At 44.7% G+C, this 136,477-nt stretch overlaps 1 protein-coding gene across 1 annotated transcript; it reads left to right on the top strand.

Annotated features, from left to right (window-relative positions):
- The first annotated feature begins 32,393 nt into the window (after window positions 1-32,393).
- On the top strand, window positions 32,394-106,375 carry emilin2a (elastin microfibril interfacer 2a). Its single transcript, XM_038963328.1, has 10 exons — window positions 32,394-32,664; window positions 33,577-33,702; window positions 55,585-55,967; window positions 56,084-57,408; window positions 58,792-59,406; window positions 60,166-60,433; window positions 91,824-92,312; window positions 95,406-95,513; window positions 101,684-101,821; window positions 104,276-106,375. Exons 1-10 carry the CDS (start codon window positions 32,507-32,509, stop codon window positions 104,593-104,595), a joined length of 3,930 nt encoding a protein of 1,309 aa, XP_038819256.1. The 5' UTR covers window positions 32,394-32,506; the 3' UTR covers window positions 104,596-106,375.
- Window positions 106,376-136,477: the final 30,102 nt, after the last annotated feature.

Consider the following 136,477-nt stretch of genomic DNA (forward strand, 5'->3'; position numbering starts at 1 on the left):
TGGGGGCTTTATAACATCACTCTGATTAAACTCTCTCTCTCTCAGTTAAATTAAATTGAAGGGCTCTATTGACATGGGAAACATATGTTAACAACAAACAAAGCAAGTCGATAATAAACAACAGTGAAATAAACAATAAAAAAGTTCAGTAAACATTACATTCACAAAAGTTCCAAAATATCAAAGACATTTCAAATGTCATATTATGTGGAAATCGTTAAAGTACAAAAGGGAATATAAATAGACATAAATATGGGTTGTATTTACAATGGTGTTTGTTCTTCACTGGTTGACCTTTTCTTGTGGCAAAAGGTCACGAATCTTGCTGCTGTGATGGAACACTGTGGTATTTCACCCAGTAGATATGGGAGTTTATCAGAAGTTTGTTTGTTTTCAAGTTCTTTGTGGATCTGTGTAATCTGAGGGAAAGACGTGTCTCTAATATGGTCATACATTTGGCAGGAGGTTAGGAAGTGCAGCTCAGTTTCCACCTCATTTTGTGGGCATTGTGCCAATAGCCTGTCTTCTCTTTTATGTAACCTTTATTTAACTAGGCAAGTCAGTTAAGAACAAATTCTTATTTACAATGACGGCCTAGGAACAGTGGGTTAACTGCCTTGTTCAGGGGCAGAACAACAGATTTTTACCTCATCAGCTCTTGGATTTGATCTGGCAACCTTTCGGTCACTAGTCCAGTGCTCTAACCACTAGGCTACCTGCCATCTTCTCTAGAGAGCCAAGTCTGCCTACGGCGGACTTTCTCAATAGCAATGCTATGCTCACTGAGTCTGTCCATAGTTGATTGATGGCACAGAAGGCACTTCTTGCCTTGTCTCTCAGATCGTTCACAGCTTTGTGGAAGTTACCTGTGGCGCTGATGTTTAGGCCAAGGTATGTATAGTTTTTTGATGTGCTTTGGGGCAACGGTGTCTAAATGGAATTAGTATTTGTGGTCCTGGCGACTGGACCTTTTTTGGAACACCATTTTGTCTTACTGAGTTTTGTCTCTCTTTGTCTTTCTCTCTCTATCTCTGTCTCTCTTTCTATCTGTCTCTCTCTCTCTATCTGTCTCTTTCTCATCTCTGTCTTTCTATCTTTCCCCTCGCACCCGCTCTCTCTTGCTGCGTGGGACGGAAAAGCAATTATGAGTGAAAGGGAGAGCATTCTCTCTCCTTCTCCTCGATAAACGTTCCCTGGACTGGGTAATCTCTCGCTCAGTGCCTTTTGGTCTTTTGTGGTTTGGGGATCGCTGGTGAACTCATACATTTTCAACACAAAGAGAAGTGGGGAGGGGCATTATATGGAGTGTCGTGAGCAGAATAGAAATGTCATAATTTTGTCATCATGTTTTAACGGTGTCTGTCTGTAAGGTTAGCTATGGGCTCCTTGCTAACGCTGGGCCCTAAAAGAGAGTGAGAGAGAAGACAGAGAATCGAATTGGGAGATAGCGAGAGAGCTGTGAGAGAAAAGTGAACCTGTGATAAATGGGAGATACCGTAGGTACAGTGGGCTAGACGGCAACACGGATACATTAAGTGAACCTGTGATAAATGGGAGATACCGTAGGTACAGTGGGCTAGACGGCAACACGGATACATTAAGTGAACCTGTGATAAATGGGAGATACCGTAGGTACAGTGGGCTAGACGGCAACACGGATACATTAAGTGAACCTGTGATAAATGGGAGATACCGTAGGTACAGTGGGCTAGACGGCAACACAGATACATTAAGTGAACCTGTGATAAATGGGAGATACCGTAGGTACAGTGGACTAGACGGCAACCAGATACATTAAGTGAACCTGTGATAAATGGGAGATACCGTAGGTACAGGGCTAGACGGCAACACAGATACATTAAGTGCCTGTGATAAATGGGAGATACCGTAGGTACAGTGGACTAGACGGCAACACAGATACATTAAGTGAACCTGTGATAAATGGGAGATACCGTAGGTACAGTGGACTAGACGGCAACACAGATACATTAAGTGAACCTGTGATAAATGGGAGATACCGTAGGTACAGTGGACTAGACGGCAACACAGATACATTAAGTGAACCTGTGATAAATGGGAGATACCGTAGGTACAGTGGGCTAGACGGCAACACAGATACATTACGTGAACCTGTGATAAATGGGAGATACCGTAGGTACAGTGGGCTAGACGGCAACACAGATACATTAAGTGAACCTGTGATAAATGGGAGATACCGTAGGTACAGTGGGCTAGACGGCAACACAGATACATTAAGTGAACCTGTGATAAATGGGACATTACTTTTACTCCTGGGAGGAGGACAGAGCTGATCAAAGCACTACATGAACATGACCTGTCTCACTCTCTCATTCTCTCAATGCCCATCTCTCTCTTTCCCTCTCTTCCTCTCTCCCTCAATCCCCCTTTCTCTCTCTCTCTCTTTCCCTCTCTTCCTCTCTCCCTCACTCCCCCTTTCTCTCGCTCTCTTTCTCTCTCCATCTTCTCTCTCCCTCTCCCTATTCTCTTTCTCTCTCCCTCTTCTCTCTCCATCTTCTCTCTCTTTCCCTCTCTCTCTCGCTTTTTTCCTTCTCTCTCCCACTCCCCCCCACCTCTCCCTCTATATAACGCAGTCGTTTAGTAGTGATTGATGAGCTCGTACTTCATGCAGAGAAGAGAACAATGACCCAGCTATTATTTATGTGTCTGTGTAATCTCCGTATAGCTCCATAAACCTGTAGCATCTCCTCATAGATTACCACCAGATTGTGTCTGTGTAATCTCCCTCTGTATAGCTCCATAAACCTGTAGCATCTCCTCATAGATTACCACCAGATTGTGTCTGTGTAAACTCCCTCTGTATAGCTCCATAAACCTGTAGCATCTCCTCATAGATTACACCAGATTGTCTGTGTAAACTCCCTCTGTATAAGCTCCATAAACCTGTAGCATCTCCTCATAGATTACCACCAGATTGTGCTTGTGTAAACTCCCTCTGTATAGCTCCATAAACCTAGCATCTCTCATAGATTACCACCAGATTGTGTCTGTGTAAACTCCCTCTGTATAGCTCCATAAACCTGTAGCATCTCCTCATAGATTACCACCAGATTGTGTCTGTGTAAACTCCCTCTGTATAGCTCCATAAACCTGTAGCATCTCCTCATAGATTACCACCAAATTGTGTCCGTGTAAACTCCCTCTGTATAGCTCCATAAACCTGTAGCATCTCCTCATAGATTACCACCAGATTGTGTCTGTGTAAACTCCCTCGTATAGCTCATAAACCTGTAGCATCTCTCAGATTACCACCAGATTGTGTCTGTGTAAACTCCTCTGTATAGCTCCATAAACCTGTAGCATCTCCTCATAGATTACCACCAGATTGTGTCTGTGTAAACTCCCTCTGTATAGCTCCATAAACCTGTAGCATCTCCTCATAGATTACCACCAGATTGTGTCTGTGTAAACTCCCTCTGTATAGCTCCATAAACCTGTAGCATCTCCTCATAGATTACCACCAGATTGTGTCTGTGTAAACTCCCTCTGTATAGCTCCATAAACCTGTAGCATCTCCTCATAGATTACCACCAGATTGTGTCTGTGTAAACTCCCTCTGTATAGCTCCATAAACCTGTAGCATCTCCTCATAGATTACCACCAGATTGTGTCTGTGTAAACTCCCTCTGTATAGCTCCATAAACCTGTAGCATCTCCTCATAGATTACCACCAGATTGTGTCTGTGTAAACTCCCTCTGTATAGCTCCATAAACCTGTAGCATCTCCTCATAGATTACCACCAGATTGTGTCTGTGTAAACTCCCTCTGTATAGCTCCATAAACCTGTAGAGAGAGAGAGAGAGAGAGAGAGAGAGAGAGAGAGAGAGAGAGAGAGAGAGGAGAGAGAGAGAGAGAGAGAGAGAGAGAGAGAGAGAGAGAGAGTGCCCCCCTAGGCACAACTATGACAACATAACCAACAAAAACGGGTCACAACTCCTGCAGCTCTGTCGCACGCTGGGTATGTACATAGTCAAGGTAGGCTTCGAGGGGACTCCTATGGTAGGTTCACCTATAGCTCATCCTTGGCAGTAGCACTGTAGACTACTTTATCACTGACCTCAACCCAGAGTCTCTCAGAGCGTTACAGTCAGCCACTGAACACCCTATCAGACCACAGCAAAATCACAGTCTACTTGAACAGATCAATACTCAATCATGAGGCATCAAAGCCAAAGGAACTGGAGTAACATTAAGAAATGCTATAGATGGAAGGAATGCAGTTTGGAAACCTACCAAAAAACAATTAGGCAACAGCAAATTCAATCCTTTAGACAACTTCCTGGGTAAATGTTCCACTGCAATAGTGAGGTGTAAACTTGGCAGTAGAAAATCTTAACAGTATATTGACCTCTCAGCTTCCCTATCAAATCTAAAAATCTCAAATAGAAAACGAAGAAAATGAACAACAATGACAAATGGTTTGATTAAGAATGCAAAAATATAAGAAATAAATTGAGAAACCTGTCCAACCAAAACATAGAGACCCGGAAAACCTGAGTCTACGCCTTCCTATGGTGAATCACTAAAACAATACAGAAATACCCTACGGAAAAAGAAGGAACAGCACGTCAGAAATCAGCTCAATGTAATTGAAGACTCCAAGACTCTAACCATTCTGGGAAAATTGGAAAACACTAAACAAACAACAACACGAAGAATTATCTATCCAAAAGGAGATGTATGGGTAAACCACTTCTTCAATCTTTTGGCTCTATAACAAAGAATAAAGAGCAAAAACATATACATGATCAAATACAAATCCTAGAATCAACTATTAAAGACTACCAGAACCCACTGGATTCTCCAATTACCTTGAATGAGTTACAGGACAAAATAAAAACCCTCCAACCCAAAAAGGCCTGTGGTGTTGATGGTATCCTTAATGAAATGATCAAATATACAGACAACAAATTCAATTGGCTTACTAAAACTCTTTAACATCGTCCTTAGCTCTGGCATCTTCCCCAATATTTGGAACCAAGGACTGATCACCCCAATCCACAAAAGTGGAGACAAATTTGACCCCAATAACTACCGTGGAATATGCGTCAACAGTAACCTTGGGAAAATCCTCCATTATCATTAACAGCAGACTCGTACATTTCCTCAATGAAAACAATGTAGAGAAAATGTAAAATGGGATTTGAAAAATACTAGGAGCTGGGGTATAGGACTGGAGCTGGGGTATAGGGCTGGGATATAGGGCTGGGGCTAGGGTAAAGGACTGGAGCTGGGGAATAGGACTGGAGCTGGGGTATAGGGCTGGGATATAGGGCTGGGGCTGGGGTAAAGGACTGGAGCTGGGGAATAGGACTGGAGCTGGGGTATAGGGCTGGGATATAGGGCTGGGGCTGGGGTAAAGGACTGGAGCTGGGGAATAGGACTGGAGCTGGGGTATAGGGCTGGGATATAGGGCTGGGGCTGGGGTAAAGGACTGGAGCTGGGGTACATGGCTATGTTATAAAAACTGGAGCTGGGGTATAGGACTGGGGTATAGGACTGGGGTATAGGACTGGAGCTGGGGTATAGGACTGGGGTATAGGACTGGAGCTGGGGTATAGGACTGGGGTATAGGACTGGAGCTGGGGTATAGGACTGGGGTATAGGACTGGAGCTGGGGTATAGGACTGGGGTATAGGACTGGGGTATAGGACTGGGGTATAGGACTGGAGCTGGGGTATAGGACTGGAGCTGGTGTATAGGACTGGGGTAAAGGACTGGAGCTGGGATATAGGACTGGGGTATAGGACTGGAGCTGGGTTATAGGACTGGGGTATAGGACTGGAGCTGGGGTATAGGACTGGGGTATAGGACTGGAGCTGGGGTATAGGACTGGGGTATAGGACTGGAGCTGGGGTATAGGACTGGGGTATAGGACTGGGGTATAGGACTGGAGCTGGGGAATAGGACTGGGGTATAGGACTGGAGCTGGGGTATAGGACTGGGGTATAGGACTGGGGTATAGGACTGGAGCTGGGGTATAGGACTGGGGTATAGGACTGGAGCTGGGGTATAGGACTGGGGTATAGGACTGGAGCTGGGGTATAGGACTGGGGTATAGGACTGGAGCTGGGGAATAGGACTGGAGCAGGGGTATAGGACTGGGGTATAGGACTGGGGCTTTTATATAAGACGGGGCTGGGGTATAGGACTGGAGCTGTGGTATAGGGTTGGGATATAGGACTGGAGCTGGGGTATAGGGTTGGGATATAGGACTGGGGTATAGGACTGGAGCTGGGGTATAGGGCTGGGGTGTGGGGTATAGGACTGAGGTATAGGACTGTGGCTTTTTTATAAGACTGGGGCTGGGGTATAGGACTGGAGCTGGTGTATAGGGCTGGGATAGAGGACTGGGGCTGGGGTAACGTAAACTAACTCACTTTTGTACATCGCGCTAGTCCGTACAATTGACCTTATTTTAGCGCCCCAAAAACATAATCCTTCCAGATCAACTGTAATATCAATACCATTGTAAAGCACAATTTCTCCCCTTTCCAACAAAATCAATGACGAGGCCTTCATGATGCCCATCTCTGCATGATTCAAGAAGGCAATGAGCTCCGCCGGCTCTTTTTAAAAATGGAGGGTGGGGAAGCGAAACCTACTGCATGATTAGGAGGAGAGATGTCGTGTGGGGAAACTGCTTTTCCCTTGATCTGTCCAACTTATCACCTTATCGCCTCTAAAATGTAAATAAAACACTATAAAGAGTTTATATAATGTGTCATTACATACCAATTTGAAGGTTTGTGTCGAATTTGAATCTGTTTTTTAGGGCGGTGCTAAAGTGATCTTCCGAAGTAAACAGCGGCTTTTGAGAGTCATGATAGCTTGCAGTGATGACGCAAAAATTTACTAGGTATCCCCCCCTTACCCCCTGTCCCTTTCTTGTTTTTAAACTGTGAGAGAAGTGCTACACCTGGTGGAGAGAGGCTGTAAGACCGAATTAGTTGCTTTTTGCGTGCTGTACGTAACGCCATGACACATCACGATGTAACATACAGCGTCGGAGGGTCCGTTTTTTCAACTTTTCTCCAATACTAGAGAACCATTACCATGACAATCAACGCTTGAATAGAAACGCAGTTCACACCCCAGATTTTGAAGTCAACACAGTCGTTACAGTCCCATTAGTTTTCTTTGCAGCCTCGTTTGAATGTCGCGGTTGTGCACATTTGTACGGAATGGGGTTAGCGTACATTATAGGACTACGGTATAGGACTGGAGCTGGGGTATACGGCTGGTGTGTGGGGTGTATGGCTGGGATATTGAGCTGGGACAAAGGACTGGAGCTGTGGTATAGGGCTGGGGTATAGGGCTGGAACTGGAGTATAGGTCTGGAGTTGGAGAATAGGACTGGAGCTGGAGTATAGGGCTGGGGTATAGGGCTGGTACTGGATTATAGGACTGGAGCTGGAGTATAGGACTGGAGCTGGGTTAGGTCTGGAGCTGGGGCTAAGGTCTGTAGCTGGAGTATAGGACTGGAGCTGGAGTAAAGGACTGGAGCTGGAGTAAAGGACTGGAGCTGGAGTATAGGACTGGAGTTGGAGTATAGGACTGGAGTTGGAGTATAGGACTGGAGTTGGAGCATAGGACTGGAGCTGGAGTATAGGACTGGAGCTGGAGTATATGACTGGAGCTGGAGTATAGGGCTGGAGCTGGGTTAGGTCTGGAGCTGGGGTTTAGGTCTGGGGCTGGAGTATAGGTCTGGAGTTGGAGTATGGGACTGGAGCTGGAGTATAGGACTGGAGCTGGGGATTAAGACTGGAGCTGGGGATTAGGACTGGAGCTGGGGGTTAGGACTGGAGCTGGGTTAGGACTGGAGCTGGAGTATAGGTCTGGAGCTGGAGTATAGGTCTGGAGCTGGAGTATAGGTCTGGAGCTGGAGTATAGGACTGGAGCTGGGGATTAGGACTGGAGCTGGAGTATAGGTCTGGAGCTGGAGTATAGGTCTGGAGCTGGGGATTAGGACTGGAGCTGGAGTATAGGACTGGAGCTGGGGCGTAGGACTGAAGCTGGAGTATAGGACTGGAGCTGGGTTAGGACTGGAGCTGGGGTATAGGACTGGAGCTGGGGATTAGGACTGGAGCTGGAGTATAGGACTGGAGCTGGAGTATAGGTCTGGAGCTGGGGATTAGGACTGGAGCTGGAGTATAGGACTGGAGCTGGGGATTAGGACTGGAGCTGGAGTATAGGTCTGGAGCTGGAGTATAGGTCTGGAGCTGGAGTATAGGTCTGGAGCTGGAGTATAGGACTGGAGCTGGGGATTAGGACTGGAGCTGGAGTATAGGTCTGGAGCTGGAGTATAGGTCTGGAGCTGGGGATTAGGACTGGAGCTGGAGTATAGGACTGGAGCTGGGGCGTAGGACTGAAGCTGGAGTATAGGACTGGAGCTGGGTTAGGACTGGAGCTGGGGTATAGGACTGGAGCTGGGGATTAGGACTGGAGCTGGAGTATAGGACTGGAGCTGGAGTATAGGTCTGGAGCTGGGGATTAGGACTGGAGCTGGAGTATAGGACTGGAGCTGGGGATTAGGACTGGAGCTGGAGTATAGGACTGGATCTGGGTTAGGACTGGAGCTGGGGTATAGGACTGGAGCTGGGTTATAGGGCTAGAGCTGGAGTATAGGACTGGAGCAGGGTTAGGACTGGAGCTGGGGTATAGGACTGGAGCTGGGTTATAGGTCTGGAGCTGGAGTATAGGACTGGAGCTGGGGCATAGGACTGGAGCTGGGGCGTAGGACTGGAGCTGGGGCGTAGGACTGGAGCTGGGGCGTAGGACTGGAGCTGGGGCGTAGGACTGAAGCTGGGGCGTAGGACTGGAGCTGGGATGTAGGACTTGAGCTGGGATGTAGGACTGGAGCTGGGGTATAGAAATAGTGCCGTGGGGATAGCAATGATTTGGGGTATAAGAATGGTTTTGGGGTATAGGACTGAAGCTGGGTTACAGGGATTTGTTATAGGACATGGGCTGTAGTGTAGGACTAGAGCTGGTTATAGGCCTGGAGCGGGATACAGGGCTACGCTGGTGTATAGGACTGGAGGTGGGGTAGAGAACTGGAGCGGGGGTATTGGGCTTAGGTGTAGGACTGGAGCTGGGGTATTGAGCTAGGGTAAAGGACTGGAGCTGGCATACAGGACTGAAGATGGCATATTGGGCTGGAGCTGGGACATAGGACTGGAGCTGGGGTGTAGGGTTGGAGCTGGTGCATAAGGCTGGAGCTGGGATAAAGGACTGGAGTTGGGGTATTTGGCTAGAGTAAAGGACTGGAGCTGGGACATAGGACTGGAGCTAGGGTGTAGGGTTGGAGCTGGTGCATAAGGCTGGAGCTGGGGTATAGGACTGGGGTATGGGGTTGAGGTATAGGACTGGAGTTGGGGTATTTGGCTAGGGTAAAGGACTGGAGCTGGGGTATAGGACTGGAGTTGGGGTATTTGGCTAGGGTAAAGGACTGGAGCTGGGGGGATAGGACTGGAGTTGGGGTATTTGGCTAGGGTAAAGGACTGGAGCTGGGGTATAGGACTGAAGTTGGGGTATTTGGCTAGGGTAAAGGACTGGAGCTGGGGTATAGGACTGGAGTTGGGGTATAGGACTGGAGCTGGGGTGTAGAACTTGAGCTGGGGTATAGGACTGGGGTATAGGCCTGGGGTATAGGACTGGGGCTGGGATATAGGGTTTGGGCATATGGCTGGAGTTGGGGTATAGGACTAGAGTTAGGGTATAGGACTGGAGCTGGTGCATAGGGCTGGGGTATGAGGCTGGGGTATTGGACTGGAGCTGGGATATAGGGCTGGGGATGAGGTATAGGACTGGAGCTGGGGACAGGCCTGGATCTGGGATATAGGCCTATTGCTGGGGTATAGGACTGGATCTGGGTATAGGCCTGGAGCTGGGATACGGGACTGGAGATGGCGTATTGGGCTGGAGCTAGGACAAAGGACTGGAGCTGGGGTATAGGACTGGAGCTGGGGCATAGGACTGGAGCTGGGGCATAGGACTGGAGCTGGGGCGTAGGACTGGAGCTGGGGCGTAGGACTGGAGCTGGGGCGTAGGACTGGAGCTGGGGGCGTAGTACTGGAGGTAGGGTATAGGACTGGAGCTGGGGTATAAGACTGGAGTTAGGGTATAGGACTGAAGCTGGGTCGTAGGACTGGAATTGTGGTATAGAACTGGAGTTTGGGCATAGGACTGGAGCAGGGGCGTAGCACTGGAGCTGGGGTATAGGACTGGAGTTAGGGTATAGGACTGGAGCAGGGGCGTAGGAATGGAGGTGGGTTATAGAGTTGGGGCATATGGCTGGAGTTGGGGTATAGGACTGAAGCCTGGGCATAGGACTGGAGCTGGGGTATGGGGTTGGTGTATAGGACTGGAGCTTGGATACGGGACTGGAGATGGCGTATTGGGCTGGAGCTGGGACAAAGGACTGGAGCTGGGGTATAGGACTGGAGCTGGGGCATAGGACTGGAGCTGGGGCGTAGGACTGGAGCTGGGGCGTAGGGCTGGGGCGTAGGACTGGAGCTGGGGTGTAGGACTGGAGCTGGGGCGTAGGACTGGAGCTGGGGGCGTAGTACATGAGGTAGGGTATAGGACTGGAGCTGGGGTATAAGACTGGAGTTAGGGTATAGGATTGAAGCTGGGTCGTAGGACTGGAATTGTGATATAGAACTGGAGTTTGGGTATAGGACTGGAGCAGGGGCGTAGCACTGGAGCTGGGGTATAGGACTGGAGTTAGGGTATAGGACTGGAGCAGGGGCATAGGAATGGAGGTGGGTTATAGAGTTGGGGCATATGGCTGGAGTTGGGGTATAGGACTGGAACTGGTTCATAGGGCTGGAGTATGGCGCTGGGGTATAGGACTGGAGCTGGGAAATAGGGCTCGGGCTGAGGTATTGGACTGGAGCTGGGAAATAGGGCTTGGGCTGGGGTATAGGACTGGAGCTGGAGTAAAGGACTGGAGCTGGAGTATAGGACTGGAGATGGGGTATGGGTCTGGATGTGGTTTATAGGGCTGGAGCTGGGGTATAGGTCTGGATCTGGGTTATAGGGTTGGAGCTGGGGTATAGGGCTAGAGTATAGTACAATGGCTGGTATATTGGACTGGAGCTGGATATTTGGCTTGGGATAGAGTATAGACCTTGAGCTGGGGTATGGGGCTGGGGTATAGGAATAGTGCTGAAGGTATAGGAGCTGGGGTATAGGCCTGGAGCTGGGGTATAGGAATAGGGCTGAAGGTATAGGAGGTGGGGTATAGGGCTGAGGCTGATCTATTAATGGAGCAGGGATATTGGTCTCGATCTGCGGTTTAGGGCTATGGTCAGAGTATAGGACTTGAGCTGGGTTATAGAACTGAAGATGGGTTATAGCGCTGGGGTATAAGACTGGACCTGGGGTATAGGGCTGAGGTATAGGACTGGAGCTGTGGTATTGGGCTGGGATATAGGACTGGAGCTGGGGTTTAGGGCGGGATCTGGGGTATTGGACTATGGCTGGTGAATAACACTAGGGAATAGGAATGGGTTTTGGGTATAGGACATGGGTATAGGACTGAAGCTGGGGTATAGTGCTGCGTTTTCGGACTGGGGTGGTGTATAGGGCTTGGTTATAAGACTGAAACTGGGGTAAAGGGCTGGGTTATAGGACTGGAGGTGGGATATAGGGCTGGAGCTGGAGTATAAGACTGGAGCTGGGTTGTAGGACTGGAGCTGGGGTATAGGACTGGAGCTGGAGTATAGGACTGTGGTATAGGGCTGGGGCATGGGGTATAGGACTGGAACTGGGATATAGGCCTGGGGTATGAGACTGGCATAAGAGACTGGAGCTGGGGCATAGGACTGGAGCTGGAGTATAGGACTGCAGCTGGGGAATAGGACTGGGGTATAGGGCTGGGACTGGGGAATAGGACTGGAGCTGGAGTATAGGACTGGAGCTGGGGTATAGGACTGGAGCTGGAGTATGGACTGGAGCTGGGGAGATAGGACTAGGACTGGAGCTGGAGTAAGGACTGTAGCTGGCGTGCAGGACTGGAGCTGGAGTACAGGACTGTAGCTGGGGTATAGGACTGGAGCTGGGGTATAGGACTGGAGCTGGGGTATAGGACTGGAGCTGGGGTACAGGACTGGAGCTGGAGTAAGGACTGGACCTGGGGAATAGGACTGGAGCTGGGGCATAGGACTGGAGCTGGAGTAAGGACTGGTCCTGGGGAATAGGACTGGAGCTGGGGCATAGGACTGGAGCTGGAGTAAGGACCTGGGGAATAGGACTGGAGCTGGGGTATAGGACTGGAGCTGGGATACAGGACTGGAGCTGGAGTACAGGACTGGAGCTGGAGTATAGGACCTGGGGAATAGGACTGGAGCTGGGGTACAGGACTGGAGCTGGAGTACAGGACTGGAGCTGGAGTATAGGACTGGAGCTGGAGTAAGGACCTGGGGAATAGGACTGGACCTGGGGAATAGGACTGGAGCTGGAGTACAGGACTGGAGCTGGAGTATAGGACCTGGGGAATAGGACTGGACCTGGGGAATAGGACTGGAGCTGGAGTATAGGACTGGAGCTGGAGTATAGGACTGGATGTGGTTTATAGGGCTGGAGCTGGGGTATAGGTCTGGATCTGGGTTATAGGGTTGGAGCTGGGGTATAGGTCTGCATCTGGGTTATAGGGCTGGAGCTGGAGTATAGGACTGGAGCTGGTTTAGGACTGGAGCTGGGTTATAGGGCTGGAGCTGGGTTATAGGGCTAGAGTATAGTACAGTGGCTGGTATATTGGACTGGAGCTGGATATTTGGCTTGGGATAGAGTATAGACCTTGAGCTGGGGTATGGGGCTGGGGTATAGGAATAGTGCTGAAGGAATAGGAGCTGGTATATAGGCCTGGAGCTGGGGTATAGGAATAGGGCTGAAGGTATAGGAGGTGGGGTATAGGGCTGAGGCTGATCTATTAATGGAGCAGGGATATTGGTCTCGATCTGCGGTTTAGGGCTATGGTCAGAGTATAGGACTTGAGCTGGGTTATAGAACTGAAGATGGGTTATAGCGCTGCGGTATAAGACTGGACCTGGGGTATAGGGCTGAGGTATAGGACTAGAGCTGTGGTATTGGGCTGGGATATAGGACTGGAGCTGGGGTTTAGGGCGGGATCTGGGGTATTGGACTATGGCTGGTGAATAACACTAGGAAATAGGAATGGGTTTTGGGTATAGGACATGTGTATAGGACTGAAGCTGGGGTATAGCGCTGCGTTTTCGGACTGGGGTGGTGTATAGGGCTTGGTTATAAGACTGAAGCTGGGGTAAAGGGCTGGAGCTGGAGTATAAGACTGGAGCTGGGTTGTAGGACTGGAGCATAAGACTGTGGTATAGGGCTGGGGCATGGGGTATAGGACTGGAACTGGGATATAGGCCTGGGGTATGAGACTGGCATAAGAGACTGGAGCTGGGGCATAGGACTGGAGCTGGAGTATAGGACTGCAGCTGGGGAATAGGACTGGGGTATAGGGCTGGGACTGGGGAATAGGACTGGAGCTGGAGTATAGGACTGGAGCTGGGGTATAGGACTGGAGCTGGAGTATGGACTGGAGCTGGGGCATAGGACTGGAGCTGGAGTATAGGACTGGAGCTGGGGTACAGGACTGGAGCTGGAGTACAGGACTGTAGCTGGAGTAAGGACTGGAGCTGGAGTATAGGACTGGAGCTGGGGTACAGGACTGGAGCTGGAGTACAGGACTGGAGCTGGAGTAAGGACTGGAGCTGGGGTGCAGGACTGGAGCTGGAGTACAGGACTGTAGCTGGGGTATAGGACTGGAGCTGGGGTATAGGACTGGAGCTGGGGTACAGGACTGGAGCTGGAGTATAGGACTGGAGCTGGAGTAAGGACTGGACCTGGGGAATAGGACTAGAGCTGGGGCATAGGACTGGAGCTGGAGTAAGGACTGGACCTGGGGAATAGGACTGGAGCTGGGGCATAGGACTGGAGCTGGAGTAAGGACCTGGGGAATAGGACTGGAGCTGGGATACAGGACTGGAGCTGGAGTACAGGACTGGAGCTGGAGTATAGGACCTGGGGAATAGGACTGGAGCTGGGGTACAGGACTGGAGCTGGAGTAAGGACTGGACCTGGGGAATAGGATTGGACCTGGGGCATAGGACTGGAGCTGGGGTATAGAACTGGAGCTGGAGTAAGGACTGGACCTGGGGAATAGGATTGGACCTGGGGCATAGGACTGGAGCTGGGGTATAGGACTGGAGCTGGGGTACAGGACTGGAGCTGGAGTATAGGACAGGAGCTGGAGTATAGGACTGGAGCTGGAGTATAGGATTAGAGCTGGGATTATTTTTAGCTCCAGACCACTAATCTCTCTGAAGACATGTCAAATCCAAGATTGTAGCCAATCAGTCTTTCTCTTTGGATGTGTGATCCTTGAGATCAGAGTTTTCAAAGTGTTCATGTTTTAATGACCCTGATCCTGTTTACAGAAGCAAATACTTTTTATGTGAAGGTGGATGCTGTATATAACAACTATTCTTTTTAGATCTCAGTCTCTATTTTACGAAATTTACTAATGTTTCAGATTGAGAATGGCTTTTTTTTTTCTCTTCATCTTTCTGGAGTTTGAGCTCACAGAGTCAGGACCGTCTGTCTGCGCAAGACCTGCTATGAGAGCGCAGAGAAGTGGTTATCGGATTGGAAAGGCTAGGAGCGGAGAAGCTGTTATGGATTGGAAAAGCTGATGCATTGTGGACCGTGGGAGAATCTACGTTGTTCTACACGTCTACTGGTCGTTGCTGTGCTGAAACACCTCTAAAAACCGGCATTATGTATTTGTTACTGTGCCTGCTCTTTACTCAATGCCATCCTGGATTAAATAGGCTGAATGATCAATGGGTGAGTGAATTATCTTAGAATTTATCCCTACAATTTGCAAACACTCCTACAAGACCGCCATGTCAATACCACCAGGAACTTGGTCTCTGTCTGCAATTGCATTTGTTCCACTCACAAACGCAGCTGGACCTACACTTGATGGCATAAATCTCACACTATTGAATGACTTTTTTTCTGTATCGAAAGACTCAATTCGTTTTTATTGACAATGGCGCTGACTCCACCAAGTCCTCACGCATTGAGCAAATGAGATATATTGTTATGCTTCTTTTGTTGGTCTCTGGTAATGTGCGACCAAACCCTGGGCCGGTAGATACCATGCAATCTCTACCGACTCCCTATGATTTAACAAACAGAGCATGTTTTGACCTCTTGCATGTTAATGTCAGAAGTCTATTTTCAAATATAGACATGATTAGAATATGGGCTAAAACGACAAATGCAGACGTAATGGTTTTATCAGAAACTTGGCTAAAGAAATCTGTGTCAAATAACTTGATTTCTATTGATGGGTACAAATCAGCTGGGCTAGACAATCTGGACCGTCTCTTTCTAAAAATATTTTTAGAACGGATCAGATGAGTAAAAGAGGAGGTGTTGCAATTTATGTGGAATCCGAGTTTAACACCTCTGAAATTCTCTCGATTACCAAGCCAAACATTTTTAATTGCTTGCGGTTAAAGTGAACGTATATAAGGACTCCCACATCACTGTAGTCGGCTGCTACAGACCGCCCTCGGCTTCGGGAGATGCAAAGGCTAGCTTTTTCAAGTAGGCTAGGCTAGCTGGGCTAGCTGGGCTAGACAATCTGGACCGTCTCTTTCTAAAATTATCCGCCGCAATTGTTGCAACCCCTATTACTAGCCTGTTCAACCTCTCTTTCGTATCGTCTGAGATCCCCAAAGATTGGAAAGCTGCTGCGGTCACCCCCCTCTTCAAAGGGTGACACCCTAGACCCAAACTGTTACAGACCTATATCTATCCTACCCTGCCTTTCTAGCAGGCTGACTAAACCGCTCGTTTTGCGTACGCGAGCGTTGCAAAATACATTTTGAAATCTGTTATTCAATTATTGCACCCACACTGCTTGCGCGCGCCAACGAGCGTCTGCATTGCCAAGGGCTAAAATAGAAGTCGGTTCTATTTCTGACACAGTTCGCGCTGCAAGTCCTGCCTCTCCCATCTCCTCATTGGTTTATAGAAGCAGGTACCCACGTGCCATCTCCTCATTGGTTATACCCACGTGGGTGACTGAAAGACGAACGAGGTCAGTGGCGGTAATGCACATAATTTATGAAAAGTTGCCAATCGCAATGTAAAGTTAAGAGAAGCAAAAGCCTGGAAGGAGGAGAGATGACTAGAAACGATTCGGTTGACCATTTTATGTGTGGATTAATTGGCGGAGTAGAGGACCTTGTGCTTTTCAGGTAAAATAACAACTCAATATTAATATCCCAGGACAACTTACCTAGCAACAGCAAGATAGCTAAAAAGGACAAATTAGTTAGAAAGTGCAAGCTAGCTAGATAAATTGCCATAAATGTTTAATTGTCTTCTTTCTAAAGTCTTCGAAAACAAAGTTAACAAACAAATGTTTAATTGTCTTCTTTCTAAAGTCTTCGAAAGCCAAGTTAACAAACAGATCAGCGACCATTTCGAATCCCACCAAACCTTCTCCGCTATGCAATCTGATTTCCGAGCTGGTCATGGGTGCACCTCAGCCACGCTCAAGGTCCTAAACAACATCAAAACCGCCATCGATAAAAGACAATACTGTGCAGCCGTATTCATCAACCTGGCCAAGGCTTTCGACTCTGTCAATCACCACATTCTTATCGGCAGTCTCAACAGCCTTGGTTTCTCAAATGACTGCCTCACCTGGTTCACCAACTACTTCTCAGACAGAGTTCAGTGTGTCAAATCAGAGGGCCTGTTGTCTGGACCTCTGGCAGTCTCTATGGGGGTGCCACAGGGTACAAATCTCGGGCCGACTCTTTTCTCTGTATACATCAATGATGTCGCTCTTGCTGCTGGTGATGCTCTGATCCACCTCTACGCAGATGACACCATTTTGTATACTTCTGGCTAAACGAAATGCATGCTCTTCAACTGATCGCTGCCTTCACCTGCCCGTCCGTCTAGCATCACCACTCTGGATGGTTCTGACTTAGAATATGTGGACAACTACAAATACCTAGGTGTCTGGTTAGACTGTAAACTCTCCTTCCAGACTCATATTAAGCATCTCCAATCCAAAATTAAATCTAGAATCAGCTTCCTATTTCGCAACAAAGCATCCTTCACTCATGCTGCCAAACCTATCCTCGTAAAACTGACTATCCTACCGATCCTTGACTTCAGTGATGTAATTTACAAAATAGCCTCCAACACTCTACTCAGCAAATTGGATGCAGTCTATCACAGTGCCATCCGTTTTGTCACCAAAGCCCCATATACCACCCACCACTGCGACCTGTATGCTCTCGTTAGCTGGCCCTCGCTACATATTCGTCGCCAAACCCACTGGCTCCAGGTCATCTATAAGTCTTTGCTAGGTAAAGCCCCACCTTATCTTAGCCCATTGGTCACCATAGCAGCACACACCCGTAGCATGCACTCCAGCAAGTATATTTCACTGGTCACACCCAAAGCCAATTCCTCTTTTGCCCGCTTTTCCTTCCAGTTCTCTGCTGCCAATGACTGTAACGAACGGCAAAAGTCACTGAAGCTGGAGACTCATATCTCTCTCACTAACTTTCAGCATCAGCTGTCAGAGCAGCTTGCAGATCATTACACCTGTACATAGCCCATCTGTTAATAGCCCACCCAACTACCTCATCCCCATATTGCTATTTTTTTCTCCTTTGCACCCCAGGATCTCTACTTGCACATTCATCTTCTGCACATCTATCACTCCAGTGTTTAATTGCTAAACTGTAATTATTTTGCCACTATGGCCTATTTATTGCCTTACCTCCCTAATCTTACTTCATTTGCACACACTGTATATAGACTTTTATATTGTGTTATTGACTGTCCATTTGTTTATTCCATGTGTAATTCTGTGTTGTTGTTTGTGTCGCACTGCTTTGCTTAATCTTGGCCAGGTCGCAGTTGTAAATGAAAACTTTGTCTCAACTGGCTTTCCTGGTTAAATAAAGGTGAAATAAAATAAAAAAATAAATTTAACTATCTTTCGGATATCCTGCACAATCTAATTGATTATTTTATGAGATTTGAACTGGGACATGCTACATCTGTATCGGACTTGTTTAAGAACTGTGTGACTCTGAATCTCGCTCAATTATTTAATGCGCCTACAAGACCGAATCCCAGAGCACCTAACAAATCAACGCTATTGGACATTATTCTAACGAATACCCCTCACAAATATACATCGACTGGGATATTCTGTAATGATGTCAGTGATCACTGTGCTATTGCTTGTTTTAGAAATACAAAAATGACCAAAGCCAAAGCCCGTTATATTTTTTAAAGACATTTTAGACAGTTTGATGAGCAAGAGTTCTTACATGATCTGTACCGTAGTATTGACAGAGTAAGTCTGATTCCCGATGTTGACACTGCCTGGGACTATTTTTATATGACATTTGTGTTGATGTGTGATAAGCATGCCCCTGTGAAGAAATGTAGAATAAGTGGAAGGGAATCCCTGGTTTTCAGAAAACTTGGCAGAATTAATTAGAAAGAGAAATAGCTCTTGGGCTCAAGCTAGACATACAAATGCTCCTGTTGACTGGGCCTCCTTCAGAGCCCTAAGAAACAAATTCACAGGATTGATCAGGAAGTCCAAATCAGATGACTATTTAAATGCAGTCACAGAGAACCTAAACAACCCTACCAAGTTCTGGAAGCTAATCAAATCAGATGACTATTTAAATGCAGTCACAGAGAACCTAAACATCCCTACCAAGTTCTGGAAGCTAATCAAATCAGATGACTATTTAAATGCAGTCACAGAGAACCTAAACATCCATACCAAGTTCTGGAAGCTAATCAGATGACTATTTAAATACAGTCACAGAGAACCTAAACATCCCTACCAAGTTCTGGAAGATAATCAAATCAGATGACTATTTAAATGCAGTCACAGAGAACCTAAACATCCCTACCAAGTTCTGGAAGCTAATCAAATCAGATGACTATTTAAATGCAGTCACAGAGAACCTAAACATCCCTACCAAGTTCTGGAAGCTAATCAAATCAGATGACTATTTAAATACAGTCACAGAGAACCTAAACAACCATACCAAGTTCTGGAAGCTAATCAAATCAGATGACTATTTAAATGCAGTCACAGAGAACCTAAAGAACCCTACCAAGTTCTGGAAGCTAATCAAATCAGATGACTATTTAAATGCAGTCACAGAGAACCTAAAGAACCCTACCAAGTTCTGGAAGATAATCAAATCAGATGACTATTTAAATGCAGTCACAGAGAACCTAAACAACCCTACCAAGTTCTGGAAGCTAATCAGATGACTATTTAAATGCAGTCACAGAGAACCTAAACAACCCTACCAAGTTCTGGAAGATAATCAAATCAGATGACTATTTAAATGCAGTCACAGAGAACCTAAACAACCCTACCAAGTTCTGGAAGCTAATCAGATGACTATTTAAATGCAGTCACAGAGAACCTAAACAATCCTACCAAGTTCTGGAAGATAATCAAATCAGATGACTATTTAAATGCAGTCACAGAGAACCTAAAGAACCCTACCAAGTTCTGGAAGCTAATCAGATGACTATTTAAATGCAGTCACAGAGAACCTAAACAACCCTACCAAGTTCTGGAAGATAATCAAATCAGATGACTATTTAAATGCAGTCACAGAGAACCTAAAGAACCCTACCAAGTTCTGGAAGATAATCAAATCAGATGACTATTTAAATGCAGTCACAGAGAACCTAAACACCCCTACCAAGTTCTGGAAGCTAATCAAATCAGATGACTATTTAAATGCAGTCACAGAGAACCTAAACAACCCTACCAAGTTCTGGAAGATAATCAAATCAGATGACTATTTAAATGCAGTCACAGAGAACCTAAACAACCCTACCAAGTTCTGGAAGATAATCAGATGACTATTTAAATGCAGTCACAGAGAACCTAAACATCCCTACCAAGTTCTGGAAGCTAATCAAATCAGATGACTATTTAAATACAGTCACAGAGAACCTAAACAATCCTACCAAGTTCTGGAAGCTAATCAAATCAGATGACTATTTAAATGCAGTCACAGAGAACCTAAAGAACCCTACCAAGTTCTGGAAGCTAATCAAATCAGATGACTATTTAAATACAGTCACAGAGAACCTAAACAATCCTACCAAGTTCTGGAAGCTAATCAAATCAGATGACTATTTAAATGCGGTCACAGAGAACCTAAAGAACCCTACCAAGTTCTGGAAGCTAATCTAATCAGTGTCAGGTTCTAATGTATCCTCTGGCCTCCCTGACATTTAATGATGGATTGTAATGATGTGAAGGATAAAGCTGATATTGTAGGGGTTTTAACAAGCACTTCATATCTGCTGGTTCAGTTTTTGATAATGGTGGGGCCCAGGACTCTAATGTAAGCTCTGTTCCAGTCAACTATGATATAGACCCTCATGTCAACCATTTTAACTTTGAGCCTGTTTCTTATACTGAGGTCTATAAAGCACTAAAGGCTATAGACACTAAAAAGTCTGCAGATCCAGACAACCTGGATCCCTACCTCTTAAAGATAGCAGCTGGTATTATTACTGAACCTGTGGCTCACATTTTCAACATGAGTCTCTTGACCAATTCCATACCCAGCATTTAGAAATCAGCTGATGTCCTCCCACTGCTAAAGGGTGGAGATCCCTCAGATGCTAATAACTATCGTCCTCTCTCTAAACTCCCTATCCTGGACAAAGTCAATGAACCCCTAGCGAACTCCCTATCCTGGACAAAGTCTATGAATCCCTGGTGAACTCCCTATCCTGGCCAAAGTCTATGAATCCCTGGTGAACTCCCTATCCTGGTCAAAGTCTATGAATCCCTAGTGAACTCCCTATCCTGGCCAAAGTCTATGAATCCCCAGTGAACTCCCTATCCTGGTCAAAGTCTATGAATCCCTGGTGAACTCCCTATCCTGGTCAAAGTCTATGAATCCCTGGTGAACTCCCTATCCTGGTCAAAGTCTATGAATCCCTGGTGAACTCCCTATCCTGGCCAAGGTCTATGAATCCCTAGTGAACATCACAGTCAAAAAACATATTCATTGAGAGGAACATACTGAGCAGGGTTCAGTCTGGCTTTAGATCGGGGCACAGCACCACAACTGCAGCTATGGCAGTGGCAAACGACATCATAAATGCACTTGATAAAAAGCAACATTGTGCTGCTCTGTTTATGGATTTATCAAAGGCCTTTGATTCAGTTGACCATGAGTTGTTGCTAGCTAGACTCAGAAACATTGGTCTCAGTGAAGGGGCAATAAATTGGTTTAGGAACTATCTTTCTGACAGAACACAATGTGTATATACTGACAATCACAAGTCTAGCATTCTAGAGATTAATAGAGGTGTCCCCCAGGGTTCCATTTTAGCTCCTGTGTTGTTCTCAATGTTTATTCATGATTTTGGAAATGGGATGCAACCAGCAAAGTTACATCTATATGCAGATGATACAGTTACATATTCATGTGCTCCTTCTCTGGTTCAGGCTGTGGAAGAGCTCCAGACTGCTTTTCAGTCACCGCAGACCTCCCTTCATGGTTTCAAACTGGTCTTGAATGTACAAAATACTAAATGCATGACTTTTACCAGAGCTAGAACTCTGCCAGAGAACGTTAGCATTGTCACATCTGGTGGCTTATTGAAAAAGCGTCATCCTACAAATATCCAGGTATTTGGTTGGATGACAAGTTGTCCTTTAAAGTTCATGTGGATAATCTTGTGAGGAAGCTTAAATTGAATTTGGGTTTTTATTTCCGTAATAAGGCTTCCCACTTAAGATTGAGCTCCCTACTATCTCCAAAGAACAGAGGTCTCTCCTTAATGCCCCTATTACCGAGGAATAGATCATGTTTGCAATTAAGAATCTGCAAAATGGTAAGGCCCCAGGACCAGACGGGTTTTGATGTGAGTTCTATAAGGAGTTTCATGGCCTGATCCTTGAGCCATTGTGTGATATGTTTAACCACTCATTTTCAAATGACCAGCTCCCTCAAACGCTGAGAGAAGCCAACATATCACTTATTCTCAAAAAGGGAAAATGTCCAGAGTCTTGTTCCTTGTACAGACCCATTTCCCTTCTGAATGTGGATAGAAAATTGCTTTCTAAAATTCTAGCCACAAGATTAGAGGACTCACTGCCACTAATTGTGAAAGGAGACCAAACTGGCTTCATTAAGGGCCATAAGTCATGCAACAATGTCAGGTGGCTTCTTAATGTAATTCAAGCCTACCAACGAAGTGCTATGGATGGTCTTGTGCTCTCCTTAGATGCTGAGAAAGCATTTGATCGTGTGGAGTGGTCTTACCTATTCTTTGCTCTAAATACATTTGGTCTAGGGGTCAACTTTATAAAATAGGTGAACATTTTTATATGATGATCCTCAGGCTGCTGTCCTTACTAATGGGCTAAGAACAAGTAGCTTCTCTATACACAGACAGGGCTGTCCTTTTTTCTCCTATTTGCACTCGTTATGGAACCACTGGCCGAGGCCATCAGGGTAAGGCCTGCTATACAGGGGCTGCTCATTGGTGATGTTCACCATAAAATAAGCTTGTATGCTGATGATGTCCTGATATTCATCTCTAGTCCCGAGACTTCAATTACATCTCTTGTTAATATTATTGAATTATTCAGCGAATTCTCAGGCTACAACATTAACTTAACTAAATCAGAGGCTATGCCACTTGGTAACCTTCACTCTGTACCTAATACTTCTCCCCCCTTCCCCTTTTAAATGGTGACCCTCAGGTTTTATGTATCTAGGTATATTTGTAACTCCTAAATTCCAGCAAATGTACAATGCCAATTTTGTTCCCTTGTTTGATACAATAAGACAGGATTTCAATTTCATGGTTGGGTAGAATATCCCTCTTGAAGATTAATATTTTACCTAGACTACCTTACCCAATCCAAATGATCCCAGTATTACTCCAATAAGGTAATAAAGGATGTAAATGGATGGCTAAGTTCCTTCATATGGAGTAAACGCAAGCCAAGACTTAAGATGACAATTTTGCAGCTGCCAAGTTCTATGGGCGGCTTGGATCTGCCCAATATCAGGTTATATCAGTGGTGTGCCCACCTATGTTATATTTCTGATTGGATCACAAATGATGACTCCTCTATTTGGTAAGACATTGAGACTTCTCTTTCAAAATACCCCTTACAGGATCTTTTCTTTTTCAGAAGTTTCAAGTCTGTAGAAGATCACTGCAATAATCCCATTACACTTAACACACTCAAGGTTTGGAGGTCAGTTCAGCGCTTCCTGGGAAGGTCCAAACTAACCTCTGCTCTTACCCCAATTCTTAACAACCCAGATTTTGGTCCAGGATTGCTGGATGCTGGCTTTAACTTTTGGCTTAATAAGGGCATACGCAGACTAAATGACTTATTTGCTGATAAGATTTTATTGTCATTTGAGCAGATGGTTCAGAAATATCGACTCCCAAAGCAGGACTTTTTCCAAGTCCTACAAGTAAGACATTATATTCTGAAGAGCACCACCTTAATTGCAACCCTGTTATATGTCTGTCATTGAAAGCTTTTTTTCCCACAAAGGAAAATGTCTGTACGTCTGTTTTATGATGCTTTAAGGTTCTTTCTGCTGTCGACATACAGAAGGTGAAACAAGTGTCTGTTGCTATTGACAAGGAGATGTGGGAGGACATTTGGAGATATGCAAAAACAATATCTATATGTAATCGTACTAGAGCAATTCAGTTAAGAGTAATACACAGATTGCATATATCCCCAAATCGCAGACATGCTTTTAATGTAACGGCTGTTTGAAGAAGAGGACCAAGGTGCAGCGTGGTACGTGTTCATGATTTTTAATACAGCTGAACACTAGAACAAAAAATAACAAAGCGGAACAAACGAAACAGTTCAAATAGAGACATAAAAAAGGAACTAAGGTCAGGGCGTGACAGTACCCCCCCCCCCCCCCCAAAGGTGCGGACTCCGGCCACAAAACCTAAACCCATAGGGGAGGGTCTGGGTGGGCATCTATCCGCGGTGGCGGCTCTGGTGCGGGACGTGGACCCCTCTCCACCTTAGGCTTGACCCTCGCAGCGGGCCCCGGACAGGGGGGAGACTCTGGCAGCTCCGGATAGGAGGGAGACTCTGGCAGCTCCGGACAGGAGGGAGACTCTGGCAGCTCCGGACAGGAGGGCCGGGCGGGGAGAGGAAGATGGTGTATGTGTGTGCATGTATGTATATATATATATGCAGGTATGTGTAAGTGAGTGCTGTTTTGTCTTTGTTGTTGTATCTCTTAATATGGGTGAAAATTGTGAAATTCCAATAAAAATACTGTTACAATAAAAATATAGGACTGGAGCTGGGGTATAGCTGGGGTATAGCTGGGGTGTAGCTGGGGTATAGGTGGGGTGTAGCTGGGGTATAGCTGGGGTATAGCTGGGGTATAGCTGGGGTATAGCTGGGGTATAGCTGGGGTATAGGTGGGGTGTAGCTGGGGTATAGCTGGGGTAGAGGTGGGGTATAGCTGGGGTATAGGTGGGGTATAGCTGGGGTATAGCTGGGGTATAGGTGGGGTATAGCTGGGGTATAGCTGGGGTATAGGTGGGGTGTAGCTGGGGTGTAGCTGGGGTATAGCTGGGGTATAGGTGGGGTGTAGCTGGGGTATAGCTGGGGTATAGGTGGGGTATAGGTGGGGTATAGCTGGGGTATAGCTGGGGTATAGGTGGGGTATAGGTGGGGTATAGGTGGGGCATAGCTGGGGTATAGGTGGGGTATAGCTGGGGCATAGCTGGGGTATAGCTGGGGTATAGGTGGGGTATAGCTGGGGTATAGGTGGAGCATAGCTGGGGCATAGCTGGGGTATAGCTGGGGTATAGGTGGGGTATAGCTGGGGTATAGGTGGAGCATAGCTGGGGTATAGCTGGGGTATAGCTGGGGTATAGCTGGGGTATAGCTGGGGTGTAGCTGGGGTATAGCTGGGGTACAGGTGGGGTATAGCTGGGGTATAGCTGGGGTATAGCTGGGGTATAGCTGGGGTATAGGTGGAGCATAGCTGGGGTATAGCTGGGGTATAGCTGGGGTATAGGTGGGGTATAGGTGGAGCATAGCTGGGGTATAGCTGGGGTATAGCTGGGGTATAGCTGGGGTATAGCTGGGGTGTAGCTGGGGTATAGCTGGGGTACAGGTGGGGTATAGCTGGGGTATAGGTGGAGCATAGCTGGGGTATAGCTGGGGTATAGCTGGGGTATAGCTGGGGTATAGCTGGGGTATAGGTGGAGCATAGCTGGGGTATAGCTGGGGTATAGCTGGGGTATAGGTGGAGCATAGCTGGGGTATAGCTGGGGTATAGCTGGGGTATAGCTGGGGTGTAGGTGGAGCATAGCTGGGGTATAGCTGGGGTATAGCTGGGGTATAGGTGGAGCATAGCTGGGGTATAGCTGGGGTATAGCTGGGGTATAGCTGGGGTGTAGCTGGGGTATAGCTGGGGTACAGGTGGGGTATAGCTGGGGTATAGGTGGAGCATAGCTGGGGTATAGCTGGGGTATAGCTGGGGTATAGCTGGGGTATAGCTGGGGTATAGGTGGGGTATAGCTGGGGTATAGGTGGAGTATAGCTGGGGTATAGCTGGGGTATAGCTGGAGTATAGCTGGGGTATAGCTGGGGTATAGCTGGGGTATAGGTGGGGTATAGCTGGGGTATAGGTGGAGTATAGCTGGGGTATAGCTGGGGTATAGGTGGAGTATAGCTGGGGTATAGGTGGAGTATAGGTGGAGTATAGCTGGGGTATAGCTGGGGTATAGCTGGGGTGTAGCTGGGGTATAGCTGGGGTATAGCTGGGGTATAGCTGGGGTATAGCTGGGGTGTAGCTGGGGTGTAGGTGGAGTATAGCTGGGGTATAGGTGGGGTATAGGTGGAGTATAGGTGGAGTATAGCTGGGGTATAGCTGGGGTATAGGTGGAGTATAGGTGGGGTATAGGTGGGGTATAGGTGGGGTATAGGTGGGGTATAGGTGGGGTATATCTGGGGTATAGATGGAGTATAGCTGGGGTATAGGTTTGGGGCTGGAGTAACGGACTGGCTTCGATCTGCTATGCCCTCAGACGAACCATCAAACAGGCAAAACCTAAATACAGGACTAAGATTGAATCCTACTACACTGGCTCCATCACTTGTCGTATGTGGAAATGCTTTCAAACTATTACGGACTACAAAGGAAAGACCAGCCTCCAGCTGCCCAGTGACACAAACCTACCAGACGAGCTAAATTACTTATATGCGTGCTTCGAGGCAAGCAACACCGAAGCATGCATGAGAGCACCAGCAGTTCCAGACGACTGTGTGATCACGCTCGCCGTAGTCGATGTGAGTAAGACCTTTAAAAAGGTCAACATTCACAAGGCTGTAGGGCCAGACGGATTACCAGGACGTGTACTCCGAGCATGCGCTGACCAACTGGCAAATGTCTACACTGACATGTTCAACCTGTCCCTGGCCGAGTCAAGCAGATCACCATAGTCCCTGTGCCCAAGAATACCAAGATAACATGTCTAAATGACTACCATCCTGTAGCACTCATGTCTGTAGCCATGAAGTGCTTTGAAAGGAGTATAGCTGGGGTATAGCTGGGGTATTAACACCATTATCGCAGAAACCCTAGAACTAATCCAGCTTGCACACCACCCCAACAGATCCACAGATGACACAATCTCTATTGCACTCAACACTGCCGTTTCCAAACGTGAAAAGGCTGTTCAATTGACTACAACTCAGCGTTCAACACCATAGTGCCCTTACAGCATATCACTAAGCTAAGGACCCAGGAAATAAACACCTCCCTCTGAAACTGGATCCTGTACTTCCTGACCAGCCACCCCCAGGTGGTAAGGGTAGGTAACAACACATCCGCCATGCTGATCCTCAACACTGGGGCCCCTCAGGGGTGCGTGCTTAGTCCCATCCTGTACTCCCTGTTCACCCATGACTCCCTGTTCACTCCCTGATCACCGACAATGATGAGACAGCCTATAGGGAGGAGGTCAGAGACCTGGCAGTGTGGTGCTAGGACAACAACCTCTCCCTCAATGTGATCAAGTCAAAGGAGACGGGGCTGTATTGGAGCAGGTTGAAAGCTTCAAGTTCCTTGGTGTCCACATCACTAACAAACTATCATGGTCCAAACACACCAAGACAGTCGTGAAGAGGGCACAACAAAGCCTATCCCCCCTCAGGAGACTGAAAATATTTGGCATGGGTCCTCAGGTCCTGAAAAAGTCCTACAGCGGCACCATCGGCCTCCGACCGTAAGGCGCTACAAACGGTAGTGCATTTGGCCCAGTACATCACTGGGGCCAAGCTTCCTACCATCCAGGACCTCTATATCAGGCGGTGTCAGAGGAAGGCCCTAAAAATTGTAGAAGACTCCAGCCACCCTAGTCATAGACTGTTCTCTCTGCTACCGCACGGCAAGCGGTACCGGAGCACCAAGTCTAGGTCCAAAAGGCTTCTTAACAGCTTCTACCCCTAAGCCATAAGGCTTCTGAACAGCTAATCAAACGGCTACCCGGTCTATTTGCACCCCCCCTTACACTGCTGCTACTCGCTGTAACCAGTACCCCCTGTATATAGCCTCTCTATTGTTATTTTTTTGTTGCTCTTCTATTTTCTACTTTAGTTTATTTAGTAAATATATCTCTGAAGTCTTATTTTTCTTAAAACTGCATTGTTGGTTAAGGGCTTATAAGTAAGCATCTTGCGGTAAGGTTGTACCTGTTGTATTCTGCGCATGTGACAAATAAACATTTATTTGGGCATAGGACTGGGGCATAGGACTGGGGCATAGGACTGTGGTATAGGTCTGGAGTATAGGACTGTGGTATAGGACTGTGGTATAGGTCTGGAGTATAGGACTGGGGTATAGGACTGGGGCATAGGACTGGGGTATAGGTCTGGAGTATAGGACTGGGGTATAGGACTGGGGCATAGGACTGGGGCATAGGACTGGGGTATAGGACTGGGGTATAGGACTGGGGTATAGGACTGGGGTATAGGACTGGGGTATAGGACTGGGGTATAGGACTGGGGTATAGGACTGGGGTATAGGACTGGGGTATAGGACTGGGGTATAGGACTGGGGTATAGGACTGGGGTATAGGACTGGGGCATAGGACTGGGGCATAGGACTAGTCTTCTGTCACCAGCATCACTGATATAATTACTGATATTGTTCTTGTACATACTGTATAACTACATATAACTACCTCATCTACCACTGATATGGTTATTGATATTGTTCTTGTACATAATGTATATTATTTTGTTCTTTCTCTGCTGGCATTGACACTTTTTTTCTTAATTTTTTATATTAACACTTTCTATTTTTAATATTTCACTGAGCTGGATGTACCGTTTACACCTTCTGTAGAGACCCATCCACTAGGCAAGATGTGGCTGGGGGGGGGGGTTATAGCATTTGTTTCACATGACCCATCAATTTAGACTTGTTTCTGTGTAAGCATCATCTAATAATTATAAAATATTTATACTATATTTTTATCTGGACACTTTTTGATATTGCTACTATGCAAAATAACAATTTCACTGTACCGTTTACACCTTCTGTATCCTTTGCATGTGACAAACAAACTTAGATTTTATTTGATATTGTGTGTTTGTCAGAGACAGTAATGTGAAGAACAACATGACCTGCACCAAAGTCAGATTAAGAGAAAGGCCAAGGACTAGATAAAGTGTATTTTTACCTGGGGTTAGCTGGTCACCTGTTAGCTGGTCACCTTTTGTTTAGCTGGTCACCTTTTGGTCAGCTGGCCACCTTTTAAGGCTAGGGGGCAGTATCCTGAATTTCCGGATGACTGACGTGCCCAAAGTAAACTGCCTGTTATCAGGCCCAGAAGCTAGGATATGCAATTGTAGCATTGGATAGAAAACACTCTGAAGTTTCTAAACTGTTAAAATAATGTCTGTGAGTATAACAGAACTGATATGGCAGGCGAAAACGCAAGGAAAATCCATCCAGATTTTTATTTTTTTTGAGGTCACAGGCTTTTTCAATGCAATGCTATGGGATATACAAAAAACTTGCTCCCAGATTGCAGTTCTTATGGCTTCCACTAGATGTCACCAGTCTTTAGAAAGGGTTTCAGGCTTGTTTCTTGAAAAATGGACAAGTAGTTGTAGTTTATCCAAGGTGTTCTCATCAGGCAGGACAGGTAGACTTTCGGCGCGAGTGAACGAGTGCGCCCTCCTTGTTATTTTTATTTTCTATTGAACACCATTCTTTCTGTCTGAAATATTATTGTTTATTTACATATTAGGGTACCTGAGGATTGATTACAAACATTGTTTGACTTGTTTGGACGAAGTTTACCGGTAGCTTTTTGGATTCCTTTATATGCATGTTGAATGGATTACTGAAATCAATGGCACCAACTAAACTGACTTTTTGGATATAAAGAAGGACTTTATCGAACATTCATTGTGTAGCTGGGATCCTTGGGATTGCAAACAGAGGAAGATCTTCAAAGGTAAGTGATTTATTTTATTGCTATTTGTGATTTTTGTGAAGCCGGTGCTGGTTGAAAAAGTATTTTGATGTCGGGGCTGTCCTCAGATAATCGCATGGTATGCTTTCGCCGTAAAGCCTTTTTGAAATCTGACAACACAGTTGGAATAACAAGAAGTTAAGCTTTTAAAAGATGTCAGACACTTACTTGTATGTTCATGAATGTTTAATATTACAATTTTGTCATTTGAATTTGGCGAGCTCCAGCTTCACCGGATGTTGTCGATTTTGATCCCGCTAGCGTGATCCGAGCCCTAAGAGGGAAGATTGAAGACAACAACAACAAACAGCAGGGATATAGACAGCCACAAGCCTGGGCAACCCTGCTAGCAGCTAGGCAAGCTACTACGCCAAACAGCTCCTCAGACCCGACTTTGGTCAGCAGGATCACTGGACAGATAGTAGCGGTCCCAGCAACTGATGCCAACCACGTCACGGGATCCAAACTCAAAAGGTAGCTGGCTAGTAACCAAACTATTTCAATAGACTTTCAAAACTTTCCAAAACAACAAACCGAGCTCTCCCTCGTTCCGCGTTTAACAGGAAGTGATGATAGGAAGTGAAATAATGTACCTCCTGACATCCAAAAGTAGTCTTTACATTTTGAATGGTTAGCAGGACAGGAAAATGGTCCAATTCACTCAGTTATGAAGAGAACATCCCTGGTCATCCCTACTGCCTCTGATCTGGCGGACTCACTAAACACAAACGCTTCATTTGTAAATTATGTCTGAGAGTTAGAGTTTGCTCCTGGCTATCCATAAATAAATACAAATGTAAGAAATGGTGCCATCTGGTTTGCTAAATATAAGGAATTTTAAATGATTTATACTTTTACTTTTGATACTTAAGTATATTTAAAACAAAATACTTTTAGACTTTTACTCAAGTAGTATATTAGTGAGTGACTTTCCCTTTTACTTGAGTCATTTTCTATTAAGGTATCTTTACTTTTACTCAAGTATGATAATTGGGTACTTTTCCACCACTGCCTGCCTGCCTGCCTGCCTGCCTGCCTGCCTGCCTGCCTGCCTGCCTGCCTGCCTGCCTGCCTGCCTGCCTGCCTGCCTGCCCGTGTGTGTGCTGCCTCCAGGGCTGCAACAATGGTAAAACCTCTTAAGGAGCGGACCCTTGTTTTTAATTTTCGCCTAAAATGTCATACCCAAATCTAACTGCCTGTAGCTCAGGACCTGATGCAAGGATAAGCATATTCTTGATACCATTTGAAAGGAAACACTTTGAAGTTTGTGAAAATGTGAAATTAATGTAGAAGAATATAACACATTAGATCTGGAAAAAGACTAAACAAAGAAAAAAAACGCGTTTAATTATTTATTTTTTTACTATCATTTTTGAAATGCAACCGAAAGGCCATAATGTATTATTCCAGCCCAGGCCCAATTTAGATTTTGCCCATTAGATGTCAGCAGTGTACGTGCAACGTTTTAGACTGATCCAATGAACCATTCTGTTCAAAATGTTGTATCAAGACTGCCCAAATGTGCCTAATTGGTTTATTAATACATTTTCAAGTTCATAATTGTACACTCTCCTCAAACAATAGCATTGCATTCTTTCACTGTAATAGCTACTGTAAATTGGACAGTGCAGTTAGATTAACAAGAATTTAAGCTTTCTGACCATATCAGATATGTCTATGTACTGGGATTTTGTTTTGTTACCTACAACCTCATGCTAATCACATTAGCCTACGTTAGCTCAACCATCCTGCGGGGGGGGGACACTGATCACGTAGAGGTTAATTGGTACAAGACTGTAACAATTTGCCTCCATCCACAGTAAAAGACGATGACTGTAGCTAATAACACAACAGGAAATATAGTAACCTGGCCTTAAATATTCCTGGCCATTCATTGGCTAATTCAACATCATGACAGCAGTCTACAGTACTCATATATCTGATGTTTGAGTCACTATTCAGCAGCATAGGGAATGCAAGGTTAAAAGGACATCCCAGGAAATGTATTTGACTCACTCTTATCAAGTTGACTAATAGTCTATGACTAAAATTAGAGGGGATATTACTAAATCGTATTTATTAAGTTAAATAAATATAAGATATAACATGTTTTCTCTAAGGTCTCCCACAACAAAATCAGGCACGTAATTGGTCTTCAATGTGACAGAACCATAGCAGATGTGTTTTTATATATTTAACCTTCATTTAACCTTTTATTTAACTAGCCAAGTCAGTTAAGAACAAATTCTTATTTACAATGATGGCCTACCAAAAGGCAAACACACATCACAAGAGAGACACCACAACACACAGAGAGACCTAAGACAACAACATAGCATGGCAGCAACACATGACAACACAGCATGTTGGCAACACCACATGACAACAACATGGCAGCAACACAACATGGTACAAACATTATTGGGAACAGACCAGAGCAAGAAGTTAGATGCTATAAACGTTGTAACAGTCTGCCTGCAGGGCACATTACGCGCTGTTACAGCGTGTATGTGTGTGTGTACACAGTACAAGCTGCGGACAATTCGGGGCGTGTTTGTGGAGAGGGGGGGGCTGGGGTCGAAGGAAGGAAGGAAGGAAGGATGGGAGGATGGGAGGGGAAAGGAGTGAACCCTAGTCTAACAGCGACGTCATTCCAGTGGAGTCAACAGCGACCCGCAAAGAGATCTTCAACATTTTGTCCCGTTCTGCTCAGTTACCGGGCGGCCGCACATAGGATACCAACTTTAAAAAAAATCCATATCTTAACTTTTCTTGTCCATGTTCCGTAGTAGTTAATTTAATCTGTTGGCTATGATGAAGTGGGGAGCAGCTGATTTGGGGGTGACATGGACATTGTTCTCTCTGTTCTTCAACTTTTCTGTCACCAACGGACAAAATCCGCCGAACTACAACCTTTTCCAAGGAGCTGCGTACCAGGGCGCGAGACACCGACAGTCACAGAGGAATAGGTCAATTATTATTTGTATCTATTGTTAATCTGTTTTATTGATTTCCATTTGCCTCAAACGAGTTGTGTTCTGTGTCGCTGCGATCGTTATTTTATTTTCGCATGACTTTTTCTCTTTAATTAGTGCAGGAAATGGAGAGATTAAATGTGATTACATTGAATGAATTCAATATACGTTTACATTTAGAATTATTTTACTGCAGTTATTTATCACTAAATTGTTGCATTGAGTTGTTTCTGAGTTCTGTTCTGGAGAATAATGGACCACTGAGTGTGTCTAGTCTTGTCTGTTTGCTGCAGATAGGTTGGTTATCTGCCCCAGTCACCCTGTAACGTGATAGGTTGGTTATCTGCCCCAGTCACCCTGTAACGTGATAGGCTGGTTATCTGCCCCAGTCACCCTGTAATGTGATTGGCTGGTTATCTGCCCCAGTCACCCTGTAACGTGATAGGTTGGTTATCTGCCCCAGTCACCCTGTAACGTGATAGGTTGGTTATCTGCCCCAGTCACCCTGTAACGTGATAGGCTGGTTATCTGCCCCAGTCACCCTGTAACGTGATAGGCTGGTTATCTGCCCCAGTCACCCTGTAACGTGATAGGTTGGTTATCTGCCCCAGTCACCCTGTAACGTGATAGGTTGGTTATCTTCCCCAGTCACCCTGTAACGTGATAGGTTGGTTATCTTCCCCAGTCACCCTGTAACGTGATAGGCTGGTTATCTGCCCCAGTCAGCTACAGCTAAACGATCCACACAGATGCTGACTTTTATTTCTCTCTCTTCTTTCTCAAATGTTTCTATCAGACAAGAGACTATTTGTATCTTTTTTCTCAAGCCTGGAAGGGTTGGAATTGTTGCCTGATGATTGGTTACCATATGTTGCTTATACATCTCTCTCTCTCCTCCCCCTCTAGGAACTGGTGTGCATATGTGGTCCATAAGAACGTGAGCTGTACCGTCCAGGGGAATGTGGAGAGCTTTGTGGAGCCTGAGGTGGCACCGTGCCCAAACCATGACCCAGACTGTGAGCAACAAGTGATGTAAGTTTCCCTGGAGAGAGGTATGGGTGGAGGACAGAGAGAGGGATGACAGAGAGGTATGGGAGAGAGGGATGGGTGGAGGACAGAGAGAGGGATGACAGAGAGGTATGGGAGAGAGGGATGGGTGGAGGACAGAGAGAAAGGAATGAAAGAGAGGTATGGGAGAGAGACCTGGGTGGAGGACAGAGAGAAAGAGGGGTGGGTGGAAGATGGAGAGAGAGAGATGGAGGGCAGAGCGAGAGAGGGATGGGTGGAGGACAGAGTGAGAGAGGGATGGGTGGGTGGAGGATGGGGAGAGAGAGAGGGATGGGAGAAGGGAATGGGTGGGTGGAGGACAGAGAGAGGGATGACAGAGAGGTATGGGAGAGAGGGATGGGTGGAGGACACAGAGAGAGGAATGACAGGTAGGGATGGGTGGAGGACAGGGAGAAAGAGGGGTGGGAGAGAGGGATGGGTGGGTGGGAGTTGGAGAGAGAGGGATGGGTGGGTGAAGGACAGAGAGAGAGAGGGATGGGAGAGAGGAATGGGATGGGTGAAGGACGGAGAGAGAGAGATGGAGGGCAGAGCGAGAGAGGGATGGGTGGAGGACAGAGCGGGAGAGGGATGGGTGGAGGACGGAGAGAGAGAGATGGAGGGCAAAGCGAGAGAGGGATGGGTAGAGGACAGAGCGAGAGAGGGATGGGTGAAGGACGGAGAGAGAGAGGGATATAATATAATATTATTCCCTCCCTTCTCTTATTTTCTCATCTGAGAGGGCTGGGGATGTTACAGCAATGTGATGGGAACTAGGTGGAGTTGCTCCTTACTACTCAGTCACCTCAGGTCCACTGGAGGGGTGAGAAGGGTTAGGAAAAGGGAGGACAGAAGGGAGGAAACAGCCGTTTGGATTTATGAGTTAGCCAGTGAACAGCAATGATTCATCCACTCTGATTAGGTCATTTATTCCAGTAATGAGACTGACGGGATGACTGATCAACCACCGAATGAATGACAACACTGGCTCTGACAACATCAACCACAGAATGAATGACAACACTGGCTCTGACAACATCAACCACAGAATGAATGACAACACTGGCTCTGACAACATCAAATGGAAGTTGTTGTTTTCATCATTAGAGCGTCACTGGAAATATTTCATAGCTGGACGGCCCAGGTTCCACTAATGGGGTTCCACTGATGGGGTTTCACTCAATTAGATTTACCATAGCTGGGCAGCCCAGGTTCCACTGATAGGGTTCCACTCAATTAGATTTACCATAGCTGGGCAGCCCAGGTTCCACTGATAGGGTTTCACTCAATTAGATTTACCATAGCTGGGCAGCCCAGGTTCCACTGATGGGGTTCCACTCAATTAGATTTACCATAGCTGGACAGCCCAGGTTCCACTGATGGGGTTCCACTCAATTAGATTTACCATAGCTGGACAGCCCAGGTTCCACTGATGGGGTTCCACTAATGGGGTTTCACTCAATTAGATTTACCATAGCTGGACAGCCCAGGTTCCACTGATGGGGTTCCACTCAATTAGATTTACCATAGCTGGACAGCCCAGGTTCCACTGATGGGGTTCCACTCAATTAGATTTACCATAGCTGGGCAGCCCAGGTTCCACTGATGGGGTTCCACTCAATTAGATTTACCATAGCTGGACAGCCCAGGTTCCACTGATGGGGTTCCACTGATGGGGTTCCACTCAATTAGATTTACCATAGCTGGGCAGCCCAGGTTCCACTGATGGGGTTCCACTGATGGGGTTTCACTCAATTAGATTTACCATAGCTGGACAGCCCAGGTTCCACTGATGGGGTTCCACTGATGGGGTTCCACTCAATTAGATTTACCATAGCTGGACAGCCCAGGTTCCACTGATGGGGTTCCACTCAATTAGATTTACCATAGCTAGACAGCCCAGGTTCCACTGATGGGGTTCCACTCAATTAGATTTACCATAGCTGGGCAGCCCAGGTTCCACTGATGGGGTTCCACTCAATTAGATTTACCATAGCTAGACAGCCCAGGTTCCACTGATGGGGTTCCACTCAATTAGATTTACCATAGCTAGACAGCCCAGGTTCCACTGATGGGGTTCCACTCAATTAGATTTACCATAGCTGGACAGCCCAGGTTCCACTGATGGGGTTCCACTCAATTAGATTTACCATAGCTGGGCAGCCCAAGTTCCACTGATGGGGTTTCACTCAATTAGATTTACCATAGCTGGACGGCCCAGGTTCCACTGATGGGGTTTCACTCAATTAGATTTACCATAGCTGGACGGCCCAGGTTCCACTGATGGGGTTTCACTCAATTAGATTTACCATAGCTGGACGGCCCAGGTTCCACTGATGGGGTTTCACTCAATTAGATTTACCATAGCTGGACGGCCCAGGTTCCACTGATGGGGTTTCACTCAATTAGATTTACCATAGCTGGACAGCCCAGGTTCCACTGATGGGGTTCCACTGATGGGGTTTCACTCAATTAGATTTACCATAGCTGGACAGCCCAGGTTCCACTGATGGGGTTCCACTGATGGGGTTTCACTCAATTAGATTTACCATAGCTGGACAGCCCAGGTTCCACTGATGGGGTTCCACCCAATTAGAGTTATCATCAAATCAAATCATGCTTTATTTATACATTACATTTCAGTCATGAAATGCAACGCAATGTGCTTTACAGGAAAAAAACAAATTAAAAACAATTTAAAATAAAAGCAGAAATATTTACTACACAACAAAAGATAAAAAAACAAAATAATGACACAAACAGAACGATTAAAAAGCACCCTGAGGAAAAGAAAAGCTAAAAATATGTTTTAAGATCTCTTTTAAATATGTCCACAGTTTCGGCCCCCCTCAGGGGGGTACTGGGTACATAACTTAAAAGCCTGACATGTATTGGGGTGCACAATTGTGGATTGATTTAAAAACCAATACAAGAATGTTCAAATGAATTCTAAAACTCACAAGCAGCCAGTACAGAGACCTTATAACCGGTGTAGTGTGTGCTCTCCGTCTGGTCTTGGTCAGTACAGAGACCTTATAACCGGTGTAGTGTGTGCTCTCCGTCTGGTCTTGGTCAGTACAGAGACCTTATAACCGGTGTAATGTGTGCTCTCCGTCTGGTCTTGGTCAGTACAGAGACCTTATAACCGGTGTAGTGTGTGCTCTCCGTCTGGTCTTGGTCAGTACAGAGACCTTATAACCGGTGTAATGTGTGCTCTCCGTCTGGTCTTGGTCAGTACAGAGACCTTATAACCGGTGTAGTGTGTGCTCTCCGTCTGGTCTTGGTCAGTACCCTGCAGCATACTGTATGTTTTACAGTACAGAGACCTTATAACCGGTTTAGTGTGTGTTCTCCGTCTGGTCTTGGTCAGTACAGAGACCTTATAACCGGTGTAGTGTGTGCTCTCCGTCTGGTCTTGGTCAGTACAGAGACCTTATAACCGGTGTAATGTGTGCTCTCCGTCTGGTCTTGGTCAGTACCCACGCTGCAGCATTCTGTAGGGTTTACAGTACAGAGACCTTATAACCGGTGTAGTGTGTGCTCTCCGTCTGGTCTTGGTCAGTACAGAGACCTTATAACCGGTGTAGTGTGTGCTCTCCGTCTGGTCTTGGTCAGTACCCTGCAGCATACTGTATGTTTTACAGTACAGAGACCTTATAACCGGTGTAATGTGTGTTCTCCATCTGGTCTTGGTCAGTACCCTGCAGCATACTGTATGTTTTACAGTACAGAGACCTTATAACCGGTGTAATGTGTGTTCTCCGTCTGGTCTTGGTCAGTACAGAGACCTTATAACCGGTGTAATGTGTGTTCTCCATCTGGTCTTGGTCAGTACCCACGCTGCAGCATTCTGTAGGGTTTATAGTACAGAGACCTTATAACCGGTGTAATGTGTGTTCTCCATCTGGTCTTGGTCAGTACCCACGCTGCAGCATTCTGTAGGGTTTATAGTACAGAGACCTTATAACCGGTGTAATGTGTGCTCTCCGTCTGGTCTTGGTCAGTACCCTGCAGCATACTGTAGGGTTTACAGTACAGAGACCTTATAACCGGTGTAATGTGTGTTCTCCGTCTGGTCTTGGTCAGTACCCACGCTGCAGCATACTGTATGGTTTACAGTACAGAGACCTTATAACCGGTTTAGTGTGTGTTCTCCGTCTGGTCTTGGTCAGTACAGAGACCTTATAACCGGTGTAGTGTGTGCTCTCCGTCTGGTCTTGGTCAGTACCCTGCAGCATACTGTATGTTTTACAGTACAGAGACCTTATAACCGGTGTAATGTGTGTTCTCCGTCTGGTCTTGGTCAGTACCCACGCTGCAGCATTCTGTAGGGTTTACAGTACAGAGACCTTATAACCGGTGTAGTGTGTGCTCTCCGTCTGGTCTTGGTCAGTACCCACCCTGCAGCATACTGTATGTTTTCAGTTGACCAATAGCTTTCTTAGGTAGACCAGATAAGAGAGCATTACAGTAGTCAAGACTGCTTGTAATAAAAGCATGGATGAGTCTCTCTGTATCAGCCTGAGAGAGAAATGGCCGCACCTTGGAAATTCCTAATGTGTGATTCGAAATGTAGTTCAGAATCTAAAATAACACCTCGGTTTTTTTCCTGGTGTTTCATCTTTATTGCCCGTGAATTAAAATGTTCGGCCAGATTCTCTCTCTGTGCTTTGGCTCCAACATTAAGTACCTCGGTTTTGCCATAACACTGTGACATGTTCACAGTGACGTCATGGTTTTTATTGTAACTTGTGACAGCACTGTTTTGCAACACTTTAGACGCATAGTTGGAGTGAAGTTAAATAATGCGATTTGACGTTTTACCCCCTTGAGAACACCTCTGTCTTGTGAAATCTGTTCTCAAACGGTCATGACTTCATGGAATAAAATGAGAGAGCGCGCGAGCGAGAGGGAGACACGGAGAGGGAGACACGGAGAGAGAGACACGAAGAGAGAGACACGAAGAGGGAGGGAGGGAGACACGGAGAGAGAGACACGAAGAGAGGGGGGGAGACACGGAGAGAGAGACACGAAGAGGGAGGGAGAGAGAGACACGAAGAGGGAGGGAGGGAGAGAGAGACACGGAGAGAGAGACACGAAGAGGGAGGGAGGGAGACATGGAGAGGGAGGGAGGGAGAGAGAGACACGAAGAGGGAGGGAGGGAGACACAGAGAGGGAGGGAGGGAGACAAGGAGGGAAGGAGAGAGACAGAGGGATGGAGAGCGAATGAGAGAACGAGAGAGAAAGAGAAAGACACAAAGGGACTGGTAAACTATTAGAGAGAGAGACGGAGGGAGGGAGAGAGAAGGAGAGAGAAGGGGACTGGTACACTATTAGAGAGAAAGACAGAGGGAGGGAGAGAGAAGGAGAGAGAAAGAGAAAGACACAAAGGGACTGGTAAACTAAAAAGTTTGCTTTCTTTTTCTAACCCTAACTCCTTTCTCTGCGTGACGGAAAATGATTTGGAAATCCCAGAATCTCCTGGGAGGCAGGTCAGAGAAACCTGAACCCAAGTTTCCGTGAGAGCGATAGGGAGGAGGCCTGGCATTGGGTTATGGTTAGACAGCTCTGTTTCACTCCTGGACTTTACTTGTTGAGTCTATCTCTTTATCTGTTGCTATCCATCTATCTGTTGCTCTCTCTTTATCTGTTGCTCTCTCTTTATCTGTTGCTCTCTCTGTATCTGTTGCTCTCTCTGTATCTGTTGCTCTCTCTTTATCTGTTGCTCTCTCTGTATCTGTTGCTATCCATCTATCTGTTGCTCTCTCTGTATCTGTTGCTCTCTCTGTATCTGTTGCTCTCTCTTTAACTGTTGCTCTCTCTTTATCTGTTGCTCTCTCTGTATCTGTTGCTCTCTCTTTATCTGTTGCTCTCTCTGTATCTGTTGCTCTCTCTTTATCTGTTGCTCTCTCTGTATCTGTTGCTCTCTCTGTATCTGTTGCTCTCTCTTTATCTGTTGCTCTCTCTTTATCTGTTGCTCTCTCTGTATCTGTTGCTCTCTCTTTATCTGTTGCTCTCTCTTTATCTTTTGCTCTCTCTTTATCTGTTGCTCTCTCTTTATCTTTTGCTCTCTCTTTATCTGTTGCTCTCTCTTTATCTGTTGCTCTCTCTGTATCTGTTGCTCTCTCTGTATCTGTTGCTCTCTCTGTATCTGTTGATCTCTCTTTATCTGTTGCTCTCTGTATCTGTTGCTCTCTTTATCTGTTGCTCTCTTTATCTGTTGCTCTCTCTTTATCTGTTGCTCTCTCTTTATCTGTTGCTCTCTCTGTATCTGTTGCTCTCTCTTTATCTGTTGCTCTCTCTTTATCTGTTGCTCTCTCTTTATCTGTTGCTCTCTCTTTATCTGTTGCTCTCTCTGTATCTGTTGCTCTCTCTTTATCTGTTGCTCTCTCTTTATCTGTTGCTCTCTCTTTATCTGTTGCTCTCTCTGTATCTGTTGCTCTCTCTGTATCTGTTGCTCTCTCTTTATCTGTTGCTCTCTCTTTATCTGTTGCTCTCTGTATCTGTTGCTCTCTGTATCTGTTGCTCTCTATTTATCTGTTGCTCTCTATTTATATGTTGCTCTCTCTTTATCTGTTGCTCTCTCTTTATCTGTTGCTCTCTCTTTATCTGTTGCTCTCTCTTTAGCTGTTGCTCTCTCTTTATCTGTTGCTCTCTGTATCTGTTGCTCTCTATTTATCTGTTGCTCTCTATTTATATGTTGCTCTCTCTTTATCTGTTGCTCTCTCTTTATCTGTTGCTCTCTCTTTATCTGTTGCTCTCTCTGTATCTGGTTGCTCTCTCTTTATCTGTTGCTCTCTCTTTATCTGTTGCTCTCTCTTTATCTGTTGCTCTGTCTTTATCTGTTGATCTCTCTGTATCTGTTGCTCTCTCTGTATCTGTTGCTCTCTCTTTATCTGTTGCTCTCTCTTTATCTGTTGCTCTCTCTTTATCTGTTGCTCTCTCTTTATCTGTTGCTCTCTCTTTATCTGTTGCTCTCTCTTTATCTGTTGCTCTCTCTGTATCTGTTGCTCTCTCTGTATCTGTTGCTCTCTCTGTATCTGTTGCTCTCTCTTTATCTGTTGCTCTCTCTGTATCTGTTGCTCTCTCTTTATCTTTTGCTCTCTCTTTATCTGTTGCTCTCTCTTTATCTTTTGCTCTCTCTTTATCTGTTGCTCTCTCTTTATCTGTTGCTCTCTCTGTATCTGTTGCTCTCTCTGTATCTGTTGCTCTCTCTGTATCTGTTGATCTCTCTTTATCTGTTGCTCTCTTTATCTGTTGCTCTCTTTATCTGTTGCTCTCTCTTTATCTGTTGCTCTCTCTTTATCTGTTGCTCTCTCTGTATCTGTTGCTCTCTCTTTATCTGTTGCTCTCTCTTTATCTGTTGCTCTCTCTTTATCTGTTGCTCTCTCTGTATCTGTTGCTCTCTCTTTATCTGTTGCTCTCTCTTTATCTGTTGCTCTCTCTTTATCTGTTGCTCTCTCTGTATCTGTTGCTCTCTCTGTATCTGTTGCTCTCTCTTTATCTGTTGCTCTCTCTTTATCTGTTGCTCTCTCTTTATCTGTTGCTCTCTGTATCTGTTGCTCTCTGTATCTGTTGCTCTCTATTTATCTGTTGCTCTCTATTTATATGTTGCTCTCTCTTTATCTGTTGCTCTCTCTTTATCTGTTGCTCTCTCTTTAGCTGTTGCTCTCTCTTTATCTGTTGCTCTCTGTATCTGTTGCTCTCTATTTATCTGTTGCTCTCTATTTATATGTTGCTCTCTCTTTATCTGTTGCTCTCTCTTTATCTGTTGCTCTCTCTTTATCTGTTGCTCTCTCTTTATCTGTTGCTCTCTCTGTATCTGGTTGCTCTCTCTTTATCTGTTGCTCTCTCTTTATCTGTTGCTCTCTCTTTATCTGTTGATCTCTCTGTATCTGTTGCTCTCTCTGTATCTGTTGCTCTCTCTTTATCTGTTGCTCTCTCTTTATCTGTTGCTCTCTCTTTATCTGTTGCTCTCTCTTTATCTGTTGCTCTCTCTTTATCTGTTGCTCTCTCTGTATCTGGTTGCTCTCTCTTTATCTGTTGCTCTCTCTTTATCTGTTGCTCTCTCTTTATCTGTTGCTCTGTCTTTATCTGTTGATCTCTCTGTATCTGTTGCTCTCTCTGTATCTGTTGCTCTCTCTTTATCTGTTGCTCTCTCTTTATCTGTTGCTCTCTCTTTATCTGTTGCTCTCTCTTTATCTGTTACTCTCTCTTTATCTGTTGCTCTCTCTTTATCTGTTGCTCTCTCTGTATCTGTTGCTCTCTCTGTATCTGTTGCTCTCTCTGTATCTGTTGCTCTCTCTTTGTCTGTTGCTCTCTCTTTATCTGTTGCTCTCTCTTTATCTGTTGCTCTCTCTGTATCTGGTTGCTCTCTCTTTATCTGTTGCTCTCTCTTTATCTGTTGCTCTCTCTTTATCTGTTGCTCTGTCTTTATCTGTTGATCTCTCTGTATCTGTTGCTCTCTCTGTATCTGTTGCTCTCTCTTTATCTGTTGCTCTCTCTTTATCTGTTGCTCTCTCTTTATCTGTTGCTCTCTCTTTATCTGTTGCTCTCTCTTTATCTGTTGCTCTCTCTTTATCTGTTGCTCTCTCTGTATCTGTTGCTCTCTCTGTATCTGTTGCTCTCTCTGTATCTGTTGCTCTCTCTGTATCTGTTGCTCTCTCTTTGTCTGTTGCTCTCTCTTTATCTGTTGCTCTCTCTTTATCTGTTGCTCTCTCTTTATCTGTTGCTATCCATCTATCTGTTGCTCTCTCTGTATCTGTTGATCTCTCTCTATCTGTTGCTCTCTCTGTATCTGTTGCTCTCTCTGTATCTGTTGATCTCTCTTTATCTGTTGCTCTCTCTTTATCTGTTGCTCTCTCTGTATCTGTTGATCTCTCTTTATCTGTTGCTCTCTCTTTGTCTGTTGCTCTCTCTTTGTCTGTTGCTCTCTCTTTATCTGTTGCTCTCTCTTTATCTGTTGCTCTCTCTTTATCTGTTGCTCTCTCTTTATCTGTTGCTCTCTCTTTATCTGTTGCTCTCTCTTTAGCTGTTGCTCTCTCTGTATCTGTTGATCTCTCTTTATCTGTTGCTCTCTCTTTGTCTGTTGCTCTCTCTTTGTCTGTTGCTCTCTCTTTATCTGTTGCTCTCTCTTTATCTGTTGCTCTCTCTTTATCTGTTGCTCTCTCTTTATCTGTTGCTCTCTCTTTATCTGTTGCTCTCTCTTTATCTGTTGCTCTCTCTGTATCTGGTTGCTCTCTCTTTATCTGTTGCTCTCTCTTTATCTGTTGCTCTCTCTTTATCTGTTGCTCTGTCTTTATCTGTTGATCTCTCTGTATCTGTTGCTCTCTCTGTATCTGTTGCTCTCTCTTTATCTGTTGCTCTCTCTTTATCTGTTGCTCTCTCTTTATCTGTTGCTCTCTCTTTATCTGTTACTCTCTCTTTATCTGTTGCTCTCTCTTTATCTGTTGCTCTCTCTGTATCTGTTGCTCTCTCTGTATCTGTTGCTCTCTCTGTATCTGTTGCTCTCTCTGTATCTGTTGCTCTCTCTTTGTCTGTTGCTCTCTCTTTATCTGTTGCTCTCTCTTTATCTGTTGCTCTCTCTGTATCTGGTTGCTCTCTCTTTATCTGTTGCTCTCTCTTTATCTGTTGCTCTCTCTTTATCTGTTGCTCTGTCTTTATCTGTTGATCTCTCTGTATCTGTTGCTCTCTCTGTATCTGTTGCTCTCTCTTTATCTGTTGCTCTCTCTTTATCTGTTGCTCTCTCTTTATCTGTTGCTCTCTCTTTATCTGTTGCTCTCTCTTTATCTGTTGCTCTCTCTTTATCTGTTGCTCTCTCTGTATCTGTTGCTCTCTCTGTATCTGTTGCTCTCTCTGTATCTGTTGCTCTCTCTGTATCTGTTGCTCTCTCTTTGTCTGTTGCTCTCTCTTTATCTGTTGCTCTCTCTTTATCTGTTGCTCTCTCTTTATCTGTTGCTATCCATCTATCTGTTGCTCTCTCTGTATCTGTTGATCTCTCTCTATCTGTTGCTCTCTCTGTATCTGTTGCTCTCTCTGTATCTGTTGATCTCTCTTTATCTGTTGCTCTCTCTTTATCTGTTGCTCTCTCTGTATCTGTTGATCTCTCTTTATCTGTTGCTCTCTCTTTGTCTGTTGCTCTCTCTTTGTCTGTTGCTCTCTCTTTATCTGTTGCTCTCTCTTTATCTGTTGCTCTCTCTTTATCTGTTGCTCTCTCTTTATCTGTTGCTCTCTCTTTATCTGTTGCTCTCTCTTTAGCTGTTGCTCTCTCTTTATCTGTTGCTCTCTGTATCTGTTGCTCTCTATTTATCTGTTGCTCTCTATTTATATGTTGCTCTCTCTTTATCTGTTGCTCTCTCTTTATCTGTTGCTCTCTCTTTAGCTGTTGCTCTCTCTTTATCTGTTGCTCTCTCTTTATCTGTTGCTCTCTCTTTATCTGTTGCTATCCACTATTAGAACTGAATGAGCTAGCCACAATGGGCTTCCTGATTGGATTCAGAGTTGCAGCTCTAATAGTAGAATTCCAGTCAATGTGCACAAGAGTACTATTTCCAAAGCCCCTATGCTTATGAGCACATGTAGCAAAACGATAGCTTGATATTCAACTATTAATAGGTGGATTCTTTCCAGGAGCTAACAGAGATATCAATGGAAATTAAATTAACAGGCACAGAATTACTATTTGCATATCGCTGTGATTTAATGGGAGTAAATACCTTTTGAGGAGCTTGATTTGATCAGTCATTGCCTCAGAGCTGCCATGTAGTGTTTGGATAGGATCCAGGCACCTAGATGATTATGGTGGATTCCATCCTCCTTATAGAACATTCTCTCCTTCATTAGGTGTCAAAGTTGTCGACAAAATTTACACCAATGGAGCTGCAGTAGTCACGTAGCCAGTTGTGAAGCTCTAGTAGCCTGCTAAAATGTACACCAATGGAGCTGCAGTAGTCACGTAGCCAGTTGTGAAGCTCTAGTAGCCTGCTAAAATGTTCACTACATCGACCCAGCGAGGGCACAAAGCCAGAAATTGTGGAACGTTTTTTTGTGTCCAGCAGAGACCCAATCAGTTCTGTTTCAGCCATTCCGAGCTACCATTCCAAATGGAGTTAAATCTCACATGGACTGCAACAGCCTCAACCTCTGTGTATTGACGTAGAACGGCGGGGCTAGTAATATCCTGTTCTTGTGCCCTCGAGTAGATCATATTTTTTTCTCCAGTAACCGAGACATTTGGTACCTTAGAGCTGCCTAAAACAACAGCCGGCGAGATGGGAGAGGAAATACGCCCATTCCTACACCTCGTATGAATCAGGATGACCCGTCGAGGACTGGCGAGAGGCGCCATCTCGCACAGCTGCAACCCTTGGCACCCGGTTGAAGCCTCCCAAAACCAATGAATCCTCATTCACCGTAGAAGCCACCGGAGAGGGAGACAGAACAGGGGACGAAGGCACAGGTACCTCCGGAGCCTCATTGACCATAGCAGCCACCGGAGAGGGAGGCATAACGAAGGCGCAGGTACCTCCGAAGCCTCATTGACCGTAGCAGCCACCGGAGAGGGAGACAGAATGAACGCACAGGTACCTCCGGAGCCTCATTCACCGTAGAAGCCACCGGAGAGGGAGACAGAATGAACGCGCAGGTACCTCCGGAGCATAATTCACCGTAGAAGCCACCGGAGAGGGAGACAGAACAGGGACGAAGGCACTGGTACCTCTGGATCTGATCACGAAGTGGAAGCCCCAAGGGATGAAGTTGCTGGAAGCTCTGTTTCCAGGGCAGCGATGCTGTTTGAAGTCTGTATCAGGTCCGGGCTTCCCACCACTAAGGAGGCCCCTATTACCAAAGGCCGCTGCTTTTGACTTCGACGACGAATGAAGTACCTCCATGGCTGGTTGGCAGGGTCGAAAACAGGAACATCCACTAAGTGATCCAGAAGCATCCTACTAACTCCATATTTCAGGGAAGGGGGAGACCCTTTCAGGGAGGGATCCCTGCAGTGCACCGGCCAGTCGGCTGTGGAGAGACGACACAGTAGCGACACTCCCATCAGTCCAGAGAGGCGTCCAGCTACTGGAGTAGAAGAAAAAGGGAAGTAGTTTGGCTTGGATTCCCCAGTCGCTTGTGTAGGTTCGGTACCTCTTTGCTAAGAGTAGCCACTTCGTCTCTGTTGTCCTCTGCAAGTAAACATTTGGCCCCTCAGAGGGGGGAAGGGCTGACTAGTCCTTTGGCATTAAAGAGTTTCTACAGTAGAGTAAAGTATTTTTTTCTTTTTTTGTAGAGCATAGTTTCTACAGGAGAGTAGAGTTGGTCCTGTATGGCAGGACCAAATCGGAGAGATAGGAGCAAGCCCATGTAATGATTTGTAGGTTAGCAGTAAAACCTTGAAATCAGCCCTAGCCTTAACAGGAAGCCAAAGGCTAGCACTGGAGTAATATGATCAATTTTTTTTGGTTCTAGTCAAGATTCTAGCAGCCGTGTTAAGCACTAACTGAAGTGTATTTAGTGCTTTATCTGGGTAGCCGGAGCGTAGAGCATTGCAGTAGTCTAATCCAGAAGTGACAAAAGCATTGATTAGCTTTTCTGACATCATTTTTGGACAAAAAGTTCCAGATTATTTGTTATTTTATGTAGATGAAAAAAAGCTGTCCTTGAAACAGTCTTGAAATGTTCGTCAAAAGAGAGATCAGGGTCCAGAGTAACGCCGAGGTCCTTCACAGTTTTATTTGAGACGACTGTACAACCATCAAGATTAATTGTCAGATCCAATAGACGATCTCTTTGTTTCCTGGGACCTAGAACAAGCATCTCTGTTCTGTCCGAGTTTAAAAGTAGAACATTTTCCGCCATCCACTTCCTTATGTCCGAAACAAAGGCTTCCAAGGTAGGAAATTCTGGGGCCTCACCATGTTACATTGAAATGTACAGCTGTGTGTTGTCTGCATAGCAGTGAAAGTTGTGTTTCCGAATGACATCACCAAGAGATGAGAGATTCGATATAGGCCAATAGTTTTGTACATTTTCCGGGTCAAGGTTTGGCTTTTTCAAGAGATGCTTTATTACTGCCACTTTTAGTGAGTGTGGTACACATCCGGATAGGGAGTCATTTATTGTTCAACATAGGAGGGCCAAGCACAGGAAGTAGCTCTTTCAGTAGTTTAGTTGGAATAGGGTCCAGTATGCAGCTTGAAGGTTTAGAGGCCGTGACTATTTTTAATGAATGTGTTTTTGGATTCTGGGTTAAACTTGGAACATTGCTGTCCTAGAGACTGGTTTTTACATCAGAAGTGAATGGTTATCTGTAGGATGGTGCTGGGTGGACGGGAGGAAGTCACAGGATTGCTGTAGGCGATACGGATGGACATCTGTGGATTAGGCAAATGAGGGGTTGAGGTCAGATCAGATCCCCTTAAGGGAGAAATGGTTTATGGTTTATTACCTATTACTTCGTCTTCCTGTCGAACCATAATAGATGTAAGGATTGGAGAGAAGGAGTTCCAACATTTGAGTATATATACTTGTGGTGGTGGAAACATGTTTTGTCTAATGCAGCTGTATTGATCCTCTGGGAAGAATTAAACTTGGTTAAGCTTTCATAGTGTCCATTGAATTATTTACTCTGAGAATTAGAACCTAACAGTGTCGTAGAGATACAGGATTAAAAAATGTGTGTGTCTCCATTGATCCAAGGTCCTGTCAGTTCTGTGCAGACTCAGGACCACTGAGTTTTGGAGAAATACGCAGATTCAAAGAGGGGTCCGTAATTTGCTTTCAAATGATCATGAATTTATCACTGCTGAAGTGAAAGCCATCCTCTGTTTGGGGATGCTGCTTTTTAGTTAGCTTTGAGACAGTATCAAAAATACATTTTGGAATGTTGTTGCTCTCCTCAATTAGGTTGGAAAAATAGGATGATCGAGCAGCAGTGAGGGCTCTTCGATATTGAATGCCCTTGTCTTTCCAAGCTAGTCGGAAGACTTCCAGTTTGGTGAAGCACCATTTCTGTTCCAATTTCCTGGAAGCTTCAGGGCTCAGGTATTTTCGGTATACCAGGGAGCAAATTTTCTTGTGACAAATGTTTTTTTGTATTTTTTAGGGGTTGCGACTGCATCTAGGGTATTACGCTTTAGATCCTCAGTTAAGCGGGGGATATGGTCACTAGTGGAACCAGCAGGAGAGGCCTCATGTGACACAGTAAATTAATCAGGCTTGAGTCATGTTTCAGTCAGGTCAATCACATCAAGATTATGATCAGTGATTAGTTCATTGATTATGACTGCTTTGGACGTGAAGGATCTAACATTAAGTAGCCCTATTTTGAGATGTGAGGTATCACAATCTCTTTCAATAATGGCAGGAATGGAGGAGGTCTTTATTCCAGTGAGATTGCTAAGGCGAACACCGCCATGTTTAGTTTTGCCCATCCTACATCTAGGCACAGACACATTCTCAATGGGGATAGTTGAGCTGACTACACTGACTTTTGCTAGCTAACAGCCTGCTGTCCGGCCTGCATCTGATCTCATTGTGGAGCTAGAGGAGTTAGAGCCTTGTCTATGTTGATAGATAAGATGAGAGCACCCCTCCAGCTAGGAGGAAGTCCGTCACTCTTCAGCAGGCCAGGCTTGGTCCTGTTTGTGGGTGAGTCCCAGAAAGAGGGCCAATTATCTACGAATTCTATCTTTTGGGAGGGGCAGAAAACAGTTTTCAACCAGCGACTTAGTTGTGTGCTGTAGAGCTCATCACTCCCCCTAACTGGGAGGGGGCCAGAGACAATTACTCGATGCCAACACATTTTTCTAGCTGATTTACACTCTGAAGCTATGTTGCGCTTGGTGACCTCTGACTGTTTCATCCTAACATCGTTGGTGCTGACGTGGATAACAATATCTCTATACTCTCTACACTCGCCATTTTTATCCTTAGCCAGCAGCATCTTCAGATTAGCCTTTACGTTCATAGCCCTGCCCCTAGTGAACAGTGTATGATCGCTGGATGATTCTTTTAAGTCTAATATTGTGTGTAATGTCATCGCCAATGACTCAGGTTTTCAATTTGTCAGAGCTAATGGTGGAAGGCTTCAGCGGCTCCCTGTAATGGATGGAGGAGAGACCTGCTCAGCCTCTGACTCCAACTCGTTGCTTAATGGAGAGAACCGGTTAAAAGTTTCTGTCGGCAAATGAGCAACACCGGTTGAGCAGCGTTTCTTTCCAGAGTCCGGCTGCGGAGATTTATACTACTATTTTTATTCAACCTTTATTTCAAATCAAATTAATCAAATCAAACTTTATATTCCACATGCGCCGAATACGTGTACGTAATATAAGTGTTAGATTTTACCGTTAAATGCTAAATTACAAGCCCTTAAGCAACAGGGCAGTTCAAGAAGAAGAAAAGATTTACCAAGTAGACTAAAATAAAAAGTATTAATAAAAAGTAACACAATAAGAATAACAAGGCTATATACAGGGTGTTACGGTACAGAGTCAATGTGGAGGCTATATACAGGGGGTACTGGTACAGAGTCAATGTGGAGGCTATATACAGGGGGTACCGGTACAGAGTCAATGTGGAGGCTATATACAGGGGGTACCGGTACAGAGTCAATGTGGAGGCTATATACAGGGTGTTATGGTACAGAGTCAATGTGGAGGCTATATACAGGGTGGTACTGGTACAGAGTCAATGTGGAGGCTATATACAGGGTGTTATGGTACAGAGTCAATGTGGAGGCTATATACAGGGGGCACCGGTACAGAGTCAATGTGGAGGCTATATACAGGGGGTACCGGTACAGAGTCAATGTGGAGGCTATATACAGGGTGTTATGGTACAGAGTCAATGTGGAGGCTATATACAGGGTGGTACTGGTACAGAGTCAATGTGGAGGCTATATACAGGGGGTACCGGTACAGAGTCAATGTGGAGGCTATATACAGGGTGTTACGGTACAGAGTCAATGTGGAGGCTATATACAGGGGGTACCGGTACAGAGTCAATGTGGAGGCTATATACAGGGGGTACCGGTACAGAGTCAATGTGGAGGCTATATACAGGGGGTACCGGTACAGAGTCAATGTGGAGGCTATATACAGGGTGGTACTGGTACAGAGTCAATGTGGAGGCTATATACAGGGTGTTATGGTACAGAGTCAATGTGGAGGCTATATACAGGGTGGTACTGGTACAGAGTCAATGTGGAGGCTATATACAGGGTGTTATGGTACAGAGTCAATGTGGAGGCTATATACAGGGTGGTACTGGTACAGAGTCAATGTGGAGGCTATATACAGGGGGTACCGGTACAGAGTCAATGTGGAGGCTATATACAGGGTGTTATGGTACAGAGTCAATGTGGAGGCTATATACAGGGTGGTACTGGTACAGAGTCAATGTGGAGGCTATATACAGGGGGTACCGGTACAGAGTCAATGTGGAGGCTATATACAGGGTGTTACGGTACAGAGTCAATGTGGAGGCTATATACAGGGGGTACCGGTACAGAGTCAATGTGGAGGCTATATACAGGAGGTACCAGTACAGAGTCAATGTGGAGGCTATATACAGGGTGTTATGGTACAGAGTCAATGTGGAGGCTATACACAGGGGGTACTGGTACAGAGTCAATGTGGAGGCTATACACAGGGGGTACCGGTACAGAGTCAATGTGGAGGCTATATACAGGGGGTACCGGTACAGAGTCAATGTGGAGGCTATACACAGGGGGTACCGGTACAGAGTCAATGTGGAGGCTATACACAGGGGGTACCGGTACAGAGTCAATGTGGAGGCTATACACAGGGGGTACCGGTACAGAGTCAATGTGGAGGCTATATACAGGGGGTACTGGTACAGAGTCAATGTGGAGGCTATATACAGGGGGTACCGGTACAGAGTCAATGTGGAGGCTATATACAGGGGGTACCGGTACAGAGTCAATGTGGAGGCTATATACAGGGTGTTATGGTACAGAGTCAATGTGGAGGCTATATACAGGGGGTACCGGTACAGAGTCAATGTGGAGACTATATACAGGGTGGTACTGGTACAGAGTCAATGTGGAGGCTATATACAGGGGGTACCGGTACAGAGTCAATGTGGAGGCTATATACAGGGTGTTACGGTACAGAGTCAATGTGGAGGCTATATACAGGGGGTACCGGTACAGAGTCAATGTGGAGGCTATATACAGGGGGTACCGGTACAGAGTCAATGTGGAGGCTATATACAGGGGGTACCGGTACAGAGTCAATGTGGAGGCTATATACAGGGGGTACCGGTACAGAGTCAATGTGGAGGCTATATACAGGGGTACCGGTACAGAGTCAATGTGGAGGCTATATACAGGGGGTACCGGTACAGAGTCAATGTGGAGGCTATATACAGGGTGTTATGGTACAGAGTCAATGTGGAGGCTATATACAGGGGGTACCGGTACAGAGTCAATGTGGAGACTATATACAGGGTGGTACTGGTACAGAGTCAATGTGGAGGCTATATACAGGGGGTACCGGTACAGAGTCAATGTGGAGGCTATATACAGGGTGTTACGGTACAGAGTCAATGTGGAGGCTATATACAGGGGGTACCGGCACAGAGTCAATGTGGAGGCTATATACAGGGGGTACCGGTACAGAGTCAATGTGGAGGCTATATACAGGGGGTACCGGTACAGAGTCAATGTGGAGGCTATATACAGGGGGTACCGGTACAGAGTCAATGTGGAGGCTATATACAGGGTGTTACGGTACAGAGTCAATGTGGAGGCTATATACAGGGGGTACCGGTACAGAGTCAATGTGGAGGCTATATACAGGGGGTACCGGTACAGAGTCAATGTGGAGGCTATATACAGGGGGTACCGGTACAGAGTCAATGTGGAGGCTATATACAGGGTGGTACTGGTACAGAGTCAATGTGGAGGCTATATACAGGGTGTTATGGTACAGAGTCAATGTGGAGGCTATATACAGGGTGGTACTGGTACAGAGTCAATGTGGAGGCTATATACAGGGTGTTATGGTACAGAGTCAATGTGGAGGCTATATACAGGGTGGTACTGGTACAGAGTCAATGTGGAGGCTATATACAGGGGGTACCGGTACAGAGTCAATGTGGAGGCTATATACAGGGTGTTATGGTACAGAGTCAATGTGGAGGCTATATACAGGGTGGTACTGGTACAGAGTCAATGTGGAGGCTATATACAGGGGGTACCGGTACAGAGTCAATGTGGAGGCTATATACAGGGTGTTACGGTACAGAGTCAATGTGGAGGCTATATACAGGGGGTACCGGTACAGAGTCAATGTGGAGGCTATATACAGGAGGTACCAGTACAGAGTCAATGTGGAGGCTATATACAGGGTGTTATGGTACAGAGTCAATGTGGAGGCTATACACAGGGGGTACTGGTACAGAGTCAATGTGGAGGCTATACACAGGGGGTACCGGTACAGAGTCAATGTGGAGGTTATATACAGGGTGTTACGGTACAGAGTCAATGTGGAGGCTATATACAGGGGGCACTGGTACAGAGTCAATGTGGAGGCTATATACAGGGGGTACCGATACAGAGTCAATGTGGAGGCTATATACAGGGGGTACCGGTACAGAGTCAATGTGGAGGTTATATACAGGGGGTACCGGTACAGAGTCAATGTGGAGGCTATATACAGGAGGTACCGGTACAGAGTCAATGTGGAGGCTATATACAGGGGGCACTGGTACAGAGTCAATGTGGAGGCTATATACAGGGGGTACCGGTACAGAGTCAATGTGGAGGCTATATACAGGAGGTACCGGTACAGAGTCAATGTGGAGGCTATACACAGGGGGTACCGGTACAGAGTCAATGTGGAGGCTATATACAGGGGGTTCTGGTACAGAGTCAATGTGGAGGCTATATACAGGGGGTACCGGTACATAGTCAGTGTGCGGGGGTACAGGCTAGTTGAGGTAATCTGTACATGTAGGTGGGGGCAAAGTGACTATGCATAGCTAACAAACAGTAAGTAGCAGCAGTGTACAAGGGGGGGTGTCAATGTAAATTGTCTGGTGGCGATTTTTATGAATTGTTCAGCGGTCTAATAGCTTGGGGGTAGAAGCTGTTGAGGAGCCTTTTGGTCCTAGACTTGGTGCTCCGGTACCGCTTGCCGTGCGGTATCAGAGAAAACAGTCTATAACTTGAGTGACTGGAGTCTGACAATTTTATTGTCTTTCCTCTGACACCGCCTATTATATAGGTCCTGGATGGAAGGAAGCTTGGCCCCAGTGATGTACTGGGCCGTACGCACTTCCCTCTGTAGCGCCTTACGGTCAGATGCCGAGCAGTTGCCATACTAGGCGGTGATGCAACTGGTAAGGATGCTCTCAATGGTGCAGCTGTAGAACCTTTTGAGAATCTGGGGGCCCATGCTAAATCTTTTCAGTCTCCTGAGGGGGAAAAGGTTTTGTCGTGCCCTCTTCACGACTGTCTTGGTATGTTTGGAACATGATAGTTTGTTGGTGATGTGAACACCAATGAACTTGAAACTCTCGACCTGCGCCACTACAGCCCCGTTGATGTTAATGGGGGCCTGTTCGGCCCGCCTTTTCCTGTAGTCCACGATCAACTCCTTTGTCTTGCTCACATTGAGGGAGAGGTTGTTGTCCTGGTACCACACTGCCAGTTCTCTGTCCTCCTCACTATAGGCCATCTCATCGTTGTCGGTGATCAGGCCTACCACAGTTGTGTCGTCAGCAAACTTAATGATGGTGTTGGAGTCATGTTTGGCCACCCAGTCATGAGTGAACAGGGAGTACAGGAGGGGACTAAGTACACACACCTGAGGGGCCCCAATGTTGAGGATCAGCGTGGCAGATGTGTTGTTGCCTACATTCACCACCTGGGGGCAGCCCGTCAGGAAGTCCAGGATCTAGTTACTAGGCAAGTCAGTTAAGAACTTCTCTGGGATAGGTGGGACGGTAGTGTCCCACTTGGCCAAAATCCCGAAAAAATGTAGCGCTCCAAATTAAAATATATTACTATAACAATCAATCTTTCATGAAATCACACATGAAAGACACCAAATTAAAGCTACACAAGTTGTGAATCCAGCCAACATGTCTGATTTCAAAAAGGATTTACGGGGAAAGCACACCAAACAATTATGTTAGCTCAGTACATAGCCACAGAAAAACACAGCCTTTTTCCCAGCAAAAGATAGTAGTCACAAAAAGCAGAAATAGAGATAAAAGTAATCACTAACCTTTGACGATCTTCATCAGATGACACTCATAGGACATCATGTTACACAATACATTTATGTTTTGTTCGATAATGTGCATATTTATATCCACAAATCTCGGTTTACATTGGCGCCATGTTCAGAAATGCCTCCAAAATATCCAGAGTAATTGCAGAGAGCCACGTCAAATAACAGAAATACTCATCATAAACTATGATGAAAGATACATGTTTTACAAATAATTAAAGATACACTTGTTCTTAGTGCAACCGCTGTGTCAGATTTAAAAAAAAAAAAAACTTTAGTAAAAAGCACACCTTGCAATAATCTGAGACGGCGCTCAGATTTAACAACCTTTTTCCGCCATGTTGGAGTCATCAGAAATACGAAATGACATCATAAATATTCCCTTACCTTTGATTATGTTCATCAGAATGCACTGCCAGGATTCCTAGTTCCACAATAAATTGTTGTTTTGTTCGATAATGGCCATTACTTATGTCCAATTAGCTACTTTTGCTAGCATGTGTAGTACACGTGTCCAAACGCTCGCGCAGATGCAGGCAAACGTCGGACGAAAACTTCAAAAAGTTATATTACAAGTCGAATAAACTGGTCAAACTTAGTAGAGAATCAATCTTCAGGATGTTGTTATCATATATATCCAATAACGTTCCAACCGGAGCATTTCTTCATGTCTGTATAAGTTATGGAACGCAAGACGATATCATGAGGAAAGCGCATGACCAGGAACTGTCAATCTGCCAGACCAATGACTGAAACACCTCCCATCCGGCCCCACATCACACTAGAGGCTTCATTCAACGTTCTACAGACTGTTGACATCTAGTGGAAGGCGTAGGAAGTGCAAACAGATCCATATATTACAGGGAATTGAATAGGCGATGACTTTAACATCGACCACTCTCAGAATTCTCACTTCCTGTTTGGATTTTTCCTCAGGTTTTTGCCTGCCATATGAGTTCTGTTATACTCACAGACATCATTCAAACAGTTTTAGAAACTTCAGAGTATTTTCTATCCAATAGTAATAATAATATGCATATATTAGCATCTGGGACAGAGTAGGAGGCAGTTCACTATGGGCACGCAGTTCATCCAAAAGTGAAAATGCTGCCCCCTATATCAAAGAAGTTAAGAACAAATTCTTATTTACGATGACGTCCTACCCCGGCCGAACCCAGACAACGCTGGGCCAATGACGTCCTACCCCGGCCGAACCCAGACAACGCTGGGCCAATTGTGCGCCGCCCTATGGGACTCCCAATCATGGCCGGATGCAGCTTAACCCTAACGCCTCTTGCACTGAGATGCAGTGTCTTAGACCAGTCAAGCTACTATCTGTACTTACTGGTGGCACAGACCCTGTTTCATTCTCTCCTACACCTACATTACCATAACGACTGCATCTGATGTTGGGCTTGCAACACGTCTATCCTTTTAAGGTTAGCATCAGTTTGTAATATTCTCAACAAAGATTCTATTATCAAAAGAGAAATAATGTCATAGACGTAAGTAGAAACTTTTGAAGACATGTGTTTGTCTTTGTGTGTTTGTGCGTGCCTGCGTTTGTGTGCGTGTGTGCGCACTTACAGGTTTGTCCTGCCTTCTCTCCCAGGTATCGGACGCGGTTCCGGCCGGCCTATAAGATCGCCTATAAGACGGTGACAGACCTGGAGTGGAGGTGTTGCCCTAGTTACCAGGGACCAGACTGCTCTGAGCTGAAGGCTGCTCTTAACAGACAGACAGTACCAGCAGGGTCTCAGCCCCACCAGACCCAGTACCCTAACAGACAGACAGTACCAGCAGGGTCACAGCCACCCCAAACCCAGTACCCAAACAGACAGACAGTGCCAGCAGGGTCACAGCCTCACCAGAACCAGTACCCTAACAGACAGACAGTGCCAGCAGGGTCACAGCCACACCAGACCCAAAACTCTGGGGAAGCACCACACTACCCCCAGACCAGATCCATCCTTGGACAGACCAGACACCCACAGAGTAAGATACTTGACAACATGACATGTTGCTGCTTTCTCAATCCTCTTCTTAGAGATGGATTCATATATGAAGTGTGTTAATGTGTTGTATTGACTTAACTGTGTCCTCTGTCTCAGGGCCAGAGAGGAGGGAGACGGGGGTGTACGAGGGGAGGCATGGAGGAGCAGACAGAGACAGGGTGCGTCTCCTGGAGGGGGAGGTGCAGCGCCTCTCCCAAACAGTGGGGGCGCTGCAGGATGCAATGACTGGGCTGAGCTCCACTCTGAGATCTGACCTGCAGGAGGACACCTCCAAGATGCTGGTCACCCTGCTCAACAACCTCCGCGCTGTGACCCCCGACAGTGTCCACGCCCCCGATATAGAGCAGGCCGCAGTACCATCAGACAACCACCAGGGGTCAGTGATCGACGGGCACCAGGCCACCAGGGGGCCAGTCCAGGGGGACAGGGGGCTGGAAAAGGTCCTGGCCAGGTTGGATGATGTCAACACCTCTCTGAAGAGTAAAGAGGAGGCTCTGGAGGAGCTGAGAGGTACCGTGACCTCACACAGCGGTCATATCCGCCTGCTGCTTGATGCCTCTCAGACACAGCAAGACCCTGTTGGGGGTGGAGCCCCTGCTGACCTGGAGGAGCTACTAGAGAAATACATGGACAGGCAGCTGGGCTTCCTGAGGAAGAACATGGAGGACAGCATGGAGAGAACGATAGAAGAGAGGATAGGGAAGGAGGTGGAGAAGCTGCAGAAATCCTGTGATGGAAGGATCCAGTTGATGGAGAGGAGGTGTGAGGAGGAGCGGGAGAGAGGACTGCTCAGTCTGACTGAGATGGTGGACAAGGAGGAGCAGCTAAAGGAAGAGATCAGGGAGTTGAGACTGGACATCACTGCTTCCGACCAGCCCGGCCGGACACTCAGACAGACTGACCCCAAACCTAATGTTAGACAGACTGATCCCAAACCCAGCCTTAGACAAACTGCCCCTGCCAGACAGACCGACCTGGCTAGACAGGATAACCAGCCTCCAGGTATCCTACCAGCTGTCCAGCGTGGTAACCTCTCTGACCTGTGGAGGGAGCTGGAGCGTGTGGCGGAGGCCCATCACGTCCTGAATGCCCGCATGGACAATGAGCTGCAGTACCTGTCCTCTCCATGGGGGGAGCTAGAGGGAAAGGGGTTAGAGGTGGAGGGGTTAGGACTAGAGGGAGAGGTGGGGTCTCGGCTGGAGGAGTTAGAGGCGCGTCTGAATGTGACAGAGCAGAACGCGGAGGTCCACTGTTTCTACGTGGAGGAGAAGCTGACCCGGGCAGTAGCCGAGCAGGGGACGGAGCTACGACAGCTGCTGGAGGAACGAGTAAACGTACTGGAAGACCAGTTTACCACCATGCTGGTCGAGATGAACAACGAGTCATATCCTGTTGGAGGAGGAGGGAGCGTGGACCTTCAGGTACTGTAGGTAGACAACTAGGGTAGAGGAAGACCAGTTTTCGGAACGTTGTTGGTTTTAATCTCAGACCTGGTGATAGAAAGTGGGAGATTAACTAGCAACCAGTGGGTTGCTGGTTTTAATCCCAGACCTGGTGATAGAAAGTGGGAGATGATCTGGCAACCGGAGGGCTGCTGGTTTTAATCCCAGACCTGGTGATAGAAAGTGGGAGATGATCTGGCAACCGGAGGGCTGCTGGTTTTAATCCCAGACCTGGTGATGGAAAGTGGGAGATGATCTGGCAACCGGAGGGCTGCTGGTTTTAATCCCAGACCTGGTGATAGAAAGTGGGAGATGATCTGGCAACCGGAGGGCTGCTGGTTTTAATCCCAGACCTGGTGATAGAAAGTGGGAGATGATCTGGCAACCGGAGGGCTGCTGGTTTTAATCCCAGACCTGGTGATAGAAAGTGGGAGATGATCTGGCAACCAGAGGGTTGCTGGTTTTAATCCCAGACCTGTTGATAGAAAGTGGGAGATGATCTGGCAACCGGAGGGCTGCTGGTTTTAATCCCAGACCTGGTGATAGAAAGTGGGAGATGATCTGGCAACCGGAGGGCTGCTGGTTTTAATCCCAGACCTGGTGATAGAAAGTGGGAGATGATCTGGCAACCGGAGGGCTGCTGGTTATAATCCCAGACCTGGTGATAGAAAGTGGGAGATGATCTGGCAACCGGAGGGCTGCTGGTTTTAATCCCAGACCTGGTGATAGAAAGTGGGAGATGATCTGGCAACCGGAGGGCTGCTGGTTTTAATCCCAGACCTGGTGATAGAAAGTGGGAGATGATCTGGCAACCGGAGGGCTGCTGGTTTTAATCCCAGACCTGGTGATAGAAAGTGGGAGATGATCTGGCAACCGGAGGGCTGCTGGTTTTAATCCCAGACCTGGTGATAGAAAGTGGGAGATGATCTGGCAACCGGAGGGCTGCTGGTTTTAATCCCAGACCTGGTGATAGAAAGTGGGAGATGATCTGGCAACCGGAGGGCTGCTGGTTATAATCCCAGACCTGGTGATAGAAAGTGGGAGATGATCTGGCAACCGGAGGGCTGCTGGTTTTAATCCCAGACCTGGTGATAGAAAGTGGGAGATGATCTGGCAACCGGAGGGCTGCTGGTTTTAATCCCAGACCTGGTGATAGAAAGTGGGAGATGATCTGGCAACCGGAGGGCTGCTGGTTTTAATCCCAGACCTGGTGATAGAAAGTGGGAGATGATCTGGCAACCGGTCTCAGATCCCAGGTACCATCTCCAGCCATTGTACACTTGAGGAGCGCTGCACTGCACATGGCAGTGTGTTTGTATAATGTGTCCATGGTAACAGATTCTGTTTTGTTCTCTTCTGCAGGCTGAGTTGAACAACAACAAGTTTCTTCTGCAGGGTCTGGATGACAAGGTGACCGCTGTGGCTGAGCTCTGTGCTACCGGCTGTGGTGGAGGACCTAACACCGGAGGGTTTCCCAACACCAACCCTGGAGCTTCCTCCCACCCTGTTCTTCTGGACAGTGTGGTGAAGGACCTGAAGCTCTGTTGTAACGATCTGGATATTCTCCACACGGATGTGACGGCCAACTCTGACAAACTGAGAGAGCTGGAGGAGATTATAGACAGGCAAATGGCAGGGCAGAAGCGGAGCTTTAAGACGGTGGAGGACCTCCAGAGGGGGATGGTAATCCTGCAGGACAATGTGGGGGGTCTGGGGGGGGCAGTGACAGGGCTGGGGGACTCTCTGAGCAGGTACACCCAGGACCTCACCAGGATTAACACCACCTACAACACCTGCTGCCAGGTTGGGGCAGGGTTCAAAGCAGGGGCCCGGCCAGGGGAAGGGTTTGGTGCCACTACCATCGGTCCAGGCAGGATCCAGAGTGCATCTGAGGGTGTAATGGTCCCCAGAGGAGAGGTGGAGGGAAGCAGCCAGGTGGAGGAGTTGAGAACCAAACTCGACAACCTCACTAACCAGGTAGTTATCTAGTAGTCTGTTATCTTAGGAACCAGTTATCTAGTAGTCCATTATCTCACTAACCAGGTAGTTATCTAGTAGTCTGTTATCTTAGGAACCAGTTATCTAGTAGTCCATTATCTCACTAACCAGGTAGTTATCTAGTAGTCTGTTATCTTAGGAACCAGTTATCTAGTAGTCCATTATCTCACTAACCAGGTAGTTATCTAGTAGTCTGTTATCTTAGGAACCAGTTATCTAGTAGTCCATTATCTCACTAACCAGGTAGTTATCTAGTAGTCTGTTATCTTAGGAACCAGTTATCTAGTAGTCCATTATCTCACTAACCAGGTAGTTATCAGGAAGTCCGTTATCTCACTAACCAGTTAGTTATCTAGTAGTCTGTTATCTCACTAACCAGGTCGCTATCTAGTAGTCTGTTATCTTAGGAACCAGTTAGTTATCTAGTAGTCCGTTATCTCGCTAACCAGGTAGTTATCAGGAAGTCCGTTATCTCACTAACCAGTTAGTTATCTAGTAGTCTGTTATCTCACTAACCAGGTCGCTATCTAGTAGTCTGTTGTGTCACGAGCCAGTTAGTTATCTAGTAGTCTGTTACGTCACTAGCCAATTAGTTATCTAGTAGTCTGTTATCTCACTAGACAGTTAGTTATCTAGTAGTCAGTTATTAGTTAGTGGTTTACACTGTTATCTGTGTTGATATCTTGTTGTAATTTCATTGACATCCACAAATATTAAGATTGCTCTTCTTCTTTTTAGGTGCAGACAGAGCTTCAGCGTTGCTCTGGTGTGTCTGGGGTGGAGGGGCGTGTCCAGCGCCTGGAGAAAGTGTGTGTTCAGCTGGACGGGGTGTCGGCCAGGGTGCGGGGGGTGAAGGAGGGGTTGGAGAAGCACGTCGCTGGGCTGTGGCACCACGTCAGCCGGGTCAACACCATGCTGGAAAGACAGGCTGCTGACATCACCACCCTAGAGACCTCCCTAAAGACACTACAGACCAGGAGCACTGACACCAACACCAGGGAGACAGGTCAGTAGTATACTAGAGATGATGGATGGATGAATGGATGGATTTGTTACTGTGTAGTTTAATTTATTTGTACCAAAGAAAACAAGTGATCAACAACAATACAGATAAAACGTAAAAACGGTGTGTAGTTGGAAGCTCAGGGGCTTGTATAAAAACCACACCACAGTAAACTATATACAATACATACAGTTGAAGTCGGAAGTTTACATACCTTAGCCAAATACATTTAAACTCAGTTTTTTACTATTCCTGACATTTAATCATAGTAAAAATTCCCTGTCTTAGATCAGTTAGGATCACCACTTTATTTAAAGAATGTGAAATGTCAGAATAATAGTAGAGAGAATGATTTATTTCAGCTTTTATTTCTTCATCACATTCCCAGTGGGTCAGAAGTTTACATACACTCAATTAGTATTTGGTAGCATTGCCTTTCAATTGTTTATCTTTAGTCAAACGTTTTGGGTAGCCTTACACAAGCTTCCCACAATAAGTTCGGTGAATTTTGGCCCATTCCTCCTGACAGAGCTGGTGTAACTGAGTCAGGTTTGTAGGCCTCCTTGCTCGCACACGCTTTTTCAGTTCTGCCCACAAATTTTCTGTGGGATTGAGGTCAGGGCTTTGTGATGGCCACTCCAAACCTTGACTTTGTTGTTCTAAAGCCATTTTGCCACAACTTTGGAAGTATGTTTGGGGTCATTGGCCATTTGGAAGACCCATTTGCGACCAAGCTTTAACTTCCGGACTGATGTCTTGAGATGTTGCTTCAATACATCCACATCATTTTCCTACCTCATGATGCCATCTATTTTGTGAAGTGCACCAGTCCCTCCTGCAGCAAAGCACCCCCACAACATGATGCTGCCACCCCCGTGCTTCACGGTTGGAATGGTGTTCTTCGGCTTGCAAGCCTCCCCCTTTTTCCTCCAAACATAACGATGGTCATTATGGCCAAACAGTTCTATTTTTGTTTCATCAGACCAGAGGACATTTCTCCAAAAAGTACGATCTTTGTCCCCATGTGCAGTTGTAAACCGTAGTCAGGCTTTTTTATGGCGGTTTTGGAGCAGTGGCTTCTTCCTTGCTGAGCAGCCTTTCAGGTTATGTCGATATAGGACTTGTTTTACTGTGGATATAGATACTGTTGTACCTGTTTCCTCAAGCATCTTCACAAGGTCCTTTGCTGTTGTTCTGGGATTGATTTGCACTTTTGGCACCAAAGTACGTTCATCTCTAGGAGACAGAACGCGTCTCCTTCCTGAGCGGTATGATGGCTGCATAGTGTTTATACTTGCATACTATTGTTTGTACAGATGAACGTGGTACCTTCAGGCGTTTGGAAATTGCTCCCAAGGATGAACCAGACTTGTGGAGGTCTACAATTTTTTTTCTGAGGTCTTGGCTGATTTCTTTTGATTTTTTCTATGATGTCAAGCAACGAGGCACTGAGTTTGAAGGTAGGCCTTGAAATACATCCACAGGTACACCTCCAATTGACTCAGATTATGTCAATTAGCCTATCAGAAGCTTCTAAAGCCATGACATCATTTTCTGTAATTGTTCAAGCTGTTTAAAGGCACAGTCAACTTAGTGTATGTAAACTTCTGACCCACTGGAATTGTGATACAGTGAATTATAAGTGAAATAATATGTCTGTAAACAATTGTTGGAAAAATGACTTGTGTCATGCACAAAGTAGATGTCCTAACTGACTTGCCAAAACTATAGTTTGTTAACAAGACATTTGTGGAGTGGTTGAAAAACGAGTTTTAATCACTCCAACCTAAGTGTATGTAAACTTCAGACTTCAACTGTAAGTACAAAAATATAAAGCTTTGTTAAAACAGATAACAAAACCTACTAATTATAAATGTACAAATTAACTGATCAGTAATCACATAGAATTGTTTTATTTTTTGTATTTTAAATGTGAGTGTGTCAGAGTTAGGCTATATGGAGGAGATTACTGAGTAGTTTGGTTTATCAGGCTGACCTCCAGTCTTCATGGAGGAGATTACTGAGTAGTTTGGGTCATCAGGCTGACCCCCAGTCTTCATGGAGGAGATTACTGAGTAGTTTGGGTCATCAGGCTGACCTCCAGTCTTCACGGAGGAGATTACTAAGTAGTTTGGTTCATCAGGCTGACCCCCAGTCTTCACGGAGGAGATTACTGAGTAGTTTGGTTCATCAGGCTGACCCCCAGTCTTCATGGAGGAGATTACTGAGTAGTTTGGGTCATCAGGCTGACCTCCAGTCTTCACGGAGGAGATTACTGAGTAGTTTGGTTCATCAGGCTGACCCCCAGTCTTCATGGAGGAGATTACTGAGTAGTTTGGTTCATCAGGCTGACCTCCAGTCTTCATGGAGGAGATTACTGAGTAGTTTGGGTCATCAGGCTGACCTCCAGTCTTCATGGAGGAGATTACTGAGTAGTTTGGTTCATCAGGCTGACCTCCAGTCTTCATGGAGGAGATTACTGAGTAGTTTGGTTCATCAGGCTGACCCCCAGTCTTCATGGAGGAGATTACTGAGTAGTTTGGTTCATCAGGCTGACCTCCAGTCTTCATGGAGATTACTGAGTAGTTTGGTTCATCAGGCTGACCTCCAGTCTTCATGGAGGAGATTACTGAGTAGTTTGGTTCATCAGGCTGACCTCCCAGTCTTCATGGAGGAGATTACTGAGTAGTTTGGTTCATCAGGCTGACCCCCAGTCTTCACGGAGGAGATTACTGAGTAGTTTGGTTCATCAGGCCGACCCCCAGTCTTCACGGAGGAGATTACTGAGTAGTTTGGTTCATCAGGCCGACCCCCAGTCTTCACGAAGGAAATTACTGAGTAGTTTGGTTCATCAGGCTGACCCCCAGTCTTCACGGAGGAGATTACTGAGTAGTTTGGTTCATCAGGCCGACCCCCAGTCTTCACGGAGGAAATTACTGAGTAGTTTTGTTCATCAGGCTGACCCCCAGTCTTCACGGAGGAGATTACTGAGTAGTTTGGTTCATCAGGCTGACCTCCAGTCTTCACGGAGGAGATTACTGAGTAGTTTGGTTCATCAGGCTGACCCCCAGTCTTCACGGAGGAGATTACTGAGTAGTTTGGTTCATCAGGCCGACCCCCAGTCTTCACGGAGGAGATTACTGAGTAGTTTGGTTCATCAGGCTGACCCCCAGTCTTCACGGAGGAAATTACTGAGTAGTTTGGTTCATCAGGCTGACCCCCAGTCTTCACGGAGGAGATTACTGAGTAGTTTGGTTCATCAGGCTGACCTCCAGTCTTCATGGAGGAGATTACTGAGTAGTTTGGTTCATCAGGCTGACCTCCAGTCTTCATGGAGGAGATTACTGAGTAGTTTGGTTCATCAGGCTGACCCCCAGTCTTCATGGAGGAGATTACTGAGTAGTTTGGTTCATCAGGCTGACCCCCAGTCTTCATGGAGGAGATTACTGAGTAGTTTGGTTCATCAGGCTGACCCCCAGTCTTCATGGAGGAGATTACTGAGTAGTTTGGTTCATCAGGCTGACCTCCAGTCTTCATAGAGGAGATTACTGAGTGGTTAGAGGGGGAGGCAGGTAGCCTAGTGGTTAGAGGGGGAGGCAGGTAGCCTAGTGGTTTCAGGGGGGAGGCAGGTAGCCTAGTGGTTTCAGGGGGGAGGCAGGTAGCCTAGTGGTTTCAGGGGGGAGGCAGGTAGCCTAGTGGTTAGAGGGGGGAGGCAGGTAGCCTAGTGGTTAGAGGGGGGAGGCAGGTAGCCTAGTGGTTAGAGGGGGGAGGCAGGTAGCCTAGTGGTTAGAGGGGGGAGGCAGGTAGCCTAGTGGTTAGAGGGGGGAGGCAGGTAGCCTAGTGGTTAGAGGGGGGAGGCAGGTAGCCTAGTGGTTAGAGGGGGGAGGCAGGTAGCCTAGTGGTTAGAGGGGGAGGCAGGTAGCCTAGTGGTTAGAGGGGGGAGGCAGGCAGCCTAGTGGTTAGAGGGGGGGGGGCAGGTAGCCTAGTGGTTAGAGGGGGAGGCAGGTAGCCTAGTGGTTAGAGGGGGAGGCAGGCAGCCTAGTGGTTAGAGGGGGGAGGCAGGTAGCCTAGTGGTTAGAGGGGGGAGGCAGGTATCCTAGTGGTTAGAGGGGGAGGCAGGTAGCCTATGTGGAGGCTATATACAGGGTGTTACGGTACAGAGTCAATGTTGAGACTATATACAGGGTGTTACGGTACAGAGTCAATGTGGAGGCTATATACAGGGTGTTACGGTACAGAGTCAATGTGGAGGCTATATACAGGGGGTACCGGTACAGAGTCAATGTGGAGGCTATATACAGGGTGTTACGGTACAGAGTCAATTTGGAGGCTATATACAGGGTGTTACGGTACAGAGTCAATGTGGAGGCTATATACAGGGGGTACCGGTACAGAGTCAATGTGGAGGCTATATACAGGGTTTTACGGTACAGAGTCAATGTGGAGGCTATATACAGGAGGTACCGGTACAGAGTCAATGTGGAGGCTATATACAGGGTGTACCGGTACAGAGTCAATGTGGAGGCTATATACAGGGGGTACCGGTACAGAGTCAATGTGGAAACTATATACAGGAGGTACCAGTACAGAGTCAATGTGGAGGCTATATACAGGGGGTACCGGTACAGAGTCAATGTGGAGGCTATATACAGGGGGTACCGGTACAGAGTCAATGTGGAGGCTATATACAGGGGGTACCGATACAGAGTCAATGTGGAGGCTATATACAGGGGGTACCGGTACAGAGTCAATGTGGAGGCTATATACAGGGGGTACCAGTACAGAGTCAATGTGGAGGCTATATACAGGGGGTACCGGTACAGAGTCAATGTGGAGGCTATATACAGGGGGTACCGGTACAGAGTCAATGTGGAGGCTATATACAGGTGGTACCGGTACAGAGTCAATTTGGAGGCTATATACAGGGTTTTACGGTACAGAGTCAATGTGGAGGCTATATACAGGAGGTACCGGTACAGAGTCAATGTGGAGGATATATACAGGGGGTACCGGTACAGAGTCAATGTGGAGGCTATATACAGGGGGTACCGGTACAGAGTCAATGTGGAGGCTATATACAGGGGGTACCGGTACAGAGTCAATGTGGAGGCTATATACAGGAGGTACCGGTACAGAGTCAATATGGAGGATATATACAGGGGGTACTGGTACAGAGTCAATGTGGAGGCTATATACAGGGGGTACCGATACTGAGTCAGAGTGGAGGCTATATACAGGGGGTACCGGTACAGAGTCAATGTGGAGGCTATATACAGGGGGTACCAGTACAGAGTCAATGTGGAGGCTATATACAGGGGGTACCGGTACAGAGTCAATGTGGAGGCTATATACAGGGGGTACCGGTACAGAGTCAATGTGGAGGCTATATACAGGGTGTTACGGTACAGAGTCAATGTGGAGGCTATATACAGGGGGTACCGGTACAGAGTCAATGTGGAGGCTATATACAGGGGGTACTGGTACAGAGTCAATGTGGAGGCTATATACAGGGTGTTACGGTACAGAGTCAATGTGGAGGCTATATACAGGGGGCACCGGTACAGAGTCAATGTGGAGGCTATATACAGGGGGTACCGGTACAGAGTCAATGTGGAGGCTATATACAGGGGGTACCGGTACAGAGTCAGTGTGGAGGCTATATACAGGGTGTTACGGTACAGAGTCAATGTGGAGGCTATATATAGGTGGTACCAGTACAGAGTCAATGTGGAGGCTATATACAGGGGGTACCGGTACAGAGTCAATGTGGAGGCTACATACAGGGGGTACCGGTACAGAGTCAATGTGGAGGCTATATACAGGGGGTACCGGTACAGAGTCAATGTGGAGGCTATATACAGGGGGTACCGGTACAGAGTCAATGTGGAGGCTATATACAGGGGGTACCAGTACAGAGTCAATGTGGAGGCTATATATAGGTGGTACCGGTACAGAGTCAATGTGCGGGGGCACCGGTTAGTCGAGGTAATTGAGGTAATATGTACATGTAGGTAGAGTTAAAGTGACTATGCATAGATAATAACAGAGAGTAGTAGTAGCGTAAAGGGGGGGGGGGGGGGGGGGGGGGGGGGGGCAGCAATGTAAATAGTCTGGGTAGCCATTTGATTAAATGTTCAGGAGTCTTATGGCTTGGGGGTAGAAGCTGTTTAGAAGCCTCTTGGACCTAGACTTGGCGCTCCGGTACCGCTTGCTGTGTGGTAGCAGAGAGAACAGTCTATGACTATGTTGGCTGGAGTCTTTGACAATTACTAGGGCCTTCCTCTGACACCACCTGGTATAGAGGTCATGGATGGCAGGAAGCTTGGCCCCTGTGACCATGTATTGCTTGGTTGGATGGATGGAGGGATTCATTAATTCATTGGGGTGTTGGGTCCTAGACCGTCTAGATAATTAACAGGGATAGATGGAAAAATGAGCTCAGTTTGAAAGACACAGAGTCTGTTTTAGTGTCATTGTTCCACTCTCAGCTCCTCCTAAAGCCTGTGACCTGCAGACAGCTGTGTCAATATGGGCTACGGAGATAAAGTCATATTAGAGACATGGATAACTGGAAAACGAATATGCAGCCAGCGACGTGTTTCCGCTCTGAAGAAGCTGTTTTCTGGAAGTAATCCCCTGTATGGAGCGCTTGGACATGGAGAGGTTCAATCTGATTGGTTTAGATGTGAGGAAATGGACAAATGTAAGGAATAGGCCATAGGGTTGTGTTTAGCCATGGGGAAGGAATGTAAGTCTGCTTTAACTGATGAAGAGGTTTTTAAAGGTTAATATGAAGCTCCATGCTGGGCCTCATAGAGAGGGTCTCCTCCTGTCCCCCTGTCTGTGTGTCCTGCTGGGCCTCATGGAGAGGCTGGGCCTCATGGAGAGGGTCTCCTCCTGTCCCCCTGTCTGTGTGTCCTGCTGGGCCTCATGGAGAGGGTCTCCTCATGTCCCCCTGTCCTGCTGGGCCTCATAGAGAGGGTCTCCTTCTGTCCCCCTGTCTGTGTGTCCTGCTGGGCCTTATAGAGAGGGTCTCCTCCTGTCCCCCTGTCCTGCTGGGCCTCATGGAGAGGATCTCTCTCTCTCTAGTAGTCAAAATTGTGGAGACATCCCAGCTCCAGGCCTCTGTCATGACATCACAGCTGAGGAGAGAGCATCTGGATTGGGGTGTGGAGCCATGAGTCTCCCCTAGTTCCCTGAATTCTGCCTCTCTTCTCCCTTCACCACACCAACCTCCTCCTCTCCCTGCTCTCTCTCTCTCTGCTTCCCTCCCCACTCCAGCCTCCTCCTCTCCCTGCTCTCTCTCTCTCTGCTCCCCTCACCACTCCAGCCTCCTCCTCTCCCTGAACTCTGCCTCTCTTCTCCCTTCACCACACCAACCTCCTCCTCTCCCTGAACTCTGCCTCTCTGCTCCCCTCACCACTCCAGCCTCCTCCTCTCCCTGCTCTCTCTCTCTCTGCTCCCCTCACCACTCCAGCCTCCTCCTCTCCCTGAACTCTGCCTCTCTGCTCCCCTCACCACTCCAGCCTCCTCCTCTCCCTGCTCTCTCTCTCTCTTCTCCCTTCACCACACCAACCTCCTCCTCTCCCTGAACTCTGCCTCTCTGCTCCCCTCACCACTCCAGCCTCCTCCTCTCCCTGCTCTCTCTCTCTCTGCTCCCCTCACCACTCCAGCCTCCTCCTCTCTCTGCACTCTGTCTGTTCAGGGTGAGGTGAGAATTGAGGCAGAATTCAGGGAACTAGGGGAGACTCATGGCTCCACACCCCAATCCAGATGCTCTCTACTCAGCTGTGATGTCATGACATAGGCCTGGAGCTGGGATGTCTCCACAGTTGTATCTGTAGAAAGTGAATTTCCTTTCAGTCAAACTGAGACCCTACTACCACAAAAGTACCCAACTGTCATACTTGAGTAAAAGTACAGATACCTTAATAGAAAATGACTCCAGTAAAAGTGAAAGTCACCCAGTAAAATACTACTTAAGTAAAAATCGAAAAGTATTTGGTTTTAAATGTACTTAAGTATCAAAAGTAAAAGTATAAATCATTTCAAATTCCTTATATTAAGCAAAGCAGACGGCACCATTTTCTTGGTATTTTAATGTACGTATAGCCAGGGGTACACTCCAACACTCAGACACTATATACGTATAGCCAGGGGTATACTCCAACACTCAGACACTCAGACACTATATACGTATAGCCAGGGGTATACTCCAACACTCAGACACTCAGAGACTATAACACTGAGACACTCCATCACTAACACATAACACTGAGACACTCCATCACTAACACATAACACTGAGACACTCCAACACTAACACATTATTACGTATAGCCAGGGGTACACTCCAACACTCAGAGACTATAACACTGAGACACTATAACACTCAGACATTATTACACTGAGATACTACAACACTCAGACATTATTACACTGAGACACTACAACACTCAGACATTATTAACAGATAGGGGGGTACACTCTAACACTCAGACACTATGTACGTATAGCCAGGTTCACACTCCAACACTCAGAGACTATAACACTGAGACACTATAACACTCAGACATTATTACACTGAGACACTACAACACTCAGACATTATTACACTGAGACACTACAACACTCAGACATTATTACACTGAGACACTACAACACTCAGACATTATTAACAGATAGGGGGGTACACTCCAACACTCAGACACTATAACACTGAGACACTCCAACACTCAGACATTATTAACAGATAGGGGGGTACACTCCAACACTCAGACACTATAACACTGAGACACTCCAACACTCAGAGACTATAACACTGAGACATCATTACAGATAGGGGGGTACACTCCAACACTCAGACATTATATACGTATAGCCAGGGCCACACTCCAACACTAACACATAACACTCCAACACTCAGACATCATTACAGATAGCCAGGTTCACACTCCAACACTCAGACATCATTACAGATAGCCAGGTTCACACTCCAACACTAACACATTATTACGTATAGCCAGGGGCACACTCCATCACTAACACATTATTACGTATAGCCAGGGGCACACTCCAACACTCAGAGACTATAACACTGAGACACTCCAACACTCAGACATCATTATAGATAGCCAGGTTCACACTCCAACACTCAGACACTATAACACTGAGACACTATAACACTATAACACTATAACACTGAGACATCATTACAGATAGCCAGGGACCATACTACTACTACACTATAACACTATAACACTGAGACACTATAACACTATAACACTATAACACTGAGACATCATTACAGATAGCCAGGGGAACACTCCAACACTCAGACATCATTACAGATAGCCAGGGTCACACTCCAACAGTCAGACATCATTACAGATAGCCAGGGTCACACTCCAACACTCAGACATCATTACAGATATCCAGGGACACACTCCTACACTGAGACATCATTACAGATATCCAGGGACACACTCCAACACTGAGACATCATTACAGATATCCAGGAGGGACACTCCAACACTGAGACATCATTACAGATATCCAGGAGGGACACTCCAACACTCAGACATCATTACAGATATCCAGGGACACACTCCTACACTGAGACATCATTACAGATAGCCAGGGGCACACTCCAACACTGAGACATCATTACAGATATCCAGGAGGGACACTCCAACACTCAGACATCATTACAGATATCCAGGGACACACTCCTACACTGAGACATCATTACAGATATCCAGGGACACACTCCATCACTCAGACATCATTACAGATAGCCAGGGGGGACACTCCAACACTCAGACATCATTACAGATATCCAGGGACACACTCCTACACTGAGACATCATTACAGATATCCAGGGACACACTCCATCACTAAGACATCATTACAGATAGCCAGGGGGGACACTCCAACACTCAGAGACTATTACACTGAGACACTATAACACTCAGACATCATTACAGATAGTCAGGGGCACACTCCAACACTCAGACATTACACTCAGACATCATTACAGATAGCCAGGGGCACACTACAACACTCAGACATCATTACAGATAGTCAGGGGCACACTACAACACTCAGACATCATTACAGATAGTCAGGGGCACACTACAACACTCAGACATCATTACAGATAGCCAGGGGCACACTCCATCACTAAGACATCATTACAGATAGCCAGGGGGGACACTCCAACACTCAGAGACTATTACACTGAGACACTATAACACTCAGACATCATTACAGATAGTCAGGGGCACACTCCAACACTCAGACATTACACTCAGACATCATTACAGATAGCCAGGGGCACACTACAACACTCAGACATCATTACAGATAGTCAGGGGCACACTACAACACTCAGACATCATTACAGATAGTCAGGGGCACACTCCAACACTCAGAGACTATAACACTGAGACACTATAACACTGAGACACTACCACACTCAGAGACTATAACACTGAGACACTCCATCACTCAGACATCATTACAGATAGCCAGGTTCACACTCCAACACTCAGATATAATGTACGTATAGCCAGGAGGGACACACTCCAACACTCAGACATTACTACAGATAGCCAGGTTCACACTCCAACTAAGCATGTGTGTTTAGTGAGTCTGACAGATTATAGGCTGTAGGATGGCCAGGGATGTTCTCTTGATAAGTGTGTGAATTGGACCATTTTGCTGTCCTGCTAAGCATTCAGGGGCTCCCGAGTGGTGCAGTGGTCTAAGGCACTGCATCTCAGTGCAAGAGGCATCACTACAGTCCCTGGTTTGAATCCACGCTGAATCACGTCTGGCCGTGATTGGGCGTCCCACAGGGCGGCGTACAATTGGCCCAGCGTTATCCAGGTTTGGCCGGGGTAGGCTGTCATTGTAAATCAGAATGTGTTTTTAACTGACTTGTCTAGTTAAATAAAGGTTTCATTTTATGTTCATATTTTTGATTTCTTTTAATGTAAAGTTTACTTTTGAGTGTCAGGGAAAATGTATGGAGTAAAAAGTACATTATTTTCTTCAGGAATCTAGTGGAATAAAAGTAAAAGATGTCATAAATAGTAAAGTAGAAATACCCCAAAAACTACTTAAATAGTACTTTAAAATATTTGTACTTAAGTATTTAACACCAATGTGGATGGATGGATGCACGCCCGCACACAAACAAGCACATATGCTGGGTGTAGTAAGGGTTAGCTGGGTGTAGTAAGGGTTAGCTGGGTGTAGTAAGGGTTAGCTGGGTGTAGTAAGGGTTAGCTGGGTGTAGTAAGGGTTAGCTGGGTGTAGTAAGGGTTAGCTGGGTGTAGTTAGGGTTAGCTGGGTGTAGTAAGGGTTAGCTGGGTGTAGTAAGGGTTAGCTGGGTGTAGTAAGGGTTAGTGTTAGCTGGGTGTAGTTAGGGTTAGTGTTAGCTGGGTGTAGTAAGGGTTAGCTGGGTGTAGTAAGGGTTAGCTGGGTGTAGTAAGGGTTAGTGTTAGCTGGGTGTAGTTAGGGTTAGCTGGGTGTAGTTAGTGTTAGTGTTAGCTGGGTGTAGTTAGGGTTAGTGTTAGCTGGGTGTAGTTAGGGTTAGCTGGGTGTAGTTAGTGTTAGTGTTAGCTGGGTGTAGTAAGGGTTAGTGTTAGTGTTAGCTGGGTGTAGTAAGGGTTAGTGTTAGCTGGGTGTAGTAAGGGTTAGTGTTAGCTGGGTGTAGTAAGGGTTAGTGTTAGCTGGGTGTAGTAAGGGTTAGTGTTAGCTGGGTGTAGTAAGGGTTAGTGTTAGCTGGGTGTAGTAAGGGTTAGTGTTAGCTGGGTGTAGTTAGGGTTAGTGTTAGCTGGGTGTAGTAAGGGTTAGTGTTAGCTGGGTGTAGTAAGGGTTAGTGTTAGCTGGGTGTAGTAAGGGTTAGTGTTAGCTGGGTGTAGTAAGGGTTAGTGTTAGTGTTAGCTGGGTGTAGTAAGGGTTAGTGTTAGCTGGGTGTAGTAAGGGTTAGTGTTAGCTGGGTGTAGTTAGGGTTAGTGTTAGCTGGGTGTAGTAAGGGTTAGTGTTAGCTGGGTGTAGTTAGGGTTAGTGTTAGTGTTAGCTGGGTGTAGTAAGGGTTAGTGTTAGCTGGGTGTAGTTAGGGTTAGTGTTAGCTGGGTGTAGTAAGGGTTAGTGTTAGCTGGGTGTAGTTAGGGTTAGTGTTAGCTGGGTGTAGTAAGGGTTAGTGTTAGCTGGGTGTAGTAAGGGTTAGTGTTAGCTGGGTGTAGTTAGGGTTAGTGTTAGCTGGGTGTAGTAAGGGTTAGTGTTAGCTGGGTGTAGTAAGGGTTAGTGTTAGCTGGGTGTAGTAAGGGTTAGTTAGTGTTAGCTGGGTGTAGTAAGGGTTAGTGTTAGCTGGGTGTAGTAAGGGTTAGTGTTAGTGTTAGCTGGGTGTAGTAAGGGTTAGTGTTAGTGTTAGCTGGGTGTAGTAAGGGTTAGTGTTAGCTGGGTGTAGTTAGGGTTAGTGTTAGCTAGGTGTAGTAAGGGTTAGTGTTAGCTGGGTGTAGTAAGGGTTAGTGTTAGTGTTAGTGTTAGCTGGGTGTAGTAAGGGTTAGTGTTAGCTGGGTGTAGTTAGTGTTAGCTGGGTGTAGTAAGGGTTAGTGTTAGCTGGGTGTAGTAAGGGTTAGTGTTAGCTGGGTGTAGAAAGGGTTAGTGTTAGCTGGGTGTAGTAAGGGTTAGTGTTAGTGTTAGCTGGGTGTAGTAAGGGTTAGTGTTAGCTGGGTGTAGTAAGGGTTAGTGTTAGCTGGGTGTAGTTAGGGTTAGTGTTAGCTGGGTGTAGTAAGGGTTAGTGTTAGCTGGGTGTAGTAAGGGTTAGTGTTAGCTGGGTGTAGTTAGGGTTAGTGTTAGCTGGGTGTAGTTAGGGTTAGTGTTAGCTGGGTGTAGTAAGGGTTAGGGTTAGTGTTAGCTGGGTGTAGTAAGGGTTAGTGTTAGCTGGGTGTAGTTAGGGTTAGTGTTAGCTGGGTGTAGTAAGGGTTAGTGTTAGCTGGGTGTAGTAAGGGTTAGTGTTAGCTGGGTGTAGTAAGGGTTAGTGTTAGTGTTAGCTGGGTGTAGTAAGGGTTAGTGTTAGCTGGGTGTAGTAAGGGTTAGTGTTAGTGTTAGCTGGGTGTAGTAAGGGTTAGTGTTAGCTGGGTGTAGTAAGGGTTAGTGTTAGTGTTAGCTGGGTGTAGTAAGGGTTAGTGTTAGCTGGGTGTAGTAAGGGTTAGTGTTAGCTGGGTGTAGTAAGGGTTAGTGTTAGCTGGGTGTAGTTAGGGTTAGTGTTAGCTGGGTGTAGTTAGGGTTAGTGTTAGCTGGGTGTAGTAAGGGTTAGTTTTAGCTGGGTGTAGTAAGGGTTAGTGTTAGCTGGGTGTAGTAAGGGTTAGTGTTAGCTGGGTGTAGTAAGGGTTAGTGTTAGCTGGGTGTAGTAAGGGTTAGTGTTAGCTGGGTGTAGTAAGGGTTAGTGTTAGCTGGGTGTAGTAAGGGTTAGTGTTAGCTGGGTGTAGTAAGGGTTAGTGTTAGTGTTAGCTGGGTGTAGTAAGGGTTAGTGTTAGCTGGGTGTAGTTAGGGTTAGTGTTAGCTGGGTGTAGTAAGGGTTAGTGTTAGCTGGGTGTAGTAAGGGTTAGTGTTAGCTGGGTGTAGTTAGGGTTAGTGTTAGCTGGGTGTAGTAAGGGTTAGTGTTAGCTGGGTGTAGTTAGGGTTAGGGTTAGTGTTAGCTGGGTGTAGTAAGGGTTGGTGTTAGCTGGGTGTAGTAAGGGTTAGTGTTAGTGTTAGCTGGGTGTAGTAAGGGTTAGTGTTAGCTGGGTGTAGTTAGGGTTAGTGTTAGCTGGGTGTAGTTAGGGTTAGTGTTAGTGTTAGCTGGGTGTAGTAAGGGTTAGTGTTAGCTGGGTGTAGTAAGGGTTAGTGTTAGCTGGGTGTAGTTAGGGTTAGTGTTAGTGTTAGCTGGGTGTAGTAAGGGTTAGTGTTAGCTGGGTGTAGTTAGGGTTAGTGTTAGCTGGGTGTAGTTAGGGTTAGTGTTAGCTGGGTGTAGTAAGGGTTAGGGTTAGTGTTAGCTGGGTGTAGTAAGGGTTAGTGTTAGCTGGGTGTAGTTAGGGTTAGTGTTAGCTGGGTGTAGTAAGGGTTAGTGTTAGCTGGGTGTAGTAAGGGTTAGTGTTAGCTGGGTGTAGTAAGGGTTAGTGTTAGTGTTAGCTGGGTGTAGTAAGGGTTAGTGTTAGCTGGGTGTAGTAAGGGTTAGTGTTAGTGTTAGCTGGGTGTAGTAAGGGTTAGTGTTAGCTGGGTGTAGTAAGGGTTAGTGTTAGTGTTAGCTGGGTGTAGTAAGGGTTAGTGTTAGCTGGGTGTAGTAAGGGTTAGTGTTAGCTGGGTGTAGTAAGGGTTAGTGTTAGCTGGGTGTAGTTAGGGTTAGTGTTAGCTGGGTGTAGTTAGGGTTAGTGTTAGCTGGGTGTAGTAAGGGTTAGTTTTAGCTGGGTGTAGTAAGGGTTAGTGTTAGCTGGGTGTAGTAAGGGTTAGTGTTAGCTGGGTGTAGTAAGGGTTAGTGTTAGCTGGGTGTAGTAAGGGTTAGTGTTAGCTGGGTGTAGTAAGGGTTAGTGTTAGCTGGGTGTAGTAAGGGTTAGTGTTAGCTGGGTGTAGTAAGGGTTAGTGTTAGTGTTAGCTGGGTGTAGTAAGGGTTAGTGTTAGCTGGGTGTAGTTAGGGTTAGTGTTAGCTGGGTGTAGTAAGGGTTAGTGTTAGCTGGGTGTAGTAAGGGTTAGTGTTAGCTGGGTGTAGTTAGGGTTAGTGTTAGCTGGGTGTAGTAAGGGTTAGTGTTAGCTGGGTGTAGTTAGGGTTAGGGTTAGTGTTAGCTGGGTGTAGTAAGGGTTAGTGTTAGCTGGGTGTAGTTAGGGTTAGGGTTAGTGTTAGCTGGGTGTAGTAAGGGTTAGTGTTAGCTGGGTGTAGTTAGTGTTAGTGTTAGCTGGGTGTAGTAAGGGTTGGTGTTAGCTGGGTGTAGTAAGGGTTAGTGTTAGTGTTAGCTGGGTGTAGTAAGGGTTAGTGTTAGTGTTAGCTGGGTGTAGTAAGGGTTAGTGTTAGTGTTAGCTGGGTGTAGTAAGGGTTAGGGTTAGCTGGGTGTAGTTAGGGTTAGCTGGGTGTAGTAAGGGTTAGTGTTAGCTGGGTGTAGTAAGGGTTAGTTAGTGTTAGCTGGGTGTAGTAAGGGTTAGTGTTAGTGTTAGCTGGGTGTAGTAAGGGTTAGTGTTAGCTGGGTGTAGTAAGGGTTAGTGTTAGCTGGGTGTAGTAAGGGTTAGTGTTAGCTGGGTGTAGTTAGGGTTAGGGTTAGTGTTAGCTGGGTGTAGTAAGGGTTAGTGTTAGCTGGGTGTAGTAAGGGTTAGTGTTAGCTGGGTGTAGTAAGGGTTAGTGTTAGCTGGGTGTAGTAAGGGTTAGTGTTAGTGTTAGCTGGGTGTAGTAAGGGTTAGGGTTAGCTGGGTGTAGTTAGGGTTAGCTGGGTGTAGTAAGGGTTAGTTAGTGTTAGCTGGGTGTAGTAAGGGTTAGTGTTAGTGTTAGCTGGGTGTAGTAAGGGTTAGTGTTAGCTGGGTGTAGTAAGGGTTAGTGTTAGCTGGGTGTAGTAAGGGTTAGTGTTAGTGTTAGCTGGGTGTAGTAAGGGTTAGGGTTAGTGTTAGCTGGGTGTAGTAAGGGTTAGTGTTAGCTGGGTCTAGTAAGGATTAGTGTTAGCTGGGTCTAGTAAGGGTTAGGGTTAGTGTTAGCTGGGTGTAGTAAGGGTTAGTGTTAGCTGGGTGTAGTAAGGGTTAGTGTTAGCTGGGTGTAGTAAGGGTTAGTGTTAGTGTTAGTGTTAGCTGGGTGTAGTAAGGGTTAGTGTTAGCTGGGTGTAGTAAGGGTTAGTGTTAGCTGGGTGTAGTAAGGGTTAGTGTTAGCTGGGTGTAGTAAGGGTTAGTGTTAGCTGGGTGTAGTTAGGGTTAGTGTTAGTGTTAGCTGGGTGTAGTAAGGGTTAGTGTTAGTGTTAGCTGGGTGTAGTAAGGGTTAGTGTTAGCTGGGTGTAGTAAGGGTTAGTGTTAGCTGGGTGTAGTAAGGGTTAGGGTTAGTGTTAGCTGGGTGTAGTTAGGGTTAGGGTTAGTGTTAGCTGGGTGTAGTAAGGGTTAGTGTTAGCTGGGTGTAGTAAGGGTTAGTGTTAGTGTTAGCTGGGTGTAGTAAGGGTTAGTGTTAGCTGGGTGTAGTAAGGGTTAGTGTTAACCGCACTTTTGAGAAAATGGTCCTTGAAGATTTTGGTACCTACTGGAGAGCTCTTTGTCTATACCCATTCAGCATCATCCACACCCTCTTAATCCTTAGCCCCACCCATCTCTTTAAGGATTCACATGTGAGGTCATGTGCTAAACAGAGTGAGTAAATAACCAAAGACTTCAAGACTAGAAGTGGTGAAAGTAGTAGCCTACAATAAGGAACAACTCCATGTTAAAATACACTATCTAGTCCTTGGCCTTTATCCTAATCTGACTTTGGTGCAGGTCATGTTGTTCTTCACATTACCATCTCTGGTAAACACACACTATATCAAATAAAATCTAAATGTATTTGTCACATGCAAAGGATACAGAATGTGTAAACGGTACAGTGGAATTACTTACATATTTGCATGGTAGCAAAATGTTTACCTAGACACCCAGAATAGTTTACCCAGACACCCAGAATAGTTTACCCAGACACCCAGAATAGTTTACCCAGACACCCAGAATATTTTACCCAGACACCCAGAATAGTTTACCCAGACACCCAGAATAGTTTACCCAGACACCCAGAATAGTTTACCCAGACACCCAGAATAGTTTACCCAGACACCCAGAATAGTTTACCCAGACATCCAGAATAGTTTACCTAGACACCCAGAATAGTTTACCCAGACACCCAGAATAGTTTACCCAGACACACAGAATAGTTTACCCAGACACCCAGAATAGTTTACTTAGACACCCAGAATAGTTTACCCAGACACACAGAATAGTTTACCCAGACACACAGAATAGTTTACCCAGACACCCAGAATAGTTTACCCAGACACACAGAATAGTTTACCCAGACATACAGAATAGTTTACCCAGACACACAGAATAGTTTACCCAGACACCCAGAATAGTTTACCCAGACACCCAGAATAGTTTACCCAGACACCCAGAATAGTTTACCCAGACACCCAGAATAGTTTACCCAGACACCCAGAATAGTTTACCCAGACATCCAGAATAGTTTACCTAGACACCCAGAATAGTTTACCCAGACACCCAGAATAGTTTACCCAGACACACAGAATAGTTTACCCAGACACCCAGAATAGTTTACTTAGACACCCAGAATAGTTTACCCAGACACACAGAATAGTTTACCCAGACACACAGAATAGTTTACCCAGACACCCAGAATAGTTTACCCAGACACACAGAATAGTTTACCCAGACATACAGAATAGTTTACCCAGACACACAGAATAGTTTACCCAGACACCCAGAATAGTTTACCCAGACACCCAGAATAGTTTACCCAGACACACAGAATAGTTTACCCAGACACACAGAATAGTTTACCTAGACACCCAGAATAGTTTACCCAGACACACAGAATAGTTTACCTAGACACCCAGAATAGTTTACCCAGACACCCAGAATAGTTTACCCAGACACCCAGAATAGTTTACCCAGACACCCAGAATAGTTTACCCAGACACCCAGAATAGTTTACCTAGACACCCAGAATAGTTTACCTAGACACCCAGAATAGTTTACCCAGACACCCAGAATAGTTTACCCAGACACCCAGAATAGTTTACCCAGACACACAGAATAGTTTACCCAGACACCCAGAATAGTTTACCCAGAATAGTTAGATGTGTGATGTGTGTACACGGGGCCTTGGAGAATAGTCAGATGTGTGATGTGTACACAGGGCCTTGGTTAATAGTCAGATGTGTGATGTGTACACAGGGCCTTGGTTAATAGTTAGATGTGTGATGTGTACACAGGGCCTTGGTTAATAGTCAGATGTGTGATGTGTACACAGGGCCTTGGTTAATAGTTAGATGTGTGATGTGTACACAGGGCCTTGGTTAATAGTCAGATGTGTGATGTGTACACAGGGCCTTTTTTTTTTTTTTTTTTTTTTTTTTTTTTTTTTTGGGGGGGGTGGATCAGCTTAATATTGCGGAAAGAATGTTGCTTCCAATGTAATTGTCTGCATCATTTCCAATCCCCCATATTTTTTGGGGTAAATATATATATCCATTCACGTATGCATACATATACACATATATACATACACATACCTACATAGACATACATACTTTTTTTAAAGAGTATACCTTTATTATTATTCCCCGCAAACCCTACCACCGATCCCCCAATTGGAGTAAACTGATAAACATTTCTGTTTTTACCTTCAATTTATACATCTTATACACATTTTACAGACACAGTCTACTTTATAATAGTTCTCTCTTGTTTGTTCTTAGTCCTTCCTCTATTTCTGTTGTCCATCCAGTTTGATTTCCACTTGTAACTGTGCTATTTCACAATAGCTCCGCACCTATACACATTTCACAGATCCCGTATGCCCTACATTGTTTATCTTGTTATTAGTCCCACCCTTCAGTTCCACTCAACCCTTCCCATCTATCTTCCAACATCATCCATTTCGGATTTTTATTTGCCATATATTTTTCAACTGTGCTGTGATGCTTCACAAAAGATTTGAATCTTCCTATTCTCATAGCTTCCACGGATTGTAAATTAAAAATAAACATTTTTGCTAAAATAATTATTATATTATTGATTGATTGACTATGGCTTTTCAAATCCCCCAGTATTGCTATCTGTAGCGTTAGTTCTACGCAAATGTTGCAATTCTTCAACCATTCCTGGACCTGTGACCAAAAACGAGCTACATGCGGACAATACCAAAATAAATGGTCTAATGACTCTGCCTCCTCACAGCAGAATCTACAGAGCTGGGAAGATTGTATCCCCCATATATATAACATTCTATTAGTTGCAAGAATTTTGTACAATAATTTAAATTGAAAAATTCGAAGTTTTGAATCCGGCGTTGTTTTGCGTATCAATTCATAAACCATGTGCCATGGAATGGGTACATCGAAAATCTCTTCCCAACTATTTTGCAATTTATATGGCACAGCTGTAAGTTTTTTGGTCCTTAAATGAAATTGGTATATGTTTTTATTTATCACACTTTTCTTTAACCATTTATGTTCTTTAATATAAGGCCGACATACAAGTTCCTTACTTTTATCCCCTTCTACCTGCCTCTTCCATTTTTGTGGTAATGCTGCAATTAATTGGTTGTAATTTTGGGTAGAGCAGACATTTCCATATGTCTGTGTTAGCTGCATGTGTGACATTACTCCACCAGTCCTATTTATGATATCATTCACAAAAATTATACCTTTTTTAAACATTTCTTCGATAAATACAGTTTTTTTATCAATTACTATATTTGAATTTAACCACAAGATTTGTTGTACTATTTGTTCCGTCCTTTCAGGTGGATTAAACTGAAATTGCAACCAACTTTCTAAGGCTTGTTTAAAAAATAAAGATATTTTGGAGATTATTTCCTTTTCAAGCAACCAAAAGTGAGCAGGTGTAATCTGAATAAAGGGAAAAAGGCCCTTCTTGAACATAGGATGAGACATTCGTACCAATCTACTAGAGAACCAGTTTGGATTTAAGTATAACTTTTGTATGACTGATGCCTTTAGTGAGAGGTCTAATGCTTTAATATTTAATAATTTCTGCCCTCCGAATTCATATTCGTTATATAAATAGGCCCTTTTAATTTTATCTGGCTTGCCGTTCCAAATAAAATTGAATATTTTTTGTTCATATAATTTAAAAAGCAGGTCACTAGGTGTAGGCAAAACCATAAGCAAATAGGTAAACTGTGATATGATTAAAGAGTTAATCAGGGTGATTTTCCCACAAATAGACAGGTATTTTCCTTTCCATGGTAGCAAGATCTTATCTATTTTTGCTAACTTTCTATAAAAATTTATTGGAATGAGATCATTTCTTTCTTTTGGGATTTGTATTCCGAGTATGTCCACATCTCCGTCAGACCATTTAATTGGTAAACTACATGGCAATGTAAAATGTGTATTTTTTAGTGATCCAATACGTAATATGGTACATTTATCATAATTTGGTTTTAATCCAGAGAGGATAGCAAAAGTATCTAGATCCTCTAAGAGGCCGTGGAGAGATTCTAGTTGTGGTTTTAAAAGAAAACATGAATCATCAGCGTACAATGACACCTTAGTTTTTAGGCCCTGGATTTCTAATCCCTTAATATTAATGTTTGATCTAATTTTAACAGCTAACATTTCGATGGCAATAATAAATAGATATGCCGATAGTGGACAACCTTGTTTTACTCCTCTAGATAGTTTAAAACTTTCTGAGATGTAGCCATTATTTACTATTTTACACCTAGGGTTACTATACATAATTTTTACCCAATTTACAAGAGATTCCCCAAAATTGAAATATTCTAGGCATTTATATATAAACTCCAGTCGTACTTTATCAAAAGCCTTTTCAAAATCAGCTATGAAAACCAGGCCTGGTGTCCCCGATATTTCATAGTGTTCTATTGTTTCCAGTACTTGCCTTATATTATCTCCAATGTATCGTCCATGTAAAAAACCTGTCTGATTAGGATGAATAATATCTGACAAAACTTTTTTTATTCTATGCGCCAAGCATTTTGCTAGGATTTTTGCATCACAACACTGAAGTGTAAGAGGTCTCCAATTTTTTAAATGGACTGGATCTTTATATATACCACTTGGGTCCTGTTTCAGTAATAATGATATCACACCTTCTTGTTGCGTGTCTGATAATCTATCATTTATATAGGAGTGGTTAAAACAAGCTAATAATGGTCCTTTGAGTATATCAAAAAAATGTTTGTATACTTCCACTGGTATGCCATCCAGTCCTGGAGTTTTCCCATCCTTAAAGGCCCCAATTGCATCAAGTAGTTCCTCCTCTGTAATTAGGCCTTCACATGAGTCTTTCTGTACAGATGTTAATTTTACATTATTATTAGGGAAAAAATCCATACAATTGGTTTCAGTTAGTGGAGATGGAGGAGCCTGAAACGAAAACATATTCTTAAAGTACTTTACTTCCTCTTTCAAAATATCATTTGGTGAATCATGCGTGACTCCATCATTTGTAACAAGTTTTAATACGTTTTTTTTGGTAGCATTTCTATATTGAAGATTGAAAAAGAATTTGGTGCATTTTTCCCCATATTCCATCCAGTTCGCTTTATTTTTATAATATATTACACTGGATCTTTCTTGAATAAGTTCCTCCATTTCTTTTTGTTTTTCCTCTAACTTATTCTGTGCCTCTATGGTACCGTTTTTATTGTTATCTAACTGTACTGTTAGTCCTTCAATTTCCTTTGTTAATATGGACTCTTTTGATCGAAATTGCTTTTGTTTTATAGATGAGTACTGAATTGCATGGCCTCTAACGGCACACTTAAAAGTGTCCCATACAATATGGGGATCTGCTGTACCTATGTTATGTCTAAAAAAGTCAGTTATAAATTCTTCTGTCCTAGTTCTAAACAATTTATCATCTAGTAGGCTTTGATTAAATTTCCAATATCCTCGCCCACGTGGAAATTCTGTAAGAGTAATATATATGCCAATTATGTGATGGTCCGACCGCATTCTGTCCCCTATCAAACACTTTTTAACTTTTGGTGCCAGAGAGAATGATATAAGAAAGTAGTCAAGGCGACTAGCTTGATTCAGCCTCCGCCATGTATATCTCACTAGGTCAGGGTATTTAAGTCTCCATATATCCACTAATTCCAATATATCCATGACATTCCTGATTTCCTTAAGTGCCTGAGGGTGATAGTTTGTAGTGTGATTTCCTTTCCGGTCCATAGAGGTATTTAAGACCGTATTAAAATCTCCCACTATAATAATAGAGTCTAGTGTTGCTTGTAGAGTTGATACATTCTTATATATATTGTCAAAGAAGCTTGGATCATCATTATTTGGACCGTATAGGTTAATAAGCCATATATGTTTATTGTCCAATAACATATTTAAAATAATCCATTTACCTTGAGGATCTGTTTGGACAAGTTGCACATTTGGATCAAAGTTATTATTAATTAAAACCATCACCCCTTTTGAATTTCTTTGCCCATGGGAGAAATATATTTCGCCCCCCCCAGTTCTTTTTCCACAAAACTTCATCTAAAACTGTCGAATGGGTTTCCTGTAAACAGTAGATATTATAATCCTTCTCTTTTAGCCAGGTAAATACTGATCGTCTTTTCTTATTATCTGCTAAGCCATTACAATTGTAACTGGCTATACTTATTTCACCACTTACCATAATGAGACACACCTTTCAATTATTTTTATCAAAATATATGTTTGTAAACGTCCTATTAAAAAGTAACATAATGATTGAGTGTCTATATAGTTGTACCATGACATTTGCATCTCCACTAAGCAAACCTCCAATTGGTCCCCACTATTCCACCCGCCAAAAGCCCCCATCTCGAGTTGGGTTGTCATCCCAATGCCCGGCAGACCACCCCCGACCCCCCGCATCGCACAGCCCCGGACCGACTGGGATCCATCCTTCGAAAAGTGCACACAGCGCCATCCACCGAACCGAAGCAGATCCATTGCCAAATGCATTTCCATCGCCCTCACCTCTATTTTTATTACATATTGCTGTGAATCATCCTCTATAGTCCCTAACATCTTTTACTTCTTCCTTCGCAACAGTTGTGGGATACACACATACACCCACACACATTCAGCCCTTACCCCCACACAACCATAAGCTCACCCTCTCAACAATTGCACCATCCCAGAGCCCAACTCAAGATGGGTCATGATTTACAAATGTACTTGCAGTTGCAGCTGCATGAGAAGGCCTGCAAGACCGTGCAAAAAATGAGCATAAATGTAGAGATTTATTTACCATTGTCACATCCTAAATGATGGAGGTCAAATGTACACCTTCTTCCTGAAACACCCACAATACGGTCATCCATTTTGACCATGTTCCCAAGCATCTCCATGCAGTCCGACTTGATTTCGTGCCACCAGGGCCACAATAATATACCCCCTCTCTGAATGTCCGAGTGTGACCCCCTCCCCATGGGTTACTGCAGCTAGTGTTGCCAGCACTGCCACTGCCTGGGTGGGGGCACCCCACCGGAATCCCCACCGGCTAGGTACAAGGTCGTCAAGGTTCTCATTAGCAGCTTTGAGAATTTCCTTGTATAGTATGTTCTCCCTTTAGGGGGCTTTGGCTTTGCAGGACCAACCCTGCCAAGCAGGCTCAGAATCTTGAGGGGGCAGTGCTGCTCTTGGTCCCTGACCTCATTTTGGCTGCATACAGACCGCTTACAGCATGCACATAAAACAGTTAGGGACTTCTCCTTAGTATCTGGGCCATTCATGTGGGTGTCTAGGGTATAGGGCCATGGACCGTACCATTAAAATAGGATAATAAATAATTAGATATAATTTATTTTAAAAATGTAGTTCCCCATGATAGGACAATAAATAAATAAGACGTATAATTCATTATAAAAGTATATCCATCATCTGAACAACATTGAAAGCCCTCTCATACCCGGCCCACAGCAATACACTGGCTCTGGGATATGCAACTATTTCATTACTCACTCACTCAACTTTCCAAACATAACAAATAAAAATAAACACACACCACACCATCCACACATACTGTGCCTTCTGTTTACTTAGTTTTTATCTTCACTATGTAGAAATAGTGCTTGTGTTCAATTAGTTATATGTGAAGATTTATAGAAAAGCTATATTTTGTATTGTATTGTTACAATCAATAACCGGGCTTGAATTGTGTTTATTTTCCTCATCTATGAGAACTTTGTAATTTTTAAAATAACCATGGAGTAATCTTTGTGTCTCTGAACAACTGGTTATCAATATATAGTTTATCAACGACGAGAGCTACTCGTTTCGCTTTTAATCTATTTTCTTTGAAAATTGGATACAGAACTTTGCGCCGTTCTGCAATTTCTTTCGGAAACTGATCATTCATGCCAATTTTGGTCCCAGCAAGTCTTTTACCCAGGCTTTTAACCATTATTTTATCTTTAAATGAAGCAAATTTGGCAACGATTGGGCGTTCGTACCTCTGCCCTCTCTGTCCGAGGCGGTGTACACGTTCAAGTTGGATCTTATCGATAACTTCGCGTGGAATCTGAAGCGCTGCAAAAAGGAACTCTCTAACTACAGATTCAGGAACCTCTCCTTCTTTCTCTTGGATACCTGTAAGTACCAAATTCTCTCTCATGGATCTAGTTTGTATGTCTAGTAAGCATTCCTTCAGAACGGTGTTCTCCTTTTTAATTTCATTCATTTCGGTTTCAATCTTATTGACTGTCCCTTTTAGCGCGTGTGTTTCCTTCTCCAATGCCGCAGCTTTTTCATCACTCATCTCTAGGCTTGCCTTCAACTCTTTTATATCTTTACTAACTAATTCAAGTATACCCAGTTTGTCATTTATTGATTTTAACAGATCGGTTTCGACCTTTACCATTGCCGGTGGTGAGAATATTAGATCATCAGTGTCGGTTGAGGAGTCACGTTTTCGTTTTTGAATCGGTTCCCCTGTCTTACTCTCCGTCATGTTTGGGTGTTGCTTGTTTTCGTAATATTTGTCGATAAATGGCTCTAGTCTTAGGATTTGTTTTGTGTTATTATCCAGATTGAAGGTTATCACCCACCAGATTATTTAGTGCTAATATTTTAGTCTAATTTAGCAGATATTTCGAATATTATGTTTTATCTTGAGGTGCTCTACATAACTTCGTTCAGTCCGCCATTACCTTTACGTTACCTTTACGTCCGCTGTGTACACAGGGCCTTGGTTAATAGTTAGATGTGTGATGTGTACACAGGGCCTTGGTTAATAATCAGATGTGTGATGTGTACACAGGGCCTTGGTTAATAATCAGATGTGTACACAGGGCCTTGGTTAATAATCAGATGTGTGATGTGTACACAGGGCCTTGGTTAATAGTCAGATGTGTACACAGGGCCTTGGTTAATAATCAGATGTGTACACAGGGCCTTGGTTAATAATCAGATGTGTACACAGGGCCTTGGTTAATAATCAGATGTGTACACAGGGCCTTGGTTAATAATCAGATGTGTACACAGGGCCTTGGTTAATAATCAGATGTGTGATGTGTACACAGGGCCTTGTTCTGAGTCAGAGGCCTGGAACACACATAACCATCTGGAAGCCTCCAGAGCACTGACCCCCCTCAGCCTTGGCTCTGACCGAATGCACAATATTGGTCTCCTAACGTTAGTGTGTGTGTGTGTGTGTGTGTGTGTGTGTGTGTGTGTGTGTGTGTGTGTGTGTGTGTGTGTGTGTGTGTGTGTGTGTGTGTGTGTGTGTGTGTGTGTGTGTGTGTGTGTGTGTGTGTGTGTGTGTGTGTGTGTACCCCACCCTACAGCAGAGTCTCTTTAACAGATGATGTGATGTAGAGCTGTAGTACAGAAACACTATGCTGGTTTAGTGGCTTGAGCTTCTGTTGTTCTGCTGATAACTGGAGACCTGTGTCCCAGAAAGCATCTGTCTGTGGTGGTCATGACTGCCATTTCACTGTTACACCTGTTGTTTACTCTCTCTCTGCATGTCCTAGGGACTGTGGTGACCATGACTACCATCCTCTGTCCTAGGGACTGTGGTGACCATGACTACCATCCTCTGTCCTAGGGACTGTGGTGACCATGACTACCATCCTCTGTCCTAGGGACTGTGGTGACCATGACTAACATCCTCTGTCCTAGGGACTGTGGTGACCATGACTACCATCCTCTGTCCTAGGGACTGTGGTGACCATGACTACCATCCTCTGTCCTAGGGACTGTGGTGGTCATGACTGCCATCCTCTGTCCTAGGGACTGTGGTGATCATGACTACCATCCTCTGTCCTAGGGACTGTGGTGACCATGACTACCATCCTCTGTCCTAGGGACTGTGGTGACCATGACTACCATCCTCTGTCCTAGGGACTGTGGTGACCATGACTACCATCCTCTGTCCTAGGGACTGTGGTGGTCATGACTGCCATCCTCTGTCCTAGGGACTGTGGTGACCATGACTACCATCCTCTGTCCTAGGGACTGTGGTGGTCATGACTACCATCCTCTGTCCTAGGGACTGTGGTGACCATGACTACCATCCTCTGTCCTAGGGACTGTGGTGACCATGACTACCATCCTCTGTCCTAGGGACTGTGGTGACCATGACTACCATCCTCTGTCCTAGGGACTGTGGTGACCATGACTACCATCCTCTGTCCTAGGGACTGTGGTGACCATGACTACCATCCTCTGTCCTAGGGACTGTGGTGACCATGACTACCATCCTCTGTCCTAGGGACTGTGAGGTTAAGGTGAGGAGGATCCTGCCTGTCTCTCTGTGGGGTTAAGGTGAGGAGGACCCTGCCTGTCTCTCTGTGAGGTTAAGGTGAGGAGGATCCTGCCTGTCTCTCTGTGAGGTTAAGGTGAGGAGGATCCTGCCTCTCTCTGTGAGGTTAAGGTGAGGAGGATCCTGCCTGTCTCTCTGTGAGGTTAAGGTGAGGAGGATCCTGCCTGTCTCTCTGTGAGGTTAAGGTGAGGAGGATCCTGCCTGTCTCTCTGTGAGGTTAAGGTGAGGAGGATCCTGCCTGTCTCTCTGTGAGGTTAAGGTGAGGAGGACCCTGCCTGTCTCTCTGTGAGGTTAAGGTGAGGAGGACCCTGCCTGTCTCTCTGTGAGGTTAAGGTGAGGAGGATCCTGCCTGTCTCTCTGTGAGGTTAAGGTGAGGAGGATCCTGCCTGTCTCTCTGTGAGGTTTAAGGTGAGGAGGATCCTGCCTGTCTCTCTGTGAGGTTAAGGTGAGGAGGATCCTGCCTGTCTCTCTGTGAGGTTAAGGTGAGGAGGATCCTGCCTGTCTCTCTTTGAGGTTAAGGTGAGGAGGATCCTGCCTGTCTCTCTGTGAGGTTAAGGTGAGGAGGACCCTGTCTGTCTCTCTGTGAGGTTAAGGTGAGGAGGACCCTGCCTGTCTCTCTGTGAGGTTAAGGTGAGGAGGATCCTGCCTGTCTCTCTGTGAGGTTAAGGTGAGGAGGATCCTGCCTGTCTCTCTGTGAGGTTAAGGTGAGGAGGATCCTGCCTGTCTCTCTGTGAGGTTAAGGTGAGGAGGACCCTGCCTGTCTCTCTGTGAGGTTAAGGTGAGGAGGATCCTGCCTGTCTCTCTGTGAGGTTAAGGTGAGGAGGATCCTGCCTGTCTCTCTGTGAGGTTAAGGTGAGGAGGACCCTGCCTGTCTCTCTGTGAGGTTAAGGTGAGGAGGATCCTGCCTGTCTCTCTGTGAGGTTAAGTTTACAATTGGCTCATTCATCCCCCTCCTCTCCCCTGTAACTATTCCCCAGGTCGTTGCTGCAAATGAGAACGTGTTCTCAGTCAACTTACCTGGTAAAATAATGGATAAATTAAAAAAAGGTGAGGAGGATCCTGCCTGTCTCTCTGTGAGGTTAAGGTGAGGAGGATCCTGTCTGTCTCTCTGTGAGGTTAAGGTGAGGAGGATCCTGCCTGTCTCTCTGTGAGGTTAAGGTGAGGAGGATCCTGTCTGTCTCTCTGTGAGGTTAAGGTGAGGAGGATCCTGCCTGTCTCTCTGTGAGGTTAAGGTGAGGAGGATCCTGCCTGTCTCTCTGTGAGGTTAAGGTGAGGAGGACCCTGCCTGTCTCTCTGTGAGGTTAAGGTGAGGAGGATCCTGCCTCTCTCTGTGAGGTTAAGGTGAGGAGGACCCTGCCTGTCTCTCTGTGAGGTTAAGGTGAGGAGGATCCTGCCTGTCTCTCTGTGAGGTTAAGGTGAGGAGGACCCTGCCTGTCTCTCTGTGAGGTTAAGGTGAGGAGGACCCTGCCTGTCTCTCTGTGAGGTTAAGGTGAGGAGGATCCTGCCTGTCTCTCTGTGAGGTTAAGGTGAGGAGGATCCTGCCTGTCTCTCTGTGAGGTTAAGGTGAGAGGATCCTGTCTGTCTCTCTGTGAGGTTAAGGTGAGGAGGATCCTGCCTGTCTCTCTGTGAGGTTAAGGTGAGGAGGATCCTGCCTCTCTCTGTGAGGTTAAGGTGAGGAGGATCCTGCCTGTCTCTCTGTGAGGTTAAGGTGAGGAGGATCCTGCCTGTCTCTCTGTGAGGTTAAGGTGAGGAGGATCCTGCCTGTCTCTCTGTGAGGTTAAGGTGAGGAGGATCCTGCCTGTCTCTCTGTGAGGTTAAGGTGAGGAGGATCCTGTCTGTCTCTCTGTGAGGTTAAGGTGAGGAGGATCCTGCCTGTCTCTCTGTGAGGTTAAGGTGAGGAGGATCCTGTCTGTCTCTCTGTGAGGTTAAGGTGAGGAGGATCCTGCCTGTCTCTCTGTGAGGTTAAGGTGAGGAGGATCCTGCCTGTCTCTCTGTGAGGTTAAGGTGAGGAGGACCCTGCCTGTCTCTCTGTGAGGTTAAGGTGAGGAGGATCCTGCCTCTCTCTGTGAGGTTAAGGTGAGGAGGACCCTGCCTGTCTCTCTGTGAGGTTAAGGTGAGGAGGATCCTGCCTGTCTCTCTGTGAGGTTAAGGTGAGGAGGACCCTGCCTGTCTCTCTGTGAGGTTAAGGTGAGGAGGACCCTGCCTGTCTCTCTGTGAGGTTAAGGTGAGGAGGATCCTGCCTGTCTCTCTGTGAGGTTAAGGTGAGGAGGATCCTGCCTGTCTCTCTGTGAGGTTAAGGTGAGAGGATCCTGTCTGTCTCTCTGTGAGGTTAAGGTGAGGAGGATCCTGCCTGTCTCTCTGTGAGGTTAAGGTGAGGAGGATCCTGCCTCTCTCTGTGAGGTTAAGGTGAGGAGGATCCTGCCTGTCTCTCTGTGAGGTTAAGGTGAGGAGGATCCTGCCTGTCTCTCTGTGAGGTTAAGGTGAGGAGGATCCTGCCTGTCTCTCTGTGAGGTTAAGGTGAGGAGGATCCTGCCTGTCTCTCTGTGAGGTTAAGGTGAGGAGGATCCTGCCTGTCTCTCTGTGAGGTTAAGGTGAGGAGGATCCTGCCTGTCTCTCTGTGAGGTTAAGGTGAGGAGGATCCTGCCTGTCTCTCTGTGAGGTTAAGGTGAGGAGGATCCTGCCTGTCTCTCTGTGAGGTTAAGGTGAGGAGGATCCTGCCTGTCTCTCTGTGAGGTTAAGGTGAGGAGGATCCTGCCTGTCTCTCTGTGAGGTTAAGGTGAGGAGGATCCTGCCTGTCTCTCTGTGAGGTTAAGGTGAGGAGGATCCTGCCTGTCTCTCTGTGAGGTTAAGGTGAGGAGGACCCTGTCTGTCTCTCTGTGAGGTTAAGGTGAGGAGGATCCTGCCTGTCTCTCTGTGAGGTTAAGGTGAGGAGGATCCTGCCTGTCTCTCTGTGAGGTTAAGGTGAGGAGGACCCTGCCTGTCTTTCTGTGAGGTTAAGGTGAGGAGGATCCTGCCTCTCTCTGTGAGGTTAAGGTGAGGAGGACCCTGCCTGTCTCTCTGTGAGGTTAAGGTGAGGAGGATCCTGCCTGTCTCTCTGTGAGGTTAAGGTGAGGAGGACCCTGCCTGTCTCTCTGTGAGGTTAAGGTGAGGAGGACCCTGCCTGTCTCTCTGTGAGGTTAAGGTGAGGAGGATCCTGCCTGTCTCTCTGTGAGGTTAAGGTGAGGAGGATCCTGCCTGTCTCTCTGTGAGGTTAAGGTGAGAGGATCCTGTCTGTCTCTCTGTGAGGTTAAGGTGAGGAGGATCCTGCCTCTCTCTGTGAGGTTAAGGTGAGGAGGATCCTGCCTGTCTCTCTGTGAGGTTAAGGTGAGGAGGATCCTGCCTGTCTCTCTGTGAGGTTAAGGTGAGGAGGATCCTGCCTGTCTCTCTGTGAGGTTAAGGTGAGGAGGATCCTGCCTGTCTCTCTGTGAGGTTAAGGTGAGGAGGATCCTGCCTGTCTCTCTGTGAGGTTAAGGTGAGGAGGATCCTGCCTGTCTCTCTGTGAGGTTAAGGTGAGGAGGATCCTGCCTGTCTCTCTGTGAGGTTAAGGTGAGGAGGATCCTGCCTGTCTCTCTGTGAGGTTAAGGTGAGGAGGATCCTGCCTGTCTCTCTGTGAGGTTAAGGTGAGGAGGATCCTGCCTGTCTCTCTGTGAGGTTAAGGTGAGGAGGATCCTGCCTGTCTCTCTGTGAGGTTAAGGTGAGGAGGATCCTGCCTGTCTCTCTGTGAGGTTAAGGTGAGGAGGATCCTGCCTGTCTCTCTGTGAGGTTAAGGTGAGGAGGATCCTGCCTGTCTCTCTGTGAGGTTAAGGTGAGGAGGATCCTGCCTGTCTCTCTGTGAGGTTAAGGTGAGGAGGATCCTGCCTGTCTCTCTGTGAGGTTAAGGTGAGGAGGATCCTGCCTGTCTCTCTGTGAGGTTAAGGTGAGGAGGACCTCACTGTAATTACATCAGCAGAATGCCTATCAGCTGATTCCCCAGGGAGAAACAGTGTGGGTGTTTATGAGCAGGTTGTTCAACTTAGGCGTGTTGTTATAGTTACCCTGTTTTTCCATCACGTGTTCCAAAGTTCTGGTATTAATTACGAGATATGATGCATCATTATGGTTTCATATATAGACCAACTAAAAAATGATATCTCTAACTCTTTCTCATTGTTTCTCTCTTTCTCTTCCTGTTTCTCTCTCCTTGTCTCTCTCCCTCCCTGTTTCTCTCTCCTTGCCTCTCTCTCTCCCTGTTTCTCTCTCTACCCCCCTGTTTCTCTATCTCTGCCTGTTTCTCTCTCTCTCTCTCTGTTTCTCTCTCTCTCTCTACCCCGCTGTTTCTCTCTCTCTCCCTCTTTCTCTCTCTCCCTGTTTCTCTCCTTGTCTCTCTCTCACTCCGTTTCTCTCTCCCTGTGTCTCTCACTCTGTTTCTCTCACCCTGTCTCTCCCTCTCTACTCTCTCCTTGTATCTCTCTTTCTTCCTGTTTCTCTCTGCTCTCCCTGTTTCTCTCTCTCCCTGTTTCTGTCTCTCTCCCTGTATCTCTCTCCCTGTTTCTCTCTCTCTCCCTGTATCTCTCTCCCTGTTTCTCTCTCTCTCCCTGTTTCTCTCTCTCCCTGTTTCTCTCTCTCTCTCCCTGTTTCTCTCTCTACCCCCCTGTTTCTCTCTCTCTCCCTGTATCTCTCTCCCTGTTTCTCTCTCTCTCCCTGTATCTCTCTCCCTGTTTCTCTCTCTCCCTGTATCTCTCTCCCTGTTTCTCTCTCTCTCCCTGTATCTCTCTCCCTGTTTCTCTCTCCCTGTTTCTCTCTCTGCCTCCCTGTTTCTCTCTCTGCCTCCCTGTTTCTCTCTCTCAGATGCTGTGAGACCTGGTTCTGTCCCAGACCAGACCAGAACCAGAGTTAACCAGATCCACATTCCCCACAGGACCCCCCCTGACTTGCCCCCCCAGACCCCCAGGCAACCCTACAACCCCAGACAGCCAGCCAGTCCACGCCAGCCTACCAACCCTCTACAGCCCAACACCCACCGCCAACCTAACCAACCAACTCTGTACCTGGTGCCACATAAGCCTAACCAGCCAGGCCAGCCCACTGTCATCCTCGTACCCCATCCTAACCAACCTAACCAACCATCCAACCCTAACCAACCCTTCTTAACGATGGTACCTCGCCAGCCCTCCAGCCCCCACCAGCCCAGCCCCCCGTCTAACCCTTCCGGTCAGCCGCATCGGGTCCTGGAGGTGGGAGAGGCTGGTCCACCAGGCTACATGAGGAGGGTAACAGTCAGGAGAGGATCAGATGACTCATCCTCAACACCTGTTAAAGGATTCGCTGGAGCACCAGGTCAGTAGCGGTGGGGATGTGGACGGAGTTACCACCAAAATGTTGCCCAAGTGTTTAAATGGTTTGAGAGATTATAACCCAGTGAATGTTTTAAATACTATGAGAGATTATAACCCAGTGAATGTTTTAAATGGTATGAGAGATTATAACCCAGTGAATGTTTTAAATGGTATGAGAGATTATAACCCAGTGAATGTTTTAAATGCTATGAGAGATTATAACCCAGTAAATGTTTTAAATGGTATGAGAGATTATAACCCAGTGAATGTTTTAAATGGTATGAGAGATTATAACCCAGTGAATGTTTAAAATGCTATGAGAGATTATAACCCAGTGAATGTTTTAAATGGTATGAGAGATTATAACCCAGTGAATGTTTTAAATGGTATGAGAGATTATAACCCAGTGAATGTTTTAAATGCTATGAGAGATTATAACCCAGTGAATGTTTTAAATGCTCTGAGAGATTATAACCCAGTGAATGTTTTAAATGGTATGAGAGATTATAACCCAGTGAATGTTTTAAATGCTATGAGAGATTATAACCCAGTGAATGTTTTAAATGCTATGAGAGATTATAACCCAGTGAATGTTTTAAATGCTATGAGAGAATATAACCCAGTGAATGTTTTAAATGGTATGAGAGATTATAACCCAGTGAATGTTTTAAATGGTATGAGAGATTATAACCCAGTGAATGTTTTAAATACTATGAGAGATTATAACCCAGTGAATGTTTTAAATGGTATGAGAGATTATAACCCAGTGAATGTTTTAAATGCTATGAGAGATTATAACCCAGTGAATGTTTTAAATGGTATGAGAGATTATAACCCAGTGAATGTTTTAAATACTATGAGAGATTATAACCCAGTGAATGTTTTAAATACTATGAGAGATTATAACCCAGTGAATGTTTTAAATGGAATGAGAGATTATAACCCAGTGAATGTTTAAAATGCTATGAGAGATTATAACCCAGTGAATGTTTTAAATGGTATGAGAGATTATAACCCAGTGAATGTTTTAAATGGTATGAGAGATTATATATCCAGGGAATGTTTTAAATGCTATGAGAGATTATAACCCAGTGAATGTTTTAAATGCTATGAGAGATTATAACCCAGTGAATGTTTTAAATGGTATGAGAGATTATAACCCAGTGAATGTTTAAAATGCTATGAGAGATTATAACCCAGTGAATGTTTAAAATGCTATGAGAGATTATAACCCAGTGAATGTTTTAAATACTATGAGAGATTATAACCAAGTGAATGTTTTAAATGGTATGAGAGATTATAACCCAGTGAATGTTTAAAATGCTATGAGAGATTATAACCCAGTGAATGTTTTAAATGCTATGAGAGATTATAACCCAGTGAATGTTTTAAATGGTATGAGAGATTATAACCCAGTGAATGTTTTAAATGGTATGAGAGATTATAACCCAGTGAATGTTTTAAATGGTATGAGAGATTATAACCCAGTGAATGTTTTAAATACTATGAGAGATTATAACCCAGTGAATGTTTTAAATGGTATGAGAGATTATAACCCAGTGAATGTTTTAAATGGTATGAGAGATTATAACCCAGTGAATGTTTTAAATGGTATGAGAGATTATAACCCAGTGAATGTTTTAAATACTATGAGAGATTATAACCCAGTAAATGTTTTATATGGTATGAGAGATTATAACCCAGTGAATGTTTTAAATGGTATGAGAGATTATAACCCAGTGAATGTTTTAAATGCTATGAGAGATTATAACCCAGTGAATGTTTTAAATGCTATGAGAGATTATAACCCAGTGAATGTTTTAAATGGTATGAGAGATTATAACCCAGTGAATGTTTTAAATGCTATGAGAGATTATAACCCAGTGAATGTTTTAAATGCTCTGAGAGATTATAACCCAGTGAATGTTTTAAATGGTATGAGAGATTATAACCCAGTGAATGTTTTAAATGGTATGAGAGATTATAACCCAGTGAATGTTTTAAATGGTATGAGAGATTATAACCCAGTGAATGTTTTAAATGGTATGAGAGATTATAACCCAGTGAATGTTTTAAATACTATGAGAGATTATAACCCAGTAAATGTTTTATATGGTATGAGAGATTATAACCCAGTGAACGTTTTAAATGGTATGAGAGATTATAACCCAGTGAATGTTTTAAATGCTATGAGAGATTATAACCCAGTGAATGTTTTAAATGGTATGAGAGATTATAACCCAGTGAATGTTTTAAATGGTATGAGAGATTATAACCCAGTGAATGTTTAAAATGCTATGAGAGATTATAACCCAGTGAATGTTTAAAATGCTATGAGAGATTATAACCCAGTGAATGTTTTAAATACTATGAGAGATTATAACCAAGTGAATGTTTTAAATGGTATGAGAGATTATAACCCAGTGAATGTTTAAAATGCTATGAGAGATTATAACCAAGTGAATGTTTTAAATGGTATGAGAGATTATAACCCAGTGAATGTTTTAAATGGTATGAGAGATTATAACCCAGTGAATGTTTAAAATGCTATGAGAGATTATAACCCAGTGAATGTTTTAAATACTATGAGAGATTATAACCAAGTGAATGTTTTAAATGGTATGAGAGATTATAACCCAGTGAATGTTTTAAATACTATGAGAGATTATAACCAAGTGAATGTTTTAAATGGTATGAGAGATTATAACCCAGTGAATGTTTTAAATGGTATGAGAGATTATAACCCAGTGAATGTTTTAAATGGTTTGAGAGATTATAACCCAGTGAATGTTTTAAATGGTATGAGAGATTATAACCCAGTGAATGTTTTAAATGCTATGAGAGATTATAACCCAGTGAATGTTTTAAATGGTTTGAGAGATTATAACCCAGTGAATATTTTAAATGGTATGAGAGATTATAACCCAGTGAATGTTTTAAATGGTTTGAGAGATTATAACCCAGTGAATGTTTTAAATGGTTTGAGAGATTATAACCCAGTGAATGTTTTAAATGGTTTGAGAGATTATAACCCAGTGAATGTTTTAAATGGTTTGAGAGATTATAACCCAGTGAATATTTTCTAACCCACCAGGATACAACCCTCCCGTGAAGCCAGTCTACTTCAACAAACATGAGACGATCCCAGTAGCTGCCAAGGTCCCCTGGAACCCAGCGTCACAGACCCCACTAGTCACACCAGGTAACACAACTACACCTACACCCATACTAGAACAACAATGTAGACTATCAGTGAAATGCTTCCTGAAGGACCCTTCCCAACAATGCAGAGAGAGAGTAAACAACAGGTGTAACAGTGAAATGCTTCCTGACAATGCAGAGAGAGAGTAAACAACAGGTGTAACAGTGAAATGCTTCCTGACAATGCAGAGAGAGAGTAAACAACAGGTGTAACAGTGAAATGCTTCCTGACAATGCAGAGAGAGTGTAAACAACAGGTGTAACAGTGAAATGCTTCCTGACAATGCAGAGAGAGAGAGTAAACAACAGGTGTAACAGTGAAATGCTTCCTGACAAAGCAGAGAGAGAGTAAACAACAGGTGTAACAGTGAAATGCTTCCTGACGGACCCTTCCCAACAATGCAGAGAGAGAGTAAACAACAGGTGTAACAGTGAAATGCTTCCTGACAAAGCAGAGAGAGAGTAAACAACAGGTGTAACAGTGAAATGCTTCCTGACAATGCAGAGAGAGTGTAAACAACAGGTGTAACAGTGAAATGCTTCCTGACAATGCAGAGAGAGAGTAAACAACAGGTGTAACAGTGAAATGCTTCCTGACGGACCCTTCCCAACAATGCAGAGAGAGAGTAAACAACAGGTGTAACAGTGAAATGCTTCCTGACAATGCAGAGAGAGTGTAAACAACAGGTGTAACAGTGAAATGCTTCCTGACAATGCAGAGAGAGAGTAAACAACAGGTGTAACAGTGAAATGCTTCCTGACAATGCAGAGAGAGAGTAAACAACAGGTGTAACAGTGAAATGCTTCCTGACAATGCAGAGAGAGAGTAAACAACAGGTGTAACAGTGAAATGCTTCCTGACAAAGCAGAGAGAGAGTAAACAACAGGTGTAACAGTGAAATGCTTCCTGACAAAGCAGAGAGAGAGTAAACAACAGGTGTAACAGTGAAATGCTTCCTGACAATGCAGAGAGAGAGTAAACAACAGGTGTAACAGTGAAATGCTTCCTGACAAAGCAGAGAGAGAGTAAACAACAGGTGTAACAGTGAAATGCTTCCTGAGAGAGAAAAACATTAGAAATAGTAGATTAATGGAACATTCATAACATAAGTAGCTGAATAATAACACAAGGAATAAATACACAATGTGTAATGATAACTATATACACAGGGTACCAGTAATGAGTCGGTGTGTAGGGGTACGAGTTCATTGAGGTACAGTGCCTTCAGAAAATATTCACAGCCCCGTATTTTTGGCCAAAAATGTAATAATTTTTTTTGTCACTGGCCACAACACCTCATAGAATCAAAGTGGAATGATGTTTTTTGAAATGTTTACAAATGAATAAGAACTGAAAAGCTGAAATGTCTTCAGTCAGTAAGTATTCAAGCCTAAATAAGTTCAGGAGTAAAACTTTGCTTAACAAGTCACATAAATTGCATGGACTGTATGTACCGTTCATTCAGAATGTATTCAGACCCTTTTTTACATGTTGTTACGTTACAGCCTTAATCTAAAATGGATTAAATTATCTACACACACTACCCCATAATGACTCACTACCCCATAATGACTCACTACCCCATAATGACACACTACCCCATAATGACACACTACCCCATAATGACTCACTACCCCATAATGACACACTACCCCATAATGACACACTACCCCATAATGACTCACTACCCCATAATGACACACTACCCCATAATGACTCACTACCCCATAATGACTCACTACCCCATAATGACACACTACCCCATAATGACACACTACCCCATAATGACTCACTACCCCATAATGACACACTACCCCATAATGACTCACTACCCCATAATGACTCACTACCCCATAATGACTCACTACCCCATAATGACACACTACCCCATAATGACTCACTACTCCATAATGACACACTACCCCATAATGACACACTACCCCATAATGACACACTACCCCATAATGACTCAATACCCCATAATGACTCAATACCCCATAATGACTCAATACCCCATAATGACTCACTACTCCATAATGACACACTACCCCATAATGACACACTACCCCATAATGACTCAATACCCCATAATGACACACTACCCCATAATGACTCAATACCCCATAATGACACACTACCCCATAATGACTCAATACCCCATAATGACTCACTACTCCATAATGACACACTACCCCATAATGACTCAATACCCCATAATGACTCAATACCCCATAATGACTCAATACCCCATAATGACTCAATACCCCATAATGACACACTACCCCATAATGACACACTACCCCATAATGACTCAATACCCCATAATGACACACTACCCCATAATGACACACTACCCCATAATGACTCACTACCCCATAATGACACACTACCCCATAATGACTCACTACCCCATAATGACTCAATACCCCATAATGACACACTACCCCATAATGACACACTACCCCATAATGACACACTACCCCATAATGACTCAATACCCCATAATGACTCAAAACCCCATAATGACACACTACCCCATAATGACTCAATACCCCATAATGACACACTACCCCATAATGACTCAATACCCCATAATGACACACTACCCCATAATGACACACTACCCCATAATGACACACTACCCCATAATGACTCAATACCCCATAATGACTCAAAACCCCATAATGACACACTACCCCATAATGACTCAATACCCCATAATGACACACTACCCCATAATGACTCAATACCCCATAATGACACACTACCCCATAATGACACACTACCCCATAATGACACACTACCCCATAATGACTCAATACCCCATAATGACACACTACCCCATAATGACACACTACCCCATAATGACTCAATACCCCATAATGACTCAATACCCCATAATGACACACTACCCCATAATGACACACTACCCCATAATGACACACTACCCCATAATGACACACTACCCCATAATGACACACTACCCCATAATGACTCAATACCCCATAATGACTCACTACCCCATAATGACACACTACCCCATAATGACACACTACCCCATAATGACTCAATACCCCATAATGACTCACTACCCCATAATGACTCACTACCCCATAATGACTCACTACCCCATAATGACTCACTACCCCATAATGACTCACTACCCCATAATGACACACTACCCCATAATGACTCACTACCCCATAATGACTCAATACCCCATAATGACACACTACCCCATAATGACACACTACCCCATAATGACACACTACCCCATAATGACACACTACCCCATAATGACACACTACCCCATAATGACACACTACCCCATAATGACACACTACCCCATAATGACACACTACCCCATAATGACTCAATACCCCATAATGACTCAAAACCCCATAATGACACACTACCCCATAATGACACAATACCCCATAATGACACAATACCCCATAATGACTCAATACCCCATAATGACACAATACCCCATAATGACTCAATACCCCATAATGACTCAATACCCCATAATGACTCAATACCCCATAATGACTCAATACCCCATAATGACACACTACCCCATAATGACACACTACCCCATAATGACACACTACCCCATAATGACTCAATACCCCATAATGACTCAATACCCCATAATGACTCACTACCCCATAATGACTCACTACCCCATAATGACACACTACCCCATAATGACACACTACCCCATAATGACACACTACCCCATAATGACACACTACCCCATAGTGACACACTACCCCATAATGACACATTACCCCATAATGACTCAATACCCCATAATGACACACTACCCCATAATGACTCAAAACCCCATAATGACACACTACCCCATAATGACTCAATACCCCATAATGACTCAATACCCCATAATGACTCAATACCCCATAATGACTCAATACCCCATAATGACACAATACCCCATAATGATTCAATACCCCATAATGACACAATACCCCACAATGACTCAATACCCCACAATGACACACTACCCCATAATGACACAATACCCCATAATGACACAATACCCCACAATGACACAATACCCCATAATGACACACTACCCCATAATGACTCAATACCCCACAATGACACAATACCCCACAATGACACACTACCCCATAATGACTCAATACCCCATAATGACTCAATACCCCACAATGACACACTACCCCATAATGACTCAATACCCCATAATGACTCAATACCCCATAATGACACAATACCCCACAATGAAACAATACCCCACAATGACACAATACCCCATAATGACACAATACCCCACAATGACACAATACCCCACAATGACTCAATACCCAATGATGACACAATACCCCCATAATGACAAAGCGAAAACAGTTTTTTTGAAAAATAAATAAAACAGAAATACCTTATTTACATAATTATTCAGACCCTATGCTATAAGACTCGAATCAAATTTAATTTTATTGTTCACATACACGTGTTTAGCAGAGGTTTTTGCGGGTGTAGTGAAATTCTTGAAATTTAGCTCAGGTGCATCCTGTTTCCATTGATCACCCTTGAGATGTTTCTACAACTTGATTGGAGTTCACCTGTTGTAAATTAAATTGATTGGACATGATTTAGAAAGGCACACACCTGTTTAAATAGTTGACAGTGCATGTCAGAGCAAAAACCAAGTCATGAGGTCGAAGGAATTGTCCGTAGAGCTCCGATTCAGGATTGTGTCAAGGCACAGATCTGGGTGAGGGGTAACAAAAAATATCTGCAGCATTGAAGGTCCCCAAGTGGCCTCATCATTCTTAAATGGAAGAAGTTTGGAACCATCAAGACTGTTCCTAGAGCAGGCCGCCCGGCCAAACTGATCAATCGAGGGAGAAGGGCCTTGGTCAGGGAGGTGACCAAGAACCCAATGGTCAATCTGACAGAGCTCCAGGGTTCCTCTGAGGAGATGGGATAACCTTCCAGAAGGACAACCATCTCTGTAGCACTCCACCAATTAGGCCTTTATGGTAGAGTGGCCAGACGGAAGCCACTCCTCAGTAAAAGGCACATTACAGCCCGCTTGGCGTTTGCCGAAAGTCTGACACCCTAAAGGACTGTCAGACCATGAGAAACAAGATTCTCTGGTCTGATGAAACCAAGATTTAACTATTTGGCCTGAATGTCAAGTGTCAAGTTTAGAGGAAACCTGGCACCATCCCTACAGTGAAGCATCATGTTGTGAGGATGTTTTTCAGCGTCAGGGACTGGGAGACTAGTCTGGATCGAGGGAAAGATGAACAGAGCAAAGTACATAGAGATCTTTGATGAAAACCTGCTCCAGAGCACTCAGGACCTCAGACTGAGTCAAAGGTTCACCTTCCAACAGGACAAAGGGTCTGAATCCTTATGTAAATGTGATATTTCAGTGTTTTATTTTTAATACATTTTCAAACATTTCTAAAAACCTGTTTTTGCTTTGTCATTATGGGGTATTGTGTGTAGCTTGACGAGGGGAAAAAACGATTTAATCCATTTTAGAATAAGGCTGTGATAACAAAGTGTGGAAAAAGTCAAGGGGTCTGAATACTTTCAGAATGCACTGTAGTTCTTCAGATCACGTTGATCATCTTGAACGGAGGTCATCCAGTTTATTCTCCAGTGATTGCATGTTCGCCAATAGAACAGAGGGTAGACGCGATTTATCCACTCTCCGGCGTAGTCTCGTCAAGTATCCCGCATGCCGGCCTCTAGAGCGCCAATTCCTCCTCCTTCGAGTGTCAGGGAGTTGGGCCTGGTCCGCGATGTTCAATATGTCTTTCGCTTACGACTCATTGAAGTAGAAGTCCTCGTCCAAATCGAGGTTAGTGATAGCTGCTCTGATGTACAGAAGCTCTTTTCGGTCACAGGAAACAATGGCGGAAACATTATGATCACCTGAAAAAAGTACTGAAAGGTCAGGAGCCCATAAAATGGCCACCATTCCGTCCGGCGCCATTAGACCCTCTGCGTCAAATTGAAGGGCTGTACACGTTTGTGTATTTTTGCTACACAAGTACGCAGAACAGCAATGTTTCACTAATTGCATTAGGTGTACATTTAACTCCCCATAAGCACTTTGATTTAATAGCATCTGTCTGTCCTCTAACCTGTCTGTCTTTGTGTGGCAGTGTCTTCAGACAGTAGTTTCCTGGCAGACCCCTTCTCCTTCTCTGCTGGCCTGACCGCTCAGTTCTCTGGGGAGTTTGGAATCATCGTCTTCAACAAGGTGCTGGTCAACGATGGAGGACACTACAACTCTCACACAGGTAACACACACACACACGGAGGACACTACAACTCTCACACAGGTAAAACACACACACAGAGACACACAGAGACACACAGAGACACACAGAGACACACACAGAGACACACACAGAGACACACACAGAGACACACACAGAGACACACACAGAGACACACACAGAGACACAGAGACACACAGAGACACAGAGCCACACAGAGACACCCACACACACAGAGCCACACAGAGACACCCACACACACAGAGACACACAGAGACACCCACACACACAGAGACACCCACACACAGAGACACACAGAGACACCCACACACACAGAGCCACACAGAGACACACAGAGACACACAGAGACACACAGAGACACACAGAGACACAGAGACACACAGAGACACCCACACACACAGAGACACACAGAGACACCCACACACAGTATTGTACAGCTAACCTTGTGGGTACACACAATTAAGTCCCATTCAAAATCCTATTTTCCCTAACCCATACTCTTACCCTAAACCTAATTCCTAACCCTAAAACTAACCCTAGTTCCTTATTCTAACCCTAACACTAATTCTAACCTTAACCCCCTAGAAATAGTATTTGAACTTGTGGGGACTAACAAAATGTTCCCAGTTGGTCAAATTTTTGGTTGTTTACTATTCTTGTAGGGACTTCTGGAATAGCTAAACACAGACAGACAGACAGACAGACAGACAGACAGACAGACAGACAGACAGACAGACAGACAGACAGACAGACAGACAGACAGACAGACAGACATTCATTCATTCAGACATTCATTCATTCATTCATTCATTCATTCATTCATTTGTCAGTGTGTGTGTTGGGTGGTGTCAGGTCCCAGGAGTGGTATACAGTCGTGGCCAAAAGAATGACACAAATATGCATTTTCACAAAGTCTGCTGCCTCAGTGTCTTTAGATATTTTTGTCAGATGTTACTATGGAATACTGAAGTATAATTACAAGCATTTCATAAGTGTCAAAGGCTTTTATTGACAATTACATGAAGTTGATGCAAAGAGTCAATATTTGCAGTGTTGACCCTTCTTTTTCAAGACCTCTGCAATCCGCCCTGGCATGCTGTCAATTAACTTCTGGGCCACATCCTGACTGATGGCAGCCCATTCTTGCATAATCAATGCTTGGAGTTTGTCAGAATTTGTAGGTTTTTGTTTGTCCACCCGCCTCTTGAGGATTGACCACAAGTTCTCAATGGGATTAAGGTCTGGGGAGTTTCCTGGCCATGGACCCAAAATATATATCGTCACCAAACTGTTCCTGGATGGTTTGGAGAAGTTGCTCTCGGAGGATGTGTTGGTACCATTCTTTATTCATGGCTGTGTTCTTAAGCAAAATTGTGAGTGAGCCCACTCCCTTGACTGAGAAGCAACCCCACACATGAATGGTCTCAGGATGCTTTACTGTTGGCATGACACAGGACTGATGGTAGCGCTCACCTTGTCTTCTCCGGACAAGCTTTTTTCCGGATGCCCCAAACAATCGGAAAGGGGATTCATCAGAGAAAATGACTTTAACCCAGTCCTCAGCAGTCCAATCCCTGTACCTTTTGCAGAATATCAGTCTGTCCCTGATGTTTTTCCTGGAGAGAAGTGGCTTCTTTGCTGCCCTTCTTGACACCAGGCCATCCTCCAAAAGTCTTCGCATCACTGTGCGTGCAGATACTCACACCTGCCTGCTGCCATTCCTGAGCAAGCTCTGTACTGGTGGTGCCCCGATCCCGCAGCTGAATCAACTTTAGGAAACGGTCCTGGCGCTTACTGGACTTTCTTGGGCGCCCTGAAGCCTTCTTCACAACAATTGAACCGCTCTCCTTGAAGTTCTTGACGATCCGATAAATGGTTGATTTAGGTGCAATCGTTGCCTGTGAAGCCCGTTTTATGCAAAGCAATGATGACAACACGTGTTTCCTTTCAGGTAACCATGGTTGACAGAGGAAGAACAATGATTCCAAGCACCACCCTCCTTTTGAAGCTTCCAGTCTGTTATTCAAACTCAATCAGCATGACAGAGTGATCTCTAGGCTTGTCCTCGTCAACACTCACACCCTTGTTAATGAGAGAATCACTGACATGATGTCAGCTGGTCCTTTTGTGGCAGGGCTGAAATGCAGTGGAAATGTTTTTGGGGGATTCAGTTAATTTTCATGGCAAAGAGGGACTTTGCAATTAATTGCAATTCATCTGATCACTCTTCATAACAGTCTGGAGTATATGCATTTTGCCATCATACAAACTGAGGCAGCAGACTTTGAAAATTAATATTTGTGTCATTCTCAAAACTTTTGGCCACGACTGTAAGTGAGGAAGGGTTCAGTGTTGACCTGGATTTGGGTTATGTTACTAGGGTTACCTAGGGGTGGTTTTCAAAACACACACACAGACACACACAAATATAATATTTTCCCTCCCTCTCTCCAGGTATCTTCACGATACCGATGGAAGGGCGTTACCTGATCTCAGGAGTTCTGATGGCTCGGCAGGGACTGGAGGCTGTTTTGTCTGTCTCCAACCGTAGTGTCCATAGGCTGATGAGCTCCGCGTCTGGAGCAGGGACAGTGGCCCAGGACAGTTGTCCCTGTGGAGGCTCTGTCTCGTTCAGCCTGATCCTGTCTCTGAGGCAAGGGGACCACGTAGCTCTGGTCCGGACCGCAGGACAGCTGGCCACCACAGAGTCCAGAGACATCCTATCAACATTCAGCGCCATTTTCCTCTATGCCCCGCAGCCAATCACCAGATAGTTACCACTGGGCCAACCAATCACACAGCAAGGACTTGGTCATGTACATTCCACAACCAATCAGAAAGCAGGAATACATTTAAACAGACACCAGAAATCCAATCACCTGCAACCCTGCAGTTGTTCAGAATAATGATTTGTATCATAGATATAGATATTCACCATGTAAAAAGTAATTCTATGCTCACCTTTTTACTGAACGATTATGCCAAAGATATCAACAAATATTAAGTGGTCATTCATGTATTTGACAATATAGATGTCTGCTTTTTTTTCTACCTTTTATTTTAAAACATTTTCCTAAATTAACATTTATAAAATGATATATGTACTTTGTTTTCTTTGAAAAAAATGTCAGAGGGAACAGACCACCATATAGTTTATTCAGTATTCCATACCACATCCTGTTAGATTCATCTGTTTTACAGGTTATTCAGTATTCCATACCACATCCTGTTAGATTCATCTGTCTTACAGGTTATTCAGTATTCCATACCACATCCTGTTAGATTCATCTGTTTTACAGGTTATTCAGTATTCCACATCCTGTTAGATTCATCTGTTTTACAGGTTATTCAGTATTCCATACCACATCCTGTTAGATTCATCTGTTTTACAGGTTATTCAGTATTCCACATCCTGTTAGATTCATCTGTTTTACAGGTTATTCAGTATTCCACATCCTGTTAGATTCATCTGTTTTACAGGTTATTCAGTATTCCATACCACATCCTGTTAGATTCATCTGTTTTACAGGTTATTCAGTATTCCATACCACATCCTGTTAGATTCATCTGTTTTACAGGTTATTCAGTATTCCACATCCTGTTAGATTCATCTGTTTTACAGGTTATTCAGTACCACATCCTGTTAGATTCATCTGTTTTACAGGTTATTCAGTATTCCACATCCTGTTAGATTCATCTGTTTTACAGGTTATTCAGTACCACATCCTGTTAGATTCATCTGTTTTACAGGTTATTCAGTATTCCATACCACATCCTGTTTAGTTTCATCTGTCTTACAGGTTATTCAGTATTCCATACCACATCCTGTTAGATTCATCTGTTTTACAGGTTATTCAGTATTCCACATCCTGTTAGATTCATCTGTTTTACAGGTTATTCAGTATTCCATACCACATCCTGTTAGATTCATCTGTTTTACAGGTTATTCAGTATTCCACATCCTGTTAGATTCATCTGTTTTACAGGTTATTCAGTATTCCACATCCTGTTAGATTCATCTGTTTTACAGGTTATTCAGTATTCCATACCACATCCTGTTAGATTCATCTGTTTTACAGGTTATTCAGTATTCCATACCACATCCTGTTAGATTCATCTGTTTTACAGGTTATTCAGTATTCCACATCCTGTTAGATTCATCTGTTTTACAGGTTATTCAGTACCACATCCTGTTAGATTCATCTGTTTTACAGGTTATTCAGTATTCCATACCACATCCTGTTTAGTTTCATCTGTCTTACAGGTTATTCAGTATTCCATACCACATCCTGTTAGATTCATCTGTTTTACAGGTTATTCAGTATTCCATACCACATCCTGTTAGATTCATCTGTTTTACAGGTTATTCAGTATTCCATACCACATCCTGTTAGATTCATCTGTTTTACAGGTTATTCAGTATTCCATACCACATCCTGTTAGATTCATCTGTTTTACAGGTTATTCAGTATTCCATACCAAAAAACTGTTACCATTAGTAAAACAGTAGGGTTGATTCATTCCTTCACGTATGTTGTCAATAAACCCATTTGAAGATTTGTCTGATAGTTGGATGGATGGTTAACAAACGAGTCATTCTGTATGGCTTCACTTTAGAAAGAGATTAGAGAGGCTCCAGTGAATATTTCTAAGTTGAAAATATCCAGGATGACTAACAATTAAGGGATGCTGGATGGGGAGAGCAATGGAAACAAATGACTGCCCTGTCTTGTTCCAGGGAGGAGATGTATCTAGCTTAGATTGTAGGACGGCCGGGGTGTTAAGCATGTCCCAGTTTAGGTCACCTAACAGCACGAGCTCTGAAGATAGATGGGGGGCAATCAATTCACATATGGTGTCCAACGGTGAGAGACTTGTTTCTGGAAAGGTGAATTTTTAAAAGTAGAAGCTCACATTTTTTGTGCACAGACCTGGATAGTATGACAGATCTCTGCAGGCTATCTCTGCAGTAGATTGCAACTCCACCCCCTTTGGCAGTTCTATCTTGTCGGAGAATGTTATAGTTATGGATGGACATTTCTGGATATTTGGTGGACTTCCTAAGCCAGGATTCAGACTTGGCTAGGACATCCGGGTTGGCAGAGTGTGCTGAAAGCAGTGAATAAAACAAACTTAGGGAGGAGGCTCTAATGTTAACATGCATGAAACCAAGGCTTTTACGGTTACAGAAGTCAACAAATGAGAGCACCTGGGGAATGGGAGTGGCACTAGGCACTGCAGAACCTGGATTAACCTCCACATCACCAGAGGAACAGAGGAGAAGTAGGATAAGGATACGACTAAATGCTATAAGAACTGGTCGTACTGCATTCGGAACAGAGAGTAAAAGGAGCAGGTTTCTGGGCGCGGAAGAATAGATTCAAGGCATAATGTACAGACAAGGGTATGGTAGGATGTGAATACAGTGGAGGTAAACCTAGGTATTCAGTGACGATGAGAGTGTTTTTTCTCTAGAGACATCATTTAGACCAGGTGAGGTCACGCATGTGTGGGAGGTGAAACAAAAGGGTTAGCTAAGGTATATTGAGCAGGGATGGAGGCTCTACAGTGAAATAAGACAATAATCACTAACCAAAACAGCAATGGACAAGGCATATTGACATTAGGGAGAGGCATACATAGCCGAGTAATCATAGGGTCCAATGAGTAGCTGGACAGGCTGGAGACACGGCGATTCAGACAGCTAGCAGGCCGGGGCTAGCGGGCTAGCAGAAGGGCCTTAGGGGGACGTTGCGACGGAAGAGTCTGTTGTAGCCCCCTCAGACGGTTACATCGGCAGACCAGTCGTGTTGGATCGGCAGGGCTCCGTGTAGGCAGTAAAAGGGTCCAGACCAATTGGCAAATTAGGTATTGTAGCCCAAGAAATTGGCTGATGGTCCTCTTCAGCTAACAGTCCGATATGCTCTATATCGGACTACCTTCTGTAGTGCTTGCGGTCGGAGGCCGAGCAGTTGCCATACCAGGCGGTGATGCAACCAGTCAGAATGCTCTTGATGGTGCAGCTGTCGAACCTTTTGAGGATCTGAGGACCCATGCCAAATCTTTTCAGTCTCTTGAGGGGGAATAGGTTTTGTCGAGCCCTCTTCACTACTGTTTGAGTGTGTTTGGACCATGATAGTTTGTTGGTGATGTGGACACCAAGGAACTTGAAGGTCTCAACCTGCTCCACTGCAGCCCTGTCGATGAGAATGGGGACGTGCTCAGTGCTCTTTTTCCTGTAGTCCACAATCATCTCCTTTGTCTTGATCACGTTGAGGGAGAGGTTGTTGTTCTGGCACCACACGGCCAGGTCTCTGACCTCCTTCCTATAGGCTGTCTCGTTGCTGTCGGTGATCAGGCCTTCCACTATTGTGTCATTGGCAAATTTAATGATGGTGTTGGAGTCGTGCCTGACCGTGCAGTCATGAGTGAACAGGAGGGGGCTGAGCACGCACCCCTGAGGAGCCCCTGTGTTGAGGATCAGTGTGGCGGATGTGTTGTTACCTACCCTTACCACCTGGGGGCGGCCCGTCAAGAAGTCCAGGATCCAGGTGCAGAGGGAGGTGTTTAGTTCCAGGGTCCTTAGCTTATTGATGAGCTTTGAGGGCACTATGGTGTTGAACGCTGAGCTGTAGTCAATGAATAGCATTCTCACATAGGTGTTCCTTTTGTCCAGGTGGGAAAGGGCTGTGTGGAGTGCAATAGAGACTGCATCATCTGTGGATCTGTTTGGGCGGTATGCAAATTGGAGTGGGTCTAGGGTTTCTGGGATGATCGTGTTGATGTGAGCCATGACCAGCCTTTCAAAGCCCTTCATGGCTACAGTCGTGAGCCATGGGCTGGTAGTCATTTAGGCAGGTTACCTTAGTGTTCTTGGGCACAGGCACTATGGGGGTCTGCTTAAAACATGTTGGTATTACAGACTCAGACAGTTGGAGGTTGAAAATGTCAGTGAAGACACTTGCTAGTTGCTCGCAGTACACGTCCTGGTAATCCGTAATGTTGACCTGTCTAAAGGTCACATCGGCTGCGGAGAGCCTGATCACACAGTCTTCTGGGTTAGGGTTAGGGTTAGAGCATAGAAGTAGTTTAGCTCATCCGGTAGGATCGTGTCACTGGGCAGCTCTCGGCTGTGCTTCCCTTTGTCTGTAATGATTTGCAGGCCCTGCCACATCCGATAAGCGTCAGAGCCGGTGTAGTACGACTCGATCTTAGTCCTGTATTGATGCTTTGTCTGTTTGATGGTTCGTCGGAGGGCATTTGATACCATTCCACCAATTCCACCCCAGCCATTACCACGAGCCCGTCCTGTGGTGTGTGTGTGTGTGTGTGTGTGTGTCTGAAGGCAAGGTCCTCTCAGTAATGTAAATCATGTGTGTAGTTGGCAGCTTATCTTAGCTGTGTACTTTACAGGGGTGTTATTATTATAAAACACACACACACACACACACACACGCGGTTCGTCGTCGGGCATATCAGGGTTTCTTATAAGCTTCCGTGTTAGAGTCCCGCTCCTTGAAAGCGGCAGCTCTACTCTTTAGCTCAGTGCGGAGGTTGCCTGTAATCCATGGCTTCTGGTTGGGGTATTTATGTACGGTCACTGTGGGGATGACGTCATCGATTCACTTATTGATGAAGCCAATGACTGATGTGGTGTACTCCTCAATGCCATTGGAGGAAACCCGGAACATATTCCAATCTGTGCTAGCAAAACAGTCCTGTAGCTTAGCATCTGCAATCTTCTGACCACTTTTTTATTGATCTAGTCACTGGTGCTTCCTGCTTGTAAGCAGGAATCAGGAGGATAGAATTATGGTCAGATTTGCAAAATGGAGGGTGAGGGAGGGCTTTGTATGCATCTCTGTGTGTGCAGTATAGGTGGTCCAGAGTTATTTTCCCTCTGGTTGCACATTTAACATGTTGATAGAAATTAGGTAAAACTGATTTAAGTTTCCTTGCATTAAAGTCCCCGGCTACCAGGAGAGCTGCCTCTGGATGAGCGTTTTTTTGTATGCTTATGACGGAATACAGCCCATTCAATGCTACGACAACTCTCTAGGTAGATAGTGTGGTCTGCAGCTTATCATGAGATACTGATACTCTACCTCAGGTGAGCAATGGCTCGAGACTTCCTTAGATATCGTGCACCAGCTGTTGTTTACAAAAATAAATAGTCCGCCGCCCCTGGTCTTACCAGACGCCGCTGTTCTATCCTGCCGGTGCAGCATGTAACCAGACAGCTGTATGTTGATATAGTCGTCGTTCAGCCACGACTCCGTGAGTATAAGATGTTACAGTTTTAAATGCCCCGTTGGTAGTTTAATCTTCCCAATAACTCGTCCATTTTATTGTCAACTCTCTAGAGACCGCAGGAGCGGTAGAGATACTCTTAATGATCGGCTATGAAAAGCCAACTGACATTTACTCCTGAGGTGCTGACTTGCTGCACCCTCGACAACTACTGAGATTATTATTATTTGACCATGCTGGTCATTTATGAACATTTGAACATCTTGGCCATGTTCTGTTATAATCTCCACCCGGCACAGCCAGAAGAGGACTGGCCACCCCTCATAGCCTGGTTCCTCTCTAGGTTTCTTCCTAGGTTTTGGCCTTTCTAGGGTGTTTTTCCTAGCCACCGTGCTTCTACACCTGCATTGCTTGCTGTTTGGGGTTTTAGGCTGGGTTTCTGTACGAAGGGCTATATAAATCAATTTGATTTGATTTGATTGTCCAAAGATTGCATGTGTGCTAGCAGAATTGATGGGAGTGGGGGTTTATTCGATTACCTCCTACTCCTCAGAAGGCAGCCCGCCCTCCGGCCTCTCTTTCTTCACCTCCTCTTCATGCAGATCACTGGGGAAAAGGATTCTGCTAGTCAGTGGTGAGTAATCGCGGTCCTGATGTCTAGCAGTTATTTTCGGTCATAAGACACGGTAGTGGCAACATTATGTACAAAAATAGTTTAAAAAATAAGTTTCAAACAACGCAGATAAACAAACACAAAACACAATCGGTTGGGGGCGCATAAAATGTCTGCCTTCTGCTCCGGCACCATTTTTACAAATAGCCGACCAATCAGCCTGTTGCCAACCCTTAGTAAACTTTTTGAAAAATGTGTTTGACCAGATACAAGCTTAATGCTAGGGATATGGACAAGGTGAAACAACTCCATCATCTGGCCATTGCCAACCCAGTTACAGTCAGCTCAGTGTAGAGTAAGGTTAGGTCAGTGTAGAGTAAGGTTAGGTCAGTGTTGAGTAAGGTTAGGTCAGTTGTGAGTAACAGGTACAAGACCTTAACCTCTAACACCTCCCAAACCCGGATCCGGGAGCACCCCCATCAGTAGAAAAGCTACTAGCATAGCCTAGCATAGCGTCACAAGTAAATACTAGCATCTAAATATCATTAAATCACAAGTCCAAGACACCAGATGAAAGATACACATCTTGTGAATCCAGCCATCATTTCTGATTTATGTTTTACAGGGAAGACACAATATGTAAATCTATTAGCTAACCACGTTAGCAAAAGACACCACTTTTTTTACTCCACCACTTTTTTACTCCATCAGTAGCTATCACAAATTCGACAAAATAAAGATATAAATAGCCACTAACCAAGAAACAACTTCATCAGATGACAGTCTGATAACATATTTATTGTATAGCATATGTTTTGTTAGAAAAATGTGCATATTTCAGGTATAAATCATAGTTTACCATTGCAGCCACCATCACAACTCTCACCAAAGCGACTAGAATAACTACAGAGAGCAACGTGTATTACCTAATTACTCATCATAAAACATTTCTTAAAAATACACAGCGTACAGCAATTGAAAGACACAGATCTTGTGAATCCAGACAATATTTCAGATTTTCTAAGTGTTTTACAGCGAAAACACAATATAGCGTTATATTAGCATACCACAATAGCAAACATTACAACAGCATTGATTCAAGCCAAGCATAGCGATTACGTATAAACCACCAAAAGATATTAATTTTTTCACTAACCTTCTCAGAATTCTTCAGATGACAGTCCTATAACATCATATTACACAATGCATATAGAGTTTGTTCGAAAATGTGCATATTTAGCGGCACAAATCGTGGTTATACAATGAGAAAAGTAGCAAAGCTGCCCAGAAAATGGCAGGAGAAATCTTTGAAGAGGCACCTATTCTAATCAGTAACTATTCCAAAACTTGACTAAAAAATACAGGTTGGACAGCAATTGAAAGACAAATTAGTTCTTAATGCAATCGCTGGGTTACATTTTTAAAATTAACGATACTTTAAGCATACAGCGTGCGCTAAAGCGAGACGCACCGAAATTCATGGCGGAATTATTATTTGACATTTTTCAACATAAGTACGAATTAACAGCATAAAGACTGCTTACTATTAGCTGAGCTTCCATCAGAATCTTGGGCAAGGTGTCCTTTCTCCAGAACAATCGTCTTTGGGTTGAAAGATGTCCTCTTCTCCTGTCGAAATAGCAGCTAACGATAGCCACCCACTGGAGACGTGTCCAACTCGTGAAAGCGCATGACAAAGAAATCCCAGAAAATCGCAATAAACTGCTATAAACTGCTATATGTCTTTAACACCTATAACGAATAAAAACATGACCGGAGATATAGAACTACTAAAACGAAAGTGTTTGCAGGACGCCATTGTGATGTCTTCATGCGTCAGGCGCACCGTTGAAAAGGACGGTACTTCCGTTCCAGGGTCTTATATAAGGTCCCAGATTGCGCAATCCACTCCATTCAAATTCTCCCCGCTTACTGACATCTAGAGGAAGACGTATGCAGTGCATGTAGCCCGATGGCTTACATAGGGACTTATAAACTGACCCCAGAACAGGGACCTCGATTTCAGAAATCTCACTCCCTGACAGGAAATGTGCTGCAGAATGAGTTCTGTTTCACTCAGAGACATAATTGAAACGGTTTTAGAAACTAGAGAGTGTTTTCTATCCAATAGTAATAATAATATGCATATTGTACGAGCAAGAATTGAGTACGAGGCAGTTTAATTTGAGAACCATATTTTACAAAGTTGAAACAGCACCCCCTATATTGTCAAGATTAATTGTCCTCCTCACATGATGTAACAAAAGTAAACTCTTCAATACTGGTTTTCAAAGAACATAATTGTTTTACCTGCTTAAATGTTAACAGTGAGACAATAAATGCTAGTTGTTTTATGTGTGTTCATTGAACAATTGCAGGTACAGCAAATTCCTGGCTTACCGGGAGAAACTCTATGGTCATACGGAGTGTTGGACCCTGGGTTTCAGAGGACATGCTTACCCGTGGGAATGACACCAACAACTAAGTGGAAGCTGCCATGATAGTCCTGAAAGACAAGATCCTCCAGAGAACCAAAGCCTTCAACCTGCCGCAGCTGTTTGATATCCTCACATCCCGCTTGGAGACCTGATGGTGCCGACAGAGATGGTCGTCTCACTTCAAGTCCTTAGGAAACTATGCAGTTATTTGTTTTTTTATGTATTATTTCTTACATTGTTAGCCCAGGAAATCTCAAGTGTTATTACATACAGCCGGGAAGAACTACTGGATATAAAAGCGATGTTAACTTACCAACATTACGACCAGGAATACCTCTTTCCTGAAGCGGATCCTTTGTTCGGACCTCCACCCTGGACATGGGATCTTATCCCAGAGGCCGACCCAAAACAACATGGTCGCCGCAGGAGAGGCAGACGGAGCGGCCTACTGGTCAGACTCAGAAGGCTATCACACTATCCACCGCTCCCGAGCATATTACTCGCCAATGTCCAATCTCTACATAACAAGGTGGACGAAATTAGGGCACGAGTTGCCTTCCAGAGAGACATCAGAGATTGACAACATATCCCGAGTGAGCCATGTTTCCGTGAAACAGAGAATGTTACAGAGTTGGTAAAGCCACCCGGTTTCTTCATGCATCGAGCCGATAGAATCAAACATCTCTCTGGTAAGAAGAAGTGGTGTATGCCTTATGATTAACGACTCATGGTGTAATCACAACAACATACAGGAACTTAAGTCATTTGCGGACCGCATTATCTTCCAAGAAAATTCTCTTCGATTATAGTCACAGCCGTGTATACCCCCCAAGCAGATACCTCGTCGGCCCTGAAAGAACTTCACTTGACTCTATGTAAACTGGAAACCATACATCCTGAGGCTGCATTTATTGTAGCCGGGGATTTTCACAAAGCTAACCTTAGAACGAGACTTCCTAAATTATATTAGCATATCGAATGCACAACAATGGCTGCTAGCATTCTGGATCATTGCTACTCTAACTTCCACGATGCATACAAAGCCTTCCCCCACCCTGCAATCGGCAAATCTGACCATGACTCCATTTTGTTGCTCCCAGCCTATAGACAGAAACTAAAACAGGAAACGCCTGTGCTCAGGTCTGTCCAACACTGGTCTGACCAATCAGATTCCATGCTTCAGGATTGCGTCGATCACGTGGACTGGGATGTTCTGGAAAGCCTCAGACAACAACATGGATGTATACGCTGACTCGGTGAGCGAGTTTATTAGCAACTGCATCGGAGATGTCGTACCCACTATGACTACTATTTCCTAACCAGAAACTGTGGATTGAAGGCAGCATTCGCGCAAAACTGAAAGCGCGACCCACTGCTTTTAATCATGGCAAGGCGACTGGAAACATGACCGAATACAAACAGTGCTGCTATTCCCTCCGCAAGGCAATCAAACAACTTAAGCGTCAGTATAGAGACAAAGTAGAGTCGCAATTCAACGGCTCAAACACGAGACGTATGTGGCAGGGTCTACAGTCAATCACGGATTACAAAAAGAAAACCAGCCCCGTCGCTGACACCGACGTCTTGCTCCAAGACAAATTAAACAACTTCTTTGCTCGCTTTGAGGACAATACAGTGCCACTGACACGGCCCGCGGGCTCTCCTTCTCTGTGGCCATCGTGAGTAAAACATTTAACTTCTTATGGCTGCAAGCCCGGTGTCGGTACACTTATGACAACAGCCAGCTCAAGTGCAGGGCGCGAAATTCAAAAGATATTTTGTAGAAATATTTAACTTTCACACATTAACAAGTCCAATACAGCAAATGAAAGATAAACATCTTGTGAATCCAGCCAACATGTCCGATTTTTAAAATGTTTTACAGCGAAAACACCACGTATATTTATGTTAGCTCACCACCAAATACAAAAAAGGACAGACATTTTTCACAGCACAGGTAGCATGCACAAAACCAACCTAACTAACCAAGAACCAACCAAACTAACCAAGAAACAACTTCATCAGATGACAGTCTTATAACATGTTATACAATAAATCTATGTTTTGTTCGAAAAATGTGCATATTTGAGGTATAAATCAGTTTTACATTGCAGCTACCATCACAGCTACCGTCACAAATAGCACTGAAGCAGCCAGAGTAATTACAGACACCAACGTGAAATACCTAAATACTCATCATAAAACATTTCTGAAAAATACATGGTGTACAGCAAATGAAAGACAAGGATCTTGTGAATCCAGCCAATATTTCCGATTTCTTAAGTGTTTTACAGCGAAAACACAATATAGCATTATATTAGCTTACCACAATAGCCAGAAACACAAGCCATTTACCAGCAGCAAAAGTTAGCGATCGTAACAAACCAGCAAAAGATATATAATTTTCGACTAACCTTGATAAGCTTCATCAGATGACAGTCCTATAACATCAGGTTATACATACACTTATGTTTTGTTCGAAAATGTGCATATTTAGAGCTGAAATCAGTGGTTATACATTGTGCTAACGTAGCATCTTTTTCCCAGAAAGTCCGGATATTTTTATGACACTCAACTATTCTGACCAAATAACTATTCATAAACGTTACTAAAAAATACATGTTGTATAGGAAATGATAGATACACTAGTTCTTAATGCAATCGCCGTGTTAGAATTCTAAAAATAACTACATTACGACATCCAGCTTAGTTATAGCGAGAGAGTGCCCAAACTCTGGGCGCAAACTACTAGTACAACATGTTCGACAGATATATGAAATAGCATCATAAAATGGGTCCTACTTTTGATGATCTTCCATCAGAATGTTGTACAAGGGGTCCTTTGTCGGGAACAATCGTTGTTTGGATTTAGAATGTCCTCTTCTCCAGTCAATTAGCACGGAAAGCTAGCAAAGTGGCGCGAAGCTCTCCTTCGTGAACAAACGCAGACAAAGCAACACGCCTAACGTCCCGAAAAAATTTCAATAATCTAATAAAACTATATTGAAAAAACATACTTTACGATGATATTGTCACATTTATCAAATAAAATCAAAGCCGGAGATATTAGTCGTCTATAACGACAGCTTTACAGAAGGCAATACCAGGTCACTTCTCGCGCGTTCCAGAAAACAGGAAATTGGGGTCACGTCATGCCAAGAGCTTTTATTCGACCTCAGATCATGTTATACACTCCATTTCTTCTCTCACTGCCTGTTGACATCTAGTGGAAGGCGTATGAAGTGCATGTATACTAATAAATATCAAGCACATTTATAGGCAGGCCCTAGAACAGAGCATCGATTTCAGATTTTCCACTTCCTGTCAGGAAGTTTGCTGCAAAATGAGTTCTGTTTTACTCACAGATATAATTCAAACGGTTTTAGAAACTAGAGAGTGTTTTCTATCCAATAGTAATAATAATATGCATATTGTACGAGCAAGAATTGAGTACGAGGCCGTTTGAAATGGGCACCTTTTATCCGGCTACTCAATACTGCCCCTGCAGCCCAAACAGGTTAAACGTGTTAACCCTCACAAGGCTGCCGGCGCAGACGGCATCCCTAGCCACGTCATCAGAGCATGCGCAGATCAGCTGGCTGGTGTGTTTACGGACATATTCAATCATTCCCTATCCCAGTCTGTTGTCCCCACATGCTTCAAGATGGCCACCATTGTTCTTGGTCCTAAGGTTACTTAACTAAATGACTATCGCCCCTTTGCACTCACTTCTGCCATCATGAAGTGCTTTGAGTGACTAGTCAAGGAGCATATCACCTCCACCCTACCTGATACCCTAGACCCACTCCAATTTGACAATGCAATCGCCATCACACAGCACACTGCCCTATCCCATCTGGACAAGAGAAAATACCTATGTAAGAATGCTGCTCATTGCCTACAGCTCAGCATTTAATACCATAGTACCCTCCAAACTCGTCATTCTCGACCCCGCCCTGTGCAACTGGGTCCTGGACTTTCTGACGGGCTGCCCCCAGGTGGTGGTAGGAAACAACATCTTCACCCCGCTGATCCTCAACACTGGGGCCCCACAATGGTGTGTTCTCAGCCCTCTCCTGTACTCCCTGTTCACCCATGACTGCGTGGCCATGCACGCTTCCAACTCAATCATCAAGTTTGCAGACGACACTACAGTGGTAGGCTTGATGAACGACAACGACGAGACAGCCTACAGGGAGGAGGTGAGGGCCCTCGGAGTGTGGTGTCAGGAAAATAACCTGACACTCAACGTCAACAAAACAAAGGAGGTGATTGTGGACTTCAGGAAACAGCAGAGGGAGAACCCCCCCTATCCACATCGAAGGGACAGCAGTGGAGAAGGTGGAAAGTTTTAAGTTCCTCGGCGTACACATCACAGACAAACTGAAATGGTCCACCCACACAGACAGTGTGGTGAAGAAGGCGCAAAAGTGCCTCTTCAAGCTCAGGAGGCTGAAGAAATTTGGCTTGTCACCCAAAACCCTGACAAACTTTTAAAGATGCACAATCGAGGGCATCCTGTCGGGCTGTATCACAGCCTTGTATGGCAACTGCACCTCCCTCAACCGCAAGGCTCTTCAGAGGGTAGTGAGGTCTGCACCACACATCACTGGGGGCAAACTACCTGCCCTCCAGGACACCTACAGCACCCGATGTCACAGGAAGGCCAAAAAGATCATCAATGACAACAACCACCCGAGCCACTGCCTGTTCACACCGCTACCATCCAGAAGGCGAGGGCAGTACAGGTGCATCAAAGCTGGGACCGAAAGACTGAAAAACAGCTTCTATCTCAAGGCCAGCATACTGCTAAACAGCAATCACTAAATCAGAGAGGCTGCTTCCTACATTGAGACCCAATCACTGGCCATTTTAATAAATGGATCACTAGTCACTTTAAGTATGACTTACGCAGAAAATCACATAACTAGGTATTTATAAAACCTTACTTTGACGTGGAAATTATCTTATCTCTATGCAAAGTCTAGACTTGATGTAAGTGATTTTCCTGCTGGTTATGTAGTGGTTATGTAGTGGTTATGTAGTGGTTATGTAGTGGTTTTGCAGTTTGGGACGCATATGCTTCCAAGCCAGTGGTGAACTTTGCATTAGCTTTATGAACAATTTGTTAGGAATGATCAATTAAAGGTGTGAGGAATTAATTTCCAAACGTACGGCGTTTTGAATTAAAAACAGAATGTGATGTTCTATTAATAAAAGTGTCAAATTAGAAGAACGTAACCTGTCGGGACACTCCACCTGAACACACCTGTTCTTGTATTATTGGAACCGTGGTTTTAGAAAGGAGAGAGTTTTCAGAGACCGGAATTACTTGTATGCGTATAATGATCCATGGCTTATCAATCGCTATCCTCTCCCAATAAATATTCTGTTAGATTTGGGGCGGATTTAGCCCCTAATCTGGAAAGGAAGACACGCTGTAATCATGCCATACCGGTATCTGTCCAAGTACTGTTCACTCTGGGATTCTTCGCTACTGGGACATTCCAGAGGGAAATGAGTGACAGGTCGGGTATATCACAGCCATCATTCAGCCGCATCTTGCCACAAGTGATCGAGGCGATTCTACACGTATTGTCCACGAGATACATTCGTTTCCCATTTACAGCCCACGAACAGGCGCGCGTCAAAGCCGAGTTTGTCCGCTCATTTAATTTCCCAGGGGTCATGGGTGCAGTTGACTGCACGCATATTGCCTTACGCCCACCATCTGTAGATAAACATGTATATGTTAACAGGAAGAATTTCCATTCATTGAATGTTCAGATCATCTGCGATGCCCGTATGCAACTACTCAATGTATGCTGTAAGTGGCCAGGGTCTCAGCACGACTCATTCATTCTGCGCCACAGCAGAGTAGACCTGTGTCTAGAAGCTGGTGAGCGTGGAGGCGGTGGCTTCTCTGTGAGTTTTTTTTTCTCCAGTGTATAATAGCCTATTAACCGTGCAAAATAATGTAACACAATTATCCTATTAGGTGACTGGGTCTATCCACTGAAAACATGGCTTCTCACTCCCTATGCCGATCCCCAAACAGCAGAGGAAATGCGTTGCAATTTGGCGCACGGCAGAACAAGTTGAACGGTTGTGGAGCCATCAGACTGCTGAAGGCGCCATCAATTTAAGTTAATTTTAGATTTATAGATCACAGGTGCATAAGTTACAAATGTGCTTCGTAGGTTTTTTTATGCTCAGTATCTTTTATGAATCGAACGTAAGCACAACATCGGAAATTATCTTACGACTAAGTTCAAGTATAAATATAAGAACATTTTTAAGAGGTCCCTGGTGTCTTATTGATACCAAGATTGTCTTCGAGACATTTTTTTTTATTTACACGAAGACTGACCATGAAGATTCTTCCATTCACTATAATTGGGGATCCTATTTTCTGTAAACAGTGCCGCGGTCTGCCTTGAACCGCGTGGCTTCAATGAGCAGGGTCAGTTGCTCTCCGTTGGCTCACATTCATAACATCCTGCTTATTATACTAGACAGACAGTTCTGTGCTGAGTGGACTTGGCTACGGTAGTAGACAGTTCTGTGCTGAGTGGACTTGGCTACGGTAGTAGACAGTTCTGTGCTGAGTGGACTTGGCTACGGTAGTAGACAGTTCTGTGCTGAGTGGACTTGGCTACGGTAGTAGACAGCATCAATACTAACATCCATCTACTAATGTATGAAGATGAGGAGAGACAGTGAGGAAGATCCTTTATTAACACAGGGAAAAGGGTCATGAGGAGGACAGTAGGTTATTATTTTCAATTAATACAAACCCATTTTATAAGGTAGCTCTCACAGCGATCTTTGACATCATTCTGTCACCTTCTTTAGCTTCCTACTTTGCCTTCCTTTCCTCAGTGTCATGCAAATCTGATTCTATGGACAAACTGGTAGGAAATGCCTCCAGAAGTAAGCTTTTTTGTGTGTGTGTGTGTACCATTGTGCCAGTGTGCTATGTATCCAGGCCTGATGCTGTGTGACTGAACCAGTTTCACGCTCGGCTCACAAACACACTTGAGATACAGGGCTATACAGAAACACAATGAGAAGGTGTCCCAATTGCTCCCCATTCCCTATACAGTGCACTACTTGACCAGGGGCCATGGGGAATAGGGTGCTATTTGAGATGCCTACACAGTGCACTACTTTTGACCAGGGGCCATGGAGAATAGGGTGCTATTTGAGATTCCTACACAGTGCACTACTTTTGACCAGGGCCCATGGGGAATAGGGTGCTATTTGAGATTCCTACACAGTGCACTACTTTTGACCAGGGCCCATGGGGAATAGGGTGCTATTTGAGATTCCTACACAGTGCACTACTTTTGACCAGGGCCCATGGGGAATAGGGTGCTATTTGAGATTCCTACACAGTGCACTACTTTTGACCAGGGCCCATGGGGAATAGGGTGCTATTTGAGATTCCTACACAGACTGCCTGCTGGGCCTCTACTTCCTTAACAATCCAGTCTCCTCTGATCGCTAACCTCTGACCTCTGCTGTAATATGTTGTGGTTGTCTAACACTTCTACATTTTGTCAAGTTCCAGTCAGAGTTCAAATTTGAGTCCAATGTATTTCTAAAGTCGAACCCACAGTAATGTTGTAGTAACAGCTGAAGGCAGCAGACAGACAAGCCAACCATCTCCTGGTTGGACACACCAAACATCCTTACATCTACAAACAGACGACAAGCAACATCAACAGTTGAGAATAACACTATTATCCTTCTGAAGGGTGAAACTCCCAGCTGTTTATCCCAGTGCTGACAGACAGATGGAGAGCAATCCAGGATTCTTTCCAGGTTCATCATTTAGATACAACACATCAGTATAGACATGGTGCACTGGGGGCTTCTGGTTTCAACATGACAGCAGAAGAATACGCACCAAGACCTCTCCGCAATAAATCTTTATCTCCTGTTCTCTGTTTACCATCATGCACTGGGGTAAAGAGCTTTGGAGATCGCCCCGTCATCCTTCAGCCTATTATAACTATTCCTCCCATTCCAACTCCATCCCTCCATCCCCATCTACTCTTTCTTCTTCTCTTCCTCTGGGATGTAGACGGACACAGTGAACTCTCCTGCCTCAGTTCCATACTTGTTCTTCACCAGGAGTGCGTACTTCCCTGAGTCGGCCGTGGTTACCGCCGCGATGGTGATGCTGGCGAACTTGCCGTGTTCAAACTTGAGGGCGTAGCGTTCGTCAGACACCAGCTCTCTGTCGTTCTTCATCCAGGTGACCTCGGGTGCAGGGTCACCCCACACGTTGCCTGTCAGGTTCAGAGACTGGAGAAGTGGGGAGGCATGATGTCAGCACAATATTAAACACTGTTCCCTAAGCAACATATTCACATACAGACACGGAGGGAAGAGGAGAGAAGTGGGAAGTGAGAGCGAGCGTGAGAGACAGAGAGAGATAGTGAGGGTGAGAGAAAGAGGGAGAGAGAGATGTGGGAAGTGTTTCCCATGCCAATAAAGCCCTTTGAATTGAGAGAGGGGGAGAGAGATCCTAGTTACCTTGCCCTCCTGGATAGTGACCACATCTGGCAGACCTCCCACAACGCGGGCACGGTCTGCAATACAGGATGATCAATGTTAACACGCAAGGGCACACAGTGTGCCATTCAGAGCCCCTCCCTCCAGCCCAGAGCAGGAAGAGAGAAGATGTTTCATAATATTGGAGAATATAAATAACCACTCACTTCTCTCTGCAATGGCAGCAGCCCTGAGGAAGACAGACAGACAGGGTCAGGAATAATAACAACTACATCCACTGTGTCCGTCTGTCTGACAGAACAGGATTTCCACACGTCATAATGAGAGAGCTAAACGTCTGGTGTAGAGTTGGTGAACTTACTTCAGCCTCTGGAACTCTGCGAAGGCTTCCTCCCAGGCTGCAATGACAAACAACCCATTAGTGAGCAGCTGCTGAACAGCCCTAAACCCAGCATTCAGCCTTCAGATGAAAGAAGCAGCATGTGTCAGCTTGGGGAACAGTAATCATATCCTGGGCTGAAATAATGGCATTCAGAGCAGTCTGTTTACAGGAGTCTGCTGTATTTATTACTCTGGGGTTGATTACAACTTCCGCACTTGTCTCTGTGCTGTTTGTTGCTACTTGGCTACCTGCCAAACTTTTTGGTTTTTTACTTTTTAATAACCGCTTAATTAAAACTTTGCATTTAACATATTTACCAACGTCTTCGTTTTTTCCGCGCTCAACTTTTTTAATTCTGAACATGGTTCTACAGGACCTCCACCAGCCGAAAAAGCTAAGTAGTAACATTAACACCATGCAGTCGCTGTACTCATAATATACAGGAGAACTATTGGCTTATGATGAGGATAGATGTGTTGCCTGCACAGCTTCAGATGCCATCGTTAGGCAAGGGTAGTTTCAGTGTAGGAAAGGATGAAACAGCATCTGTGCCACCAGTAAGTACAGATAGTAACGTTAGAATAAATCCCCTCGCACGGTCCCCGCAGCCGGACAACTTTCTCATGGCTTCTGGAGGCACGGTCCCTGCAGCCGGACAACTTTCTCATGGCTTCTGGAGGTACGGTCCCTGCAGCCGGACAACTTTCTCATGGCTTCTGGAGGCACGGTCCCCGCAGCCGGACAACTTTCTCATGGCTTCTGGAGGCACGGTCCCCGCAGCCGGACAACTTTCTCATGGCTTCTGGAGGCACGGTCCCTGCAGCCGGACAACTTTCTCAATGCTTCTGGAGGCACGGTCCCTGCAGCCGGACAACTTTCTCATGGCTTCTGGAGGCACGGTCCCTGCAGCCGGACAACTTTCTCAATGCTTCTGGAGGCACGGTCCCTGCAGCCGGACAACTTTCTCATGGCTTCTGGAGGCACGGTCCCCGCAGCCAGACAACTTTCTCATGGCTTCTGGAGGCACGGTCCCCGCAGCCAGACAACTTTCTCATGGCTTCTGGAGGCACGGTCCCCGCAGCCGGACAACTTTCTCATGGCTTCTGGAGGCACGGTCCCCGCAGCCGGACAACTTTCTCATGGCTTCTGGAGGCACGGTCCCCGCAGCCGGACAACTTTCTCATGGCTTCTGGAGGGAAATGCTGTAGGAATGCTCAACTGGTGTCGCTCATTCAGCCGACAGAAACTTTCAACCGGTTCTCCCTATTAAGCAACGAGTCGGGGTCAGAGGCCGAGCCGCCGACGCTTCCTACCATTGGCTCTGACAAATTGAAAACCCTAGTCATTGGCGACTCCATTACCCGCATTATTAGACTTAAAAAGAATCATCCAGCGATCATACACTGTTTACCAGGGGGCAGGGCTACCAACGTTAAGGCTAATCTGAAGATGGTGCTGGCTAAAGCTAAAACTAGCGAGTGTAGAGAGTATAGGGATATTGTTATCCACGTTGGCACCAACGATGTTAGGATGAAACAGTCAGAGGTCACCAAGCGCAACATGGCTTCAGCGTGTAAATTAGTCAGAAAGATTGTGTCGGCATCGAGTAATTGTCTCTGGCCCCCTCCCAGTTAGGGGGAGTGATGAGCTCTACAGCTGTCTCACAACTCAATTGCTGGATGAAAACTGTTTTCTGCCCCTCCCAAAAGATAGAATTTGTAGATAATTGTCCTTCCTTCTGGGACTCACCCACAAACAGGACCAAGCCTGGCCTGCTGAGGAGTGACTGACTCCATCCTAGCTGGAGGGGGGCTCATCTTATCTATGAACATAGACAGGGCTCTAACTCATTCAACAAGAGAGAATAAGTTTCACTTCAGCAGTGATAAATTAATGAACTTCTTCAATGAAAAAGATGATCATTAGAGAGCAAATTACGGATTCCACTTTGAATCTGTGAATTTCTCCAAAGCTCCGTTGTCCTGAGGGTCAATAGAGACACTCAAGTTTTTTTTTTATCCTGCATTTCTTGACACATTCATTAAAAATAGTCATGGCCTCTAAACCCTCAAGCTGCATACTGGACCCTATTCGAACTAAATTACGTGAAGTTGGTAAATGCCCTTTTAATGGCGTCAGACCAAGGCTCTTCATCTGTCCTGATTCTAGACCTTAGTGCTGCTTTTCACACCGTCGATCACCACATTCTTTTGGAGAGATAGGAAACCGTAATTGGTCTACACGGACAAGTTCTGGCCTGGTTTAGAGCTTATCTGTCGGAAAGATATCAGTTTGTCTCTGTGGATGGTTTGTCCTCTGACAAATCAATTGTACGTTTCGGCAATACTCAAGGTTCCGTTTTAGGACCACTATTGTTTTCACTATATATTTTACCCCTTGGTGATGTCATTCGGAAACACAATGTCAACTTTCACTGCTATGCGGATGACACAGAGCTGTACATTTTGATTAAACATGGTGAAGCCCCAAAATTGCCCTCCCTGGAAGCCTGTGTTTCAGACATAAGGAAGTGGATGACGGCAAATGTTTTACTTTTAAACTCGGACAAAACAGAGATGTTAGTTCTAGGTCCCAAGAAACTATATTAGACTACTGCAATGCTGTACTCTCCGGCTACCCGGATAAAGTGCTAAATAAACTTCAGTTAGTGCTAAACACGGCTGCTAGAATCTTGACTAGAACCCCAAATATTTGATCATACTACTCCAGTACAAGCCTCCATACATTGGCTTCCTGTTGGGACTAGTGCTGATTTCATGGTTTTAATGCTAATCTACAAAGCATTACATGGGCTTGCTCCTACTTATCTCTCTGATTTGGTCCTGGTGTACATACATACGCAAACGCTACGGTCAGAAAACACAAGCCTCCTTATTGTCCTTAGAATTTCCAAGCAAACAGCTGGAGTCAAGGCTTTCTCTTATCGAGCTCAATTTTAATGTGAGAGAAGCAGAATCTCAACCTTTAAGTCTTCACTGAAGACTCATCTCTTCAGTAGGTCCTATGATTGAGTGTAGTCTGGTCCAGGGTTGCAAATGTGAACGGCAAGACACTGGAGCAACGAACCGCCCTTGCTGTCTCTGCCTGGCCGGCTCCCCTCTCTCCACTGGGATTCTCTGCCTCTGACCCTATTACAGGGGCTGAGTCACTGGCTTACTGGTGCTCTTTTATGCCGTCCCTAGGAGGGGTGCGTCACTTGAGTGGGTTGAGTCACTGACGTGATCTTCCTGTCTGGGTTGGCGCCCCCCCTTGGTTTGTGCTGTGGTGGAGATCTTTGTGGGCTATACTCAGCCTTGTCTCAGGATGGTAAATTGGTGGTCTGTTGATATCCCTCTAGTGGTGAGGGGGCTGTGCTTTGGCAAAGTAGGTGGGGTTAAATCCTGCCTGGTTGGCCCTGTCCGGGGGTATCATCGGATGGGGCCACAGTGTCTCCTGACCCCTCCTGTCTCAGCCTCCAGTATTTATGCTGCAGTAGTTTATGTGTCGGGGGGCTAGGGTCAGTTTGTTATATCTGGAGTACTTCTCCTGTCTTATCCGGTGTCCTGTGTGAATTTAAGTATGCTCTCTCTAATTCTCTCTTTCTCTCTTTCTTCCTCTCTCTCGGAGAACCTGAGCCCTAGGACCATGCCTCAGGACTGCCTGGCATGATGACTCCTTGCTGTCCCCAGTCCACCTGGCCGTGCTGCTGCTCCAGTTTCAACTGTTCTGCCTGCGGCTATGGAACCCTGACCTGTTCACCGGACGTGCTACCTGTCCCAGACCTGCTGTTTTCAACTCCCTAGAGACAGCAGGAGCGGTAACGATACTCTTAATGATCGGCTATGAAAAGCCAACTGACATTTACTCCTGAGGTGCTGACTTGCTGCACCCTCGACAACTACTGTGATTATTATTATTTGACCATGCTGGTCATTTATGAACATTTGAACATCTTGGCCATGTTCTGTTATAATCTCCACCCGGCACAGCCAGAAGAGGACTGGCCACCCCTCATAGCCTGGTTCCTCTCTAGGTTTCTTCCTAGGTTTGGCCTTTCTAGGGAGTTTTTCCTAGCCACCGTGCTTCTACACCTGCATTGCTTGCTGTTTGGGGTTTTAGGCTGGGTTTCTGTACAGCACTTTGAGATATCAGCTGATGTAAGAAGGGCTATATAAATACATTTGATTTGATGTAGGTATGGATGTGGGGATGGATGTGGGTATGGATGTGGGTATGGATGTGGGTTTGGATGTGGGTATGGATGTGGGTATGGATGTGGGTTTAGATGCGGGTATGGATGTGGGTTTAGATGCGGGTATGGATGTGGGTTTAGATGTGGGTTTAGATGTGGGTATGGATGTGGGTTTAGATGCGGGTATGGATGTGGGTATGGATGTGGGTATGGATGTGGGTATAGATGTGGGTATGGATGTGGGTTTAGATGCGGGTATGGATGTGGGTTTAGATGCGGGTATGGATGTGGGTTTAGATGTGGGTATGGATGTGGGTTTAGATGCGGGTATGGATGTGGGTATGGATGTGGGTATAGATGTGGGTATGGATGTGGGTTTAGATGCGGGTATGGATGTGGGTTTAGATGCGGGTATGGATGTGGGTTTAGATGTGGGTATGGATGTGGGTTTAGATGCGGGTATGGATGTGGGTATGGATGTGGGTATGGATGTGGGTTTAGATGTGGGTATGGATGTGGGTTTAGATGTGGGTATGGATGTGGGTTTAGATGCGGGTATGGATGTGGGTTTAGATGTGGGTATGGATGTGGGTTTAGATGTGGGTTTGGATGTGGGTTTAGATGCGGGTATAGATGTGGGTATAGATGTGGGTATGGATATAGATGTGGGTATAGATGTGGGTATGGTGTGGGTTTAGATGTGGGTATGATGTGGGTTTAGATGTGGGTATGGATGTGGGTTTAGATGTGGGTTTGGATGTGGGTTTAGATGTGGGTATGGATGTGGGTTTAGATGCGGGTATGATGTGGGTTTAATGTGGGTTTAGATGTGGGTTTAGATGTGGGTTTAGATGTGGGTATGATGTGGGTTTAGATGTGGGTTTGGATGTGGGTTTAGATGTGGGTATGGATGTGGGTTTAGATGTGGGTATGATGTGGGTTTAATGTGGGTTTAGATGTGGGTATGATGTGGGTTTAGATGTGGGTTTGGATGCGGGTTTGGATGTGGGTTTAGATGTGGGTATGATGTGGGTTTAATGTGGGTTTAGATGTGGGTTTAGATGTGGGTTTAGATGTGGGTATGATGTGGGTATAGATGTGGGTTTAGATGCGGGTTTAGATGTGGGTTTGGATGTGGATTTAGATGTGGGTTTAGATGTGGGTATGATGTGGGTTTAGATGTGGGTATGATGTGGGTTTAGATGTGGGTTTAGATGTGGGTATGATGTGGGTTTAGATGTGGGTTTGGATGTGGATTTAGATGTGGGTTTAGATGTGGGTATGATGTGGGTTTAGATGTGGGTATGATGTGGGTTTGATGTGGGTTTAGATGTGGGTTTAGATGTGGGTTTAGATGTGGGTATGATGTGGGTTTAGATGTGGGTATGATGTGGGTTTGGATGTGGATATGATGTGGGTTTGGATGTGGGTTTAGATGTGGGTATGGATGTGGGTTTAGATGTGGATATGATGTGGGTTTGGATGTGGATATGATGTGGGTTTGGATGTGGGTATGATGTGGGTTTGGATGTGGATATGATGTGGGTTTGGATGTGGATATGATGTGGGTTTGGATGTGGGTTTAGATGTGGGTATGGATGTGGGTTTAGATGCGGGTTTGGATGTGGGTTTAGATGCGGGTATGGTGTGGGTATGATGTGGGTTTAGATGCGGGTATGGTGTGGGTATGGATGAAGGTATGGTGTGGGTATGATGTGGGTTTAGATGTGGATATGATGTGGGTTTAGATGTGGATATGATGTGGGTTTAGATGTGGATATGATGTGGGTTTGGATGTGGATATGATGTGGGTTTAGATGTGGGTATGATGTGGGTTTAGATGTGGGTTTAGATGTGGGTTTAGATGTGGGTTTGGATGTGGGTTTAGATGTGGGTTTAGATGTGGGTTTAGATGTGGGTATGGATGTGGGTTTAGATGTGGGTTTGGATGTGGGTATGATGTGGGTTTAGATGTGGGTATGATGTGGGTTTAGATGTGGGTATGATGTGGGTTTGGATGTGGGTTTAGATGTGGATATGATGTGGGTTTAGATGTGGGTATAGATGTGGGTTTAGATGTGGGTATAGATGTGGGTTTAGATGTGGGTATGATGTGGGTTTAGATGTGGGTATAGATGTGGGTTTAGATGTGGGTATAGATGTGGGTTTGGATGTGGGTATGATGTGGGTATGATGTGGGTTTGGATGTGGGTTTAGATGTGGATATGATGTGGGTTTAGATGTGGGTATAGATGTGGGTTTAGATGTGGGTATAGATGTGGGTTTGGATGTGGGTATGATGTGGGTATGATGTGGGTTTGGATGTGGGTTTAGATGTGGATATGATGTGGGTTTAGATGTGGGTTTAGATGTGGGTTTGGATGTGGGTTTAGATGTGGGTTTAGATGTGGGTATGGATGTGGGTTTAGATGTGGGTATGATGTGGGTATGATGTGGGTTTAGATGTGGGTATAGATGTGGGTATGGATGTGGGTTTAGATGTGGGTATGATGTGGGTATGATGTGGGTTTAGATGTGGGTATAGATGTGGGTTTAGATGTGGGTATGGATGTGGGTTTAGATGTGGGTATGATGTGGGTTTGGATGTGGGTTTAGATGTGGGTTTGGATGTGGGTTTAGATGTGGGTTTAGATGTGGGTATGGATGTGGGTATAGATGTGGGTATAGATGTGGATATGATGTGGGTTTAGATGTGGATATGATGTGGGTTTAGATGTGGATATGATGTGGGTTTTTGTAATTTAGTTGTTTAGTCTGTTTGAGGTGGTGTGTTATTGTAGAGTAACCAGTGGTGATTGGTTAGTCTATCATTAATACGTGGTGTGTTATTGTAGAGTAACTCAGGTGTGATGTTATAGCTCTATCATTAATACGTGGTGTGTTATTGTAGAGTAACCAGGTGTGATGGTTAGCTCTATCATTAATACGTGGTGTGTTATTGTAGAGTAACTCAGGTGTGATGGTTAGCTCTATCATTAATATGTTGTGTGTTATTGTAGAGTAACTCAGGTGTGATGGTTAGCTCTATCATTAATATGTTGTGTGTTATTGTAGAGTAACTCAGGTGTGATGGTTATAGCTCTATCATTAATACGTGGTGTGTTATTGTAGAGTAACTCGGGTGTGATGGTTAGCTCTATCATTAATACGTGGGTGTTATTGTAGAGTAACTCAGTGTGTGATGGTTATAGCTCTATCATTAATACGTGGTGTGTTATTGTAGAGTAACTCAGGTGTGATGGTTAGCTCTATCATTAATACGTGGTGTGTTATTGTAGAGTAACTCAGGTGTGATGGTTTAGCTCTATCATTAATACGTGGTGTGTTTATTGTAGAGTAACTCAGGTGTGAGGGTTAGCTCTATCATTAATACGGGTGTGTTATTGTAGAGTAACTAGGTGTGATGGTTATAGCTCTATCATAATACGTGGTGTGTTATTGTAGAGTAACTCAGTGTGTGATGGTTAGCTCGATCAAATCCGTGGTGTGTTATTTAGAGTAACTCAGGTGTGGATGTTAGCTTATCATTAATACTGGTGGTTATTGTAGAGTAACTCAGGTGTGTGATGGTTATAGCTTATCATTAATAGTGGTGTGTTATTGTAGAGTAACTCAGGTGTGATGGTTATAGCTCTATCATTAATACGTGGTGTGTATTGTAGAGTAACTCAGTGTGTGGATGGTTATAGCTCTATCATTAATACGTGGTGTGTTATTGTAGAGTAACTCAGTGTGTGATGGTATAGCTCTATCATTAATACGTTGGTGTGGTATTGTAGAGTAACTCAGGTGTGAGTTTATAGCTCTATCATTAAATGGTGTGTTATTGTAGAGTAATCAGGTGTGATGGTTATAGCCTATCATTAATACTGGTGGTGTTATTGTAGAGTAACTAGGTGTGGGTTAGCTCTATCATTAATACGTGGTTGTGTTATGTAGAGTAACTCAGGTGTGATGGTATAGCTTATCATTAAACGTGGTGTGTGTATTGTAGAGTACTCAGTGTGTGATGGTTTAGCTCTATCATTAATACGTGGTGTGTTATTGTAGAGTAACTCAGGGTGATGTGTATAGCTCTATCATTAATACGTGGTGTGTTATTGTAGAGTAATCAGGTGTGATGGTTATAGCTCTATCATTAATACGTGGTGTTATTGTAGAGTAACTCAGGTGTGATGGTTATAGCTCTATCATTAATAACGGGTGTGTTATTGTAGAGTAAACTCAGGTGTGATGGGTTAGCTCTATCTAATACGTGGTGTGGTTATTGTAGAGTAAATCAGGTGTGATGGTTAGTACTCTATCATTAATATGTGGTGTGTATTGTAGAGTAACTCAGGTGTGTGGTTAGCTCTATCATTATACGTGTGTGTTATTGTAGAGTAACTCAGGTGTGTGTGATGGTTAGCTCTATCAATTAATAATGGTGTGTTATTGTAGAAACTAGGTTGTGATGGTTAGCTCTATCATTAATATGTGTTGTGTATTGTAGAGTAACTCAGGTGTGTGATGGTTATAGCTCTATCATTAATACGTGGTGTGTTTATTGTAGAGTAACGCAGTGTGATGGTTATAGCTCTATCATTAATACGTGGTGTGTTATTGTGGTAACTCAGGTGTGGATGGGTATAGCTCTATCATTAATACGGGTGTTGTTATTGTAGAGTAACTGAGGGTGTGATGGTTATAGCTATCATTATATACGTGGTGTGTTATTGTAGAGTAACTCAGGGGTGTGATGGTTAGCTCTATCATTAATACGTGGTGGTTATGTAGAGTAACTCAGTGTGTGAGGTTAGCTCTATCATTAATACGTTGTGTGTTTAGAGAGTAACTCAGGTGTGTGATGGTTAGCTCATCATTAATACGTGGTGTGTTATTGTAGAGTAACAGGTGTGATGGTTATAGCTCTATCATTATAGTGGTGTGTTATTGTAGAGTAACTCAGGGTGTGATGGTTATGCTCTATCATTAATAACGTGGTGTTTATTGTAGAGAACTAGGTGTTGATGGTTATAGCTTATCATTAATATGTGGTGTGTTATTGTAGGTAACTCAGGTGTGTGTGATGGTTAGCTCTATATTAATACGTGGTGGTTTAATGTAGAGTAACTCAGGTGTGATGGTTAGCTCTATCATTAATACGTTGTGTGTTATTGTAGAGTAACTCAGGTGTGATGGTTAGCTCTATCATTAATACGTGGTGTGTTATTGTAGAGTAACTCAGGTGTGTGATGGTTAGAGCTCTATCATTACGTGGTGTGTTATTGTAGAGTAACTGCAGGTGTGATGGTTATAGCTCTATCATTATAACGTGGTGTGTTATTGTAGAGTAACTAGGTGTGATGGTTATAGCTCTTCATTAATACGTGGTGTTATGTAGAGTAACTAGGTGTGATGGTGTAGCTCTATCATTAATACGTGGTGTGTTATTGTAGAGTAACTCAGGTGTGATGGTTATAGCTCTATCATTAATACGTGGTGTGTTATTGTAGAGTAACTCAGTGTGATGGTTTAGCTCTATCATTAATACGTGGTGTTATTGTAGAGTAACTCAGGTGGATGTGGTTAAGCTTCTATCATTAATAGTGGTGTGTTATTGTAGAGAACTCGGGTGTGATGGTTAGCTCTATCATATAATACGTGGTGTGTTATTTGGTAGAGTAACTCAGGTGTTGAGGTTAGCTCTATCATTAATACGTGGTGGTTATTGTAGAGTAACTCAGGTGTGATGGTTAGCTCTATCATAATACGTGGTGTGTTATTGTAGAGTAACTCAGGTGTGGATGGTTATAGCTCTATCATTAATACGTGGTGTGTTATTGTAGAGTAACTCAGGTGTGATGGTTAGCTCTATCATTAATACGTGGTGTGTTATTGTAGAGTAACTCAGGTGTGATGGTAGCTCTATCATAATACGTGTGTGGTTATTGTAGAGTAATAACAGGTGTGATGGTTAGCTCTATATTAATACGTGGTGTGTTATTATAGAGTAACTCAGGTGTGATGGTATAGCTCTATCATTAATACGTGGTGTGTTATTGTAGAGTAACTCAGGTGTGATGGTTATAGCTCTATCATTAATACGTGGTGTGTTATGTTAAGTAACTAGGTGTGATGGTTAGCTCTATCATTAATACGTGGGTGTTATTGTAGAGTAACTCAGGTGTGATATGTTAGCTCTATCATAATACGTGGGTGTGTTATTGGAGAGTAAACTCAGGTGTGATGGTATAGCTCTATCATTATACGTGGTGTGTTATTGTAGAGTAATCAGGTGTGATGGTTAGCTATCATTAATACGTGGTGTTTATTGTAGAGTAACTCAGGTGTGATGTATAGCTCTATCATTAATACGTTGTGTGTTATTGTAGAGTAAACTCAGGTGTGATGGTTAGCTCTACATAATACGTGGTGTGTTATTGTAGAGTAACTGAGGTGTGATGGTTAGCTCTATATTAATATGTGGTGTGTTATTGTAGAGTAACTCAGGTGTGTGATGGTTATAGCTCTATCATTATACGGTGTGTGTTATTGTAGAGTAACTCAGGTGTGATGGTTACTCTATATTATACGTGGTGTGTTATTGTAGAGTAACCAGGTGTGATGGTTATAGCTCTATCATTAATACGTGGTGTGTTATTGTAGAGTAACTCAGGTGTGATGGTATAGCTTATCATTAATACGTGGTGTGTTATTGTAGAGTAACTCAGTGTGATGGTTAAGCTCTATCATTAATACGTGGTGTGTTATTGTAGAGTAACTCAGTGTTGTGATGGTTAGCTCTTCATTAATAGTGGGTGTTAGGTAGAGTAACTCAGGTGTTGTGAGGTTAGCTCTATCATAATACGTGGTGTGTTATTGTAGAGTAACTCAGGTGTGTGATGTTATAGCTCTATCATTAATACGTGGTGTTGTTATTGTAGAGTAACTCAGTGTGTGATGGTATAGCTCTATCATTAATACGTGTGTGTTATTGTAGAGTAAAATAAGAGGGTGATGGTTAGCTTCTATCATAATACGTGGTGTGTTATTGTAGAGTAACTCAGTGTGTGATGGTATAGCTCTATCATTATACGTGTGTGTTATTTAGAGTACTCAGGTGTGATGGTAAGCTCTATCATTAATAACGTGGTGTGTTATGTAGAGTAACCAGGTGTGATGGTTAGCTCTATCATTAATACGTGTGTTTATTGTAGAGTAACTCCGTGTGATGGTTATAGCTCTATATTAATACGTGTGTGTTATTGTAGAGTAACTCAGTGTGATGGTTAGCTCTATATTAATACGTGGTGTGTTATTGTAGAGTAACTCAGTGTGTGATGGTTAGCTCATACATAATACGTGTGTGTGATTGTAGAGTAATCAGGTTGTGATGGTAGCTCTATCATTAATACGTGGTGTTTATTGTAGAGTAACTCAGGTGTGATGGTTAGCTCTATCATTAAACGTGGTGTTGGTTATTGTAGAGTAACTCAGTGTGTGATGGTTAGCCTATATTAATACGTGGCTGTGTTATTGTAGAGTAACTAGTGGGATGGTATAGCTCTATCATTATATGTGGTGTGTTATTGTAGAGTAACTCAGGTGTGTGGGTTATAGCTCTATCATAATTACGTGTTGTGTTATTGTAGAGTAATCAGGGTGATGGTTATCTCTATCATTAATACGTGTGTGTGTATTGTAGAGTAACTCATGTGTGATGGTTATAGCCTATCATTAATACGTGGTGTGTTATTGTAGAGTAACTCAGGTGTGATGGTATAGCTCTATCAATAAACGTGGTGTGTTTTGTAGAGTAACTCAGGTGTGATGGTTATAGCTCTATCATTAATAAGTGGATTCTGTGGTATTGTGAGAGGAACTCAGGGGTGTGATGGTTAGCTCTATCATAATACGTGTGTGTTATTGTAGAGTAACTCAGTTGTGATGGTTAGCTCTATCATTAATACGTGGTGTGTTATTGTAGAGTAACTCAGTGTGTGATGGTTATAGCTCTATCATTAATACGTGGGTGTGTTATTGTAGAGTAACTCAGGGTGTGATGGTTATAGCTCTATCATTAATACGTGTGTGTTATTGTAGAGTAACTCAGGTGTGATGGTTAAGCTCTATCATTAATACGTGGTGTGTTATTGAGAGTAACTCAGGTGTGATGGTTAGCTCTATCAATTAATACGTGTGTGTTATTGTAGAGTAACTCAGGTGTGATGGTTATAGCTTATCATTAATACGTGGTGTTTATTGTAGAGTAACCAGGTGTGATGGTTATAGCTCTATCATAATACGTGGTGTGTTATTGTAGAGTAACTAGGTGGATGGTTAGCTCTATCATTAACGTGGTGTGTTATTGTAGAGTAACTCAGGTGTGATGGTTATAGCTCTATCATTAATAGTGTGTGGTTATTGTAGAGTAACTCAGGTGTGAGGTTAGCTCTATCATAATACGTGGTGTGTTATTGTAGAGTAACTCAGGTGTGTGATGGTTATAGCTCTATCATTAATACGTGGTGTGTTATTGTAGAGTAACTCAGGGTGTGATGGTTATAGCTCTATCATTAATACGTGGTGTGTATTGTAGAGTAACCTCAGGTGTGATGGTTAGTCTATCATTAATACGTGGTTGTGTTATGTAGAGTAATCATGGTGGATTCTAGCTCTATCATTAATACGTGGTGTGTTATTGTAGAGTAACTCAGGTGCTGTGATGGTTAGCTCTATTAATATGTGGTGTGTTATTGTAGAGTAAATCAGGTGTGATGGTTAAGCTCTATCATTAATACGTGGTGTGTTATTGTAGAGTAACTCAGGTGTGTGATGGTTAGCTCTATCATTAATAGTGGTGTGTTATTGTCGAGTAAACTAGGTGTGATGGTTATAGCTCTATCATTAATATGGGTGTGTTATGTAGAGTAACTCAGGTGTGGATGGTTACTCTATCATTAATACGTGGTGTGTTATTGTAGAGTAACCAGGTGTGATGGTTTAGCTCTTCATTAATACGTGGTGTGTATTGTAGAGTAATCAGGTGTGATGGTTATAGCTTATCATTAATACGTGGTGTGTTATTGTTAGAGTAACTAGGTGTGATGGTTATAGCTCTATCATTAATACGTGGTGTGTTATTGTAGAGTAACTCAGGTGTGTGATGGTATAGCTCTATCATTAATACGTGGTGGTTATTGTAGAGTAAACTCAGGTGTGATGGTTAGCTCTATCATTAATACGTGTGTGTGATTTGTAGAGTAACTCAGGTGTGTGATGGTTAGCTTTATCATTAATACGTGGTGTGTTATTGTAGAGTAACCAGGTGTGATGGTTAGCTCTATCATGTAAATACGTGGTGTTATTGTAGAGTAACTCAGGTGTGTGATGGTTATAGCTCTATCATAATACGTGGTGTGTTATTGTAGAGTAACAGGTGTGATGGTTATAGCTCTATCATTAATACGTGGTGTGTTATTGTAGAGTAACTCAGGTGTGGTGATGGTTATAGCTCTATCATTAATAGTGTGGTTTGTAGAGGAATTCAGGTGTGTGATGGTTAGCTCTATCATTAATACGTTGTTGTTATTGTAGAGTAACTCAGGTGTGATGGTTAGCTCTATCATTAATACGTGGTGTGTTATTGTAGAGTAACTCAGGTGTGATGGTTAGCTCTATCATTATACGTGGTGTGTTATTGTAGAGTAACTAGGTGTGATGGGTTAGAGCTTATCATTAATACTGGTGTGGTATGTAGAGTAAACTAGGTGTGTGGTTAGCTCTATCATTAATACGTGGTGTGTTATTGTAGAGTAACTGAGGTGTGATGGTTATAGCTCTATCATTAATACGTGGTGTGTTATTGTAGTCAGTAACGTCAGGTGTGATGGTTAGCTCTATCATTTAACGTGGTGTGTTATTGTAGAGTAACTCAGGTGTGATGGTTAGCTCTATCATTAAACGTGGTGTATTTATTGTTAGAGTAACTCTAGGTGTGATGGTAGCTCATATCATTAATACGTGGTGTGTTATTGTAGAGTAATCAGTGTGGTGATGGTTAGCTCTATCATTAATACGTGGTGTGTTATTGGAGAGTAACTCAGGTGTGTGATGGTTATAGCTCTATCATTAATACGTGGTGTGTATTGTAGAGTAACCAGGTGTGATGGTTAGCTTACATTAATACGTGGTGTATGTATTTAAGGTACTCAGGTGTGATGGGTCAGCTATATCATTAATACGTGGTGGTTAT

This window comes from Salvelinus namaycush, chromosome 25, assembly GCF_016432855.1.
Source record: "Salvelinus namaycush isolate Seneca chromosome 25, SaNama_1.0, whole genome shotgun sequence".
Lineage (NCBI taxonomy): Eukaryota > Metazoa > Chordata > Actinopteri > Salmoniformes > Salmonidae > Salvelinus > Salvelinus namaycush.

Bases quoted from the DNA above. Each gene is read 5' to 3' on its own strand.
- emilin2a (XM_038963328.1), top strand. From the start codon at position 32,507: ATGATGAAGTGGGGAGCAGCTGATTTGGGGGTGACATGGACATTGTTC. The intron at 92,313-95,405 runs GTCAGTAGCGGT...CTAACCCACCAG, and splicing joins AGGATTCGCTGGAGCACCAG to GATACAACCCTCCCGTGAAG. The intron at 95,514-101,683 runs GTAACACAACTA...TTTGTGTGGCAG, and splicing joins GACCCCACTAGTCACACCAG to TGTCTTCAGACAGTAGTTTC.